We start from the raw sequence: 123861 nt of genomic DNA, 5'->3' as shown, positions 1-123861 counted from the left end.
TTCCTTTAGAGTTTATCAGTAAAACCACTTACTTTAAGTGTTTTTAATCCGTTCGGTCTAATAGTAGATTAAGCACCTATAATCCATGATGTTTTCATTTAAATTCAAATTATAACGAATTGAAAGTTTGAAGAAAATATTAATTTAGTTTGTAAATGAAATCCTTTTATAGTACTCTGAAGGGCTCTTAATACGTTTTGAACTTCCAAAATAAATTAATGTACTAAGTTACGTTTAAAAGAACCTTTTGTAACAATTCCAATATGTAAATATAGGTATAAGGATTGAAAAAATACTTAATTATCCACTCTAAAGTCCATTTTTCAGGTATTAGAAAGTATTTCATACAAACTAACTTCTAAGTTTGAAAAAAAAAATATGGATTTAGTTCGTAAATAAAATCCTTTTAAAGTACATTAAATTATGCAGAGTCCTTCAATGTATCAGGTTTTGTATTTTTGTGTTTATTGATAATATAAATACCGATAAGATTATGCATCTAAATATTACATTTATGTATTGGTGAGCTTTAAAGGCACTCGAATCTTTTTAACTAAGAACCCTATGCAAATAATGTAACCATATTAATAGTTAATTAATAAATTATAAAAATAATAACGCTTTCTATGTGTTAAGAAATATGTTTACTTTCTTCATATATTAAGCTATTTCAAATACCATAATGGGTTCAAGTACATACCATAAATATAATATAGCAATTAAAATTTTAATAACACATGATACTTTTAGTATTTTGTTTATTATTGTCCATTGCCGCCGTTAGATGTCACCAAAGCATCTATTAAAATAAATTTATCCCTTGTTAAAAAACTCTTTGTTTTATAGATTTGAGGTTTGCTTTTAAGCATCACTGTAATTAAGAAAGAAATATAAAAACATAATGCAACTATTTTTTTTTTACCCGAGTGTAATACCTTGATATAGTTTTATTTTTAAACTATTTTTTTTTATGTTATATAATTTCAAATTCAGGTATTGTTTAAAGAACAAATGCATAATTTAATGAAGCAATTAGTGTTCGGAATTGTTTATTCATTATCCACAAATTTTCCGATTTATTTAAAAAAAGTTGGTAAAAAGAATATCATTTTAACTTATTTAATTGTGTTTTTACGCAACCAAGCATTTATTTGAATAAAAGTGGTATTTATTTAAATAATTGTTTGTTTTATTTAAAAATAGGCGTATTCACTTTCGATTATTTAAACATTTAACAAATTTTTATTTAACTATTGGTTATTTAAATAAATGTTATTTAAATATAGCCGAGCTTATTTATTTCATAGATAAAAGTTAATCGACTGCCGAACACTAGAAGCAATTCTAATTTAAAAACGTATATTTAAATAAATAGGAAAAAATGAACGATTGGATCGGAGGCATATCATTAATTTAACGTATTGAACGTAGAGTAAGAGGCTTTTGTAGTAATTACTACCTATATTTGCATTTCAGAAATCTATTTTAACATATTGAGCGCCAAGAAAAGAGGCTTTTGTAGTATTTACTACCTATATTTGCATTTCAGAAATCTATTTAACATATTGAACGCCAAGAAAAGAGGTTTTTGTAGTATATTTCATCCTATATTTACATATTGTAATGTAATTTAACGCATTGAAGGTAGAGTATAGAGATTTTGTAGTATTTACTACCTACACTTGCATTTCAGAAATCTATTTTAACATATTGAACGCCAAGAAAAGAGGCTTTTGTAGTATTTTTCCTCCTATATTTACATATTGGAATGTAATTTAACGTATTGAAGGTAGAGTATAGAGATTTTGTAGTATTTTACTACCTATATTGGCATTTCGGAAATATATTTTAACGTGATGAATGTAGAGTATAGAGATTGTTGTAGTATTTTTTTATGCTCTATACGTGAAGGATGTTGTAAGCTTAAATTCATAATGGTTAATGTGTAGTATTTTTCTACCTTTTTACATTTTATAGTATTTCTTTATCTATATTTGTGTATCGGAACTGTATTTTAACGTATCGAACGTAGAGTAATTTTTTTTATATTTTCTTTATATATTTGCGTATCAGAGTTGTGTGTTGTCGTATTGAAAGAAGAAAAAGGAACTTTTCATAGTGTTATTCTACCTATTTACATATCGGAAATGTATTTATATTTTACCGTATTTAAAATATAGGTAATTGTTTTTATTGGCTTGACTTAAATAAAGCGTGAAAGTTATTAGTTTCAAAATGATATTTACAAATCTTATCCACACAAATTTAATTTAATTTTAATTTTAGTGTTTTATAGTATCTTTCTGACTATATTTGTGTATAAGAATTATATTTTACCGTATTTAAATAGTAAAAAAAGCGAATTGAAAGTTTGAAGAAAATATGAATTTAGTTCGTAAATAAAATCCTTTTATAGTACTTTGAAGGACTCATAATACGTTTTCAACTTGAATAAAATTAAAAACAATAATCTAAGATACCCTTTAAAGTTAAATTCCTTTAGAGTTTATCAGTAAAACCACTTACTTTAAGTATTTTGTCAATCCTTATACCTATATTTACATATTGGAATTGTTAAAAAAGGTTCTTTTAAACGTAACTTAGTAAAGAAAAAAACTTGCGGTCCAATTTTGGTTACATGAATTATTTCGGAGAGGGAATCCATGTTTTAAATTCAAATTAACCGCGCCCCCGGGCAATCCGCGCCTCCCAGGTAATCCGCGCGCGCGCGCGCTATCTTCCTGCCTAGGTTATCAAGTATCATACAACTTACATAATTTCAACTTATTTCGTACGATAAAACGCGATCGAGATATTCGTTTTAAGAAATACTCGTGAGATAGGTTCAAGTGCCAAGCGTACTACAATGATATTAAAATGAAGTTTAAAAATATTTCCATTCTACTTTAACAACGAATATTCCATGACGTCAAAACACTCTTAAATTCAAATTAACCGCGTCCCCCGGGTAATCCGCGCACGCGCGCCGCCTAGGTTATCAATTTTTACATCATTTCAACTTATTCCGTACGATAAAACTTGATAAGATATACGTTCAAGTGTCTTTCGAGATAAGCGTAGATAAATGAACAAGCTGGCCTAGACACAATATGTTGATAAATGAGACAACAAATCGTCGCGAGAAATACCCTAAATACATTGACTTTTCGACGATTTTACCCCCATTTCACCCCTTAAATCCCGGATCTCGATCCCGAACCTAAACCTGAACCTGGGATCGACGCCACACCCTCACTTTCCTTCTACTTAATACCTTTAGTGCTTAGTGTTTAGTGTCGTGTATAAATTGTTTTACCCTCGCTTTTTCGAGCCTGAGTCCCATTGAAAATCGTGAGCAATAACTTAATTAATTTATGGTCTAAGAGTGTTGTATTTTATATTTTATGTCCCCGCTTATAGTGTTAGTAGATATAACTATAGTCGTGTTGGCCTACCATCGCGAGAATTTATGAAATATAACTATTCCACTCGATATAATTTTTTTTAAAACTCTTCTCCCATTTTGTTTACGTTTAAGTGGTGGTATAAAGATTTTGTGATCGATTATAGACAAAGGGTTTCCATTCTTAATTCGAATATCTCCTTCCTTTTCCCTTTTCTGTAACCGCTTCTCTTCGATTTGATTCACCCCACGAAAGGCCACGACTCGCACTTGTCTCAATCTTTCAACGCCTTGGTAAATTAATAACGTTTAGCAAGGGTTAGGAATATATTCTATTCTGTATTCGTTATCCCAATTCGATACGATATAGTATAAACTCACGTACGTGTGAAACATTTGAAGTTATTTTTTAACGATGTCAAGTATTAATATTTACATACAGTTATAATAAACTTTTACTATGATTAACAACATTTTTAGCTAAACATTTTGATTGGCAAAATAGGGTACAAATGAATTTTACTGTTTATTTTGTTTTAATTGTAAAATCAATGCCACGTTATCGTAATCGTTCGTTAGGTTAAACTACATGATAAATTTTAAAAAATAAAAACTATTTTGACTCCTAAACTGAACCACCTCCTTCAAAACATGGACAAAATTCTTAAGGTCTGTAAAAATAGTAAGAAATATGAGGATTTAATTTGAGTGCGGATGATTCTTTGGTATGTATGAAAGGCAATGGTTATTTCAATGTTTCTGATGAATTTAATGTTCATTTTAGATTTTATGATTAAATATGCCACCAGGGCTCTAAATTGGCAAGATATCTTAACTGCGTAGAGTTTATCTAGCCAGTTGATGGGAATAATGTTAAGCTTTGTACGAAATACAATTAAATTTTTTATATAGTTAATGTCCATTTTAAATTTTATGATAAGATATGTGAAATTTTTTCTTGCCGAGGTTATCTAGCGAGTTGCTGGCAATATTATTAAGCTTGTACAAAAGTCAATTATTTTTAATATAGTTAGTTTTAGTTTAAGTGTTTTGATAAAATAAAATTGCGAAGATTAAATTTTGCTTTAAATTTTGTATTTAAAAAGTTGAAATGTAAACGATAAACTGCACACTGTAATATTAATGTACGTTAATTTAAGTAAAAAATATTGAAAATTTTTTACTTTTTTATATACATATGCGACCTTAGTAACACTTAACGTAAAGTTAATTTTAATTAAGCATATGTTTCTTAAGGTCATCTTGTTAATATCGTTAACCTAAAAAATGGCTTGATTCCGAAAACCCAGAGGTTAAAATGCTTTTTTTCCCAGATTATGTCTTTTCTGTCATCCCTCCCAGTTTTCATTGGGACGAAGGGAAATTGAATCGTCCCAAGATATGGAGAGTAAAATTTACCCAAACAATCTTTCAGAATCCATCTATTTTAGTACATAGTGTAAAATAAATTTATTTTTTAATAGTTATGCCATTCTAATTTTCGTTTAATTTTCTAATTGCAGTTAAAATTTGGATTGGCGGAGAAAGAGCAAAGTTGAGTCATATATTGCAGTAACGAACTAAGTAAACAATTTGCACTGAAAAACAACTTGAAGAAAAAATTAGTCGTACCCCTTGTTTTAGACATTTAAGCTTTCGACCATGAAGTGGAAAAAGTTGTAGAAAAATACCCCATCTGATGGTAAATAATACTATTCCTTTTCTCGACGTATTAATCACAAAAACTAATAATTATATCCTAACTAAGGGATATAGGAACTCTTTTTCCGTCTGCACGTGCGCTCCAATCACCCTAACAACCATCAACTACAGCATAAACGACATTAATTCTTAGGGATAGGAATATTGCAAAGTCGACATTTTAAAGGGGGATATTTACAAAAAACCTCGAATTTTGGAACATTTTGGAATGGTAATCTGAAAATTTCGGGTTTGTACCTATCATGTACTTAAAATTTACAGTATGTACAATTTAATAGAAATAGGTTGACACATGTTTACATTGGTATTCAAACATCCAATAGATTTTCAATTTGAAATTGCTCAAGTCTATATAACATAATAATAATACTTTCAATCAGAGTATCAGGCTCCATTGACCAAAGTATTTTCGAAATTACCTTCTTTCTTACGGTTTAACTTGCTAGATTTGTTATGTTAGTTGGAACCCAAATGAAACAGACATTTCCAAGAAGTTCTGTTATATAAGTTTAAAAGAAGCACGTGCATTAAATTTAAACATATGTTCAGGGTAGGGCAGTACGAATCAATACCACGCGATGTTTTCATTCCGTCAAGTAATTAAATCATTTATTGATCCGTTTGCTATTCGATTCGACGGTTCGAAAACATGATTCATTTGCTATTCGATGTCATCAAATTGCTCCGATTCACGAAGTCATAATTCACGGTTATCGCAAAATAAACAACTTAATGGGACTTTCAAGGGAGGTGTGAGGTGTCAGAAGTCGATTAAAAAAACTTCAGTGAAACGTCATCAGAGTAACTTTGTAAATGCTACGAACGGTGACCGAATGACGTATTTTAAATGGACTTCCATCCCCCTAACCCCACAGTTCTCTTGAAAGTCTTTTAAAGTAGATATCCATAACAATTTTTTGTTTGTTTACAGCTAAGACCATTTACACCTGGACTGAAATGAAGATAGGCGTAGTTGTTAGGCTAGTGTCGCTGCTACCCCAACGCCACCATCGTTATTTAGAGGCAACTATCGTCCACAAGAGAATTCGGGCTGAAAAAACGCGTTCACTTCGCGCTCCTTTCGTCCATAGCGTCGCCCTCCTCTCCCGACATTTAACTCGGTCGCCCCGCGAGCCGTGACCAATTTTCGCCCGTAATGTACGACGTCAAGGCTTAAGTGGAAACCACATGGCAAAGTTTATTGAAATTCCAACTAAAACGTTTTGAAGGTATGTTTAATTATGAATTATTAATGCGACGAACACACGTAAAATCGTTTAGGCTGGTCGCTGGTTGTTCGAATATCGACTCTCCAAATCTTTCATTGTTAGGTCTAACCATATGTAACATAATTACTCATAAGTATGCCTCTGTATAACATTTCCATTGAAAAAAATTAAATGAGACCTTGTTTCACGCGGAACATACATTAAGCGAACCCAAAAATGCAAAAATGCTTATAATCCTTGCGCTATTGAAAAGGTTACCATGGATGAAATCATGTGATCGCGAGGCACGAAATAAACTTGACATGGGAAAAGCCAGAAACGCGCGAGGAATTCTCAGTAACAGTAAAGTTGATGACGCGTATTTCGTCACGGAATTGTAAGTGACGTAATTTACGTCATATCCCGTGAACAAGGTTTCATTAACGAAAATGATTTTATGGCATACTTCTGAGTGATTATGTTACATATGGTCTAACCTATACCACAAGCCTTGACGCACTTATCACATTTGGCACGTTCCAGTTTTACACTGGGAAACATTAACTTAATATTGCCTTGAATATACCGCTTATCGTTTTTGCATGCACCATAAGAGCACCGAATAGCCGGCATTATTGTTGCCTAGGTCCCTAGGCTTTACCACTTAACGGCCGAAAAGTTGCAGACCACCGAAAATTTATTTAGACCCCCGCTAGAAATTAAGAGGAACCCCGACTCCCCGAGTCTGAGAAAAACAACGGAAGAGAGCGCGAACCGTTCGCCTCTTAAAGAAGGGGGATCAAAAAGGTGGGGTTGCTGCATGTTTGTGGATTACTTTCGCGGATTTTCGCCACTTGGTGGTGTTTTGTAGCGGACACTCTGAAATCGGAGTTATAACGTTGGCATTGTAGTCCAGGTGTAAATGGTCTTAGTTTACAGATAGGTAGTATATTTTATTTGCATCTTGATATTCCAAGAAAAGTACCATTAAAATTGAATTTGCTAAATAGACAACCAGATAGTATATATTTCTATGCAGCTAAGGTGACCAACATTTCGTGAATTGAGTATTTTCTCGAAACATAGCACCGATAAATTAGTTTCGTAATCATTTTTAATATTTGGCCAAATATTTTGCCCCTTCACACTCAAAAGGCAATATAGCCCAGCAGTAGCCTGCACGATAACTGTAGGAACATGGAGGGAATTTAACGGTATTAATGTCGTATGGGTCCACACCTATAAAAAAACAATATCACTAGTTACGAAGTCAGTAGGTAGGCCCAGTGATGATTAGTTAGGCCAACCAAGTAGTGAAATATTATAATATTCTTTTTATTTTTGTAGTTATGTCTAAAATTCCCATAGCGTTTCATATTCATACTTCGGTTTTACACAGTTTAGTTAAAAGCACGGTGGATAAAATAATTCAAATAAATTATTATATTATAAAACTTATAAAATATATTATTATAAAACTTTACCAGTTGGTGGAGCTAAGAACCGACTAATCATCACTGAGCCTTCTAGAATCGTACCTACTACAATAGTAACTAGGCCTAGTCAAATCGAATTTTTAGAGATGTGGACCCATACGACAGTAATACCGAATTTAGCACCTACAATTAAATTGTGAAATCGCGAACTATTTTATTTATTTATTCTTATACTTAAACTATATTATACTATTAAAAATTAAAAAAAAACAAAGGTTTATGATCGGTTGGCGACCATCGTTACAACGGTTTAAAATCAAGACTATTTCTGTATTTGAATAACAAAGAGAAACTTACATTTCAAAAGAGCACTAAAATTCTGCGATTGGCTAGTAACGACGTACCACGCAATGGCTTTTACATTTCTTTCAATTGTTCCACTTTCCACAACAGGCGAATCTCGTGCCTGTTTATGATTAATGTAATTCAATAAATTCAGACCTTTTTAGACAGTGTTATATACTGAAAAAATTATCGACAAAATTCAAATACCGCTATTATGTCTAGTTAACTGACCGCACATGAGCTCACATGAGCTTGCAACGCAATATTAGTTTAAATTACTTCACGACTATAAATTACTTCTTGGTAGATTGAAATTTTTCCAACCACCTTTTGCTCGGGCTTGCACTACAGATATTGAAAGCTCATATGTAATATCAAGTTCTATTTTGCGCGGTAGAAGAACAAAAACTTCCTTCCGAGGCTTAGTTAACTTTAAGTTACTCCCGTTCAAGTCTTAATATTATATTAGGCTCGTATAATTAGCGAGCAAATTTCTCGGGAAACGCGAAAGCTTTGAAACTTAGATAAAATGTTATCGTCTGCAGGAAGCTATGGTTCGAATTCCGAATAAATTTTGAGAAGTTTAAATTATTCGAATGATTTTTTGGGATAGCTAATTTTTTAATATCAATATTTATTCTTACGAATAATGACGTAATATTTTTCTGATTAAGATATTGGAATATCTTATTTTTCAAATTAAAAAATTAAAGATAGATTAGCGAACATTAAAGGCCGACTATATAGTTATTCGGTTTACTCTGTCTTTCACTGGAAGCTGGCTCGCTGCAAGACACGTATGCTATGCAATCAGCCCGACTACCAGTGAGAAACAGAGTAAACCGAATGAAAATGTAGTCGGCCTTTAAATTCACGGGATGGCTCTTGTTAGGACTGGTGACAGGGCATGGCGCTTGCGAGGGGAGTTCCCGAGGTGTTTTTTGCCGATTTGGTTCATAGTCGTGAGTAATGTAGACCTATATGAGATAAGAAATTTCCCAAAAGGAGACGTTGCACTACCCATTCAATTTTCCATGGCGTCCATTAAATGTATTTGATCAATTAAAACAAAAAATCTCTATTTAAAAAACATGGAATTTCTCGGTTTCACCTAATAAACCTTTTTAAAATAAATTTCAAATTTTAGTTATTTTTGAAAATCACAAAGTGATTAGTTTGGAGCACTTTTATGTAACTTTCATCAAGTTCGGGGAAATTGGAACATATTTGGATGAAAGTGGTAATTCTGGGAAAATTGAAATGAAATTGTATAAAGTGATAATGAAATTTGAGTAAAAGACCAAAATTGGGTAAATTTGTTAAAATTGGGTAAACGACCAAAATCGCTTACAAACAACCGAAATAGGTGAAAAAAAGGGTTAATGCGTTCCGTGTGAAACCGAAAAAATTCCATCCTTTTTTTAAATGGAGATTTTTTTAAGTGGTCAAAAACATTTTCGGTTGGGAAATTTCATATCTCATTTAAGTCTACATTACCCCCCGACTTTGCACAAAGTTGGCAATAAACAGCACGGGTACTCCCCTTGTTAGTCGAACATAACCACTTATATTTCTCATACTTGTTTTTGGGCCGTTGAATATATAATGTAGTGGATCTTTTTGTTAAGAAACTGTTAGTAAGTAGGAACATTAATAATAGATCATTGAATTAGGAATAATACTGCTAGAATTACAATTACGATTTCGGTTGCCATGGTTACGCGGGACCTGTTCTGATAAGACTGTACGAAATTCATCTTTATAATTAAGCGGTAGCGCCATCTATATTTTGTAAAGTTTTATGGCTAAAAATAAATAATTATTAGCTAACTCACCGTAACTTGAGTTAAAAAGGATCGTGTTGACAGAATAAAATTATTTTTAAACAACTTCAAAGGTTTGTTTGTTACGAGTAATCATACATTTCAATTTCGCATCAGATTCGCGAAAAAATTCAATTGCAATATAGTTGCCACCACTAGAGACAGATGCCGCCACGGTAGAACGATAAAGTTGATAAAGTCTCCTTATTGAATGAAATTGGTCCCGCGCTAGCCAGATTTAGTTGTACCTCTTTTTTTTCCCAACTCAATGTAATAGATGCTTATTCATTTCCTGTGAAAGAAAACTGATATTTGTTGATGACGAATATATTTGGAAAAAATTTGAATTTGAATTTCTACAACTTTTTTACTGTGTACCTATGTCTTTCACAAACAATTAATAGGCAAATGTCAATAAAATCTCAATCATTACAACTAATATCACAAATAAATAAATATCTATACTTATAATACTTCTCGCTACTCAACCAAGCCGAGCTGTAATCATGCATATTAGCGTCTCTAGCAACGTTGGTAATCATGGACCATGTGATATTTATGATGCATTTCTTGTAAATTATAGCAACCTTGGTAATCATGGACCCTGTGATATTTATGGTGCATTTCTTGTAAATTATAGCAACCTTGGTAATCATGGACCCTGTGATATTTATGATGCATTTCTTGTAAATTATCAACAATTGCCCTTTTTTAACGATTTCACTACCAGTTTCCAACGCGTATCTCGAATGTTTTATTCATCTTATAATTTAGAATCGTACCAGATGAGATGACGTTGGTACTCTATCTCATTTTCATTGCTTAAAACTGGTAATTAAACCAACTGAAACTTAGTTTTAAGTTATCCTATGACCGTGGCTTAAATTTAAATGACAGCGCGCTATTAGGAAGTACAAAAGAATGATTGATACTAGTTGAAACGGCAGGCCTCAGACCGGGCGTCCAGATAGTTGTTTAACACGTATATAAATATTAAGTGGAATAAGACAAATTTTGCAATCTATATGCAAACTTGTACCAGTTGCCATAATAATATACAGACCAACCGTTTTAGAAATAAAATAAATATGAACGAAAAAACACACGTCATATCAGCCAACTGTGCAGTAAGATAAATTATAAACCAAAACGTAAAATAAATAAATAAATAAATTCCATGCCTGGTGAAAACTATAACGTAACCAAGCCGTGTGGAAGACATGGCGCGTACGAAAAGAGAAAGGGGTTACCATACACTTTGAGCATGTAACCGACGTGCGAGCAAAGAAAACTTAGCTAGAACGACCTTTAGCTAGACAGATTACAGCAGTGTACAGTAAAATTAGTTTTTTTAATCAGAAAATGTTTTATTGTTAATTAGATTTCTTCCTAGTCCGAACGAACACCGAAATCCGGTAAGAACTAAGTACAAATATAAATAATATATACAATTTAAAAGCGGTACGACTAATCCTACTCGTTAAAACATAGATAAAGTAAAAGAAAGGCCACTATAGAGTAATGGCACTCCGTAGCTTTGTCCATTATCGCCATTTTGGTCGCGATTTTTTATCTATAGGAGAAAGCATGGGTGACGTGGCGTGACGTCACACTGCCATTACTCTATTGCCAAGTACTGACTTCAATATTTTATTTACAAAAAATACACGACTAGTTTCGATAACCGTTCGGTTTCATCATCAGGTGTTCTTTGGTGAGTTAATTACAAATTAAAAGACATAAAAATATAGTTTTGATAGAGATGATGGTTTCGGTAGTTCTTTAGAAGCACTTCGGAATTAAATTTGATGTAAGCCCTCTAGCGGCAAAAAATTGGTTTGCTATCTTTTAATTTGAAACTACCTCACCAAAGCACACCTGATGATGAAACCGAACGGTTATCCAAACTAGTCGTGTATTTTTTTATAAACAAAATATTTAGATATAAACCACCGGCAAAACTCCTGAAAATTTTCATTTAATTTTCATTATTTAAGTAAGAGGGCAACTTGTGTATTATTTTTCTGCAAAATAGTTTGGCGTAAATGATTATTTTTTATAATATAGTAACTTTCAGAGAGTTAAGTAGTTTTGTGGTACAGCGGGACTGATAAGTTCAATGGTGTTTTCAAACATATACAACTAAAAAATCCAAACGAGAACCGATATCGTAGGGTACGCGAAAATATAATTATTAAATAATAAATTAATTCGGGGGAGGGGTCCCACTTTCTAGCTAATCACGAAGGGAAATTGGAAAAGGCTACTTAAAGAAATATTATCTACTTGAATTTTAACTTCGGAAATCGTAATCGATCTTTGCTACTGTTTTGCCAAATATAATTTTCCTTGAAAAATTGTGTCACCTACTTCACTAACAACAGACACACATTTTCCTAACGGAAATAAATAACTGTGTAAAACCTGAGTTTTTAAGCAGTATTTTTTTTCATTTAATAAATAGCAAAAATATATTTCATCGCGCAAAATGAAAGTTCTGCATAATAGAGAGGAAGTGGCAAGGAATTGTTTGCTTCTACGGAAGTTGTACTAGACTTCACCCAAACCAAGGCCCATTTCAGAAGCCGCTTCGAATCAAACGTTAATCGTCAATTTCTTTGGCTTTGGTAGCAATACGTAGGATATAGTAAATCTGCCGTGTAGCAATTGCTTTCTCTGTTTTCCCTTTTCATTTTTTTCCTTTAAATAATGTATACAGATTTGTGAAACATTGTGAAATAATTTGTGTTTTTAAATGAGTGTTTAAAACATGTTTCAAAACCAGAAATTGAAGGAGATAAATGATTCGAATCTGTAATTGCCCGCCATTTGACGAATAAAAATAGTTTAAAATTTTTGATTCCATAGTTTTTCAATGTGACTCGTTATTATTTATCTTATATTGCAGAACACTTATTGGAAATTATTAGATTTAATTATGTTCATTGCCACTGTGGCAAAGAGACGTGATTTGCTTGAATATAATTAATAATAATATATAATTCGTAAGTTTAATACTAAACTTTAATTTAAACCGTAAGTTTAATACTTAATTAAAATTTTATTCGTATTTTTAATTTCATTCGTTATTTTAATTTCATTCGTTATTTTAATTTCAAACGTTAATTTAATTTCAAACGTTATTTTAATTTCAATCGTTATTTTAATTTCAATCGTTATTTTAATGTCAATCGTAAATTTAATTTCATTCGTTATTTTAATTTCATTCGAATTTCTAATTTCATTCGTTATTTTAATTCCAATCGTTATTTTAATTTCCTTCCTTCTGCGTTGAGTTTGCAAGTTCTCTCCCCACTGGTTTAAGGGGTTTTCCCCCGAGATCTTCGGTTTCCCCTTCCATAAAAACTTGTTGAGGTTAACGGTAATAGTTAGTGTAGGGAGCTGTTGGCTCGAACGCGTGGCATGCAGGGCTTGCCACCACCCTCCTACGCATTGTAACCCGGCCACCTGAATTAAAAGGCTTTAAAAGTCGCTCGATGACTTAGGCCTAGGGTGGTGCCAAGGGTATTAGCGTAGCTGATTTTTTTCAATCGTTATTTTAATGTCAATCGTAAATTTAATTTCATTCGTTATTTTAATTTCATTCGTTATTTTAATTTCATTCGTTATTTTAATTTCATTCGTATTTCTAATTTCATTCGTAATTTTAATTTCATTCATAATTTTAATTTCATTCGTAATTTTAATTTCATTCGTTATTTTAATTTCATTTGTAATTTTAATTTCATTTGTAATTTTAATTTCATTCGTTATTTTAATTTCATTCGCATTTTTAATTTCATTAGTAATTTTAATTTCATTAGTAATTTTAATTTCATTCGTTATTTTAATTTCATTCGCATTTTTAATTTCATTCGTAATTTTAATTTCATTCGTAATTTTAATTTCATTCGTTATTTTAATTTCATTTGTAATTTTAATTTCATTTGTAATTTTAATTTCATTTGTAATTTTAATTTCATTCGTTATTTTAATTTCATTCGCATTTTTAATTTCATTAGTAATTTTAATTTCATTAGTAATTTTAATTTCATTCGTTATTTTAATTTCATTCGCATTTTTAACTTCATTCGTAATTTTAATTTCATTCGTAATTTTAATTTCATTCGTTATTTTAATTTCATTCGTAATTTTAATTTCATTCGTAATTTTCATTTCATTCATAATTTTAATTTCATTCGTTATTTTAATTTCATTCGCATTTTTAATTTCATTAGTAATTTTAATTTCATTCGTAATTTTAATTTCATTCGTAATTTTAATTTCATTCGTTATTTTAATTTCATTCGTTATTTTAATTTCATTCGTAATTTTAATTTCATTCGTTATTTTAATTTCATTCGCATTTTTAATTTCATTAGTAATTTTAATTTCATTCGTTATTTTAATTTCATTCGCATTTTTAATTTCATTAGTAATTTTAATTTCATTCGTTATTTTAATTTCATTCGCATTTTTAATTTCATTAGTAATTTTAATTTCATTCGTTATTTTAATTTCATTCGCATTTTTAATTTCATTAGTAATTTTAATTTCATTCGTTATTTTAATTTCATTCGCATTTTTAATTTCATTAGTAATTTTAATTTCATTCGTTATTTTAATTTCATTCGCATTTTTAATTTCATTAGTAATTTTAATTTCATTCGTTATTTTAATTTCATTCGCATTTTTAATTTCATTAGTAATTTTAATTTCATTCGTTATTTTAATTTCATTCGCATTTTTAATTTCATTAGTAATTTTAATTTCATTCGTTATTTTAATTTCATTCGCATTTTTAATTTCATTAGTAATTTTAATTTCATTCGTTATTTTAATTTCATTCGCATTTTTAATTTCATTAGTAATTTTAATTTCATTCGTTATTTTAATTTCATTCGCATTTTTAATTTCATTAGTAATTTTAATTTCATTCGTAATTTTAATTTCATTCGTAATTTTAATTTCATTCGTTATTTTAATTTCATTCGTAATTTTAATTTCATTAGTAATTTTAATTTCATTCGTTATTTTAATTTCATTCGCATTTTTAATTTCATTAGTAATTTTAATTTCATTCGTTATTTTAATTTCATTCGCATTTTTAATTTCATTAGTAATTTTAATTTCATTCGTTATTTTAATTTCATTCGCATTTTTAATTTCATTAGTAATTTTAATTTCATTCGTTATTTTAATTTCATTCGCATTTTTAATTTCATTAGTAATTTTAATTTCATTCGTTATTTTAATTTCATTCGCATTTTTAATTTCATTAGTAATTTTAATTTCATTCGTTATTTTAATTTCATTCGCATTTTTAATTTCATTAGTAATTTTAATTTCATTCGTTATTTTAACTTCATTCGCATTTTTAATTTCATTAGTAATTTTAATTTCATTCGTTATTTTAATTTCATTCGCATTTTTAATTTCATTAGTAATTTTAATTTCATTCGTTATTTTAATTTCATTCGCATTTTTAATTTCATTAGTAATTTTAATTTCATTCGTTATTTTAATTTCATTCGCATTTTTAATTTCATTAGTAATTTTAATTTCATTCGTTATTTTAATTTCATTCGCATTTTTAATTTCATTAGTAATTTTAATTTCATTCGTTATTTTAATTTCATTCGCATTTTTAATTTCATTAGTAATTTTAATTTCATTCGTTATTTTAATTTCATTCGCATTTTTAATTTCATTAGTAATTTTAATTTCATTCGTTATTTTAACTTCATTCGCATTTTTAATTTCATTAGTAATTTTAATTTCATTCGTTATTTTAATTTCATTCGCATTTTTAATTTCATTAGTAATTTTAATTTCATTCGTTATTTTAATTTCATTCGCATTTTTAATTTCATTAGTAATTTTAATTTCATTCGTTATTTTAATTTCATTCGCATTTTTAATTTCATTAGTAATTTTAATTTCATTCGTTATTTTAATTTCATTCGCATTTTTAATTTCATTAGTAATTTTAATTTCATTCGTTATTTTAATTTCATTCGCATTTTTAATTTCATTAGTAATTTTAATTTCATTCGTTATTTTAATTTCATTCGCATTTTTAATTTCATTAGTAATTTTAATTTCATTCGTTATTTTAATTTCATTCGCATTTTTAATTTCATTAGTAATTTTAATTTCATTCGTTATTTTAATTTCATTCGCATTTTTAATTTCAATAGTAATTTTAATTTCATTCGTTATTTTAATTTCATTCGCATTTTTAATTTCATTAGTAATTTTAATTTCATTCGTTATTTTAATTTCATTCGCATTTTTAATTTCATTAGTAATTTTAATTTCATTCGTTATTTTAATTTCATTCGCATTTTTAATTTCATTAGTAATTTTAATTTCATTCGTTATTTTAATTTCATTCGCATTTTTAATTTCATTAGTAATTTTAATTTCATTCGTTATTTTAATTTCATTCGCATTTTTAATTTCATTAGTAATTTTAATTTCATTCGTTATTTTAATTTCATTCGCATTTTTAATTTCATTAGTAATTTTAATTTCATTCGTTATTTTAATTTCATTCGCATTTTTAATTTCATTAGTAATTTTAATTTCATTCGTTATTTTAATTTCATTCGCATTTTTAATTTCATTAGTAATTTTAATTTCATTCGTTATTTTAATTTCATTCGCATTTTTAATTTCATTAGTAATTTTAATTTCATTCGTTATTTTAATTTCATTCGCATTTTTAATTTCATTAGTAATTTTAATTTCATTCGTTATTTTAATTTCATTCGCATTTTTAATTTCATTAGTAATTTTAATTTCATTCGTTATTTTAATTTCATTCGCATTTTTAATTTCATTAGTAATTTTAATTTCATTCGTTATTTTAATTTCATTCGCATTTTTAATTTCATTAGTAATTTTAATTTCATTCGTTATTTTAATTTCATTCGCATTTTTAATTTCATTAGTAATTTTAATTTCATTCGTTATTTTAATTTCATTCGCATTTTTAATTTCATTAGTAATTTTAATTTCATTCGTTATTTTAATTTCATTCGCATTTTTAATTTCATTAGTAATTTTAATTTCATTCGTTATTTTAATTTCATTCGCATTTTTAATTTCATTAGTAATTTTAATTTCATTCGTTATTTTAATTTCATTCGCATTTTTAATTTCATTAGTAATTTTAATTTCATTCGTTATTTTAATTTCATTCGCATTTTTAATTTCATTAGTAATTTTAATTTCATTCGTTATTTTAATTTCATTCGCATTTTTAATTTCATTAGTAATTTTAATTTCATTCGTTATTTTAATTTCATTCGCATTTTTAATTTCATTAGTAATTTTAATTTCATTCGTTATTTTAATTTCATTCGCATTTTTAATTTCATTAGTAATTTTAATTTCATTCGTTATTTTAATTTCATTCGCATTTTTAATTTCATTAGTAATTTTAATTTCATTCGTTATTTTAATTTCATTCGCATTTTTAATTTCATTAGTAATTTTAATTTCATTCGTTATTTTAATTTCATTCGCATTTTTAATTTCATTAGTAATTTTAATTTCATTCGTTATTTTAATTTCATTCGGATTTTTAATTTCATTAGTAATTTTAATTTCATTCGTTATTTTAATTTCATTCGCATTTTTAATTTCATTAGTAATTTTAATTTCATTCGTTATTTTAATTTCATTCGCATTTTTAATTTCATTAGTAATTTTAATTTCATTCGTTATTTTAATTTCATTCGCATTTTTAATTTCATTAGTAATTTTAATTTCATTCGTTATTTTAATTTCATTCGCATTTTTAATTTCATTAGTAATTTTAATTTCATTCGTTATTTTAATTTCATTCGTTATTTTAATTTCATTCGCATTTTTAATTTCATTAGTAATTTTAATTTCATTCGTTATTTTAATTTCATTCGCATTTTTAATTTCATTAGTAATTTTAATTTCATTCGTTATTTTAATTTCATTCGCATTTTTAATTTCATTCGCATTTTTAATTTCATTAGTAATTTTAATTTCATTCGTTATTTTAATTTCATTCGCATTTTTAATTTCATTAGTAATTTTAATTTCATTCGTTATTTTAATTTCATTCGCATTTTTAATTTCATTAGTAATTTTAATTTCATTCGTTATTTTAATTTCATTCGCATTTTTAATTTCATTAGTAATTTTAATTTCATTCGTTATTTTAATTTCATTCGCATTTTTAATTTCATTAGTAATTTTAATTTCATTCGTTATTTTAATTTCATTCGCATTTTTAATTTCATTAGTAATTTTAATTTCATTCGTTATTTTAATTTCATTCGCATTTTTAATTTCATTAGTAATTTTAATTTCATTCGTTATTTTAATTTCATTCGCATTTTTAATTTCATTAGTAATTTTAATTTCATTCGTTATTTTAATTTCATTCGCATTTTTAATTTCATTAGTAATTTTAATTTCATTCGTTATTTTAATTTCATTCGCATTTTTAATTTCATTAGTAATTTTAATTTCATTCGTTATTTTAATTTCATTCGCATTTTTAATTTCATTAGTAATTTTAATTTCATTCGTTATTTTAATTTCATTCGCATTTTTAATTTCATTAGTAATTTTAATTTCATTCGTTATTTTAATTTCATTCGCATTTTTAATTTCATTAGTAATTTTAATTTCATTCGTTATTTTAATTTCATTCGCATTTTTAATTTCATTAGTAATTTTAATTTCATTCGTTATTTTAATTTCATTCGCATTTTTAATTTCATTAGTAATTTTAATTTCATTCGTTATTTTAATTTCATTCGCATTTTTAATTTCATTAGTAATTTTAATTTCATTCGTTATTTTAATTTCATTCGCATTTTTAATTTCATTAGTAATTTTAATTTCATTCGTTATTTTAATTTCATTCGCATTTTTAATTTCATTAGTAATTTTAATTTCATTCGTTATTTTAATTTCATTCGCATTTTTAATTTCATTAGTAATTTTAATTTCATTCGTTATTTTAATTTCATTCGCATTTTTAATTTCATTAGTAATTTTAATTTCATTCGTTATTTTAATTTCATTCGCATTTTTAATTTCATTAGTAATTTTAATTTCATTCGTTATTTTAATTTCATTCGCATTTTTAATTTCATTAGTAATTTTAATTTCATTCGTTATTTTAATTTCATTCGCATTTTTAATTTCATTAGTAATTTTAATTTCATTCGTTATTTTAATTTCATTCGCATTTTTAATTTCATTAGTAATTTTAATTTCATTCGTTATTTTAATTTCATTCGCATTTTTAATTTCATTAGTAATTTTAATTTCATTCGTTATTTTAATTTCATTCGCATTTTTAATTTCATTAGTAATTTTAATTTCATTCGTTATTTTAATTTCATTCGCATTTTTAATTTCATTAGTAATTTTGATTTCATTCGTTATTTTAATTTCATTCGCATTTTTAATTTCATTAGTAATTTTAATTTCATTCGTTATTTTAATTTCATTCGCATTTTTAATTTCATTAGTAATTTTAATTTCATTCGTTATTTTAATTTCATTCGCATTTTTAATTTCATTAGTAATTTTAATTTCATTCGTTATTTTAATTTCATTCGCATTTTTAATTTCATTAGTAATTTTAATTTCATTCGTTATTTTAATTTCATTCGCATTTTTAATTTCATTAGTAATTTTAATTTCATTCGTTATTTTAATTTCATTCGCATTTTTAATTTCATTAGTAATTTTAATTTCATTCGTTATTTTAATTTCATTCGCATTTTTAATTTCATTAGTAATTTTAATTTCATTCGTTATTTTAATTTCATTCGCATTTTTAATTTCATTAGTAATTTTAATTTCATTCGTTATTTTAATTTCATTCGCATTTTTAATTTCATTAGTAATTTTAATTTCATTCGTTATTTTAATTTCATTCGCATTTTTAATTTCATTAGTAATTTTAATTTCATTCGTTATTTTAATTTCATTCGCATTTTTAATTTCATTAGTAATTTTAATTTCATTCGTTATTTTAATTTCATTCGCATTTTTAATTTCATTAGTAATTTTAATTTCATTCGTTATTTTAATTTCATTCGCATTTTTAATTTCATTAGTAATTTTAATTTCATTCGTTATTTTAATTTCATTCGCATTTTTAATTTCATTAGTAATTTTAATTTCATTCGTTATTTTAATTTCATTCGCATTTTTAATTTCATTAGTAATTTTAATTTCATTCGTTATTTTAATTTCATTCGCATTTTTAATTTCATTAGTAATTTTAATTTCATTCGTTATTTTAATTTCATTCGCATTTTTAATTTCATTAGTAATTTTAATTTCATTCGTTATTTTAATTTCATTCGCATTTTTAATTTCATTAGTAATTTTAATTTCATTCGTTATTTTAATTTCATTCGCATTTTTAATTTCATTAGTAATTTTAATTTCATTCGTTATTTTAATTTCATTCGCATTTTTAATTTCATTAGTAATTTTAATTTCATTCGTTATTTTAATTTCATTCGCATTTTTAATTTCATTAGTAATTTTAATTTCATTCGTTATTTTAATTTCATTCGCATTTTTAATTTCATTAGTAATTTTAATTTCATTCGTTATTTTAATTTCATTCGCATTTTTAATTTCATTAGTAATTTTAATTTCATTCGTTATTTTAATTTCATTCGCATTTTTAATTTCATTAGTAATTTTAATTTCATTCGTTATTTTAATTTCATTCGCATTTTTAATTTCATTAGTAATTTTAATTTCATTCGTTATTTTAATTTCATTCGCATTTTTAATTTCATTAGTAATTTTAATTTCATTCGTTATTTTAATTTCATTCGCATTTTTAATTTCATTAGTAATTTTAATTTCATTCGTTATTTTAATTTCATTCGCATTTTTAATTTCATTCGTTATTTTAATTTCATTCGCATTTTTAATTTCATTAGTATTTTTAATTTCATTCGTTATTTTAATTTCATTCGCATTTTTAATTTCATTAGTAATTTTAATTTCATTCGTTATTTTAATTTCATTCGCATTTTTAATTTCATTAGTAATTTTAATTTCATTCGTTATTTTAATTTCATTCGCATTTTTAATTTCATTAGTAATTTTAATTTCATTCGTTATTTTAATTTCATTCGCATTTTTAATTTCATTAGTAATTTTAATTTCATTCGTTATTTTAATTTCATTCGCATTTTTAATTTCATTAGTAATTTTAATTTCATTCGTTATTTTAATTTCATTCGCATTTTTAATTTCATTAGTAATTTTAATTTCATTCGTTATTTTAATTTCATTCGCATTTTTAATTTCATTAGTAATTTTAATTTCATTCGTTATTTTAATTTCATTCGCATTTTTAATTTCATTAGTAATTTTAATTTCATTCGTTATTTTAATTTCATTCGCATTTTTAATTTCATTAGTAATTTTAATTTCATTCGTTATTTTAATTTCATTCGCATTTTTAATTTCATTAGTAATTTTAATTTCATTCGTTATTTTAATTTCATTCGCATTTTTAATTTCATTAGTAATTTTAATTTCATTCGTTATTTTAATTTCATTCGCATTTTTAATTTCATTAGTAATTTTAATTTCATTCGTTATTTTAATTTCATTCGCATTTTTAATTTCATTAGTAATTTTAATTTCATTCGTTATTTTAATTTCATTCGCATTTTTAATTTCATTAGTAATTTTAATTTCATTCGTTATTTTAATTTCATTCGCATTTTTAATTTCATTAGTAATTTTAATTTCATTCGTTATTTTAATTTCATTCGCATTTTTAATTTCATTAGTAATTTTAATTTCATTCGTTATTTTAATTTCATTCGCATTTTTAATTTTATTAGTAATTTTAATTTCATTCGTTATTTTAATTTCATTCGCATTTTTAATTTCATTAGTAATTTTAATTTCATTCGTTATTTTAATTTCATTCGCATTTTTAATTTCATTAGTAATTTTAATTTCATTCGTTATTTTAATTTCATTCGCATTTTTAATTTCATTAGTAATTTTAATTTCATTCGTTATTTTAATTTCATTCGCATTTTTAATTTCATTAGTAATTTTAATTTCATTCGTTATTTTAATTTCATTCGCATTTTTAATTTCATTAGTAATTTTAATTTCATTCGTTATTTTAATTTCATTCGCATTTTTAATTTCATTAGTAATTTTAATTTCATTCGTTATTTTAATTTCATTCGCATTTTTAATTTCATTAGTAATTTTAATTTCATTCGTTATTTTAATTTCATTCGCATTTTTAATTTCATTAGTAATTTTAATTTCATTCGTTATTTTAATTTCATTCGCATTTTTAATTTCATTAGTAATTTTAATTTCATTCGTTATTTTAATTTCATTCGCATTTTTAATTTCATTAGTAATTTTAATTTCATTCGTTATTTTAATTTCATTCGAATTTTTAATTTCATTAGTAATTTTAATTTCATTCGTTATTTTAATTTCATTCGCATTTTTAATTTCATTAGTAATTTTAATTTCATTCGTTATTTTAATTTCATTCGCATTTTTAATTTCATTAGTAATTTTAATTTCATTCGTTATTTTAATTTCATTCGCATTTTTAATTTCATTAGTAATTTTAATTTCATTCGTTATTTTAATTTCATTCGCATTTTTAATTTCATTAGTAATTTTAATTTCATTCGTTATTTTAATTTCATTCGCATTTTTAATTTCATTAGTAATTTTAATTTCATTCGTTATTTTAATTTCATTCGCATTTTTAATTTCATTAGTAATTTTAATTTCATTCGTTATTTTAATTTCATTCGCATTTTTAATTTCATTAGTAATTTTAATTTCATTCGTTATTTTAATTTCATTCGCATTTTTAATTTCATTAGTAATTTTAATTTCATTCGTTATTTTAATTTCATTCGCATTTTTAATTTCATTAGTAATTTTAATTTCATTCGTTATTTTAATTTCATTCGCATTTTTAATTTCATTAGTAATTTTAATTTCATTCGTTATTTTAATTTCATTCGCATTTTTAATTTCATTAGTAATTTTAATTTCATTCGTTATTTTAATTTCATTCGCATTTTTAATTTCATTAGTAATTTTAATTTCATTCGTTATTTTAATTTCATTCGCATTTTTAATTTCATTAGTAATTTTAATTTCATTCGTTATTTTAATTTCATTCGCATTTTTAATTTCATTAGTAATTTTAATTTCATTCGTTATTTTAATTTCATTCGCATTTTTAATTTCATTAGTAATTTTAATTTCATTCGTTATTTTAATTTCATTCGCATTTTTAATTTCATTAGTAATTTTAATTTCATTCGTTATTTTAATTTCATTCGCATTTTTAATTTCATTAGTAATTTTAATTTCATTCGTTATTTTAATTTCATTCGCATTTTTAATTTCATTAGTAATTTTAATTTCATTCGTTATTTTAATTTCATTCGCATTTTTAATTTCATTAGTAATTTTAATTTCATTCGTTATTTTAATTTCATTCGCATTTTTAATTTCATTAGTAATTTTAATTTCATTCGTTATTTTAATTTCATTCGCATTTTTAATTTCATTAGTAATTTTAATTTCATTAGTAATTTTAATTTCATTCGTTATTTTAATTTCATTCGTTATTTTAATTTCATTAGTAATTTTAATTTCATTCGTTATTTTAATTTCATTCGCATTTTTAATTTCATTAGTAATTTTAATTTCATTCGTTATTTTAATTTCATTCGCATTTTTAATTTCATTAGTAATTTTAATTTCATTCGTTATTTTAATTTCATTCGCATTTTTAATTTCATTAGTAATTTTAATTTCATTCGTTATTTTAATTTCATTCGCATTTTTAATTTCATTAGTAATTTTAATTTCATTCGTTATTTTAATTTCATTCGCATTTTTAATTTCATTAGTAATTTTAATTTCATTCGTTATTTTAATTTCATTCGCATTTTTAATTTCATTAGTAATTTTAATTTCATTCGTTATTTTAATTTCATTCGCATTTTTAATTTCATTAGTAATTTTAATTTCATTCGTTATTTTAATTTCATTCGCATTTTTAATTTCATTAGTAATTTTAATTTCATTCGTTATTTTAATTTCATTCGCATTTTTAATTTCATTAGTAATTTTAATTTCATTCGTTATTTTAATTTCATTCGCATTTTTAATTTCATTAGTAATTTTAATTTCATTCGTTATTTTAATTTCATTCGCATTTTTAATTTCATTAGTAATTTTAATTTCATTCGTTATTTTAATTTCATTCGCATTTTTAATTTCATTAGTAATTTTAATTTCATTCGTTATTTTAATTTCATTCGCATTTTTAATTTCATTAGTAATTTTAATTTCATTCGTTATTTTAATTTCATTCGCATTTTTAATTTCATTAGTAATTTTAATTTCATTCGTTATTTTAATTTCATTCGCATTTTTAATTTCATTAGTAATTTTAATTTCATTCGTTATTTTAATTAGGATTTGTTTTCATGACGGCGATTTTCGGAAGCGAGAGCGCAGAAATAATTTAGCGATATCGCGGACGATTTTTTCGTGCTTGCGAATCGCCACAAGTTAGGAAATCGCGATAGCGTTCTGTTTTCTTTATGGCGATATTTTGTTGCGAGAACATTCGAAAAGCGTTTTTTGCCTTTTTTAAAATGGCGGCCTTTAACCGGAGGAGCCGTTTGCTCAAATTGCTCTTGAAATAAAACACCTTTATTTCTTCGAATAAGTTATTATCTAACTTTTATTAAGAAAAGAAAATATACACCTAAAAGCTGGTAGAAAAATCCTATTTGGGAAGGGGATTATGAAACATTGGTAAGTTCAAAAAAGTTTAGACAAAAACAGGCATGACAATTTGCCATGTTAAAATTTCAAGTAGAACAATTAAACCATTTGTTATCAATAGGTGTTTCTATAAAATAAATCAATAAAAAAATTAAATGTATAAAATGTTTTCCTCCGCGTCACGAGCTTAAGCTTTTTAGTGTTTTATTGGCACGCGCGTTTCGCACGTCGACTTCAAATACCAAAATCTTTATCGACTCGAGCGCACACTCTCTATCTTCAATAACTATATAGCTAGTGACGTAGAAAAAACATTTACAAGTGACCTCCCGTATTTTATAGAAACACCTATTATTGGTCCAAAGATGAGCAACAACAAGTTCCAATTCTACCAGGTTTAATGTTGGCTCTGACATTAAGGTAAATATTAATCATGGAATAATAGTATGATATTAATAAAGTTCATTTAAGACGAGGAAACAGTTCGTTAAAACGCTAAAATAAATATCTTGCGACTGGGATCCGTGTGTCGACCCTAGTTCTGTAGTAAATCATCTATGCAATTATTAATTATGCTGACAATGTCATTTTGACATTTTCTTTTCTCGGCTGATGGGACATTATCCATAAGCTCAGTGACATACATTAAGAAACGTGATGTTTGTGGCTCGTTTTTACATGCATTTATTTCTCTAAAAATATAAATAAATTACTTATAATTTATATTAATTACATTGACGTATATTATTACTTGTCGAGTTTTGACATTTTAGCCAAAAAGAAATCCTGTATCTCAGCTTTGTTTTTCTTATTTTTTTGAGGGCTTTGATACAGGTTTGGTTTTTAAATTGGATCTTGGAGAACTAGTAACTTCTTTATTTTGGCTTACATCAGGCTCAATAATCATGAATTCTTGGTTACCAATAGGAATATCCTTAAAGAAATATTAATTAAAACAACCCTACAGAAAATTTTATATTTTTTAAGGTTTAAGAAAAACATCCCATATCAAAATATACAAGAAAATAACCCCTGAAGAAAAATTAAAATAGATATAATATATTAACACTAATTATTAATTTATAATTTAAATAATGTTGCTAGACTGGTAATTTGGAAATAATTAAATGATCATTTCAAAGACTATAACGGATAGGTAATAATAAGGAACGAACTCACAGCTGGATATTGGGCGGAAAATTGTAAATAATACCATCTTTGATATTACATGAATAATAAATGAACAATAGAAATCATTATTATTTATTACTTCTGGCTCCATTATTGTAGAAACTGATTCATCAATGTTTTCGTTCCCACCGCCGGTATCTTCGTGAATATAATATGAAGATGTAATACGAACATTAAAATTAAAAACTTTACGTAAAAAATTTAATACTGACTCTCGTCTTGACACTACAGCCTTTAAAAAAATAGAAGCTTTTAAAAAAAAATGCCCCTTAACTGGAGTTGAAGGTTCTTCATCAAACTCTTGTCCGCTTTTTGATATTGTGACATTTTCGAAATGGCCTCTTAAGTTCCATATTTCCTTTAATTCGTCCACTTATAATTTTCATAATTTGAATTACAACTTATTTATTACCCCCAACGACCAACATATTTTTAGGTTTATTGAATTGCCCGTTTCTTTCATTTTCGTTGATACATCATCCCATGGATGCGCATTGTTTCAAGTCTCTGTTTCAATATTTTTCCCTCTTCCCGCTTCGCAATATCGCGATCATGAAAACATCAAGAAGTTTTCTCGCGCGACCTTTAACATATCTCTCGCAAAATCGCTCTCATGAAAACGGGCCTCCTAGGACTAGCTAATTTTGGCCAGATTGGGTGATATTTAGGATTGTTGCGCGATTTTTAATTTTTTTTGGGAAATTATAGACTAATATTGGCCCTACAGTTTTACACTCTTGACATTTTTTTTAAATATAATTTGGGGTGGTTTTAGTTGTGTCAAAATATTGTCGTATTTTCAAATTTTGGCTAGTTTAATTATATTACGGTTTTGGCGTGTTTTTTCACGCAAAATAAGAAAAAATATTAAGTCTACGTGTGCAGCGCTACAACGCCAAAAGACCGAAACTAGCTTAGGCCTACTGCTTAATGCCCTTTTCGGCCGTCGTCATTCGTAATAATATTAGCATTTACGTTATGAAAACCAGGAAATCATGGTGTAAATTATATTTTAACATGGACTAACTATTAAACAGAAAACGTTAATTTTTCATTGTCCGTAAGGTCGCATCACTATGGCTTCTGTGTGGGTTATCTTTTTAACAAATAGCACTTGTAAACAACGGAAGACTACTATGATACTTATTTAACGGGTAATGGAATATTAAGTAATGAAAAACACCGGTAGTAAAGTTTACTAGACTGTTATAGAATTCAATCGATTTTCCACATGCTCGAAAGAACGTTTTGTGTTCCGGCAGGTCAAAATATATTTTGGCGTCAGATACAGATTCGGAAGCCGTTCAAACGGAGCTAGGATTGCAATATTCTAGACTTTCCGACAACGACAAGGTTCCGAAAGACGGCTGAGATTGGTGTCGGCGCTGTTATTGCGCTACATTAGCCGAGTATTAAACCTTGCATCCCATTTCGTAATCTAGTTTTTTCGTTACTTTCCTCAAAGAAAATATTAAAAAACAAGTTGTGAAAACTGAAGGAAACAACGATTCTTCTTAATTCAGAAGTTGTGGACAAATATTTAACATTCACAGGGATGGAATGTGTAGGCCTCTCTAGATAATTCTGTTTGCTTCTACCTCGAGTGGACTATTTTATGGTTGGGTAATACATATAGTATTTAAGTAAGTTTAATCTTATCAAGGACATAGCGATTTTGGTCAAAATACAGTTTAAAATAAAGATTATTTACCGTTGGAAATAAACGAAACAGGTCCTTCTCGCTTCGGCGCAGTGTCTCCAACTTCCTCGCCCCGTCAATGTCACCCGCGTGACCACTGACATAATCAAGTTGGACAGCTGAAGTAACATCGAATTGATCGAGCCCACAGTTGTGTCGAAACAACTGTAGCTCCGACTTCCGACGGATTAATGAGAAACTAGAAACGAACTCCGTGGTTCGAAAATATTAACGGGCACGCGATGATGACGCGTTTTAATGGCTCTTTCCTTTGAGTACTAACGCCAGGCCACTTTTCGCGTCGTTATGGCTTTCGACACGCACTCTCTTCCAAAACAAAGTTTAATCAATGCCATTAAAAATGTAAAATGTAGAATGCGACCTTGGAAAGGTTTCACTGAGAGAACAGCAGTTAGGCTGTTTAAGATATTATATTTATAAAATAAAAAAAGTATTTTATTTTATTTCATATTTTATTTTATTTTACATTTTTTGTTAAACGTTTTATTTAACGTTCTATTGAACTTTTTATTTTACATTTTATTTTACATTTTATTTAATTTAAGGACTTCGTTTAACGAAAATACAGTTAATTTAATAGCGTGTTTATGTTCACGCTGTATTAGGTAGCGAAGTTCCATAACTGTAGTCCAAATTACATGGTTTTCATAAGCTCGTGACAGTCTCATCACCGCGGTTTCACATTAGAGTAGAGGCCTGCTGCTTCTAAATCCGCTCCCTTGCTTTATAAAATCGATAACTACTGTTTACATTGCGCGGCTATCCGCGTAACAGAAAAGGCATGTTGCCAGTTTCGTAGGTCCGTATTCAAATAAAGAAAGGTAATAATTATTTCGAATTTATTTTTCATTTTTTTGAGTTAAGCAATTAATATTAAAGCGTTACCGACGCGATATTTCATCGGTTGAAAATTGTAAAATCATGTGACTTTTCTGGTTCCACAGATTCCAATTTTTTTTTTCTATAATTTATGACGTATACATTTTTAATTAAGCCGCCTAAAATTTCACATTTTGGGGCACTCGCCACTACTAAGCTCCTCCTACTTTTTTAAATAAACTGCTTACGTCACGTCTCCCTCGTGTCAGTCTCAAAGAGAAAACACCGGGAAGAGGAGGCCCGCCGTAACAGCGAGGCGGCGGGGCCGACGCAAAAAATCCAGACGGTGAAAGCGTAGCGTTAAGGCTAGTTCCCACTTGGCGAATTTTCGAGACGAATAAAATTTTCGCGCAATGAAAAAAGACGCGTTTTTTTGGTCGCTGGGGAAGCGGTTCTCACTTTAGGGCGAAAATTTAAAAACGCTGAAAACAACTCGTGCGGGTTTTTAGTAATGTTTTAGGCCTAACATAAAACATCAGTTCAAAATGAACTAAATGGATGTTACTGTTGATAATTTCAATAAATAAACGATTCTATTCGTGAGATAATTACCTTTACTTCAGTATCTTGGTCAAGTTGGCTGAGCCGCTTTTCTAAAGACCTAGGCTTAATAAGTGACGGACGGCAGCGGAATGGATCTAGGGAACGCGTTTTCTGATTGGCTGAAGCTTTTATCGCCAAGGTGTGGACGTCAAAAAATAGAACATTCGCTAGATACCGCGGAGACGCGACTTTAGCGGCGAATTTGAAAAAAATCGAAAATTTTATTCGCGAGCGTCAATTTTCAGCGCGAAAATTGTTTTTTTCGCTAAGTGGGAACTTGGCTTTACCCGGCTGCAAGCCGGCGCATACGAAATTACCGCTAGACATAGTAACCGGACGCGAAAATGGCGCCAAGACCCGTTCACGACGCGATAATTCGAAAACGCAAAAAAGGGAATTAATAATTTAAACGCACGAAATTAATAAAAACACCTACAGTACTTACTACTTAGTAGACGGAATGTTTAGACACAAACACAGCAATGGCAGTGCTGAAAAAACTAGAAACTCCAGTGGCGGCGCTAAGACTTTATTCAGAGTAGGCTATAGTACGTTTTGGGGCCCCCATATATTCTACACTTATCGTTATAACATTAGCAATTATTTTGATTTCGTTAGTCACGTTGAAATTTTCTTTGTAACAAATTTTTATTTATTTTAACGATAAGAGTAGAATCACACCCCAGATGAAATTAATTCATACATATATTTAAAAAAGAATTAAAAGTTATAATTAGTGTCTTTAGGACCAGAAGCTGACAATCCTTCTGAAAGACTCAAATTGTTAGTCAATCTTTTCTTCATTTCCAAAATGAATTTATCTATAACTTCGAAGTTTTCGGCTCCTAATTAATCTTTAGCAATTCTAATAGTTCAATAAAATTACCTCGGTTATTACTATTTAAATTTCTATTATGCCCTCTAATTGGCAAAATAGTGCACCTTCAGTATGATAAGCCAAAACCTTTCTGTTTCTAAGTATATAATTTTTTACCTGTCTATCTACTAAACTAATGATTTGACCTTTCAATTTTGATTGTAAATAATGCATATACTTCTCATAAGAAATATGGTAAGTTGAACCTTCCTTCTCAAAATGGTCAATTAACTTGGCGATAACATTTTTCTAACCCGAATACCCACATACAAATCAATTTTCTTTTGCCATTAAAAAATGTCTACAAGAAAAGCAATAAGCTTTATCTTTTTGAATCGAATATTCTAGCATTGGATACTTAGTCAGCCATGTGCCTTTGAAACTTCTATTTTGACCACTACGGTAGGTAGATTTGAACATAGGTGGAATCGGTAGATGAGGAAGTATAATTTGAAATCTTTCTAGTCTGAACTAGTGTTGTAAGTCGGTAAATTTTCCGCGGAAAATTTCCCGCTCGGAAAATTTTTCGGAAAATTACCGAGGCCTTTTTTCCGGAAAATTTTCCGTATTTTTCCGAAAAACATTAAAAACGTTTTCATTCCATGATTTGTCTAATATATTGTTTGCAAATTTAAATAAAGCGGCATTTTCACCTCATTTTTTCTAATCTAAAAGTAAAACAAAACCTATAGACTAGTTTAAACTGGTTGAAATGTAACACTATTAATGTTTTGTAGTATGTTTACTGATATTAGTCATTTTAAATCGATAAAAAGTTTAAAACATTAAAAACCCTTGAAAAGTAATTTATGTTTAAATTTTTTATTTTTCCGGAAAATTAACAACCCTATTCTGAACTGTCTGATCGACTTTATCGATAGAGTCAATAATTGGACAGATTTGCGAGATTTGTTTTAAGTTGTCATTTGATTAATTTTTATGGGTTTCATCAAACTCTGGTTTGAGCTACTTTTGTTAAGTTTATAACTTGGCGACCTTAGGAAATCGTTTTCGTTCATGTCGTTGTCTTCAACGTTAATAGGCTGAGCCATTTGTTGCTCCAAAAAATCATCCTCGGCAATATGATCTTCTGTCAGTTCCACTGTTAATTCGTTGGCGTTATTTTGAATATTTTCATGAGAAACAGAACTAGGAGAACCGTTCTCTTCTCCTTCGGTCTGAGCGGTCTCCAAAGAGTCCAAAGACGTAGCCGCCGTAGAGTCCTTCTTAGGTTGTTTAAAATAGCATTCAAGAAATTCTCCTAGCTTATCAATGTTTGATGGTTCAGTTCTTTTTTTTCGCTTCTGAGCACCAGATATGTTTATTAACGTTCATTCTCAATAAAGAACTTTGCCGTGTGCTTGTTTCAAAAATATTTTTACGATTATGAAATTATCCACAGACTACTGCCAAATTCCTATTTCTATAGCTATCCATTATCCAATTCCAAACGCTATATTCTTAAACAGATAAAAATAATAAATAACTTAATAATAAATAACTTAAATGCCAAAATGCAAGAGGCTGAAGATAAACGCGAGGAGGATTTACGGAAATTTAACGTATTGCTTCTGAACGTGCCAGAGGTTCCAACAACCCAGGCTGACATTACGGGACGCGAGTTGATGGCTGATTTGATCACTAAGAGTGACCTCCCCTCCTTCGTAAATTTTTTTCGGCTCCCACACGACAGACCCTCTGCTTCTGAACGCCCGCGCCCATTTAAAGTACTACTCTCAAATGGGACTCCAAAGTCGAAATTCATTCAATATATCTCCTAACGCCGTCAAGACCGCACCTTCCCACTTCAAACTCGCCCCGATCGAATGAAGCGACAGCAGACTCTTTACCAGACCGCGTTCGAAGAACTCAAATTGCGCCTGCAAAATGGAGAATCGGATCTCTGTATTCGAAACTATAAGATTGTCCAGGTCAGCATGAGGTTCCCTCCCGCCTTGCCAAATCAATCTCACTCCCCCTCCGAATACGCTTCCCACTATACTACGAACACTGAGCGACCCCAGTTTCACTCTGACTCCACAACCCCTTCGCGTGTCATGGGAAATCAGTTACACCAGTCAACCTACGCCAGTTCCCATCGTGCACCGGAAAATTCAGCGCATAATATCCCTCCGTTTCTCCATGCACCATACTTTCAAGCTCACTACAATACTGTTCTATATGGCACCCACACTCCTACACTCAGTTCCTCCGAATTCACGTATCCTACATTCCCGGCTGTATTCCCTTCGTCTACAGAGCGTTCTCATTCGTCGCATCAACCAAACAATCACTATTTCCCCCCTGGGCAAATTCCCTGCCCGCCTCAACACGCCGGCCCCCAGTACTCTTCACCAAACCAGTATATATCGCCGAACTACATACCTTTGAAGACCAATTCACGATGCTGACCGTCTCACCCCCCCGCTCCTGCTGCTACCCTACTACCAACCACATTACCTACAACCACCTCACCATAACATACCTTGTCGCCCTTCTGTCTCCTCCTCAACGCTCGTAGCCTTCGCAATCAAGAAATCCGCGATAAACTTTATTTACGGGTTTATACGGTCGACACTAAACTTATCTCAATCACCGAAACTTGGTTTAAAGATGACCTCCCTGATGCTGAACTAGCTCTTCCCTCATATGTACTATACCGCTCGGACCGTCCGACTTCCACGTCCGGGGGAGGTACCGCCATCAACGTCTCCTATGATTATCGATCGTGCCCAGTTCTTGATGTATTGTTATCGAATTCCTGCTCATCTTGCAAAATTAAACCTTATAATGGTCTTGAATACACTGCTATTGAGCTCCACACTCGGTCGGCCTCCTTTTTGGTCGTGTGCGTATCGCTCTGGCTCGTTCAATAACAAACCGGATCTTCTTCACCTTTTACAGCACGTTAACAACTATGCATCCTCAAAATGTATGCCTACTTTTAATGGGCGACTTCAACTATCCCACTATAAACGGGTCCAACCCTGAACTACCACAGACCACTGCGCAAGCAGACGACGACTTCCTCGATGTATTAACGATGCAGGGTCTTCACCAATTTGTATCCTTCGCCACTCGGTTTTCTAAACATAACGACAACACTTTGGACCTGATGCTCTCAAATGATCCGCTGCTCGTCTACGATGTGCAATGTGTCTCTCCTCTGGGCAAGAGTGACCAACAGGCGGTCTCTTTTAAGCTGCGTCTTCCACTTCCCAACCCCCAACTCCCTGTTGCGCGAGTGGATTACTTCAACTCTGACTACGGAAATCTGAATGCGCATCTCTCCGGCCTCGACTGGCCTACTGTCTTTCACTCTCGGTCTGTCTCCGAATGCTGCGATATTTTTTGCACTGAACTACTTTCTGCCGCTAGCCAACTTCTCCGCATTAAGAGGTCTGGTGTTCGAAAATTTCCGTCGAAAGAGCTCCGTCTTGCCAAAGCCGCCAAGGAAAAGACTTGGAAAACTTTAAAAAAAAACAGGAAGCTACAATCCCCCGATCTCGCCACTCTTCATGATAACTACAAAAAGGCAAGAAATCATCTTGTGCACCTGTCCCACAAAGCCAGACAAAATGTTGAATCCGTCACTGTCGACAATATGAAAACAAACCCTAAAGCATTTTTCAAGTTTATCAATTCGAAGCGCAAGTCAAAACCTGGGGTTCAATGCCTTAGACTACATGACAAACCAATCACTGCTGATAACGACATTGCGGTAGCGTTTAACGCCTACTTTGTATCTGTATTTACTCCATCAAAAGAACCAATACCATCTCCCACTGGCAAGGCTAGCGAAGAAGTCTTTTCTCCAGATGACTCTTTCCAAGTTTCCTATGTTGACGTTCTGAAAAAATTGAAAGGCCTAAATTCAGCTAAGGCACCTGGCCCTGATAACATTCACCCCAACCTTTTAAAACGTACTGCAACCAGTATTGCCGGCCCCTTGACGTACATATTCAACTTAAGTTTGAACACGGGTCTTGTTCCCGAAGACTGGCGCACGGCCTACGTCGCTCCTATCCCAAAGAAAGTAGACCCAACCAAACCAGAAAATTACCGTCAGGTGGTCAAACTCCTAGAATCACTTGTCAAAGGCTTTCTACTGCAAAAACTGATGGCTTCGTCATTCTTCACGGTCTACGTCGCTCCTATACTAAAGAAATAGGACCCAACCAAACCGCAAAATTACCGGCCTTTCAGTCTTACTAGTCAGGTGGTCAAACTCCTAGAATCACTTGTCAAAGGCTTTCTACTGCAAAAACTGATGGCTTCGTCATTCTTCACGGTCTACGTCGCTCCTATACTAAAGAAATAGGACCCAACCAAACCGCAAAATTACCGGCCTTTCAGTCTTACTAGTAAGTGGTCAAACTCCTAGAATCACTTGTCAAAGGCTTTCTACTGCAAAAACTGATGGCTTCGTCATTCTTCACGGTCTACGTCGCTCCTATACTAAAGAAATAGGACCCAACCAAACCGCAAAATTACCGGCCTTTCAGTCTTACTAGTAAGTGGTCAAACTCCTAGAATCACTTGTCAAAGGCTTTCTACTGCAAAAACTGATGGCTTCGTCATTCTTCACGGTCTACGTCGCTCCTATACTAAAGAAATAGGACCCAACCAAACCGCAAAATTACCGGCCTTTCAGTCTTACTAGTAAGTGGTCAAACTCCTAGAATCACTTGTCAAAGGCTTTCTACTGCAAAAACTGATGGCTTCGTCATTCTTCACGGTCTACGTCGCTCCTATACTAAAGAAATAGGACCCAACCAAACCGCAAAATTACCGGCCTTTCAGTCTTACTAGTCAGGTGGTCAAACTCCTAGAATCACTTGTCAAAGGCTTTCTACTGCAAAAACTGATGGCTTCGTCATTCTTCACGGTCTACGTCGCTCCTATACTAAAGAAATAGGACCCAACCAAACCGCAAAATTACCGGCCTTTCAGTCTTACTAGTCAGGTGGTCAAACTCCTAGAATCACTTGTCAAAGGCTTTCTACTGCAAAAACTGATGGCTTCGTCATTCTTCACGGTCTACGTCGCTCCTATACTAAAGAAATAGGACCCAACCAAACCGCAAAATTACCGGCCTTTCAGTCTTACTAGTAAGTGGTCAAACTCCTAGAATCACTTGTCAAAGGCTTTCTACTGCAAAAACTGATGGCTTCGTCATTCTTCACGGTCTACGTCGCTCCTATACTAAAGAAATAGGACCCAACCAAACCGCAAAATTACCGGCCTTTCAGTCTTACTAGTAAGTGGTCAAACTCCTAGAATCACTTGTCAAAGGCTTTCTACTGCAAAAACTGATGGCTTCGTCATTCTTCACGGTCTACGTCGCTCCTATACTAAAGAAATAGGACCCAACCAAACCGCAAAATTACCGGCCTTTCAGTCTTACTAGTAAGTGGTCAAACTCCTAGAATCACTTGTCAAAGGCTTTCTACTGCAAAAACTGATGGCTTCGTCATTCTTCACGGTCTACGTCGCTCCTATACTAAAGAAATAGGACCCAACCAAACCGCAAAATTACCGGCCTTTCAGTCTTACTAGTAAGTGGTCAAACTCCTAGAATCACTTGTCAAAGGCTTTCTACTGCAAAAACTGATGGCTTCGTCATTCTTCACGGTCTACGTCGCTCCTATACTAAAGAAATAGGACCCAACCAAACCGCAAAATTACCGGCCTTTCAGTCTTACTAGTAAGTGGTCAAACTCCTAGAATCACTTGTCAAAGGCTTTCTACTGCAAAAACTGATGGCTTCGTCATTCTTCACGGTCTACGTCGCTCCTATACTAAAGAAATAGGACCCAACCAAACCGCAAAATTACCGGCCTTTCAGTCTTACTAGTAAGTGGTCAAACTCCTAGAATCACTTGTCAAAGGCTTTCTACTGCAAAAACTGATGGCTTCGTCATTCTTCACGGTCTACGTCGCTCCTATACTAAAGAAATAGGACCCAACCAAACCGCAAAATTACCGGCCTTTCAGTCTTACTAGTCAGGTGGTCAAACTCCTAGAATCACTTGTCAAAGGCTTTCTACTGCAAAAACTGATGGCTTCGTCATTCTTCACGGTCTACGTCGCTCCTATACTAAAGAAATAGGACCCAACCAAACCGCAAAATTACCGGCCTTTCAGTCTTACTAGTAAGTGGTCAAACTCCTAGAATCACTTGTCAAAGGCTTTCTACTGCAAAAACTGATGGCTTCGTCATTCTTCACGGTCTACGTCGCTCCTATACTAAAGAAATAGGACCCAACCAAACCGCAAAATTACCGGCCTTTCAGTCTTACTAGTCAGGTGGTCAAACTCCTAGAATCACTTGTCAAAGGCTTTCTACTGCAAAAACTGATGGCTTCGTCATTCTTCACGGTCTACGTCGCTCCTATACTAAAGAAATAGGACCCAACCAAACCGCAAAATTACCGGCCTTTCAGTCTTACTAGTAAGTGGTCAAACTCCTAGAATCACTTGTCAAAGGCTTTCTACTGCAAAAACTGATGGCTTCGTCATTCTTCACGGTCTACGTCGCTCCTATACTAAAGAAATAGGACCCAACCAAACCGCAAAATTACCGGCCTTTCAGTCTTACTAGTCAGGTGGTCAAACTCCTAGAATCACTTGTCAAAGGCTTTCTACTGCAAAAACTGATGGCTTCGTCATTCTTCACGGTCTACGTCGCTCCTATACTAAAGAAATAGGACCCAACCAAACCGCAAAATTACCGGCCTTTCAGTCTTACTAGTCAGGTGGTCAAACTCCTAGAATCACTTGTCAAAGGCTTTCTACTGCAAAAACTGATGGCTTCGTCATTCTTCACGGTCTACGTCGCTCCTATACTAAAGAAATAGGACCCAACCAAACCGCAAAATTACCGGCCTTTCAGTCTTACTAGTAAGTGGTCAAACTCCTAGAATCACTTGTCAAAGGCTTTCTACTGCAAAAACTGATGGCTTCGTCATTCTTCACGGTCTACGTCGCTCCTATACTAAAGAAATAGGACCCAACCAAACCGCAAAATTACCGGCCTTTCAGTCTTACTAGTAAGTGGTCAAACTCCTAGAATCACTTGTCAAAGGCTTTCTACTGCAAAAACTGATGGCTTCGTCATTCTTCACGGTCTACGTCGCTCCTATACTAAAGAAATAGGACCCAACCAAACCGCAAAATTACCGGCCTTTCAGTCTTACTAGTAAGTGGTCAAACTCCTAGAATCACTTGTCAAAGGCTTTCTACTGCAAAAACTGATGGCTTCGTCATTCTTCACGGTCTACGTCGCTCCTATACTAAAGAAATAGGACCCAACCAAACCGCAAAATTACCGGCCTTTCAGTCTTACTAGTAAGTGGTCAAACTCCTAGAATCACTTGTCAAAGGCTTTCTACTGCAAAAACTGATGGCTTCGTCATTCTTCACGGTCTACGTCGCTCCTATACTAAAGAAATAGGACCCAACCAAACCGCAAAATTACCGGCCTTTCAGTCTTACTAGTAAGTGGTCAAACTCCTAGAATCACTTGTCAAAGGCTTTCTACTGCAAAAACTGATGGCTTCGTCATTCTTCACGGTCTACGTCGCTCCTATACTAAAGAAATAGGACCCAACCAAACCGCAAAATTACCGGCCTTTCAGTCTTACTAGTCAGGTGGTCAAACTCCTAGAATCACTTGTCAAAGGCTTTCTACTGCAAAAACTGATGGCTTCGTCATTCTTCACGGTCTACGTCGCTCCTATACTAAAGAAATAGGACCCAACCAAACCGCAAAATTACCGGCCTTTCAGTCTTACTAGTCAGGTGGTCAAACTCCTAGAATCACTTGTCAAAGGCTTTCTACTGCAAAAACTGATGGCTTCGTCATTCTTCACGGTCTACGTCGCTCCTATACTAAAGAAATAGGACCCAACCAAACCGCAAAATTACCGGCCTTTCAGTCTTACTAGTCAGGTGGTCAAACTCCTAGAATCACTTGTCAAAGGCTTTCTACTGCAAAAACTGATGGCTTCGTCATTCTTCACGGTCTACGTCGCTCCTATACTAAAGAAATAGGACCCAACCAAACCGCAAAATTACCGGCCTTTCAGTCTTACTAGTCAGGTGGTCAAACTCCTAGAATCACTTGTCAAAGGCTTTCTACTGCAAAAACTGATGGCTTCGTCATTCTTCACGGTCTACGTCGCTCCTATACTAAAGAAATAGGACCCAACCAAACCGCAAAATTACCGGCCTTTCAGTCTTACTAGTCAGGTGGTCAAACTCCTAGAATCACTTGTCAAAGGCTTTCTACTGCAAAAACTGATGGCTTCGTCATTCTTCACGGTCTACGTCGCTCCTATACTAAAGAAATAGGACCCAACCAAACCGCAAAATTACCGGCCTTTCAGTCTTACTAGTCAGGTGGTCAAACTCCTAGAATCACTTGTCAAAGGCTTTCTACTGCAAAAACTGATGGCTTCGTCATTCTTCACGGTCTACGTCGCTCCTATACTAAAGAAATAGGACCCAACCAAACCGCAAAATTACCGGCCTTTCAGTCTTACTAGTCAGGTGGTCAAACTCCTAGAATCACTTGTCAAAGGCTTTCTACTGCAAAAACTGATGGCTTCGTCATTCTTCACGGTCTACGTCGCTCCTATACTAAAGAAATAGGACCCAACCAAACCGCAAAATTACCGGCCTTTCAGTCTTACTAGTCAGGTGGTCAAACTCCTAGAATCACTTGTCAAAGGCTTTCTACTGCAAAAACTGATGGCTTCGTCATTCTTCACGGTCTACGTCGCTCCTATACTAAAGAAATAGGACCCAACCAAACCGCAAAATTACCGGCCTTTCAGTCTTACTAGTCAGGTGGTCAAACTCCTAGAATCACTTGTCAAAGGCTTTCTACTGCAAAAACTGATGGCTTCGTCATTCTTCACGGTCTACGTCGCTCCTATACTAAAGAAATAGGACCCAACCAAACCGCAAAATTACCGGCCTTTCAGTCTTACTAGTCAGGTGGTCAAACTCCTAGAATCACTTGTCAAAGGCTTTCTACTGCAAAAACTGATGGCTTCGTCATTCTTCACGGTCTACGTCGCTCCTATACTAAAGAAATAGGACCCAACCAAACCGCAAAATTACCGGCCCATCAGTCTTACTAGTCAGGTGGTCAAACTCCTAGAATCACTTGTCAAAGACTTTCTACTGAAAAACCTGATGGCTTCGTCAGTCTTCTCGAAAAATCAGCACGGCTTTCTACCCAAACGGTCTTGTACCACGAACCTTTTGGAAGCATCAAACTCCTGGACCTCTGCCCTGGAATCTGGGCACGCCGTTGACGTGATTTACCTCGACACACGGAAGGCCTTCGATACCGTCCCCCATCACCAACTTTTCTGGAATCTCCAGGCAGTGGATATCTCAGGCTACCCCCTTCGCTGGATACAGGCCTTCCTGATCCAACGTTCACAACGGGTTGTCATTAGAGGTGCTAAGTCCTCTTATCGTCCTGTTACCAGTGGTGTGCCGCAGGGCTCAGTATTGACCCCCCTGCTCTTCGCCATTTACGTCAATAGTCTACCAGCTTCTGTCCACCATGCCCTAGTCAGTTTATTCGCAGACGACACAAAACTCATCCACGTGCTCTCGACCAGCACATCCCACGTTGAACTCCAGTCTGACCTATCCAGGGTAGAAGCCTGGGCAGCTGAGGCTGGCCTCTCATTCAATGCAGCCAAATCAAACGTTCTCCATCTTGGCAGAAACAACTCTCGTCACACTTACTATCTGGGGGGCCAACCAACGAGCTGCATCCGAGATCTTGGGGTTCTCATTGATGAGAAGCTGTCCTTCTCCGATCACTGCCGCACTGTGGCCAAAAAGATAAACATGTTTACTGGCATGACCCGGAGTCCTTTTCACTTCAAGTCCCCGAAACTGATCAAGACTCTCTTCAAAACCTTTATCCTTTCACTACTGGACTTCGCGTCACAAATTTGGCCCCCACATTTCAAGAAGGACATTACCCTCATAAAAAAATCGTTAAATAGGCTCACTAAGCTTGTCCCTTAGCTGCGCGATGTCTCGGCTGACGATCGCCGACAGTTCCTTTCCATTCCCACGCCATAAGAAAGACATCAAGCAAATGACCTAACCGAACTATTCTCGATTGTGTCAGGCTCCAGTTTCCTTCATGAAGGATAATTTTTCGAGCACCCACATTTGACTTCCACCCGTGGACACAACAAAAAACTATTCCTACCTCGCGTTAACACTTCTTACCGACAGCGCCATTTTACACACCGCACCCTCTCCATTTCGAATTCCCTCCCTCACGACTTAGTGTCTCTACCCTCAAAACATTCCTTCGCCCGTACCCAACGATCATATCTTACCCCCTCTTGTGCTTAACGTTTTACTGTATTCATATTGTTTTTTTTTATATATATATGTATCTCAAACGTTTGTATTATCTGTACCCAAAATTTTTTGAGTGCCTATAAGCAGCCAGTGGCAGCTTTGGGGCGTAAATAAAGAAATAATAAAAAAACAATTAGTTATTGAAGATATAATATGTCAGGTTCCAAAGTTACTTACCTCATTTCAAATTATCAATATAAAAAATACATTTGTTCTTGTTCTATTCGTTACCAAAATTCCCAAAAAAAATAACTATGGGCTTTTCAATGGTCTTTGAAAATAGGCTAGCGAGAAGGTACAAATATGTAATGTACTGATAGCGCAGTTTACAGAGTGGTCTAAGCTGACCGTCGCACAGTGGGGCCAAATGTGCTTAAACCTGGCCAAATATAATATCTCAAAAAGTATTTTCTCTAGGAATTACATTTTTTTTGTGACACTTAACACGTGTTGAGGGACAATTAAAAATGTAAACATCGATGACCTTGAACCGTGTCTTCATGGTCATTGAAAAATCATCTCGAGAACCGTTAGATTTAGAAACTTCATTCCAATTAGAAAGTTGTTACTGTCTGAATAAATTTGGCCCGAATTAATTTGATCAATTAGAAGCCAAGAAATGTCACACTAAAAACAAGTGAGCAGACGATACAATTTGGGTTTTGTTTAGATTTTTACCAACTTTAAAAATATAAAGTAACAGTAATAGTACCTGAATAGATTAATCTTTGGCTAGCCGTTGTAAACTGGGAACAAAGATAATTTAAACTCGTACCCTAGTTACGAAATCACTCTCTCGCGCGTTGCTGACAGCGTTTACCCACTTCCCGCTGGAACTCAGAAAAAATTCGCTCCATGGTTTTCGCCTTACCGCAACCGATGGAGCCCGATTTTTCTGAGGTCACGTGCCGGAAAAGGGTAAACGCTTCGTAACAAAAACGTCATTGTTAAAGCTCTCAGTATTCGAATCTAGGGTACGAATTTAAATTATCTTTGCTGAGAACTACACGGAGGGAATGAAGTTAAATACGCCGCCGTAAATACTTGGGTACAACTGAATACATGACGACGAACATTAGCACTTAACCTTAATTAGTATATTCTAATCAATATTTGTACATGATTACGTTCCGTATTATTGGTTCTGCTACAGTTATAACTTTATATTTCGCGCAGGTGTAAGGGAATTAATATAGTAAAGCAAGTTAAACGAAAAGAAATAATATATTTTGTACAGTTGGACTTAACTAAATATAATATTTTAATAGGATATACTTTATTTATTTTGTTTAATTACTTTGATATTTTTTGAGGGGACACACTGATTTTTTTTAAGGGGCACAAAATAATTTTGAGGGGACCAGGTAATATTTATAATTTTGAAATATCCCGAGAATCATTTTGGGGGCCCCTATTGTAGGCTACATAGGCTACAAAAAATTGACATAGGCTATAGCCTACTTAGCCTGAGTGTAGCGCCGCCACTGAGAAACTCAGCTAAAAATAGTGGAGGAATTTACGACAAACAATAACGCGCCGTTCATTAACCGCAACGATCTCGATAGCTGTCGAATCAGAAAGGATGCCAAATTAGCGAATTAGTTGATTAGTCCTTTATAAAAAGGGATAAAAAAGCTAAACCCTAAACAAATTTGAAGAAAATTTAAAATCTTACATAGCTCGTACCGATAGGTTTTCGAGCAAACAAAAGACGCGAAACTCGGACCAATAGATCTTCGAGTGAAAAACTAAATTAAAATAAATTAATTAATTAATTTAATTAAGCTATGTAAGTTTTTAAATTTTCTTCAAATTTGTTTAGGGTTTAGCTTTTTATCCCATTTTATAATGGACTAATCTACTAAATCGCTAATTTTATCATCTTTTGCATTACAGTCCATAGGTGGTTCCTTTTAACGTTACATGTCGAATCAGAAACGCTGTCAACTCTTTACGTCACTTCAACCACGCCTACCCAGAAAATTCCAAAAGTTGCTTTTCAATCGTAATTTGTACTTTTAATTTTAATTAATTATTTAAATTTATTTTAAAGAAAATAAATTTAGGTCATAGTTTCTTAGGACCTAATACTAATTTAGAAAGTATCAGTGTGATGTTCATTAAATATTGCGTCGGTAACGCTTTAATGAATAAATTAAATTTTAGTACCAATTGCATAAATGTTAGCTTTGTTGTATTAAGTATTAAGTAGCTTTTTGGCTTTGCAGTCTATAATATTCATTATGATCCTTCAAAGCTATTCCCATGAATAATGAAGTGGATGTTGCTTAATGACTGCTGTTGTAAGAATAAAACTTAATGCAACAAACCTGGACACGGATGACGCCAAAGTAATAAGAAAGATAATTATTTGCTTTTGCATCATTCCCACCTTTTGAAATCAGTGGCGAAGCAACGGATTTTGACCTTCCCGCAAGATGTCGGAAGGGATCTTTCAAAACTTGCCTAATTGCTTCGGAAGTTCTACGAATCAATTTTTTAGACTACGGATCCTGACACTCGGTAGGGGAAGACTGAGGTTGGGGCCGCGCCAAGATCAGTGAGCGAAATCGGCTCAATGGACTTGGCAACGGGAACCTCCAGCACGATAAGCAGTGGGGCGACCCAGTACCCGAAGCATCTGCTGCTTGGTGCCCGCCAAGTATAGCCACTGAACGGAACACCCGTTGAGACGGCGTATGTCTCGCCTCATTTTGGCCTTGGCCTGACCCGCAGGCCGATGGGAACGATGCAATGCAATGGAGTGGGTGGCCTGACCCATATCTCGGTGGCTTGCTTGGCGATTAGAGCTCTGGGTCGTCTAAACGGCTCGATGAAGCCTGTCGTAGTGCAGTTTTTGCGTAAGCTTCGAATCATGTAATTTCAAGCGTGCACGATCGCGTGCATGATCAATTGCACGATGCAGCCTTATTTTCAGTTTCCTGGAATCAACTTCAAATCCTGGGGTGCCTAAGTTCGAAGACGCAGATTAATACCCTATCGCTTTGCTTTCGCCTGAACGCAAAGCAAAGCCAGATTCTGTAAAATGCCATATTTTAGTCTTAGTTAGTCCAGTGTTTATGATTTAGTGTAGAAGCGAAATCCAAATCCGCCCAGAAGTATCAAAAACAGGCAAAATCTCTCAAATTTATAACACATTGCCCAAAATTACAAACAATTGACTAAGTCGCCTACATTTAAAAAAAACGCCAAAACTCGTCCAAAATTGCAAATAATCGTCAAAATCAAAGAATCAAGTAAACCCGCTAAATAAAATCGTCAAAAGAGCACAAAATTGCGAATGAAAAGGTCAAAAACGCCTGATATACAAAAAGCTCACAGAATATTACAAAAATTCGCCAAAATAAACCTGAAAACCGCCCACTATTATAACATCTGTCCAAATTACCAAAACTGAAAATTGGAATTGAAATTTTTTAAGACCTAATACGTATGGACTTTGGTTTAAAAACAAATATCTACAAACTAAATATAATAAGCCAACTCGATTTTATCCAATGATTGTAGAGCCTGCTCGGTATTAATTAATAAGCGACAAGTGCGAACGGATTCACATTACTTAGGTGGATTTAATTTCAAATAGACGAGATTTACAAACGGAATTAATTATAACTAAAGGGACGGGCTATGCGTAGCTTCCCCTATGTTATTCGCCCAGTTCGACGTGGGGAATCACAGAAAGAGGGGGGAAATGATTTATGGTCATTTTTTCAAAATCAAATAGCAATGGCCTTGAAACCCGTAGATTTAACAGATTTCCCACTACTTTTTTCGCCACCATCTTGACCGTAAACGGACTCTCCTCGCGCTGAATTTTTAGTTGGGTAACCGTCCCCTTAGATTTAATAAAGTCCGTGGATCTGCCAAGTTAGTTGATAGTGGGCCATGAGTGGAAATCCCGATATATGACGTCACGGTGTCCCTTTATTTATGTTCGGTCAGTCGACGTCACTTCGGCCGAACTCCTTTTCAGACCAACTCTTCGGATAACCTGGCGACAAGGCACCTTGTTTGCCCTCAAGTGAACAATACGAAGATTAGATAAAACAACGCCCACCCTGACCGTATATTTTCAAACAACTTATGAAATTATTTCTGTTATCAACCACTAATGTGAGGCCGGGAGTAGTGGCTCACTCCTGTAATCCCAAGCGTCTGGGAGGCAGAGTTTGTGGAAGGCCGTGTGAGGATGACCACTAATCCCCCAACGGGTGGTCGGGGTACTTCCGCCACGGGTGTTCCCACCCCTGTCCTCACGTATTCCCCCGTTGGCGTGGCCGTTACACAAATCTCACCCTGATTAGTCAGTTCATGGGCCAAATAATGATAAATCCAGGATATGACTCTGGTACCTTCACACGTACTAAATCAGTCGTCCACCAAAAGTAACAGGCGGCCATTGTAGTACGTGGGGAAAAGGAGCAAATAAAAAAAATTGGGAGTAAAATCAAGCAGTAATTTTCGGTTTCCGGAACGCCATCTTGTGTTTACTAATCGGAATTCGGAAATAAGTGGCGGTTGTTATTCAAAAATCCGGCCATATTCGCCCCTCAGTTTTAGATTAATTTTAACTATTCGAGGAAAGTATATGTTTAATATTATAAAATGATATAAATTATACTAATTACGAACTTAGTAAGTATAAAAATAAGTACTTACATTTATAACCATACTATTTATGATAACTGTGAATAAATACTCCGGGATATTTACTACGACGACCACGTGTATTATTTTTGAAAACTGCCCCGAAAAATATGCTCCCAAAATGAAGTGGGTCCGCGATCGCTCGTTTTTCCCAATAGGGGGCAATAGTTTTCGGGTGTTAGCGCTATTGGACTGGTTTTTCGCATAGAGTCATGTCCTGGTTCAGTTATTGTGTAAGCTTGTGTCTAAGGCCTAGGGTCGACACCGTTTGTGTGTATATAAAAAAAACCACTAATATGAGCTGTGCCCATTAAAAACTCTTTACTCCGCGAAACGATATTTTCTAGCCGGGAGTAGTGGCTCACTCCTGTAATCCCAGGCGTCCGGGAGGCAGAGTTTGTGGAAGGCCGTGTGAGGACGACTACCAATCCCCCAACGGGTGGTCGGGATACTTCCGCCACGGGTGTCCCCACCCCTGTCCCCACGTATCCCCCCGTTGGCGTTCCCGTTACACATATCTCACCCTGATTAATCAGTTATTGTGTGTGTGCTGGTGTCTAAGGCCTCGGGTCGACACCGATGTTTGTGTATCTCAAAAAAAAAAAAAAGATATTTTCTACCAGAGATAACGCCAGTCATTGAGTTGGAAATATTAATCTAGAGATCCAATCAAATCTGCTCCCCGCGAAACAAGTTTTTGAAAAATACGAATGTGCCGTCTGCTCTAAAATGACGAGCAAACGTTATCATATGACCCGTGGCGCCATCCATTATTTTGAAGAAAAAAATCTTTTTGCTTGAAAACGCGTCTTATTTGAATGAATCATTGAGAGATAGACGGCGCCACGGGTAGAATGATAACGTTTTCTCGTCATTTGGGACGCCGATGGGAGCAGACGTCAGTTTTCTTATTTTTAAAAACTTGTTTCGCGAAATACTGAAATCCGACGTTGCGATTGGACCTCTAGATTAATATTCCCAACTCAATGACGCCAGTACCCCGTTTCGCCCTGAAATCGAGTCAACGAACTTCTTTCAAAGGCTGTCACTGAGTTTTCAAAAATTAAAATTTCCATCAAGTAAGTAATAAATAAATTATAAACGGTGAATTAAGTCTTTGCTAGTCTCCTATAACCTTGAATAAAAGAAGGGTCGCGCGTTTGTTTTCATTATTTCTAAACACGGACTTTACCGTTTGAAGTTACACGTGTACATCCTACCGTGTTTCGTACAAAGGCGTTATTTTTCCAGTACGTGTTTTATAAAATATTTCCTTGAATTAATCGGGGCGTATTTTCGATAACGGTTATTTTAGTTCTGACGGTAAACTGAAAACCGAATAAAAATCCGTGAGATACATGAGGTATATTATAGCGAGTCATAATGAATCATTATTGATCGCACTAAACATGTGTATTTATTTGTATTTAGGGAGAAGGACTAAGTTGAGACTATCCCCGGCCATCATGGTCGAATTGGCCTTTGGCGGAAGGGGAGGAATAACGTCACCTTCGTCCAAAGGCGTCATTGTCAGATACCGGGTCGATTCGGTTGACTTATTAGAGGCAGAGGGGAAGGCAGAGGGGGATTGATAGAAACGGGATAAATAGTCTCAGCAAAGTCCTTCTCCGATTGTTTCAATAAACGTGATCCTGATCAACTAAATCCGAGAATAATTTCTATGTAGAACTCATTGTCATGAAGAGAGGGTACCAGATTATATTATCCTTCACAGTCGCTATTTTCGGCGCCTTGTGGATATTGAGTCATCATGGATACACCTTGACCTCTACTATTTGCCCTCGAACTCTTACGTGCGCCACTTCGAAACCCAACACATCGAAATTTGAAAGGTGAGCCGACATTATCACTTGAATGGGAAAGATACGTTTGCCAGTAGCGTAGTCAGGTTTTTGGTTCAGGGGAGCAAAATAGAAAAAAGTGTTTGGTAAAGTACAAACTATTTTTCGATCTCTTCTTAATATTTTATTTGGGATAATGTCCTTAGTTGGATTTATTAACGTGATGATAAACACACTATATCAACAATATTTAGTCTTGTCTTCAAATTAATTAGTTTTAACACAGGAGGAAAAATAAACAAACGAAACGTTGCCTAATTATAGTGTTATTTAAAAGTGATAAAATACGCGAACAGGTAGAATAATTCATAATGAAATAGAACCCAAAAGCTAAACCCTAAAATTTTTTTAAGAAATTAAAAAACTTTCAATAGGTCTACGAGCAAACATAAAGACCAAATACATCTTAGAGTTATTTAGATCGGTTAAAAAAAACCAAGTTGTCTATGCAGTAGGCCTATAATAACCAAATTCAGTAAAAAGTAGATATAGCCAACATCATATAACAAACTTCAGAAATTTACTGCTCTTGCAGAATAGTTTATTAAGAATAAATAAATTAAAAACAAAATACGTTCATATACTACATATGGAAATTCCTGTGAAGTTCTATACTTCTGCCGCCGAGATAGAGCTGGACACGTGAAATCAAATTTATTTTTGGTGTGCACTAATACTAAAGAAATTTGTAATTCTAATAGATTGCATGACGTAGAAATGTGCGTGTAGACTATACTTTACTCTTATAAGTATTGTGGATCTATATTATAGCAGTATATTTTCAAACCACTATCTAACGGGACCAAGCGGGGAAAATTGGGGTTTTTGGGTGGGGATATAAATAAGTCATAAATATCTAACATATATTAATTAATGAATCAAAGTATTTGTAATTATTTATTGGTTAACACTCTGGGAAATCATTGTAAGACTATTGGAATGTAATTTACTGAAATTACGCTAAATTACGGCATTTCTATATGTTGGTGTTAAATGAATATTTAAATTATATGTACGTCAATTAATTTCGTTTTCCGCGTTTTAAGCACTTGGAGCACGTTATGCATGTTTTTTTTACCATATTCTTTATTTTAGGCCAATGTCTAAAAAATTAGCTTTTGATTATAGTACTTATCGTTCCTTGGCTTGATTTTTTATGTATATACAAAAATTTTCCACCAAGTTTTGCATCGTCCCTCGGCTGTTTGACTATAGTGTGTATTCACGAGGCGGGGCTTAGTCCCAATTTCGAATTTCCCGCGTAAAGACCAAACCGCCATCTCTGATCGGAACGGTTTTAAAAAACGTCTGGCGGCTATGTTGTCTCATTTGTCTGTGATATCTCCTAGTCGCTAATCGTGGTGCTATTAATTAACTGCCCTCGGATCAAAACGGCGAGGGCGAAACAACTGGGGTCAAAACGGCGTGGTCAAAACATCCGGGTCCGGAATTTAAATAACGAGAAGGATAAAATTTGTGCTGGATATGCCGAAGGCATTTCTGGGAGTGATAAAATTAGGTATATGCGAAAAATATTTCTATTACCACAACCTTGTATTGTACATTTAGACATTTTCACCAGGTATCTGCCAAGGCTTAGAAACACAGCTAAACTTCCAAAATTGTGTTAGACAAAATGGCAACCGGCACAACTCGCGATAAAAAAATGCGGTCGTTCATCGTCATCAAACGTCATTCGAATAAGGCGTGGCTTAGACTAATACGTCACAAGAATACACACTATAGAGCATTACCTAGCCTAACACACGTAGTATTGTACAAACTTATATTATACCTTACTTTAAATTAGCTTAACTTAACCCCAACGTAAGTTGGAATTTACCCGAAAGTAAGCTGAAACTTACCGGGAAGTATGATAAAACCTACCCGAATGTATAATGATACCTACCCGAAATTAAGCTAACCTTAACTGAAAGGAAGATAAAATAGGCTTTCTGTAGCGTATTGGGCCAGGAAGGTGTTCTGCAACGAAGCAGATAACGGCTGTGCAGCTTACAATGTTAGTGAAAAGTGATTCAGAGGTCGAGAAATGATACGATCTTTTCTCATCTCAATACAAGCTTGTTTTTGTACTATATCAGTAATATTTGAGATATGAAATAAATTCGCACCAAAATTAGCAAAAGCTTAAGTCGATTAGCTGCTAGAGACGTGTTCTATTTAAGCCCTTCACTTACAAATTTTAAGTTTCTCTTAGCTAGAAAATAAAGTGAATTTCCTTATTGCAACACTGTAAAAAATTACTGTTAAATTTACAGAAATTTACCTGGCAGAAAATTACCAGGAAAGTTCCTGTTTAATTACAGGTTTTTTCCTTGTAAACCTAGCAACTTAAAACCTGTTCTAGGCACGATAAGTATAAAGTCCAATTAACAGTATATTTTAAATTACTGTTTCAACATTAAATTTCCCGTTGTCAATACGGTAATTTTAAAATGGAATCTTTTTATCCTGTTGTTGCGACAGGAAATTTACTATTGTCATTACGTTAATTTTAAAATAGAACTTTCGCATCTTGTTGTTCTAACAGGAAATTTTCCATTACCTAAACGTTAATTTAAAAATAGATCATTCCAATCCTGTTGTCCCCGACAGTAAATTCCCCATTGCTTTTACAGTATTTTGAAAATAGGAAAGTCACATCCTGTTGTGGCCACAAGACATTTCTCATTGTTTTTACAGTAATAGACAATAAAATTCTGTTGTGGTAATATTTTTTTATTCCAAATTGCACAATTACATCTACACTTAAGATTTGTGCGCACTTTGTTAAAACGCTTTCATCATTTAAAAATAATACATGGTCCAGATACAAAAATATTGTACTTGGTTCATAAAGCTCTATTTTCTAACATTTTTTTCGTGTTTCTTTAATTTAAAGCTGACTAGAAAAAAATGCGTATTAGTCTCAAACCTTTGTGATAGTATTAATTTACTTGTTATTAATTTGTGAATATTGGTATGACAGCATTTTCATTTGGAAAACATTACGCCGCTAATGTACGTTTTTATTTAGGGATAAAGAAAAAGCCGTGTCGTTTCCTTCTAGCGGTAAGTACATAACTGTATTCACTTCATTTGGAGACTGGTAAAGTATTAAATTTATTGTGGAAATAAAAAGGAATCTTTATTTGTACTATCGACTTCAACTGTGATCGGACGATGCCTGCTAAAATTGATGATTTATCATCTTCGTTGCGACAGGATTGCATAAATTTCTACTTTTGGAAAATGATTAATGTAACACTTTCGTTTGGCGCTTGTTGTAGCCTACTTCCAATGGCTAGTAGGCCACTTTTGAAGCCCTCTGTCCCTATTTCAACTCATCGTAGGAAAATGGGAACAGGCATACTCACCCCCTACAACTCCTTAAAAATTTTGCATAACCTTATGAAACACCCACGATATAATTTCGTACCGTAAGTGCCGCGACTGAAAATATGTAATATTGTTATAGGTTCTATCCTCCCGTTGTTGGAAAAAAATCGAGCAACGCTTAGCGACCTTTCGAAGTACCTGCGAAATGAGACACGGCACCTTCGGCGGTTATCTCCAAATCGGCCCGAAACAGAAAGCGTTCTCAAAAGAATGAACAAATTTAGCGGGGAATTCATAAAGTACGTTTGTTTTGTCTCCAATTATGTTGCAATTTAAACAGTTTTCTGAAATATGCTTCAGCCTTAAGGGTTAATACGTGACCTGTTCGAATCAATTTCTTCGGAAATTTGTGGACGTGGTTTAAATTCAAACAGTACTTCAGACTAACAAATTCCTGAAATTTCAAATCGGTTTCTTGATGGAGCTCTATTAAACAAAAACGTTCTGGTTACGTTGGCTGTTGGGACCTATCCCAAAAGGGAGGAGGACGGTTTGGAACACAGACGAACCCATGGTAGCCCAGGACAGATACGGTTTGACCCGGAACATTTTCCCATAAAGATGAAAATTGGTACATAGGTAGTTTTGGACCACAAAAAAATATACTAAAAGTCCCCACCTCTAGAACGTGGGCTTCCGACGCCATCTTGGAAAATGGCCGCCAAGCACGCCTGACGTCATAAATTAAATGAAACTGTCCAAAAATGTTAAAAATTGGTACATTATACATTTAAGGGTTTCTGAATAGTATTGTAATTTTTTTTTTTGGTGTACAACCGTTATTTTGGCCGCCATCTTGGAAAATGGCCGCCAAAAAGGTTTTCCACTATATGTTTCAATATGTTTGAAAATTGGTAAATAGTGTTATTACGGCCTTTGGAACATGGTTACAAAATCTTATGTATCTGCGACTGTTATTTCGCATTCAAAATTGAATGATATAGTCCGATTGTTTTCCAATTTTATTAAATGTTTTGATTATGACGCTGAGAACACTATTACAAAATCTTAAAGGTATCTGACGGTTACTTCGTTCACCATCTTGGAAAATGGCCGTCTGGAAAATATTCACCTTGTCGATAGCATTCTTATAACTATTTCGAATCACTTTAGGGTTAGATTGTTAGCTTTTAAAATCTGGAAAATGAACATATAACACATTTATTTGTAGAAAACATTTTATTGGGAAATGCCCAAAACTGTTTAATTAACTATATAATAAGCACATGATGTTTTCTTTGGCGATGTATCGTTTTTCATCATTTATATTCGAACTGTCGATGGGCTTTCCTCTACAGGCCACGTGTTTTAATTTAATAGAGAACGGTCTATATCCCCGGGTCCTGGCAGTAAATGGCGCATGAGGTACTGATTGGGGCCCCTAGGTCAAGGAGGGGGAGAAAGTCAATAACATTTTGAAAACGTTAGTGGAGCCCGGGTCTAAAACATTTGCCCCGGGCCCAAAAAAAAAATAGCACGGCTCTGGCGGTAGTTTAAAGAGGTTCATGGGGTTCCTTATAGGAGTACACTGATATTTATAGAGGTACACGGTACACGACGTTAAAGGGGTCAGCTGGTTACTGATATGAGTACGAGTTCTAAAGCAGTCTAAAAGGTTTCTTAGAGGAGTCTATAGGAGTACTTCGAAATTTTAGAGTAAAGGCGTTATACAATCTAATAAACCGGTTCACACGGTACACGACGTTAAAGGGGTCAGCTGGTTACTGATATGAGTACGAGTTCTAAAGCAGTCTAAAAGGTTTCTTAGAGGAGTCTATAGGAGTACTTCGAAATTTTAGAGTAAAGGCGTTATACAATCTAATAAACCGGTTCACACGGTACACGACGTTAAAGGGGTCAGCTAGGTTACTGATATGAGTACGAGTTCTAAAGCAGTCTAAAAGGTTTCTTAGAGGAGTCTATAGGAGTACTTCGAAATTTTAGAGTAAAGGCGTTATACAATCTAATAAACCGGTTCTAAACGATCAAATGTGTTTCTTATAGTGGTACACGGTTATTTTTGGAGGTACAAAATCTTTAATATATCAGTGATTAAATTTACACATGAAAAAAATCATATTAATTCAATCCTGCCATTTTGATCCTTCAAATCGTTGCAGTGGCGCACGCGGTTGGGGGAAGAAGGCCCGGGCCCCCTCCAAGAACAAAAAGAAAACTCGGTTTTTTTCTAATTATTACAACTAAAGCAGTCGAAAGAGTTTTGATCTTCACGGGCCCCCTCCAGAAAACAATCCTGGGTGCGCCACTGGATCGTTGTTAGGAAACTGCGCGATATTGTGTAGCAATTTTGGTGCAATCCTTTACCTCGGTGTACGATAAGTATCGTCGTTTTATACATGAGAAAATATATGGAGATACAAAATCTTAAATATATCAGTGATTAAATTTATGGCTTTATGAATTATACGATCAATGCAACTATGTGGGACGTGGTCGAAGGTCGGGCTCCCCAGCTACTTCCTAATATTTACAAATCGCAAATTATAATCTCGTCGTCTTCTTCAATCAAATATTTCCAAGGGTTACTTCAGATCATACCACACATGGCAGAGCAAACGAGACCAGATCTTTTGCAATCGCAGTTTTTAGGGCAAGTCGTTCTACAGTTACACGAAATGAGTGTGAATATGTGTGTACGTGTTTTACAGGCAAACGCTCATTCGTAAAAGGGTAATTTAAAAGTAATTTAAGCTCACAAAAATTGATATTAATCGTTAGAGATATATTTGAAACCATATCATTTGTTTCCATTCTGTAACCTTAAAGAAGTAACTCGCAACTCTTTCCTTACTCTCTATGAACTACTGAAATCAGAAAACGGTTACTTGCTCCAGAATGGTTAGTTAGCAAAGTATTATTCATGTAACGACTAATAGATTTTAAATTTTAATATCTACATATATAAAACGGTGTGTTTTAATTTCGAAATGTCTTGCTAGAGAGATGGGCAACGACATTTATTATTATTTGGACAAAGAAAGATGGATGTTTCTTGGTACGAGCTGCAGCAACTGATAAATATTTCATTGAATATTTTAAGAATATTTAAATAGTTTTGGGCATTTCCTAATTAAATGTGTTATATTATTATTATTGAATGTGTTATATTATTTATATATACATATACACTTGTATCACCGGTTTTCATTTTCCAGATTTTAAAAGCTAACAATCTAACCCTAAAGTGATTCGAAATAGTTATAAGAATGCTATCGACAAGGTGAATATTTTCCAGACGGCCATTTTCCAAGATGGCGAACGAAGTAACCGTCAGATACCTTGAAGATTTTGCAATAGTGTTCTCAGCGTCATAATCAAAAAATTTACGAAATTTGAAAACAATCGGACTATATCATTAAATTTTGAATGCGAAATTCGGCATTGCAGTCCGCCATTTTCTAAGATGGCGGACGAAATAACAGTCGCAGATACATAAGATTTTGTAACCATGTTCCAAAGGTCGTAATAAAACTATTTACTAATTTTCAAACATATTGAAACATATAGTGGAAAGTTACGTGGAAAACCTTTTTGGCTGCCATTTTCCAAGATGGCGGCCAAAATAACGGTTGTACACCAAAAACAAAATTACAATACTATTCAGAAAGCCTTAAATGTATAATGTACCAATTTTTAACATTTTTGGACACTTTCATTTAATTTATGACGTCAGGCGTGCTTGGCGGCCATTTTCCAAGATGGCGTCGGAAGCCCACGTTCTAGAGGTGGGGACTTTTAGTATATTTTTTGGGGTCCAAAACTACCTATGTACCAATTTTCATCTTTATGGGAAAATGTTCTTGGTCAAGCCCTTTTTTAGTCTATCTGTCCTGGGCTATGGGTTGAGTTGACGAAACCGAAATTTCAACGGCCCTTTTAGTCTCGCCAACATCCGCCGACTCAAGTTTCCAAAAATTGGCCCGCCGGGTTGCTATGCCCACTTGTCGCCAGTTAGAATCTGAAAATGATCTATGCATGTCTGAGACTTATAATAAGGCCAACCGTAAAAGGAAACGAATTTAATTCTCACGGGATTAGACATATTTGAAGTATCTCTAAAATCGCGGGCTTTTGGAAAAGCGGGTTTAACATTGACTATGCCGTCGAACTTGGAATTTAACCGCATCACCAGAACAAGTTTTTCTTTACAGTTTCACCTTCATCTAGCGCTAAATATTGATGAGTTTTCGCTCATCAACCCCGCACTGTTCTCCTCATGATAGCCACCTTTGACCAAATAGTTAAATTTTAAGAAAATTGCGTGATGTTCCAATGAGCAATTTTTTCCGATAATATTAATGATGGCGCGAGGCAACATAACGGGGTGGGACGCACGTTCGGTGACGCCATAAATAACATTACACCTATAAGCCGTGCTAATGCATTGTTTCTTACTACATCCTTTCCTCACCAAAGATAAATAAGTTAACGACTAGCAACTCTATAAGCAGGACGTTTAACCCTCTTTGTGTTTGGAATTTTTCAGTTGGTCATCTAAAAGGAGTCGGAGTTCAAATTCAGCCAATAAAATAATTTTCCAAAAAAATGTCATCTGTTGCGTAACCATATCGCGGCTATATACGCATTTAGCCTAAAAATGGCGGTATTCAAAGCACGCGCCAAATTCGTGGAATATCACGTTAACGGAAGGTGGGTTAATCGAAGAAAGGATGTAGTTAAAAAAATTCCTTATGTCAAACTTAGAGGTATTATGATACTTTTGGTGGCACGTGTGAACTTGACCGTGCCACGGAATGTGCGTATTGCGAAATAAGCCCATAGTGTTGTGTAGCGCCATTTTCACCATAGTCTCATAATAAATTTTCCTTATTGCCTTCTCTTTGTACGTTTTGCGTTGAAAATGTCAGGATGGACCTTAAACCCTCGTAAACCTGACGAGAGCTTCAACTATGAAAATGTTATTTAACGTGCACCTTTCAAACGCTATTTATTGGATTTCTCGCCTGATACGCTTAATTTCCGTTCAACATTTCAGTTCCTTGCAAATCAACAATGAAATGCTTGAAGTAAAGGATGACCTACTTTCACGGAAAACAATCCAACTTAGAAGGATCACTGGTGAAATTCAAATGAAGATTACCTATTTACAGGTTACCTGCTTCACTTACCTTATTTCAATATTTTTACCAGCTGAAAGGAAATAACTTATGGGCTAAGTGTGCAATAACCGGTGGTTTTACCGGGGAGTCGGGGTCTGGCTCTTGTAACCCATAATTGTGGTGGCGCACTGGGAGATGTTAGCTCTGATCAAATGGTCCTATCTCCACCTCTGACTTTGGTCAGTTCTAGGCTGGATACTGAGCTTCGGCTCAGGCTAACGGAGAGGTTCCGTGCAAACTGGCCGCCTCGGCGGATTGGGTAGCCTGTTGTGGGGCGGCGGGCCTCCGTATGAGGGCACGGCGGTCCTGTTTCCCGGCCTTTTGGGGTCACACCGGGATCTCCGGTGCCAGCTGTGCCGGGTTACTTGGACTGCTGTGTGCTCGTCGTTCCCCTTTAGGAGCTCTTTCCAAAGGGTTTTACTCTTTACCTACGTAGGTAGGAGTTTCTACAGCATCCACTCCTAATCCCACTGCTGTGTGCGAAGTGGGGATTGGTTCACCCATTGCTGCTCCTTCTGCTGGGTTGAGTGGCTTGCGTCAAAGCTGTGACCATCAGTAGTAGGGTTCTACTACCCATGCTGGATTTGTCACCTGTCCGGGCTAGGTGAACGCTGGCGTAGGGCACTATGATGATAGGCCTCAGGTGGTATGGTCTCTGTTACTAGGTACACCGGGCTATAAATTCTGACACACTGTATTGCAAAATCAGGGGCGTAGCCAAAAATTATTAAATTAGGATCTCATTAACTCCAGGCCAATAAGCGAAGGCAGGCGCAACGTTACTGAGTAGAGAACTCAATTGCGGGGGAGTGACGGAAGCTTTCCAAAACTTAGCACTCAAAGTTGTTGAAGTTTAGATTTGGCCAGCTCTAGCAATGTTTGCCAACTATAAATAACGATGGTAATGCCAGCTTTACCCTACCTCCCATGACTTCGACCCTGTGCATATTTAGGGTTAGATAAACGATCACATTAAGTGTGTGGGTGAAACACTTGTTACCAATTACACTAAATTACGAAGTTTTTTCTCTTTAAAATATTATTTTTTAAAAATACAATCCCTGCCGGGGGTAATCATCGACCTGGTTCCACCGGTTCGGAACTCATTCGACCCCTTCGCATCATCGGTCATCAAAACTGGCTATTAGTCGCGACGTACGACGGTTTCTGCTACCACTCCAACCGTGACGTATTAGGTATAATAAAAAAGCTAACTGCTCTACGAGTCCGAGTTTAAGATACGTTGAAAGGGTCCAGCAAGGCATGAGCCGGGTACGGGGAAAGATAATCGTGCGGCGCGTCTTCACCCCTTAAAGGTCGAGGTCACGTCCGATCTCGATGATTAGTATTTACGGTTAAAACCCTCTTTTGAGGGGAAAACAATATATTTTTGAGAGCCAGAAAAGAAACCGAAACTAAAGGAAGTTAGGAATTTTCTAGATAAACTATTAACAAAGGTTTAACAGAATGGACAGTTGGTTGGGCCGGATATTAATTTTCAAATATATTTACAAGAATTACAAGTCGCGTTAAATGATAAAATTATCGTTTCAAAGTAAAGTTTTACTGTCTTTCTCCTCAATCCCTCGAGAGCCTTACCGTCACGAGTAGATTTCCTTTTTACCCATCACTTTAATTATAACACAGACAGTACAGATCAAAAATGGACGCTTAATCGAAATTAATTTTACACCCCATCTTTTGCGTTCAACTGCCAGAGCGGCTTTATCCACGTTCACGGTGTAAAATAGACGGCCATTTCTAAAAAAAAGGAAATCACGAGGTCATTCAAAGCACATGACGGTTGACGTCTATTTCCCCCTTTTCTCATTTAAATGCTTAGCAACCACGAGAGAGACAGCGAGGTGAATGCAGTGGACGTTAGGCAACTCCGAGATTTTTGTGGCTAGCGCAGCTGCTTTAGCCTTAGTTTTATGCACACTGTGAGGATTTTAAAGATAAATGCCACATCAATCAAATGGAAAGATTGACCACTGGATAACGGTGTGTTTCGTTAAGTGGTCAATTTGCCAAAAAATATTGAGTTTTTCACGATGAGGATAAATTGCGAAAAACCTCACCGACATGACCTTCATTCGCGTCGGAAGGCGTACGTTATAAGGAACGAATAATTTGAGTTAATTAGCGGAAGGAGTTTACTCTTCGTGTATAAGGGGGATTGAGATAAATTACTTCAACAGACATTTTCTCTTAAAATAAACCAGTCATTTTCTCTTCATATAAACCAGTCATTTTCTCTTCATATAAACCAGTACTTAACTAATATTAACGTATCCGTCATTGTGTGTCCTTAAATGTCTGATATATAGTCATAATTATTTTCCATTTAAGAACGATCCTTCGATGTGCCATGATCCAAATAAAATACTTCTTTGTGGATTGACGAATCTTGCTGGATTCGCTTCCGGGATTCACGACGTGCTCTCATGCTTCGTCGAAGCTTTCTACTCCGGAAAGAGAGTGGTACTTGATATTTCGAAATGGCACTATACGCGGAACAGAGATTGGAGCAGCGTTGGCTTTCGGCCATTAAGTGACACTTGCAAAGACAGGAACTGGAAGCTTTATAAAGTAGTTCGTGGACCTCCGACTAATGGTATAGTCTACATTTCCTAAATCATTACTAGCGAATGAAAGCGAAATATCAATTTCAACATTTTCTGAATGTAAATATTACTATTTAGCAGACTTCGCGAGAAACAAACTAGTGCACCTCCCTCGCGATATCAAAGATGAACTGTTGTCGCTTGGAGTAGATCCCATTCCCTGGTGGTGGGGACAGTTTGTGGGATACTTGTTCCGGCCAAATGAGCAACTTTTCAAATACATCGAAGACGTCAAAAAAAACCTCGGTTTTCCAAAACCAATTGTTGGGTAAGCTACTCAAATCATTTATTATGGTCATTTCAGGAAATATCAATGACATAACGATTTTTCTCAAATCTTTGTCCGATTTGCGTGACAGTCTTTTGTGACTCAGAGAAAAAAAATGTTGTGTTTGAGGGCACAAGACACTCGATGTTAAGTAATTGGATATCTTTGATTTAAGGTTTTTGAAATTTTCAAATATTATCGAATTTTCCAAGTTTTGTTTAGGCACTTTAAAGTAACGATTTTGAATTGGTTATTAAGCAAATTAATTTATAAATTGATTAGCATTCATATAAGACGAAGTGACAAAGTGTTAGGCGAAGCAAAGTTTCACAGCAACGACGAGTACATGCAAGAGGTAGAAACCTATTTCAACAAAATAGATGTTTCCCGTGAGCTGTCATCTGTTAAGAGTAACTCAACTTTGAAGAATATCTCTCGAACCACCAGAAACGTCTTCGTGGCCACTGATGACCCTGCTGCCACCAAAGCCCTGAAACAGAAGTACGGCCGCAACACTTTTATATAATCGGCCAAACCATAGAACTATATCCGGTGGCGTTGGTACGATCGCGTCTTTAATAAAATTTAAATATTTCACCCCTGATCAAAAGTTACGTTCATTAAAATTGTCCAGAGTAAACATAATTGTAGTAATGTACATCACCATTTAATTTTATGTGGGGCGTGCATATCGTTAGCATTAATCTAAATAAACCAAAATCGCCGGATATATTTAACTATATTTAATTTTTTTTTTAATTTGTTGAGGCTCATATATTTCAAATGTCTTGGTCTTTCATAAATTTGACACTCGCTTGCTCCTGTTTATTATCGATAACTTATCAAAGCGAGAAGCACAATAATTGTACATAAAAACTTTATATATTCGTAATTTAATTTATTTAAAAATTAAACGCCAAGATCCTCCTGGAGAAAGAGGAACAGTTCTTGGAAGAATTTGTACTTTTAAATAAATAACGTTACCACGTTAGGTTACTATTTCGTTAAGGTAACTTGTGAATTATATTGTTTTGTAGATATCCAGGGTACAACTTTGTATTCCAAGACGATAGTGTTTCCAAGTTGGCTGCAAACCAGAGAACTCGCTACAACAACGCGTCACTCTACGGTCTTCTGGTTGATCTCTTTCTTCTCGCCGACTCCGATTATTTGATCTGCACACTTTCTTCCGGTGTGAGTATATCACCAACTTAACGCTATCCTTTCACCTTGTCCTTTAAGCGCTTCTTTTTATATAGAACAAAAGCTGCGGTATCTTTAATCTACTGCTGCCAAAACACTAGTATTTCAGCTTCGTCATTTAAAAGTGTCCTTTCGTTTTCCTTTTTTAAATTTTTGTAACAATGACCTCGACGGTTTACTCAAGCTCGCCATTTGTGTTGATTTCATTACGTTTTCTGCCAAATTAGGAGTGGTTGTTGAAGTTAAGAGAATTTTGGTTGGAGATCCAATTTTTCTAAAAATTATATTGAACATCAAATAAAATAGAACCGAAATCGTATTTATACTTTCTTGTGTAAAGTAACGTGGTGGTTTTTGTGGAGTGCCAATTGATTTAAAAAGAAAACCAAAATAATAAATACTCCAAATTTTAAAGTGAAATTGGAGAATACGATTTTGATAATTGTTGATTTGTGCAGAAATTTCGCCTTACGAAAGCCATAAAAAACTCAACATTTTAGTTTTGCTATTTGGGAACTAGTGTTAACTCTATTATATTTATTATTTATTTGTTTATTTATTTATTTAAATCAAAATGGAATTCCAAATATTTTTAGCTTTGTCGTCTCGCGTTCACACTTTCAAGTTATTTGAAGGCTATTAATTCCGAAGCGGTGCCTAACGTATATTCTCTGGATGTGCCACTTCACTACACGTACATTCTGCCTCCGAAGAGAGTGGTCATTATCAGTCATCTCGTTGAAGGTTCCGAGCAAATGTCGGCCGTCGTCGGAGACATATTGGAGACATCCGATCAGTTCTACTTTGAAAACGAAGCGAGGAGGGGCAAATACGAAGATGGATTCAGCGTTTGGAGAAATGCGCGAACTGGAAAAAATGGCACCATTCCGAACTTCAAAACGAAAGAAATTTTTAAAACTGAAGGGTAACTCAAGATACGAAACGAAAGGGGCAGAGAAAACTTTTTAGTCTTAGTTTTATATTTATTTATAAATTTCTTAAAATAAACTTATTAAACGTAAAGTTAAATCAAACGGAATTTTTCCAACTTATACAAACAAACTGAAACAAAACTTTCCATCAACGCTACAATACCATGTACAACAAGATTACACAGCCACAATAGTAGCCTCTTCCTCCTAGCACTCTCGATTTTACCCCTTTGATTAAAAACCCTGGCTCAATATTGGTATAGGTAGATAGAGAGAGAAAATTCCAATCGAATGACGCCTGAATTAAATTGATATCTATCTTCACACGTAAGCGGCAGAAAAATCTTTAAAACGATTAAATCTGGTTCACACAACTCCTTCGTAACGTTTTGAATCGAATTGAATCAATTTCAGGGCAAAGAATGAACGTGGCTTTTGTTATCACTTCAACGTCGTGAGTTAGTAGTCCTTGAGCCAGGTGCCTAAATCAACCATTCGACCACCCAACTTCTGATCAAACGGAAATATAATTTTTGTATTTAGTACTCTATCAGAAATCGGGAACCGTTTGCTTGCACGCTCAAGCGCCTAGCTGTTAAGAATGCCTCCCATTTAAAGATGGCGTGGGTATCAAATCGTGAAAAAATCATATCCCGGCCGCTAATTAAAGCCAGTTTAAATTAAAAGAAACGAATTTTTACGTCCTCAGTACTTAACAGCGCCACCTAAATTTTCTCATTGATAAAGGTTCGAGTGATGATTTTAGTAAATCTCTTGTTTGTGAAATAAACATATTATAACAAGTTATAAAAGCTGACTTGAACAATGTCGAAGAGTGAGTAACAAGAAAGTGGAAAGCGTAGAAAAACCCTCGTACTTTGCTGTATAGAATAGCCATTACAGTAGGTTACCCACCCTCAAGACAAACGGTCATGGAATTCTCTTTGTTATGTGGCTAAGATTAGGAACTTTTCACCTCTTCTTCGCTTAGCTTATGACGATACAAAGCTATTTAGCGAAATCTACTACCATCGCAATTGCAGGAACAAGTTTACTTCTAAAAAGTCTTAGGCCAAAATTGAAAAGCGAAATCAAGATCCATCCTACGGCGGAAGTTGACGATCCGACACACTCTCGAGTTAATGAGAAGGTTTGCATTTTTTGCTGAAAACACTTCTTAGTATATTAAAGCGACTAACATTCGAGAACCACTAATAAAGTCTGTAGACTTAAGAGCGGACCAAACGCTCAGAAAACGGTGAGAAAGCAATGCGATGAAAAGCTTTTCACGATAACCTCACGAGACCAAGTGGTAGCACAAGCTCAATATCATAAGTCGTGTTACAATTATTATTGATGGTTGTTGCCCAAAGGTTTACGCAAAAATCTAAATCGTCAGAATGTAATATGTGTGACCAGTCCGTTTCGTTTATTGTTCTGTATAAAAGGTCATAATCGCCTTTCTTGTATTGTAACCCTTTAGATACGTCTCAAACTAGGTCACAATTGCTTTCTTTTGAGTAATTTATGGTAACAATAGGATGGTATTTGTCAAGAGGTAACAAAGAGGTGGTTTTCGAATAGTCTATCGTGCATTTTCTATAATTGACGTAGCAAACGTCGAGTATGTTACCCTTCTAAATATTTTTTGAATTTATTTACTGTACATTATTTGTATGGATAGCCTCCAGTAGAGATTCGGTTTTTTTCTTCATAAAATATCCGCAACAATCTAGACTCCAAATGTCCCAGTTTACACCTGGCAGATTAAGATCACCAAGAATAATTATATCTCCCGTAAACTTTTGCAGGCGGTTTTTTAGTACATCATTCAGCTTCTCATATGTTAAGATTGATCTATCGGGTGGAATGTAAATACATCCTTATAAAAAAATTATTTGTTATTTAGACGGACTTCAATCCAAACAGCTTCGAATTGGGATTCCAAGTCTGTACGTCGAATTACTCTGTAAATATCCTTTACTGCAATTAGGGATCCGCCAGCTCAGGTACGACTTGTGCGAGTTTTACGGTCAGTGCGATAGACGTTATAATTAGGAGAAAAGTAATCAGAGCGTATTATTAAGCCATGTCTCGGTTATACAATAAAAATCAAGGTTTGAGGTAAAATTATTTGATAAAAATACGTCCGCTTTGCTACGCAGACCCCTAGTGTTTTGATAGTACATTTTAATTTTCTTGTCCATTTTCATTTTCTATCGTTTCTCCTCCCAAATTTTCTTCCCCTACAAGTGAGCTTTATTTTTTGTAAAACTTTGATAATCGTATAACTGCCCTCTAAATGCAGTAACTATTGTATTATCAGGAAAATGGTTTGGATCGCCTAGATATTCATTTTCATAAAACGAAGAATAGTAAACTCATTTACGGATTTTTAGGCGGATACACGTGACAGTCTTAAGTTCAGAGTCCTGTTCTAGATATTCTTTGAGTGGTATTTCTGATAGATCATCTGGGAGTCTCGAACAAAAAATCGCTTTCTTACGCTGCTCATTCGGGGGTTTTACTACTGCTTTTATAATATTTGATTTTTTAGTACCGAGTTGAATAGTTGTTTTATTTCACCGACAGGGACAAAGCTCGGCTACTCTCGGTCAGCTCTGCGGACTCTTGGTGTTGGCAAAACGCCCTTCCTTCGCCGTCCTTGGGCACGCTCTTAGACGACGACTCCTTCCAGATCGCGGTCGGCCTTCGGTTGTGTGCTGAAATTTGGGTCCCGCACGTTTGCAACTGTGGTAGCCGTGTGGACGCCTTGGGCATCCACGGTTTGAGTTGCGCCGTCAATGACACATTAGTGTTTACTTTTTTGGCGTCGTAGATCAGGTCAATTTCGTCTTGGGAATCGGCACCGACACATGATGCGTGAAACGTTTTTGAGCATAGTTGACAATTTGACATGATATTTTGGCTTGACTTGAAAGAATTCCTTTTTTTCCATACCGTACATGTCTCTTGCCTCGTTCGCAAATTTTTATTACCCACCATGGTGCAAGTATCTACAACGCATTCGTTTTTTATGGTGCACTTAACTAGTGGAAAATAAAATGTTTGGTCACTGCAAAATTTCCTTGGCGTTAAAAACACGGAGCTAAAAAGTTGCGGCCGGTCGCGACGAAATCATAAATAATGTAAGAAAAAGTAGAAACGTATCATTGCATTCTACGATAAGCCTCTTCAAGCTTAGGTAGTTTCTAAAAGAAAAGACCCTCCTTCTATAGTCCTGATGGTCATTCTGAGCGCACAATAGTCGCAGCTAATCAAGCTTTCTATCGAGATTTATTTTTGGTTATCGCGAGGGACTCGAATTCGCTAGATCGAAAGCTAAGCTCTTGGACTGGATTTAATATTTAAGCTCTGATATCAATGATAGTTACGGCTGATTCAGTAGGCTATTTGCCCCCAAAAAACACTCCAGCAACAGATTTCTCGTATACGAGAAACGGTTTTGCAGTCTGTTCATGTGTTTGTAAAATATGTTAAATTACATATAATTTCATGTTTTGTTGGTATGCGTTTTATTATTTTATTAAAACAACCTGTTAATATCCACATCTATCAATTATTTTTTGTTTCAAGTGGCTAATAAAATGTTATATCTCCAGCATTTATCTAGTAAAGCAAAACCTCGTTAAATATTATTTTAAATTGTATTTTCAAATATAAAAACAGTTTAGTCTGTTCTCTTCATATTTAGGAACGACTTAAAAGGCTAGGATCTTTCCCCTAATTATAATATTACATTTTACTTTTGTAGAACATTTCACACTATCGTGATGGAATTGAAGACTTTTCTCATTAAGTTATATTACCCTCTATATTAATAACCCTTTCGGTTGGTAAGTTGTGGAATGGTGACGTGCTATGAACTCGAAAAGAGGCATTATTTGGGTTTTCAAACATATCATTGTACTTACAATACGCATTCTTTTGAACTTCCTAAAGACTAAAGGCTGTTCGTAAATAACTTAAACTTATCTTAACCTAGTAAAATCAATGTTAACATTCGGTAACTTTTTTACTTAAAAAGGAATTATTATTTTCTACAACAAATATTCCAGAGAGTGCATACAATAAATATTTGTATATATTACGTTTATTCAGAATACCTGGATTTGTCAAATATAAATATTTTTTCCATGCGACCTATAGCGGCCAGGTTAGCTTCCTATTTGAACAATTTAGACTTTTACATTGGATAGATTAAGCTATACATATAACGTAGTAATTTTTCGATGGCGATGTTTCGCATATAAATAAAGATACGAAACGAAAATCATCTCAAAATGCACAAAAAACAGCCGTCTTTGACTGGCTTTAACTCCAAACGCTGCGAGCTAATTTCGTAGATCTTTACACTATGGGTAGACAGTAAGTAATATAATGTAATTACTGTGATAAATCGTTACGGTCTCTGTAAGTTCGGAAAACATTGACTTTTATCTATGATAAAACAATTTCTTTAATATAGCCCAAATATAGCCAAGATTTGGCGGGTTTGGGCTGAAAAAAAAAATTTAAAACAAAATTCCGAAATTTAAATTTGCTCAAAAATAGTATTAGAACCCTTTTCTATCTGAACGACAATTCGCGGAATTTTAGTAGAAAATCTGCGGAGCCCTGTAAACACCTCGAGGGACCCTCGGGTTCCATTTGGCACATTTCGAGGAACCACTGTTCTAAATCACTTTTTTCCTCAGCTTTTCGAGTTACAGCTTTTAAAATTACTAGGTGACCTCCAACTATTTGTGGTAGAAATTTATTTCTCGTTTTTAAGTAAAATTTTTTACCGAATGTTAACATTGATTTTCTAGGTTAAGATTAATTTAAGTTATTTGCGAACAACCTTTAGTCTTTACGAAGCTCAATAGAATCCGTATTTTAAGGACAATGATATATTTGATAACAAAAAAAATTAACAAGTTAGAAATCTATAAGAGCACGGTCATTTTGGGTAGTTTTAATTTTAGTTTGTCCATTTAGGATTGTGCTAAACAGTATTTAATATATGTTCTGCTACAGCTGACACGTGCAGGGCTCTCTAAAATACAAAAAGTTCGTTCCCTACTCCTTAAATGCATTTTGAACAAGACTGAAAGTTTGTAAATCGAGCTTGAACAGCACTGCCACTCTAGCATTGTAACCTGGCAAACGCTGTTTGTAAAAAAAGCCTGATAAATATTTATATTTCCGGAACTAAGCCTATTTGCACTGTTAGCACACCACGTTGGGGAATTGGAGTAGGTACTTTACTATGGACTCTTCGTAGTCTGGATATTGAAAATTTAGGTAATTATTGTAATCTTTATTTTAAAATAAATTTTAACTTTGTTAAGAACTATAGCCATCCTAAATTAATGTGAACTTTTGAACCGGAGTGGAAAGAAAGTGGTGGTTAGTAATTTTAATTTAAACCTTTTATTAGAAAAACGGGTTATTCATTTTAGCGCCTAAATTAGATATTCCGTTTTGACAATTCCCGAGTGCCGTCCGAATAAACTTTGTTCTTATAATTGTCTCTTTGACATCTTTACAACGCCAGTGGCCTTTCTTTATTAACCGGGACAACGGAAAATGAAGTAACGTAGAGCTGATGTGTTTTATTTGCTAGACAGTACAACGGCTGAATATATATTTATTTTGCCAAATGCAATAAAGCTCCCTATAATATATTGGTTCAATAATATATATAAAAAATAATTGTGGTGGATAGCATGGTGGAAATGAAAAATAATATTATTGAAAATAAAATAAGTTTCAGTATTGTAAGGCTAACGGGTAGCGTTGAATATGATTGTAGACCATTGGACCGAAATCCCATTCGTCCGAATGTACCATTCAACCGAATTCCAATCGACCGAAAACCGCGTTTTGCGCGGTTTTCATTCAATATACCGTTAGTGATACATATTTATATATCGTAGGTTACGTGACGATATTCTAATTTGGACTAAACTATGTCTTAAATATTTATTATTTCGTACCGACGTGTATTTTTAGACCTTATCCCTTGAATTTTGATATTTTCCGGGTTTAGTTTTGGAAAATAACCTTGATAAGACCCGACGTGAAATAGCTGCCTACCATATCTAACCTAACCCAGCCTAACCTAACCTAACCTAACCTAACCTAACCCAACCCAACCTAACCTAACCCAACCTGAACTAACCTACCCGAAGTGAAAACGAACCAGATTTAAATTTCCCATTCAACTGAATCCCGCCATGTTGGGCTATAAACGAAAATACTTTTCGGTTCAATGGGATTCGGTCAAACGGGATTCGGTCCAATAGTATACAACCGTTGAATATCCGCTGCCGACGGAAGTATATATAAATATGTAGGCGGGGTCACGTGGTCAATGGGTACTATTTAACTAGTTACTATGTCACTAAGAACGATTTTAGATGGCCCAACGGTGTAATATAATATTGGGGCTGGGATGGCCATTTTGTAGTGCTAAGCCCTAATTAGTTTTTAATGTTTATAAATTAAATATACATTTCCGCCAAACAAAGTTGCATCACGTTCAACACTTTATTTTACATAAATTGGCGCAAATGTTAAAAACAAAACACCATGAGCAGTTACTTAATTTCACGTTGTCCCAGTTACTTAAGAATCCCCCCCCCCCCCCGGGAGGTTATATTTCTTTATATAATTTTTTTTAAGTTTCTAACTCGGCGGGAAATTTTCGGAAAAATGGCGGCAAGATTGTGGCCGCTACGCTACGTGTTGCCGCCATTTTTCCGAAATTTTCCCGCCGAGCGCGCGCTAAACTTCTTACAAGAATACTGGCGCGTTCATCCCTCCTACTTCGCCTCCCTTCCTATCCTCCTTGGTTATTGCTAGGTTATTGTAACCGACCAACTGAACCAGATGCGGCACAAATCGAATTTTTTTTGATCCAGCCGGACAAGCGACTAAAACAAAACCGCTATCTTTCCTTCTCTAATTGAACTTTTTGAGGTCCTAGGAACTAAGGTAGATATGTTTTTTTTAATAAGAAGATAATCTATTAAATGAAAGATTGGAGATTCAAAGGGAAGATTGTTAAAAGTAGAGATCCGGAAATTATTACAAGACCCACTGTGAAAAATAAAACAATTATTTTATTTTCAGACTAAACTTTTTTTGCGACTGTGGCTATTTGCTTCCGCAAACAGTCTGGGCTCCAATTTTGTATAAATGTAATATTAAGAAATTAAATACTAAGCAATTTAGGGGATAAGGTAACAGAGAAGTATTATTACAATTGATTTAATCATGTAAAACAATTGAAACTACAGTAAATCCCACGTTCTACAAAACTTTCTACTTTACCGTAAATAAGAAGCTTGGCGAGGGTCCAGATCTTGTACAGAGCTTACTGACTCGAAACGCTGACTTATCAAGGTAAGGAAAGTAATAATCCAAACCATATGGGCCAAGGTGGAAACTAATCCGCAACTGCCATTTGAGTGAAAATTGTTTCGTATAAACCAAATTCATAGTTTTTATTTAAGCGGTTTGATTTGAAATTGAATGCAGTATAAATGTGAAATTTATGGTTTGATTGGAAATTGAATGCATTATGAAAGTGAAATCTACGGCTTGATTGGAAATTGAATGCGTTTTAAATGTGAAATATACTGATTGATTGGAAATTGAAAGAATTATGAAGGCGTGATTTCAAGAACTTCGGAATGATGGGACTCTTGATTCCGATTTAAAAATAAAACATTTATTTTAACAATGAAATTAACTTGAATGATCGTTACATGGTTGACTGGTGAATGAATTAGATAGATTAACCTTATATAGTACTATTAAAAATTGAATATTTTTAGTTAACATAAAAAACGACAGTTAAAAAAATAGTTTATCTTGACTCGTTGCGCTGCGATAAGATAGCGCCTCTTTTGTAAAAAGACGATACCTCGCTGAGCTGAACATTCCGGGCACCTTGGAAAGTAGACTTTTCAATCGTCCAATGGTAAGTGGCACAACTTAACTGCAGGCCGCTTGAGCTCCTTGTCCGCTGTTTTGACGGTGGTGACTCGCACAAGGTTATCTTCTCCGATGTGAACCTTGATCTTCCATTTAGTTGGTGGCGTATTCTCGCCTTTTACCAAAACGAGGTCCCCGACCTGAAAGTTACGTCTCTGTGCAACCGATTGGGCCGTTGTTGTAGTCTGGACAGGTATTCTCCACGCCAACGTTTCCAGAAGTGTTGTAGCAGTTTTTGACTTAGCTGCCAGCGTTTCAGGCGATGCTGCGGCTTATGTGTGAAGTCCGGTTCCGGTATAGCCGTGATCGAACCTCCGATCCAGAAATGTCCTGTGGTGAGTGCCGCTAGGTCGTTGGGATCAGAGCTCATCGCTGTCAAACGGCGTGAGTTCAAGCATGCTTCCACCTGACACAGCAGCGTCTGAAACTCCTCAAAGTTGAGAGTGATGGACCCCATGACTCGCTTCAAATGGTGTTTGATATATTTGATGCCGGCTTCCCATAGCCCTCCGAATTGCGGGACTCCTGGGGGGTTAAAATGCCATTGTAACCCTTCTTCCGTGGACCATTTTGATATCGTAGCAGCTGTGGACGTCATCGCGAGGAATTTCGTGAATTACTTCAGTTCTCGGTTGGCACCGACGCAGTTTGTACCGCAATCACTATATATATTGGCACTCTTACCTCGTCGGGCCATGAATCTTTTAAGTGCTGCCAGGAACGCCTCGGTCGTCATTTCGCTTACGACTTCGAGATGGAGCGCTCTGGTGGTAAAGTTGCGAAAACAGCTACATATCCCTTGAAGGTGCGTTGACCTCGGCCTTTCAGGACTCGCATCGTAAACGGCCCGGGGTAATCGACCCCACAGTTTAGGAAGGCTCGCGCTGGTCGGACTCTCCTTTCTGGTAGGGCTCTCATCAATTGGTTTGCCATGGTAGCTTGTTGCCGAACGCATTTCACGTATCGTTTGACATGGTAGCGTATTGAATCCCACTGGCCGACCATCCAGTAACGTCTTTGGAGGACAGTCGCCAATAGTTGGGGACCTCCATGCAGATGCTTAAGGTGTTCATGTCGGATTACCAAGTCGGTTAGCTGACTTTTCCGTGGCAACAAGGCTGGATGGATTTGATCGTGAGGGAGTGTGGAATGTTGGAGGTGACCGCCCACTCTAATGATGCCTTGTTGGTCTAGGAACGGGTATTGAGACCGTAGCATGGAGTTTGCCGGCAGGGTTCTCCTCCGTCGTAATGCATCGTATTCTTGCGGAAAAGTTTGCTGCTGGACGACGTGGATCCAATGAGACATTGCCTTGGTTCGTTCTTCGACGGTGAGAGGGCCGCTGCTTCTGGTCTCCTTGCGTTCTTTAGCAATCCTTGAGTTATGAATGAAACGTTGTGCATAAGCGGTGACCTGGATCAGCATATGCAGCGTTGAGTATTTCAACATGAGCGGGTCGGTCATTTGAGCAGTCGCTGCGGTCGTGGTCGTACGTTTGTTTATCTTCTAGCCGTTTCTCTTCTATGTGATGGTTCTGGCGGTAGTACAGGACTCGCTGGTGTGTCATTGGTTTGGAGCCACTGTGGCCTTTGCCACCAAAGGCCATGGTTATGTAGTTCCTCGGCCGTTACTCCTCTGGAAGCGCAATCGGCTGGATTGATTTTTCCTGCGTCGTGATGCCAATTGGCTGATGGTAGAGTGTTTTGGACTTCAGTCACCCTGTTCGCCATGAACGTCTTCCAGCGCAAGGGTGATGACTTATTCCACGCCAGCACGATGGTAGAGTCCGACCAGCAATGGATCTCTTGATGCTTCTTCTTCAGGGACTCTTTAACGAGGTGGATAAGCCTCGCCAACAGCACGGCTCCGCAAAGCTCCAGCTTTGGTAGGGTCGTTGAACGCAATGGGGCGACTCTCGTCTTGGCCACTATCAGCTGCACGTGTACCTCTCCTGAGGAAGACCTTGTCTTCAGGTACACCGCCGCCGCAAATGCCTTCTCAGAGGCACCACAGAAGCCGTGCAAGCTGGACTCTTGTGCGGAAGCTTGTCCAGTGTGTCGAGGTAAGGAAATCTGCTTGATCTTTTGCAGGTTGCCTCGGAATGCTTGCCATCTGCTCCCGAGATGTCCTGGTCTCAGTCCATTCTGAGTTGCCAGAACTCCTGTAGAAACATTTTCGGGACGACAGTGAGCGGCGCCAGTAGGCCCAGAGGATTGAAGGTCCAAGCGGTATCCGATAGGATCGTTCGCTACGTAATACGTTCTCGGCTTGGTTGTGACGTGACGGAGAACGTGAAACTGTCTTGAGCAGGTGACCAATGCAATCCCAGGGTCTTTACTGTGTCGTCGCTGTCAAACTGTAGCTTCTTCGGAGTTTCCCGTAGCTCTGGCTCCAAAGTCTCCACTAACTCCGGCGCGTTCGAGACCCTTTTCCTCAGTTCGAACCCAGCTCCCGCAGTCACCGTCAGTAACTCTTTCTGTAACTTCAGTCACCGTCAGTAACTCTTTCTGTAACTTCAGTCATCAAGTCGTCCATGTAGAAATCCTTTGCTAACACGGTAGCTGCTAATGGCGATTTTTGTTGTTCGTCTTCTGCCAGCTGCTGTAGTACTTTGGTTGCCAAGTAAGGAGCGGCTGAAGTACCGTATGTGACTGTGAGGAGCCGGTACTCCGCTAACGGCTCCGAAGGTTCCTGTCTCCAAATTATCCTTTGCCAGTCGGCGTTTTCGGGGTGGATCTAGATCTGCCCGTACATTTTTGCGATGTCCACCGTCATCACTATTGGACATTCGTGGAATCTGATTAATAGGTTGGTAAGATCATCTTGCAACTTCGGTCCGACCATGAGCACATCATTTAGGGATACTCCAACAGACGTCTTTGCTGACGCATCAAAGACAACTCGCAGCTTAGTGGTAGAGCTGGATTCTTTTATGACGGCATGATGCGGCAGGTAGTACGACATCTTTGACTCTTGATCATGTGGAATACGCTCCATGTGCCCCAGCTCGACGTACTCGGTCATGAATGCGCAGTATTGTTGTTTAAGATCTGGATTCGACCGCATCCGTTTCTCCATGTACCGGAAACGCCTAGTTGCTGCTTTCTTGGAGTCGCCCAGTTGAACGGGATCACTCTTAAAGGGTAGCCGCACCATGAACCTTCCAGACTCTTGTCTTGCGTGCGTTTCTGCGAACACCTGCTCGCACTGATTCTCTTCTGTGGTCAGCGTTCTTCTGGTATTTAGTTCCTGCAACGCCCAAAACTTTGCTACTTGCTCGTCCAATTTACAGACGTGGGCTTGGACTGCTTCAGGTGTTGCGCCGACCCAATCTGGCACGGCGGTCCGCACTCTTGACCACGTCGAAGTAAACGTCAGCTCCCAGTAGGACATCCACTGGGCTCGATATGTGAAATGTGGGGTCGGCTAGCTGAAGCCCCTTCATATGAGGCCACGGCTTCGCTTTGAATGAGTAGTTTGGTAGGTCGCCAATGACTGCGCCGAGTATTAGAGCTTCTACAGACAAGATGGTGTCCTTACCGGTTCTGACTTCCAGCCGCACGCTGCCTCTTGTAGTTCCGATACCGGTAGCTCCGATACCGCCTATGGTGACGCTATACCGTGTACGCTTCAGCTGTAACTGACGGACGCCTCGCTCGGTAATGAAGGTGGATTGTGAGGCCGAATCCAGCAACGCCCGCAGCGGCCGAAACTGCCCTGGGGCTCGATTCTGAGGCTATCGTTACGCTAGCGACAAAAATTCTGGCGATAGCCGAAACGACAATCTGTAAGCGACAATCGGCCGTATTCTGCATGACCCCGCAAGTAAGAAGGGAAACGCCTACTTGCTTCGGCCCTACCATTCGACTAGAGGTCACTGATTTCTCTCTTCTTCCCCTCTTGCTTGGCCAATTGAAGGGCTGCAGCGACGTAACTAGTGTGACATGACTCTTGATGACCCCTGTTCCGGAATTAACGTTAAAACGCCCCCTACTCCAAAATTAAGCGTACAGTGTCATATAGTGTTATTTAGGGAAGAAAATTTGCAATGCCATCTATTTTTCATTTTTTATTCCAAACTATTGTAATGCCATCTTCTTACAAACCAAAAAGTAATAGCCCTAAAACAATGTCATCTATTTTAAATTTCATTAACTTTAGAAAAACATCTTTTAGAATAATAACAATAATTAAAAATAGCCTTTCATCAGAAATACATGCATTTCTGCTTCCATGGTAATCTTGTTTGAAATTAAAACAGAATAAAATAATTATTTTACAATATTTTTATTACATATTCAGCTTTAGTGTACAATTTATTGAATAAAATTTGTATAAAACTACAGCCAACTTTGACCACTCAGTTGCGCGGGAAAAACGGAAGAAGAGCTTCGTGAAGTTACCATCAAGTGACGAATATTCTTTAGTTCGTTTACTTTATGGAATTATATTCTAGCAAGAATAATGAACCTGTACGCCATATAAAATTATGCACCTATAAGCCATATTGAAATAGGAACCTGTAGGAGTAGCGAACTAGTGATTGTATTATCAGAAGTTACTAAGTGGCTGGAGCTCTTTTCCAACAGCCAAATGTGGTGATAATTACACTATTTATGTTGCTATAATTGGCTGTATTCAAATAGGGATGGCTCTTAAATCCACTTATGGAAATAACTGCTCACCCATTCGCCATCCCTACAGGCTTTTCTCCCAATCACAAAAATAAATAGAGATTTTTAGTATTGTTTGGAAAATGTGTAGAAATTTGTGAAATAAATATTTGACTCAGTTCGGTTTTGTGAAATATTTTCGTAAGCACTAAGCAATTGTTTAAAAATGGGTGATGAAGACCCTTCATATACTGCGGAGGAAGTGGAAGCCTCTATTCCCGATCTTAAGGAACCCAAATGTGCAGAGCTTCAGCGGCATAAAAGCAGTGCTCGATATAACTATAAGCAGAATTTCCAAAATTTCCTCATCTGATTTTACAACAGTGGAACAACCTAAAAACTGATGCAAGAAATAACAATATTGGTGGCGGATAATATCCAGACATACTTAAAAATGAACCACTTAAAAGAAAACACTTGTACATATTATTGCATAATTGTCGTACGGAGGAGTACCTGGTAGTATTTACATCTGAATAGGGGCTTTCTGTGAAAAATCTGCAATATATAAAGAGTGGTAATGATGCGAGGAGATAATTGTTAATTGTTACATTGAGCCTTTTCAATCTGACTGCATCCAGAGAGAGTGAGACATTCGGAAGATAAATGAAGCTTCTGGAGTAGGGAAATTTTTTTTAAGTAAAAGCAATTGTGATAAAATAAATATTACCTTTAAGTATAATGCTAATGAATTAACTGAGTTTAGTGCTCTTGACTGAAAAATATTCTTGCCAATTGTAACAGGACGGGGGAAATTTTTCAAAGTTCGGAAAATTATGCAAGAGACAGCAGGATAAAATTACATTCCATCGACACATCAGCCCTAACATCAACTAAAAAAACATAACAGTAAATATCATTCGTATTGACGTATATTTAAGCCCCAGCCCTTGTGGGTTAGGACACTTAGCCAACGTGCAAATATTTCACCAAAATATACATGCGAATGTGTATTATTGATGTGCGCAGAGTTCATTCGGTAGTATGCATCTGCAAATAAAAATATTTGTATTTCCAAATTAATAATGTAATCATAATTTACAAAGAGTATTGTACCATTGGCTCTTCAATTTTATAATTTTGGACCGGAAAGCCGCATGTGTTGATGAGCGTTACTGAACGTAGCCCAGTTTCGTGGTTACTAGACACAACACGTTGAAAAGAGCCTTCTCTGTAAAAATAACGCCAATTAAAACCTTTGTTATACGATTGTAACGTACATATTAAATACCTGCTTCTCCAATAATGCGCTTAGCTCAACATTCCCAATTCCATGCTACCTTCGTTATAAATTTCTACTTCTTCCGCTAAGCCTATCGCTTCAATTCCCACGACAGCAGCAATAACTCCCATTGCAGCAATTCACTTTACAAATGATATTAAAAATGTCGGAAAATTATCACCGGAAGTTGGGAATTCTAAACAAGAAATACGTCACACTAAAGCAGCCCTTCAATTGGCCAAGCAAGAGGGGAAAGAAGAGGGAAATCAGAGAGCTCTCGTCGAATGGTAGGGCCGAAGCAAGTAGGCGTTTCCCTTCTTACTTGCGGGGTCATGCAGAATGCGGCCCAATTTCTTAACGGGAATGAAATTGGTATTCTAAGACGTGTCTCGTTACGGCAGTGTTATGAGAGAGACGCTAACGACAGAAATTTTTAGTCACGTGCTTTCGCTCTAGCTAGAGCCAATAGTGACGCGTCGTTTTATCAGTTGTTTCGTTCATCTTTCATAGCAGCAGACGGTTTTAATGTTTTATTCTACAGAGGTTAGGCTTAAGCTGTAAGCCTTGGTTACCACTAGCGCGCGCGACGACGCGTTTCTCGGCTTTGACACAAACGTTATGACGTGCGCTAGTGTAAACCAAGCTTTAGACGTAGAAGAAGAAGAAAAAGTGTTAATTGTGAATAATAAAAGAATAACTTGAGTTAATCAACGCTCCTATAGTTGCGTATTTGGTAAATATTTTCATCTTACTTCACCAAAATTCATTGGAACCGATGCTTTTAAAAACATAATCAAATGGTAAAAGTAACTGTTTGTTGTTATTACACCCGAGGGAAATAATTTATTATTGTTATAATTTACTTGACTATGGTGTTTTTAGATATATTAGTCTAGTAAGTTAATAATAGTTTATAATATTCACTGGCATTGCCAGTGTATTGGTTTCTGATAAACTCTCACCAAGCACATCACAATGAGTATACGTGAGTTTTTTTACCGTAAATAAACGCTTCAATCTATACTCATCTTATTCAAATGCTTGAGCTCGGTATCGTATTACTTTTTGAAGTTATAAATCACGATTATTTTCAATTTCCAGTGCTATAACTCAAATTTCATGTCTCAAAAATATCGCCATCTTTAATAAAATTGTCGCCCGTGGCTCTAACTACAACTTTTTTTTGTCGTTAGAATTAACGACAATTTTAGGTTTCTTCTGACGACTATTTTAGGTTTCTTCTGACGACAATTTTAGGTTTCTTCTGACGACAATTTTCCTAACGAGAGCCTTAGAATTGCATTTTTTATCGCTAGCGACAATTTTCAAAGTTAACGAGGATTTTCTCCCGTTAACTTCCTTACCAATAATCTCAGAATCGAGCCCCAGAGCTTTCTTTGACTTGGATGATTGCTATTGGTAACAGTACTTGAGCAGTTTTGGTCAAGCTACGATCCTCTCGGGCTACGTCCTTCATGATATGTACCTTAACCTCGACGTCCTCCTTCGTCTGCTCTTGATTAGCTCGGTGCTTGAAATTGCAAAGCCTGCATGTACCCGACTTGCAGGCACCCGTCTGATGATGAGACCGTACAGGGGCGTAGGAACGTTCTAGAAGTTGGAGGGGGCAAAGATAAACGAAAAGGGGTCTGGAGAATGGTTTTTAATTTTTAATGGAGTGTAGCTTCTCCGAATGCATGTGTCCTTGTTACTACTATGTAAATTGGCGGGAAAAGACTGAAATTTAAACACAGTTGAGGTTCTATAAACTGTATATGCTTTTAAAATGATAATTTGAGCCTTTTGAAGATTTCAACTGACCAAAGGTTGGAGGGGGCAATAACATTAGTTGCCCCTCCCAGCAAAATTCTAGGGAGGGGCATTGCCCCCCCTGCCCCTCCCGGTTCCTACGCCCCTGAGACCGTAGACAGTTGAAGCACAGCGAGTGCCTTCTGACCATCTCCCACCTTTCGTCGATTGAAGCTTCGATCAGCGCTGGGCACTGGAAAGACACGTGCTTTTCGCCACAGAATGCGCATTTGCCATTGGTGGCTAGATGAGCTGCTGTCTTTGGCTTCCGTACATGTGAAAGAAGCAGGACTCGTCAGTTGAGGCGTAACTTCAACTGCTGCTACGATCCGTCTCGATGGACCAAAATGAGGGCGTGATTTCAAGAACTTCGGAATGACGGGACTCTTGATTAAAATTTAAAAATAAAACAATTATTTTAACAATGGAATAAACTTAAATGATCGTTACATGGTTGACTAGTGAATGAATTAGATAGCTTAACCTTATATAGTACTATTAAAAATTGAATATTTTTAGTTAACATGAAAAACGACAGTTAAAAAATATTTTATCTTGACTCTTTGCGCTGCGTAAGATAGCGCCTCTTTTTTTAAAAGACGATACCTCGTTGTGCTGAACAAATTAAAAATGTGAAATTAACGGTTTCATTGAAAATGTTGTGCTATACAAATAGGAAATTAAATGTTTCTATACTTTTAATTTTACAGTTGGATTGGAAAATGTTGGTTTCAGAAATGTACAATTTACGGTTTGACTTCATTACATTTTACCGGTGAATGTAAAATTGGGTATGCCCAAAATGTAAAATTAATCATGTCTTAACCATAATTTTTACTGCATGCAGATTCCATGTTAAAGGAACTGTCATGCCATCGTTAAATAAACTTTTAAACTACTGTTAAATTTACATTATTTACGCAGTAATATAAATCTCATTGTTACCGTATTATTTATTATAATATAGCATTGAATTTTAATGATCAATTTCACCGAGAAATTTACGGTAATTTCTTAGAGTGCATAAGGTGAATTCCAAAAAGCTTCGCTACGTCTCTTGTCCTAATTACCTCTCCGAGGGGACAAAGTCCCCTAGGAGGGGTTATACAACGACCGTGTCTGTCTGTGGGTCTGTGGGTCTGTCAGGCCTGCGAACGCGTTCGCATTTTCGGTGCAAAGTGTAATCACTGCGTACGCAGTTTCTCGAGATCTCTGCGTTCGCAGTTGCTAGTAATTAGGGAACAAAGTCGAAAAAACGTGTTTGCAAAACCACCGTGGGACGGTGAGCGTTAACGGATTAATTTGCAGTCGGGGTTGGTTTGGTGGTTTTTTTTTCGCCAACGCTCGCCGTCACGACAGGTTTAATTCAGTGGTTTGGCTATTTCGCTATTGTAATGTTTATGTGTAGGGTGGTAATGTTGTGTTATTGTTATGACGTTTGTGGTGTGTATGTACGGGTGGTAACTCTCCAACTCTTTCTTATTGACTTTTGGGACGGACCGAGTGCTGAGTGTAATGCTACCTCTCAACATCCAATGGCAGGGTTTCCACCAATTGCTCACGGTATTCGTCTTAGTATCAATTTGCGATCGCATCGGGCGGGTTTCGAACCCGAGACCGCCTGTTTGACAGGCGGACGTTCTACCACTTATTACGTTTCATTGAAAATTAGACCTTCAGCTTTATCGAAAGCGTATTTAATAGAGCATGAAATTTTGGTTTAATTGAAATAGAGCAAGATTTCGTGAAAGATTTAAATTATTGCATCGAAGAAATTCTAATTTAGCGATTTCTCATTTGATTAAAAACAAATGCGTCACCCAGGTTTCGAACCCGGGCCGTTCAGTTAGGCAGTCGAGCGCTCTACCACAGAACCAACGATAACTTCAAGCTATACTGCAAATAAGACACTCATTGTAAGCATAATAGTCTTGAATTTTTTTACGAATGAAATTGTGAAGGCCAAATGTGGTTTTTTTACGAAAAAATTATAAAGACTTAATCTTGTTTAATATAATAAGTTGCTTTATTTCAATTTGGTACTTTTGTTTAGTGTTTTTTTAATGAATGGAGTTAAAGATTTTTTTCTTCTATTATTTGACGTTTTATTTTAATTAATGGAGTTTAAGATTGTTTCTTCTATTATTTGACGTTTTATTTTTGCGGTTGTATATTTGTTTTATCTTTTATTCTTTTAAAATTATTTACTTCTTCCGCAAAATGGTTCATTTTTTGGAGGAACCTTTTTACTTATTTTTTGTGTATTAATGTTTTGAGAACCTTTACGTTTGGGAAAGGATAATTTTTGACGGAACCTTCAAAGTGTATACGTCGCATTTTCAAAAAATTTAATGGTCAAATCTTGTTTTAGCGCAGTCAGCAGATAAGATAAAGGGTAGAACCCGTTAGTTTTTTGTAATTTACTTAGTTTTTTCAGTCGTATATTCTTATCTATTAGGTTTAGCGTATTGGTTTTCAAGCTTAATAATTCATTTATTAACAACATATCGAGTTGGTCTGGTTTTCAACTCGGTCGTAATTTATTTTAAACGTTTTCTCGGCTGATTAAGATGTTTAATGCAGTTCATCAATTGGGTTCGTTTGTGTTTATTTATAAAGAACCCTAACTATTCCCTCTACGGTCATTTATTGATATACGTTTAGTCAAGTGGCTTTCTGTGCTTTGTGAATGGTAAGTTTTTCGCTTCTTGTTAATAAGTTTTTTGTTGGTGTGGATATTTGGATATCTACGATTCCTAATGCAGTCATTGATATCCTGGGTGTGCGAGTCATTATATGATATTGGAAATTGGACGGTTTTGGTCTTTTTCATGCGGTATGTGTCCCAACGTCAACAGGATGGTTCCGACAGTCTACGAGTCGTCCACTACCAGATATCTACGGGCGAACGTTGAAATAAAATGAGCGTTAACTATGCGGCAAGTATTTCGTAAGCGACAAAAATACAAATACCCTCTGTAGATATTTCTTTTATTAAAATTGGCTTCGTATTATATTTAACTGCTAAACTTGTACCGTAAATAGGGTTAAAGTCAATTGTGCATTGTTTTAGTACGTCTAACTCACTGTTGTAACTACTTAATTTATAATATTCTGAATAAATTAATCTCGGTTGTTTCGTCTCAATTATTTTAATTCAAATTAAAATTTTATACCGGGCGGGATTGAACCGGGATTACGTTATTAGTAAATAACTCTGAATTGGGGAGATATAACTTTGAGGGTCATCTCGAGAAATTAATACCGCTAGTTGTATTTTGATTGTGTTGAGCTTTTGGGCGGTATTGTTGGCTTTAATTATCATTTTTTCGTGTGAAGTGGTTTAAAGAAGGTTTTCTGTGTTGTTATTTCCTAAGCGATAAAAATACAAATACCCTCTGTAGATATTTCTTTTATTAAAGTTTGCTTCGTATTACATTTAACTGATAAAATTATTCTGTAAATAGGGTTAAATTCAATTGTGCGTTGTTCTAGTTCGTCTAACTCACTGTTGTAACTACTTAATTTATAATATTCTGAACAAATTAATCTCGGTTGTTTCGTTTCAATTATTTTAATTAAAATTAAAATTTTATACCGGGCGGGATTAAACCGGGATAACTTTATTAGTAAATAACTCTGAATTGGGGAGATATAACTTAGAGGGTCATCTCGAGAAATTAATACCACTAGGGACAATGCTTCCGAAGAGAGGCATATTTTGGCTTGCCAACTTGTTTTCTTTTTATAATTGTTCGTGTCCAGTTCAAGGGACCGGAAACTATTTCCGAGAGGGAGACTGAAGCTAAAGGTTCATCGTGTTGAATGAATACGCCAAGATTGAGTGAGCGAACTGATGAACACACCGTTATTTATTAAAATCTCGACTATATATATAGGTATTAAAAAACGAATTTGACACAGGTTTATACATTTTTAAGATAAGATTAAATTAACAAAATTAAAGATAAGATCAAAGATTAAATTACCACGCGACCCGAACAATAAAATTTATCAAACTAACTATTGAGTATGACTACGTCAAAATATATTAGGTGAAACACTGCTACAATGGCGTTTTCTGAAATTTTCTTATTTATTTGGAGCGATTAAGAAATAAAATATAATAGTTTTGTTTCTTGGATCGCAAACCACTATATGCAATCTAGGTTTAGGAGGGATCAAATATTTTATGATCTATAATATCCTTAAATCTCAAAAATGTTTTGTTTATTTCTTTAAATAGATACTCAGACCTTTTGTCGGGGCGGTTTAGGTTCAGTATTATTATTTTCAACACGAAATGTTATTGGGGCTGGCTAAGGTAGCAATCAAGCCTTGCCGATCGGATTGTTGAATTGGGTTCAGATCAAGTGAAATCGACTAATACAGTTTTGGTCAGCCTATTAAGGTGCCATGTTTTTTTAAAGTGGAAACAACAATGTCCTTCAATGATTAGTTCGGACACTGTTCACATCCACCGATAAAAAAACATTCTCTAAAATTGAAGCTCATTATCTTAAAAACACATTAAAGAACAGCGTAATATACGAAACTTACTTTACAAACTTTGGACTTAAAGAAGACACTTTTAGATAGAATGTCCATATTATTATTTAATACCGTACCGCCAAGGTAGGGCAAGTCCAAAAGGGAACCCCTGTTTTACTTTCTGAGCCCGTTTTATTTACTTAAGATAGTAAAAAATGGCGGTACCGACTCAAAATTGAAACTTGTGTTCCTTGTAATAATAATAATAATAATAATCAGCTAGGCTAAAGTCATCAAGCGACTTTTGAAGCCTTTAATTTAGGTGGCCGGGTTACAATGCGTAGGAGAGTGGTGGCAAGCCTTGCATGCCACGCGAGCCAACAGCTCCCTACACTAACTATTACCGTTAAGCTCAACAAGTTTTTATGGAAGGGGAAACCGAAGAGCTCGGGGGAAAACCCCTAAACCAGTGGGGAAAGAACTTGCAAACTCAACGCGGAAGGAGTTGTTCCGAGTTTTCACCAAGTGCCACAATCTAGGATCGAACCCGGCTCCTCTTGCTGCGAGGCGAAAGTGCTAACCACTCCGCCACCCCACTCATATTTACTAAATTAAAAAAAAAACATTTTTATTAGGCTCCATTGTTAGGATTTGTGGGGACCCTGACAATTGCAGGGTAGGTCATAGCATACCTTGCCTACACCTTAGTGCCGCCACTGACATCATGCGTCGAAACATGAAGAAATTCACTTTGCCATTTCGTGAAGATTGTTATGAGGTCCGATCTATACTTAAGCTGTACTCTGGCACCCGAATGCCTTTAATGATGACGTGTTCAACCGTGCTAGAGACGTTTCTGTCCTTCATCCACCCTTCATTTCATGAAAAATGGCAAAGCTTTTGTTTGGCACCAGACGCATCATTTAAGAGCTGTCCATAAGCCGCGGCTACTTAATCAAATAAAGGAAACTTTTATGGCATTCGTTTGTGTTAAAACAATTTACGTATTTTCATTTCAATATCTCTTTCTATTATGTTCTATTGAAATTAGGAAGCCAGTTTTACTTTGGAAATCACCAGCTATATTCTTGCTCCGACTGGCTGGCTGGAATTTTCGTTGTTCTATTTCGTATTACCTGTAACCAGCTTCCTTTTTCAATTCTTATCGGAGATTGAAACTTTCTGGGGAAAACAGCGGGTTATCCGATCCCTATGACGCGTGACCTCCCATTTCAGAGTCGAACGGCGATGGTTTTCGGCCACTGACCGCGTGAGAGCTTCTCTTCCTGAACAATGTTAGTATCACTTTCCGCTAAGATTTAAGGTAAGATCAGGTTCCCTACATTAATGACCATAGAAATGTAAGGCGTATCAGCGCGATTTTAAAAGGTCATACGTGGACGATTAGATCGCCATTATTTTAACGGAATAAAACAATATTTTACCGAGATTTAATCCTTAAATAACAATTATTTTTCTTCGCATAATCGCCCGTTTTGCTGATGATCTATATTAAGTTAAGAATATTTATTAATTTATATAATATTATAAGTTTTTAGATTATTCTATGAGAATTGGAGTTCCAATTTTATTTCAATATTAAATAAAGATAACTAATTTAAATTATATTTATAGGTGATTCTTTTGGAAATCATCAGACGTTATTTGTTGCAGATTTCAACCAAAGTTTTGTTAATGATTAATTTATCTCTAAACGTAAGCCTACAGAAGTGCAGCGGGCTCCTTCTTTTGAGCGCATATTTTAAAATCTACGGTTATTTTTTTTTTAAATTCCATTAAAATTTTCTCCAAACCTTTCTGAAATTTTGGTCAAATTTCATTGTATTAAAACAAAAAAAGGGCAAAGTTAAATGCTATACCCCCTCTATAGAAGTCCTATATCACACAAACGCCGATCAAGTGCGATAGATTTCAAATTCAGAATATTCAAAGTAATCATTTTCATCTATTAAGAAAAACTACTGATCAAGATATTAATTAACATTGAACGAAATATGCCAAAATTGGCCCTAAAACAGCCAATTGCGAAAAATTGTAAATTTTCATTTTTTAAATATACCAGCGGTAATTCGTAAGTCTTAAGTTAAGTGATAAATCAATCTACAAAACGTTTGAGCACTAAAATTCGTTAGTTTTAAGGCTGAATGCATAACTGGTTTTTGGAGTATATATCTCTGAATCAAAGCACTTTAGCAGCCATGTTCATTAGACCTTTTTTAGGCATTGTGTCCCACTGAATACGTCCCTGAATTTTTGACACACTTACATGTAACACCCTGCTTTAGATACTACTTGTAAAACCGAGAAAGATTTTGGATGGAAAAATCTAAAAGAAGGCGGCAAAAATAAATAGCTACGGACTTTATTTGGTTTTTGGTTTTAGGGATTTTTGTTTTTATACTTTTTCCGACAAAAATTAAGGCTATTATACTATTTAAAATATATTCGCCAATTTTAACCTTTTTTGAGCCGTAAAGCAACATAACATAAATGATAAATTACGGGTAAACAAGCCTGAAAGACCCAAAAAGTGTGGCGCCATAGTTAATTCTGAAATCGCACAATCGGAAATTTTCAAATACCCTATTAAACAAACGAGAATAAATCAACGCGAGGTCGTGTGACATTATAAATAGAACCAAAAAAAAATAGCGATGAAGAATTCGTTCAAATAGACAAATTGCATAAGCTAGCTCGCCATCGCCGACACCACCAAATGGACTCTGTGATTTCGCATTCTAACGTTTGTTTCATTTTGTTTATTCCCTTCAAATATTTAACGTCTTTTGGTCCCGCATTTTGCTATTAATCATAGTCGCTCGTTTTTGTTTCTTTACATTTAGCTCGTTGACGTCATTGATTTAGAAAGCGAACAAGCAAATCTCATTTCGCGAACTCACGCGGCGGCCCTGCTGAGTTTCCATCGCGACTATCGACGGCGCTACCGCCGCATTTTGGTTTTGTTCATTATTTGGGGTATTCGGTTCAGCTAGATTAAGCGTAGTAAATGTAACATATACATCAGTTTCTTTTGTTAATAGTTAAACAGGTTTCTTTTTTTATAAATTTTATTACGAATCTCCATATTTTTTGTAACAACTTCTGGGGTAAATGAAATAGTTAATTTGAGGTGATCTTTTGGTCTCGAGTCGTGCCCTACATAAATCTGAGATAACTAAACAACGTCTGTTGGAAGCACGCGTTTACGGTTTAGATATCTCTTTGAGACTTTTTCATTTTGATATGTCAAGTGGTTAATAAAGAGATTGAGTAACTACGCCAAACTTAGACGTGGAACGTTAAGATTGGGCACAATAAGTCTACGATGGTAAACGTGCTCCCATCGCGTAATTATCAACGGCTTAACCATTCTCTAATAGTTCGTTGGACATTGTTCGTAAGATAAGAAACACTTTTCTGATATCATTTTAACAGCTCTTTCGTTTAATAAAACCAATAATCTATATGCTTCTACTGTCAAGAGAATAACTCGCTTGAGACAAACCACCCGCATCATGGTCAAATTTGGACCTCAAGGTCAAACACGTAATTTTATTGCTTCCGAAGACCTACGTTTTAGGAAACCAAGGATTTTCCTAAATGATTTGTCTTTAAGAGGAAGAAATTTCTTTACTGTTTGAGCTAGAACTGGATTGGGTGCAACACTTAAATCGTTCTCTAAAATCTCTTAATTTTACCGTAAAACTACTATTTTATAAATCCCGCTATCTTGTTATGGTATAAATAGGGTTAGTGAAAAATTACAGCTGATACGTTCAAATCATCTTAACAAAGACCTTTAAACTTGACCCACTAATCAACAGGACAGAAAGGAAACAAGCTGGTCGCAGACAAAATTTTATCAGTTTACTCATGTCTGAATAATTTTAATCTTGATTGAATCATTATCATCTTGATTAAATAATTTTAATCTTGCTAAACTCATTTTAATCTTGATTTTACCATTTTAATCTTGATTTTATCATTTTAATATTGATTGAATCATGTTAGTCAAGATTAAGTCCATTTTACCATTTTAATCATGATTTAATCAGATGAAGACCTTTGAAGGTGTCCTAATAATAATGAACGGTACCTGCCCTCGCTCCTGATAATAAACAATAATAAAATTACCCTTTCCGCGTGACGTCACTAGTGAGCTAGGGCCACTCGGACGGTGTTCTCTGGAACTTATAGAGTCAATACTATAAATATGCCTTCTGAAATTTTTCCAGTTTCACCTGCAACATCGTCTGCATGCCAAAGGCTACTTCGCATATAAGCAGATTAGCGGGATTATACATCAATCTAAAGACATTTTAGAAGTAACGTTTTCCGAATTAAGTTAAAGGAACATTTTACGCCAAGTAAATGTTGTTTGTTTTCCCGATTATAATAATTTTGTGATATGATGTTTCAAAAATTGAACTAAAGTTTTCACACTGCTCATCTTCTGTTGTTCTTTTGGATTTAAATACATTCTTTCCGTTTTTTATTCTTGTATAATATTTTAATTACTAATTTGAAATCTATCTACTTGAACCAAAATTATAATTTAAAAGATAAAGACCACTATATTTAACGGTGCAAAAGATAATTTATTTTATTAATAAATAGTTTTGTGCACTTTTAATTATCTTTTTTCCTTTGAAGCTATATTTTCCTTATCGTTTTTGCCAAGATAACGATGAAAAGGCTTCGTACGTTATAAGCAAGGTGCTACCTACAAACCAGTTGTTGCTACGTCATGGAGAAAAAAGGTGTTTGATGGCTTTTTTGGCGTGATTCCATTACAATATTGTGATTTAAACTTGATCAGAGTTGTTACTAATTACAAGCAATGCTACATTTTAATTATTGAAAAAGTGAGAGCTGGAATCGCTCCTTCTTGAAGCTCAAGACGATTCACCGTCGATCACCACTTCACCGGCAAATGTCCCACCGGTCCATACGTTTCTTTTTCTAATTTGTTTCATCTCTTCTTGTTTGGGTCAGTATTCTATTTTTTATTATTTAAATACCGTGTACCTTAAAGGAAAAGCGAGCGAGGAAAAGTCTAGTTTTAAGTTATCGAAGGCTGAACACAACAAACTTGTGTTTCTGTATTCCACGATTATATAGATAAAAGGGAGCCCAGCTTTGTACGTGCACGGCCAACTTTGAATACGCGTTCACGCTCTATAGCGGATTTAAAATAATTTCAAATCCCGTTTAAATAAGCGATTATAAATACTCCCGCTTGCGGCGCAAGGTATTCTAATAAAATTACATTTTAAAACAGGGTGAAGGCGCGGAAATCGAATTCATTTCGATAAAAAAAGCTTTTTTTCGCGTGTCTTCGCCATATTTTTGTACAAATTTTTAATAGATTGAAATATGACTTATTTAGAAATATATTTAGATAAAATTAAATAAAGTTAATAAACTCATTAAAGGAGAGTGAGATAAAAGGAGACACTTTTATGATGTGAATGCGCCATATTCGAACGAATTTAGAAATGTATCTGTTAATATTCATTTAAAGATATAAATTGTAAATTATACCTTCTCTTCGTGTACCCTATTGTACTTCTTAATACTAGCAAAATTTAATATTTATCTTTCCACGAGAAAAGGGTAAATATTTTATATAAAATAAGTAAAAAAATTTAATATTTTATTTGCGTAAATTAACATACATTAATATTACAGTGTGCAGTTGATCGTTTACAAAATTTATCTCTTTATTTATCCGTTTTACAATATTTAGCAAAAAAGAAAATGACATTAAAATAGATGATCTATATAGACCGCCAACGAAGCTCCCGGAGGAAACGTGCTCAAAATGGAAGCAGCGTTACCCCGTTGCACGGCTATCGCAATACGTTGGACGAGGTATTCCACGGAGCGAGGTTCGGATGTGGCATCTTGAATTTTAAGCCCTAGGGCGTGGATGAGAGCCAAGGCGTCGCGACCGAAGGAGCCCAGCGTTTCGATAGCCACGGCCTTAAATTGGTAGCGGTGTTCGAGGCCCGAATATTTGGCCATTTCCCTCTTCTCAGCCTGGGCGGCGGCCCAGAGAGGGGCCGTAGAGGAATTGGCCAAATAAGAAGGCGCTAGCGGGTCCGTACAGGTGAAGTCCCACACCAACGATTTGCCACCCGACCATGGAACCTTAGTCATCCCGTCCGGGCGTATTAAAAGCAAAATTTAAGTTTTCCAATTTTATTGTATTATAACACTTCAAGTAAAACTAGCTACATTAAACATAATTGCCTTTTTTACAAGCTTAATATTATTGCCATCAACTGGCTAGATATACTCGACATAGTAAAGATATCTTGCCAGTTTAGAGCCGTGGTGTAATATTTAATCATAAAATTTAAAATAAACAATAAATACATCAGAAATATTGAAATAACCATTGCCTTTCATACACTAATGATAATTTGTGGTCAAGTAAAAAACAAGAATCATCCGCACTCGCAAGTTAAATCCTCCTATTTCCTACCTGTGACACGGATTTGAAGCCAACCTGCCCCTCGAAGTTTCCTTGCACTTACTTACTTACTTATATAAAAATGCCTCAATTCGACCGTGTTTAACCCTTTTAATTATAGTAAACTAGCCAAATATTTTTCTAGAACTACCCATATTTTAAATACGCCATTTGCACGAAATGAAAAAAATAAACTCCATATTTTGTTAATCGGTTAATTTGTTTAACACGATTAATCCTCCAACTAATGTAAGCCTATATAGCTATAAACATTGTATTCGCAACCGAGGGGCTGATCACTCCGCTTAATCGGTGTACAGAGCCGTACCTTTGACTGTACTAATGGGATTACGCGTAATCTTTGAAGTCCCTGCCTTTGGCAGTGCTAATCTAAGCGTAATCCGGTGTACAGACTTTCTAAGAGTGGTTAACCCCTCGTTCGCAACTACTTAACGAGCCATCTTTAAGGTTTAAATAAGTAAGAAAAAATACCAAGAAATCCTGTTTATATAAACTAATCTTTTCTTTTTGTTTTAATTGTTGCTTGTTATTTATATACTTTACCTTTTGTCTAAGCCCAAAAATATTCAGGGAATTACTACGGCCTAAAAGTCGGTTAACGACTTGGCCTTTACCAAGCCATAAGTATTTACAAATATATTGGAAGACACTCCAATTCCGCCGTAAAGTTGTCCTCCGCCGGTGCGAGTCCCCGGCTAACAAGAGCTCTAGAAACTAACACAGCACCTTAAATTTCATTCGTGATTTTAATTTCATTCGATATTTTAATTTCCTTTGTTTTACAATTTCAGTCGTTGTTTCAATTTCATTCGTTATTTTAATGTCATTCGTTATTTCAATTGGGTTGAAATTTTGACCCACTTTTAAATATAGTCGTTTAGGGAGATAGTGGTTAATTGGTGCTTTTTAGGGATACTAAATATGGCTTTTTTCTACTGGCGGTACTCTGTCGATCGGAAATTGACCTCTTAATAATAATAAATAGGGGATTATATTAGTTGTGCCTCATTTCATGTATTGTATACAGCGATCTAACTTGTACCTTATATTTATAACACGGAATATATACTTTAACAAACAATAAAACAAAAACATTCACATTTACGATTAACATGTTTTTGCCAAAATTCGTTAGCTCAACAATAGGGGATAGATTTAACAGTTATCTTTTGATTTTTCTGGGGAAGGGAAGTATCATACTGAGGGGTTACAACATGTAGCCTTGGTTGCATATGTAAAGAATTTATTTATAAATCAGGAAGATATGATTGATCAGGGAGGGAAGAACAGGGGTTTCCAAAAATTGATTAAAAACCTTTAAGGTAGAACCAATACCTAACATTAACACCTAGGTATAAGAACTCATATCGTTAAAAAATTATTTTATTGAGGCTGTGAAGTCGCAACATTCACGAAGACCTTATTTTTTTCAGACCTTGATTTTTGTGGAATGCTATTCCCAACAAGTTTGATGTAAACTTGGAGGAAGAGGAAATATGAAAATATCAAAGTTCATACACCTAATAGCCCACACGTTGGTATGCGTTATCATGTGTAATTAGTATGATATTATAGACAAAGAGCTATAAAGCTCTTAAAATTAAAGCATTTGTAATAAATAGTTTTATTATTTAATTAAAATTGGAAGGGCAAACTTAAATAAAAACCATGTTTTTATAAGACATTGTGTCTTTTTCCAGCCCTTCTTTCATCTATCTTCCCTTCTTTCAGCTTTTGTCTCTTTTTCAGCTTTGGTCTCATCTTTAGATTTTGTCACATTGGTTTAGCTTTTGTCCCTTTTTTAGCTTTTGGCCCTTTTTTAGCTTTTGCCCCTTTTTTAGCTTTTGTCCCTTTTTTAGCTTTTGTCCCTTTTTTAGCTTTTGCCCCTTTTTTAGCTTTTGTCCCTTTTATATTTTACCCTTTTTCCCAGAAGTTATTTTAGTTTTCAGTGATTTCGTTTTAGTTTGATTTTAAGATAAGTTATTATTTCATTTCGGGTTAGGTAAATGTTCATAAAGATATTTAATTTCAGGTTAGTAGAGGAATGGGTACCATGAAAAAAGGTTTTTCTAAGTATTTATTGACTGTGCTCTCTGCATCGATGGCGATTCTGCTCGTCAGTTTTTGGATTATCAGTCAATATAGATACACAGTCAATTGCCCGACTTTGATGGTCTTCAAGTAAGGAATGATACTTTTTGTATTCACTTGTAACGTTCGTTTACACTTCTAGGGTGGAATCAGAATTCCGTTTGTTTAACTCGCGACAATCTTAGCGATTTATAAGCTTATGCCAAGTTTGTAACACAAACGAGAGTTTTGGTCACTGAAAATAGTTTGTAAATGTTTGACATTTACAGTTTTAAAAACAATAGTTTCCCGTAAAGATATATCTCCGTAAAAACGAAAGTGCATAAAATTGTTTCGAATAACTATATTCAGCTAATATATATTTTTTGCATTTTAGGCAAAATGTGGAAAAATCTTTATTTAGAAAAAGTAAGTTAACCGTTTTAAATGTCTTAAATGTTATTTTAAAATTTAAAGCAACTGTCGGCTCTATCATTGCCACATACATTATGAAAATGCAACTGTTGTTAGAATTGGTCATGGGTCCATCCGATTTTCGGAAAAAAACCGGTTTTACTACATTACAATACACTACATAACAGTACATAACGGGAACGTTTTATAGTGGTTAAACAATGCCCTGAAGCCGTTCTAACAAGAACGTGCGTATGCTTTCACTTCACTACCAAGCAGGATTGTTTTAAATGAGGCTTAGTCAAAAGGAATAAAAAGAAATATTTCTCCTACAGTCCAATGGGCTGTTTAAATGTTGATTATACGTTTAAAACGTCGTCAAATTTTACCATATTATTTACAGTTAATGATATATAGGGTGTTTATACACCCATTATTGATCGCTATGAAACTATTCGAGACCAAAATGGGTCTAGATGACGCAACGGTGCCGAACCATATTAGGGGTCTAATCACGTCTGCTTAAGTTTCTAACTTGCTAGCTTCCACAGTGCATTAAATTTGACTTATGATGAGCAATTCCGCCAACCGCCGTTAGGGAGAGCAACCATAGTTTTCGGTCGCGAATTAGTATCATGCCTCTAATCTTCGAACAAGTTCAAGAATTATTTTGCGTGTGCCCAGGTGATCATTTCGTACATGTTTGGTAATTCAGTTAAATTTGTACTTTTGGCATTTGAAGACGTGATCACTATGAAACATCTTGTTATTGTTAATTGCTACACGTAGAATTTTTCTTTCAATTAATAACGAACTTTTGATACTAGTGATCGTTTTCTTTTACGGTAAAAAACCAAATGCGTAGTAAAAGGAAACAATTGGGTCCAAGGAATAATAGAAACTGCACATTTGAGCGTTTTTCGACGTTTTGGACGGCCAAATACTCGGATACGATTTAAATTAGGAAAACGTTTCTTATGACCTTTTTCACTCCTTGTTACACAAAGAACACGCCTGTTAATATTGCGAGACTTTCTGATACACCCTGTATACAATGAAACTTCAGACCGGTTATGTTAGGCTAAGCCTTTCATCATCTCCGACGTATCATTCACTTTTGAGTTCAATAAACTATAATACATAAAAAGTCAAAATTTCAGCCGGAGATTCCAACAGTAGACCGGTTTCGCCCTTTTGGGGCTCATCAGTACTGTGTAGGAACTCTGGCTTTACTCGGAGATCTGCCGATATCAGTTAAACTAATAAACATTCAATGGACTGCTCACATATAGGGCACTCTGAATGTTTATTAACTATAATACATTTCTTTATACTAATGTTCAAAAATGGTTACTCTAGCAATGTAAATTTAAAGCAAATAAATACGAATTAAATTTAATTCAAACAAATGATAAATTTTGGCTTACGTTAATTTTGAGTGTTAATTATCAATACATTTTCTAACCAAAATAAAGGAAAAAAAACTTTGAACCAATTAAAAAAGAAAAAAAAATCAGTTAAATCAATCAAGGTGGCACAACGCTTTCTGGGGTTCCCACTTTCAGTTTTTGGCTCCTATATCTTCTCTTGTTGTTTAGGGCACCACACACCGTAACCCCGCACTTGAAATCAATAAAACCTTTTCATTATATCAATTCGATTTTATTCATATCAATAAAATCAACAGCCCCACTTCCAAGCAGTATCCACTACACCTTTTCATGCATTGTGGTCACCTGAACGTTTTCTATTGTAGCGTCGGGTGCTTAACTTCTTTATTGCCTTTCCACCGCAATGTTTAATATTGCTCCATTTCAACTGATATGAAAATGAAATAATCTTAAAGGAAACTTTAAAAATTATTTTTTCAGGCATTGTTTACGAAATGGAAAATTTCGAAATGTTGGAACGCACCCGAGAAACGTTACGGGATTTCAACAAATACTTTCGAAGCGAAACCCAGAATATGAAACAGTTTTCCGATAATAAAATGCAAATTGATAGTATTCTCGAGAGATTTGATAAATTCAGCGAAGAATTCTTCAAGTAAGTATTTTTCTTAAAAGTGCGAAGATTTCTTAGCAATAAATTTAGTAAAACGAATGAACCCAGAATTTGCACTCTCTAATTGTCGTTTGTGTAAAAATAATTATTTCATTTTACCAGTTCTTTAGAAATAAACATTAATGTTATGGAAAAGAAGAACGGCATGGTTTCAAGCAAGAGATTTCTACTTCGAAATATTACCGAAAACATTCAAAAGAAGATACTGAATTTACAGGTTCAAAATATTTATCTTTAAAGAAATACGTTTCTATTTTGAATTAAAAGAGATGGGTTATAGCATCCACTTAATACTTATCAAAGGCAACGTCAAGGCGAAATTCTTTGCTTTCTTGACGTGTGAGCTTTGTATCAATCTTAGGTTTAACTGTACATTCTCATTAAACCTAACGTTAAGCTTATTACTCTAACCCTAAAGCCCCATTTTCATGCTCGCTGGTATCGGATAAAAATAGTCAAAATTCGCTTATGCCACCCGCAAGCGTGAAAATAAAGCTAAAATATCTGTTTCAAACAGATTGACGGGGAAAGTGAAAAAGTGTATAGCGGAAACGCATTTTGTCGATTTTTACCCGCTACCAGCAAGCATAAAAATGGAGCGTTAGTCTAGGTATAAGTAATGAGAGAGAGTGGTGTGCATAATCTCGTTCTTCATTCGAACGGCGTCTCCCGCCAACTGATGATAATGCGTTTTACAAAGAGCTGGAAGTTAAAGAAAACCCACTTCCTAAAAGTGGTATCGCCATTTACCTTGATGGCGATGTACTATCGTTACAAGCTTCAGAACAGTGGCGGCCTAAGGGGGGGAGGCGGTCAGCCCCGGGTACCAGGGCAGCAGGGGGTGCCATCCGAGAAGCTCTAGGGGGGGGGGTGCAAATCAGAACGATTAAACTTGAAGAAGACAGATCCGTGAAAACTTCTGAACGGTCCTGGGGGGTGTCACAAAACACTGCCGCCGCCCCGGGGACCCAGCCTTCTTAAGCCGCCACTGCTTCGGAATCTTCGTGTTGAAATTCAAGTAGCAAACCCTCATTTACAGAACGTTTGATTAATATTGAGTTCAGTGAAGAAGTACCAACTAGACGAAATCCGTGTTTAGACGATAGTTCCAAAGCTTACCTAAGGACGACACATTGCATGGCACGGTGTAGAACGATTTCCCGAAATACAGCTAAAGTACGGACAACATTTCTTTAAACTGATGTTTCCTTAATGATTTTTGAAACAAACTTTTAGAAATTTCCAGAAGTTTAATCAGACACTTAAATTTGTAAGTGTCATAGTCATTTAATAATCAATAAAGGGTATAAGTTATAACCTTAGGAATAAGCAAATAAGAGCCAAGTTGATTCTGTACTTTAATATTTAACTATCTTTTGTTTTATCTTTTCAGAACGACCCTTCGAATTGTGGCCCCAGCCAGGTTCTTCTTTGTAAATTGACGAATCCTGCTGGTTTCGCTTCCGGGATTCACGACGTCCTCTCTTGTTTCGTCGAGGCCTTCTTCGCCGGAAAACGAGTAGTACTTGAGAACTCGAAGTGGCATTATACGCCGGACAGAACCTGGACCAGCGTTGGCTTTCAACCGTTGAGTGAAACTTGCAAAGACGAAATCACCCAAAATGAATATAAAACGTTCGGACCACCTCCCAATGGTAAGCATTTGTTATACACCGACACCATGGATTTTACTAAAGGATGCACCTTAATGCGAAAGAAATGTTAGATTTCTGTTACGAACACCACCTTGCAGAATAGGTTGTTTTCTGGACCTAACAAAACCATCACCAATGATTACCACCAACATATTGCTTGAAACCCACTTCCACTCGTGGATGGAAAGATAGTTTGAGGTACATCCTTTAGTGAAGCTCCTTAATTAAATGCCTACTTTAACATATTCAGAAAATAACCTAGCGTTTGATTTATTATGAAATATATAAAATACATAATGAAGAAAAAAATTTAAGCCTAGACGAGAAAAGGCTGGCTCGATTTCCACTGAGCACTGTATTACTAATCCTACGTTATCCATTTCTGGCACTAGCAGTACAGGACGGTAAAAATGGGTGTCATGAGACTGGTTCTCCTTGCAGAACCTCGTATTTGATTTGACCATGAGACCATAGGCGTTGAGTTTCTAAAAATATTGACGGAACGCAAGCCATTAGACCTATTATTTTATACGATTTATTTAATTTATTTAAGATTTCATTGAAGAGATTATTATATTAGCGTATATAAGAAGCTAGCTACTGAAGCGAGCGAATAAAAAAAACGCCTCGTAGTCTTACACAGATGGTGGGTTGGGCTGTGCGAGTTGTGATTTTAGGCATTCGAGTCGGGTATCGAGTACCAATTTTTCGTCATTGAGTATTCGAGTCGTGTAATATTGAAGTCGAGTCGATTAATCGAGTACTTGATTAAGCGGAAACTTTCTCTTATTCAAGTAATGAACATAGAAATCGGATAGCAAACTAGAACGCTTAATCGAATGGCTGACAAGGTACCGATTAGATTCTTGGCTAAAACGACAGTAACGCCATCTGCGCTGCCTCTATAGGCGCGCTCGCGCGTAACTTGGTTAAACGTTTTCCGCCACCACATTGAAATTAATGTAAAGTTGGCGATAATTAACCGTTAATTAACCTACCAAATGATATAAGAAATATTCCACTGACAATTTTTCCCGTTTATATGAACTTAAATGTAATATAAAATCGTCTTGAAAAATCGATTATCGCTTTACAACATTCAAAAATAATATTTTTCCCGCACCATGTAGATAACCGAACATCTGCTCGTCTAGGTAAAGTTTGTGTTGTCAACACGCGTATTAGAAAGCAAAATGAGATTTTAGAAAGTAGGTTGTAATTCGGAACGATATTAATACTTTTCATGAATTTTGTTTCATAACTTTTCATCCATTGGTTCGTTCAGAATGTATCTTTAAAGTAGATGAAAATTTTAAGGCGCTGAATCTTGCCCAGTCTTAAGCCTCGGTTTAATCTACTGCGTATTTTGAAACGGAAAAACCCGATTACTATCGTTAAATCTTGGTTAAATGATGGCGAACGCTCCTTGTAATAAGAAACAAATAACGAAATACGTTCTAAGCTTATTTAACGCCAAAAATTCCACGTATTTCGTTATTTGTTTCGTTTTAAAAATATCATATTATTAATCCAAGATTTAACGATAGTAATCAGGTTTTTCCGTTTCAAAATACGCAGTAGATTAAACCGAGGCTTAAGACTGGGAAAGATTCACCGCCTTAAAATTTTCGTCTACTTTAAAGAATAATGGATGAAAAGTTATGGAACTAGCTTTTAAATAAACCTTGAAACTTATTTAAAGTTTTATTTATAATTCACTGATGACCAAATTCGCGAAAAGTATTAATATCGTTCCGAATTACAACCTACTTTCTAAAATCTCATTTTGCTTTCTAATACGCGCGTTGACAACGCAAACTTTACCTAGACGACCAGATGTTCGATTATCTACATGGCGCGTTAGAAATATTATTTTTGAATGTAATAAAGCAATAAACGATTTTTCAAGAATATTTTATATTACATTTAAGTTCATATAAACGGGAAAATTTGTATGTTGAATATTTCTTATATCATTTGGTAGGTTGATTCGCTCGCGTTCTACATGTCGAACAGTCTCATCGGTGTCGTGTTATCTTTTCAAAGCATTGATACTGGTCTTGTGGATTTAATGCTTACGGCAGTCAATATTAACTTAAATTGAAGTGACCCATTATTCCGACTTTCCTATCATTTTGTCTCACACAACCTTCACAATAGCTTCATTTCCAAGCGATTTATTGCAAAAATAACAAGAGTTAGCTGGGTGGTAAATTTTAAACGCGGTTACATGAAGAGCGGCGGATGCGTTTTAAGTCAACGAAGGCGCAAAATTGTAAGACGCGTTTCGGGTACAACTTTAAAACCGCGAATACGACACAACGATTGCTCGTATGTAAAATGTTCATAGAACATTTTTTGTGGGAAATAGCTGGGCCCTAATGTTCGTAATTGGGTTTATAGGCGTGCATACAATACTAACGTAGATATTCGCGATAAACCATTACTGTGCACCGGTTTACCCGATAACCATGGCTCGTAAAACAACTATTTCTAACAGTAACCTGTGAAAAGATATGTTTTTGTTTGAGTAATTACTCCTAAAATATTTAATTACGGAATTTTGAACCATTCTTCATTTTTTATTAAAAAAAACCAGCTTTCTATGATTTGAAAGAAACGCGTTTTCTAGTTCGTTCTTAGCGATTGGAAATTATGGTAAAAAGAAAACTATTTCTAACACTAACCTGTGAAAAGATGTGTAACGACTTAATTTAATGTCTTAACACTTTCTATTAATTTCGCCAAAACCTATATGTCAACAGATTCGGCCTTGTAATTCTTTAATTTAGGACGGTGGATATTTTCAGGCGACCCCTAGCGGCGGCGCTGGCCGTTGCGGCGAAGGGTATCCGTGGGAAGGAATTTGAAGTCTTGTCTCTTCGGGGGGGTCAAAGGTGACCTTGTGGCCACAGGTAGCCCGAGCACCCCCACGTTTTCTCTCTCTGGCTTTCTTTGGGATTAGCGAGTTTCGTTCCTTTTATGACCAACCGCCGCTGGTTTTGGGATACAGCGAGGTCCCGTCCATTTCCGTATATTCCCCCCGAGCCCATTAACCCTTTCTCTCTTTGCCCCAGCTCCAATATTTTTACTGTCCGTCCAAATTGAGGGTTGCCAATTATCAAGTTCCGAGAATTTTCCTATTGTTAAGTGTTTTCTTAAAGTGACATGTTTTTAGTGTGAATAATGTGTGATATATGACTGGCGTCTTGTTGGCGCCAGCTTTGACATAATTTGAACCAAAGATTTATTGGTCAGGTAACAACTGATCCTTTGAGGTGTCCCGCTCGTGGGAACGAGAATAAAAAGACGAAAGTGGTGACGCGCGTGTGGTGATTGGTTGCGTCCTCTCAAGACGTTTGGTCCCGAGCCCGTTGATTGGGGTGAAAGTTCGCGCCATCACGAGACACGTGACTTTGGCCAGAAACAAAACTAGGGTGTTCGCCCTTTTTGAGACAGAATCGCTCTGGATCTCAAACGTGCCGAAAACTAAAAATAACTCCCAATGTTTAAAAGGTGCGGACTTCGAAAATCGAAGCGGGAGATGGAAAGCTGCCTAAACCCGCGATAAACTCTGTCGCAACTAACGGGTAGAGTTGTCATAACCGGTAAACCGAGTGATCGGGCGATTATGGCCGGAGCCGGGTTCAACTATAGTTGATACCATATACGGTAAAGCCTGCGCGAATTGGTGCGCGTTCCGGACATCAATCCTGTGCGGTAGAGGCCACCTCGAGCATGGACCATCCACCTGGACCAACCACTTAAGTATTTAGTACTAAACGTAATTATTAACGCCGCCTAGCGTCATCCAAAAACTGTCTTTGTCTCAATTATGTACATTTAAAACTATTAACGTTCTATCATTTATTCTGTTTTTAATATGTCGTAGGATTGGTAATTTTTATTTGTAACAGTGCATTTAGTCTTGTTTTGTTTTCTGTCCCTAATTAAATGTTTACGATTATTTTGGAACTTCAATGGCAACTTTCAATTTAGCAAATAAGCAAATAATTACCCCTAGACAACCCTATTCAAACTCGCTAACCCCGAAGGTTACGCGGGAGGGAGGACCCTTTTTTTTAATTAATGTAGGAGTGGTCGCTGGGTCTCCTTTAGGCTAGGAGGGCGACGTAGGATTTTGGTAGAAAATCCCCTACAGATGTTTTATTTTGAGTATGTACTCTTACACGATTTGATTACGCAGTTTTGAGCCATTCTTCAACTTTAATAAAACATAAGTTACTTTAAAGATTTATAAAAAACCGCGTTAGCGTCGAGCTAAAGTCGGCCATTTAATCTTAGGCGAAATGGAGTGTTAGTTCACCAGTTTGGCACCGATGGCGTAACTTTCGTTGCCAGCCAAACGAAAAGCATGAACCAAAGGCAGGGTTTTTTAAAAGTTCTAATCGGAACCCAGGACAAAATTTCAAAAATCGTTCTAGTTTGTTATCCGATTTCTATGGTAATGAAGAAAAATCCTCGAGTAATATATTTTACGAGTCGGGTTATCGAGTTATTTGTTAGGAGCTAGTTTTATTCGAGTTATAAAGAAATTAAATTTAAAATGAGTATAAACTAACGTTCAATGCTGAAAAATATTCCTTTCATTTAAGTAAACTTCAGTTTCCACAACTTTAGAAACATTATAGTGACTAACGGGCTAATTATAGTAATTAATAGTTAAATAAGTATACAATATACATAAATAATTTTCAAAAATGTATATTGCTTCGGAAGTTAATATTCCTGAGTCCTAACGCCATCCGACATCTGTACTCGTGAAGAGACTTCGAAAGATGCTCCATACCAAAACCAAAACTTTGTGTAATTGTTTAACGAAAAACCGTGGCCATTTGAAGCGATTGTTATTTTCATGACTTGTACATGTAGGTACCGTCAGGAATCCATATCGCTACTTGGAATGAATATCTCCCCACATCCCCGGTGTTATTTTGTGGCGGAACATTCTGGGCGGGGCCAAAGACGCTTATACCGCCATAAATGACGTGAAAAGCCTTGCGTTTGATTGGTTATTACAAATATACAGGCATTTGTATAATTCACCCATAGTTTTTATTAATCGTCTGCTAGATTTCATCATCCAGAAATATGGCAGAAACCGTCGGATTAGTTGATTCAGATGTTTTTCCGGTATTAGGATCTATTCCATAGTGCTTGGCACAAAGTGTTTAAATCATATTAGATCTTTCCTTGCATGAACTGAAGAGTCTTTAAACCGTCAGGAATAATAAAAATGCCGTTCTCTAAAAATATGTTGAATTCCGAAACAACTTTTTCAATTAATACGGTTTTCAACCGTTTGCTAAGTTCTTTAATAACTTTTTCATATCCATATTTTGATCTATCAGTACCTTCAACTCTGCCAAATATTCCTAATATTAAATCTAACTAATATCATAAGTAACATAATACCCTTAAGTATGACACTTCCTATTGTTTCAATACTAATTTTCTAACCGAACCTATTTTTAATACCGACCCTCCCGCCCAGCTACGACTTGAACTCGCAACTAATCTGAGTAGCGTATTAACGTCCTAAGCATTATTATATTTCTATTTAGGCCATATTTTAGACACTAGGGGCTTTGTTGCGAACGAAACTTAGATTGCGCAATAACCGTGAAAATCAGTCCGATGATAATCTAGGCTATTTTTCATATATATGCTAATATTTCACCACAAATATTATACCAGGGTAATCTGCTTAAGTTTATGCCAAATTGAATGGACTGTTAATCTGATGTACTTGCCAATATTTTCAAATCATTTTAAGTTATTCTAAAATCTTACGAATATATTTTTGGTAAAAACAACAAAATGTTTTGACTCCAGTGACCAAATTAATGCCTCTAAAATCTGGTAAAGTTTAATTTTAAAAATTGGAGCCTTAGACTCGTACGGATGGCACGTAGTGCGTTAAATCGCCCCTGGTCTAAGTATATCTGACCAAATCGGATCTACATGTATAATAAAAAATAAAAAGTTTCCATTTAATGACTGGTTTGACACTTCAGGAAAAAATGACAGAGTCAATGTATACCGGCTGCCCAGGGCCGCGAAACAGGACATCTTGTCGCTCGGGGTCGATCCGTTCCCCTGGTGGTGGGGACAGTTCGTCGGCTACATCCTCAGGCCCGACGACCATTTGTTGGAATACATCCGAAACATAAAGGAACGGATAGGATTCCAGAAACCAATTGTTGGGTACGTTGGAAATATTCTGTATGCTTTACTGTCTAATTATATAATAATTACTGACTCACTTCTGTTGAATTTAATTATAAATGTATGGTATTAGTAGTGTATAGCCTCAGGTCTACGATTAGCCAACTTATTCAATCTATTTGGTTTCGAGCGTTCATGAAAATCTCTTCCTTCGTTCCAAGTCCAGCTAGTTGAGTTGAACGTAAGCTCTTTCTATAATTTAGTCAAAACATGTATAAAAATGGTATTTTTGTTGGCACGCGCAGTTCAATTCCTTAATCTAAATTGACTCCGCAATTTTCCACGTCATCTCTAAACTAAACAGATCACTCGCTTTTATCGTTAACAGAACAACAAAACTAACATAAACACGTGAACTCCCGTATTTTATATAGGAACTCCTATTCTTATATTGTAAGATACGATTCGCAACCCGGCCACCTGAATTAATGGCTTCAAAAGTCGCTTGATGACTTAGGCCTAAGGTGGTGCCTTGGGTATTAGCCTAGCTGATTATTATTATTAGTTGCAAATACAATCCGCCTGTACAATTCAAATACGGAAATGAGTGAAATTCAAGTTTCATTAAATATGACTCAACCAGCAAGTTTAAAACACTAAGTAACAAAATCTGCACTAAAAGTAACTTTTTAAGGAAATACAAGCGAAGAAAATAGTTTTATCCACGTGGTGCGATATTAAAAATTGAAGTATCTTATATTTTCGCGGGTCCTTTCAACGGTTGACAACATAGATCTATGTGTTACCAATTTATTGTGTTTGATTAATGTTTATTCAGTTATCATAAAATAAATAAAAACCTTATAGGGATTATCTTGCATTATACAATGATGACAATTGTCCAACGTGTGAGCGCTCCAAGGCAAATGGTTGAGTGCCTATAACGAGACACGGATAGATCGACACAAACTGAAGGAATTTAATATTTCAAGCCATTTGTTAAAATGGCAAATTTGAACGGATAACTGAATTAATTGACTTAATTTCCCTAATGTAGAATTCAAATAAGAAGAAGCGATAAAGTTGGAAGAGAAGCCGGCTTCCACAGCAACGAGGAGTACATGCAGTTAGTGCGACAATATTTCGACCAGCTGGACATGGCCAATGAAGGGAATAATTTGACCTTCAAAAATGGACCTCGCCCTCACAGAAATGTCTTTGTGGCGACGGATGACCCCGCCGCCTTCGAAGATTTGAAACAAAAGTAAATATATTTTGAAACATTTCATTTCATAGAGCGTTGATTTTGCTTGGTCAGATCTGAGCATTAGTTTCTAGAAATATAGAGTGGCCGAAAGTTTTCTTCAGTAAAAATAGTAGAAAATATTTAAATATTCATTAAAACCAAATTAGTTTCATTTTGAATACGCAACCAAAGGTCGCTCTACGTTTTCTTTACTCAAAGTGGATTTGAAGCTCTCTCACGAAACGTAAAATAGAAACTATTTTATAGAGAAAACCAACCCATTGTATTATAGGTCTTCAACAGTCAAATTTATATGGAAAAACAAAAGTTACAGCGCAAACCAAAACTATAAGTGAAAGCATTAATAAAAACTGCGTGGGCTCATAACGACAATCCAACGAAGCCGATAAAAATAAATGCAAATAAAAATCGTAGACATGAATTATCCCCCACATTATTGACAAACAAGAAAAATAGGCAATAGAAAAATATATTATAATAACACAATTAAGTAACAAGTTAATTAATATACTTAGGAATCCAGAAAATGTCAATCCATATACCCAAGGTAATGAAAATTTTAATAGACAAAACGAAAAACACCTTACCGTTAACAATTCCCGGCTTATAACGCACACCAAAAATCCTTAACTGAATAGTGAAGGCTAAACAACAGCGCATATCTCAAAATAAAGAAAACCAACGTAACCACAGTAATGAAAATGTATCAAACATTTAAAGCGAGATAAGAAAACACGTAAAATAAATTACGAAGTTACGAGTAAAGTAAGCAAAACGAAAAAAGCGCGTTGTATACCACTTGAAATTGTATTCATAAATGACCATTAACGGTTCAAAAGTACCGATAGACCAAAAAACTAACTAAGTGGACCACCCACAGGTTCTACCCTTTAAACCTCTTATCTCTGCTGACTGCGATAAAACAAGATTTGACCTTTTAAATTTCATACATAAAAATGTAGATTTTAAAAACTATTAAAATTCTCTTCCGCTTAAGCTGAGCTTATAATTTTCAAAGAATCGTAACATGCATCGGTGTTCATTGGTCGAACACTCGCCTGCCATGCAGGAGTGCTCAGGTTTGAAACCCGCCTGACGCGATTTTTATATGATACTATGACGTATACCGTGAATATTTGGTGGAGACCCTGACACTTTACCGTAACCCTCAGCACTCGGTTCCTCCCAAACGTCGAAGATTCTTCACGTACAATCAAAATTCGCAAAAGATAATTATACTACACCCAATGACAAAAAGAGGGCGATTTTGGAAAAACCATTTAGCTAATTCTAAGAAACTGCGTACGCAGCGATTACACTTTGCTCCGAATATGCGTTCGCAGACAGACAGACACACACCACCACACCCACACCCATACATACACCGACAGACACGGTGATTGTAATACCCCTTATAGGATAGGTAAAACTACATTATTACTATTTTTTAAAACAGTAACTTTGTACATATATCATCATTAGTATTCTAAAACTATAAAATCTATTTTAATAACACATTTCATTGTTATTAAATATTTTCTCTCATTTTAAACAGTGTTAGTAATTATTTTATAACGCCTATCAGTACAAGTTTGCGAATGTATTAAAAAATGATTTTATTCAATTTAAGTAAAGAAATTAAATAATTAGCTATTTAATATAGATAATAAGCGTTTCCGGTTAAATTGAGAGCTTCAACTTCAAAAGTTTACCAAATTCTTATACGAAGAGCTAATATTTCCTAAATCATACATAGAAAATATAATTTATTTACTAATGAAAGCTAGGCGAAAATTATGTTTTTCACTAATAAATAAGGAAGATTAAATATAAGCCGAAAAAAATTCATAACTTTTTAGGCTTACGGCTTAGAAAAGATGTAAATTTACGAACATTGATATAAACCTTTACATTGATAATAACTGTTAGATTTCCAGAATATAATTTCATTTTCCAAGAGGGTGTTTCAAAATTGGCCAAAGAGCAGAGTACTCGCTACAACAACGCGTCGCTCTACGGGGTTCTGGTGGACCTCTACCTTCTCGCCGACTCCGATTACTTGGTCTGCACACTCTCCTCAGGGGTCAGTCTCTTATGTCCTGCACTCTTGGTCTTCTTAACCCTTCTTGTGTATTTTATTCTAATCCGTGACATCTGTCATTAACTCGATAAAAGTTTGTTAGTACAAACTAACTAGGTCTTAAAACCTTCGCACTTAAAATTATATTAAAGCCCACAATTTTTAATACCAGCGGTAATAAAATCATGGTGCCGGCATTGAAACTCTCGAATATGTGTTTAGCAGCTGCGAAGGGTTTCCAATTTAACAAAGGCGTTGAGTATAGAAAATTGATTCAAAGCGCCTGAGAGTCTCCAAAGCCGTGAGCTGGCATTAATTCAATTTTTGAACCGGATTATTTATTGGAAAATTAGGGCCAAAACCCTTCAAACCCTTATGAGCGGGATGGTTCTGTTTTTTCGAAAGTCACAAACACCGAAATTGGTTAAGGTAATAATTTACTTAAAAAAATGGAAGTTACATTTATTTTCCCGAAATAGAGACGTAATTGAGGTATGATCAAATTAGTTTAAGCATTATAGTTTTCATTAATATGGGGTTATTTTTACCTCATTAAAATATATTTTGTAAAATTTAAAAAAATAAGAATTTAAAGTAGAAGGAAAGTGAGGTCGACACTCCGAACCCGGGTTCGGGTTTGGGTTCGGGATCGAAATCCGGGATTTAAGGGATGAAATGGGGGTAAAATCATCGAAAAGTCAATGTATTTAGGGTATTTCTCGCGACGATTTGTTTTCCCGTATATCAACATATTGTGTCCAGGCCAACTTGTTCATTTATCTACGCTTATCTCGAAAGATACTTGAACGTATATCTTATCATGTTTTATCGTACGGAATAAGTTGAAATGATGTAAAAATTGATAACCTAGGCGACGCGTGCGCAGATTACCCCGGGGGACGCGGTTAATTTGAATTGAAGTGTTTTGACGTCATGGAATATTCGTTGTTAAAGTAGAATGGAAATATTTTTAAACTTCATTTTAATATCATTGTAGTATGCTTGACACTTGAACCAATCTCACGAGTATTTCTTAAAACGAATATCTCGATCGCGTTTTATCGTACGAAATAAGTAGAAATTATGTAAGTTGTATGATTGATAACCTAGGCAGGAAGATAGCGCGCGCGTGCGCGGATTACCTGGGAGGCGCGGATTGCCCGGGCGCGCGGTTAATTTGAATTTAAAACATGGATTCCCTCTCCGAAATAATTCATGTACCCAAAATTGGACCGCAAGTTTTTTTTCTTTTAGGGGAATCTCTATGGGAGTTTAACATTACAATAAAGCTAATAGGTCCAGTTTGGGGTACTTTTGGTCCGAAATAGGGTACATAGGGCCGAAAATGGTGACTTTGGTCGTTTTAAGGGTACTTTTGTTCTATTTTGGTCAATTTTTGGGTACATCAGAAAAGCAGTTGGAAAAACGAAGAGCCTTATTTTTTTTTTCCCACCCATCTCCAAACTCCAAAAATGTATTGCTTTAATTTATTTATCGCTTCCCACTGGTTTAAGGGGTTTTCCCCCGAGTTCTTCGGTTTCCCCTTCCATAAAAACTTGTCTAGGTTAACGGTAATAGTTAGTGTAGGGAGCTGTTGGCTCGATCTCGTGGCATGCAGGGCTTGCCACCACCCTCCTACGCATTGTAACCCGGCCACCTGAATTAAGGGCTTCAAAAGTCGCATGATGACTTAGGCCTAAGGTGGTGCCTTGGGTATTAGCCTAGCTGATTATTATTATTATTATAGGTATAAAATAAGATAAAAACCACTTACCTATATTTTAATTACGGTAAATTAAAAATACTTAATTAGTGTACTAAGTTACGTTTAAAAGAACCTTTTGTAACAATTCCAATATGTAAATATAGGTATAAGGATTGAAAAAATACTTAAAGTGGTTTTACTGATAAACTCTAAAGGAATTTAACTTTAAAGGGTATCTTAGATTATTGTTTTTAATTTTATTCAAGTTGAAAACGTATTAAGAGTCCTTCAAAGTACTATAAAAGGATTTTATTTACGAACTTAATTCATATTTTCTTCAAACTTTCAATTCGCTTTTATTACTATTTAAATACGGTAAAATATAATTCTTATACACAAATATAGTCAGAAAGATACTATAAAACACTAAAATTAAAATTAAATTAAATTTGTGTGGATAAGATTTGTAAATATCATTTTGAAACTAATAACTTTCACGCTTTATTTAAGTCAAGCCAATAAAAACAATTACCTATATTTTAAATACGGTAAAATATAAATACATTTCCGATATGTAAATAGGTAGAATAACACTATGAAAAGTTCCTTTTTCTTCTTTTAATACGACAACACACAACTCTGATACGCAAATATATAAAGAAAATATAAAAAAAATTTACTCTACGTTCGATACGTTAAAATACATTTCCGATACACAAATATAGATAAAGAAATACTATAAAATGTAAAAAGGTAGAAAAATACTACACATTAACCATTATGAATTTAAGCTTACAACATCCTTCACGTATAGAGCATAACATATATGTTCAGAGTTAACTTGTTTCCTCGTTATCTTTATCGCATGTGTTTTAAATAGCGTATGGAATAAGTTAAGAATGTACTGAAATGGTGTATGTTTAAACCTCGTAGAATAAAGAGTAAAACATATGTTCAGAGTCGGCTTGATTACTAAAGCGAATAACACAGAGACGTTTCCGGTGTAGTCACGTAGGAAGAAAAATACTACAACACTCTCTATACTCTACATTCAACACGTTAAAATATACTTCCGAAATGCCAATATAGGTAGTAAAATACTACAAAATCTCTATACTTTACCTTCAATACGTTAAATTACATTCCAATATGTAAATATAGGAGGAAAAATACTACAAAAGCCTCTTTTCTTGGCGTTCAATATGTTAAAATAGATTTCTGAAATGCAAATGTAGGTAGTAAATACTACAAAATCTCTATACTCTACCTTCAATACGTTAAATTACATTCCAATATGTAAATATAGGTAGTAAATACTACAAAAGCCTCTTTTCTTGGCGTTCAATATGTTAAAATAGATTTCTGAAATGCAAATATAGGTAGTAAATACTACAAAAGCCTCTTTTCTTGGCGTTCAATATGTTAAAATAGATTTCTGAAATGCAAATATAGGTAGTAATTACTACAATTTAAAAAACGTTGGTAAAAAGAATATCATTTTAACTTATTTAATTGTGTTTTTTACCCAACGAAGCATTTATTTGAATAAAAGTGGTATTTATTTAAATAACCAATAGTTAAATAAAAATTGTTAAATGTTTAAATAATCGAAAGTGAACAAGCCTATTTTTTAAATAAAACAAACAGACTTTAGAGTTGATAAGATTTGTAAATATCATTTGAAACTAATAATTTTCACGCTTTATTTAAGTCAAGCAATTACATTTTTAAAAATGAAAGAAGTTAAACAATATAAAAATTTGTAAATATTGTAAATATTTTTAGGTAATAAAGAAATTAAGAAATGTTTTAATTAAAATATCTTTCATTTTCTACTACATTTTTAAAAATGAAAGAAGTTTAACAATATAATTATTCTAATATAATTTCAAAATCAGGTATTATTTAAAGTAATATATATATATATATATATATATTGGAATTGTTACAAAAGGTTCTTTTAAACGTAACTTAGTACATTAATTTATTTTGGAAGTTCAAAACGTATTAAGAGCCCTTCAGAGTACTATAAAAGGATTTCATTTACAAACTAAATTAATATTTTCTTCAAACTTTCAATTCGTTATAATTCGAATTTAAATGAAAACATCATGGATTATAGGTGCGTAATCTACTATTAGACCGAACGGATTAAAAAATACTTAAAGTAAGTGGTTTTACTGATAAACTAAAGGAATTTAACTTTAAAGGGTATCTTAGATTATTGTTTTTAATATTATTCAAATTCAAAACGTATAAAGAGTCCTTCAAAGTAATTTAAAAGAATTTTATTTACGAACTAAATCCATATTTTAGAAGTTAGTTTGTATGAAATACTTACTAATACCTGAAAAATGGACTTTAGAGGTGATAAGATTTGTAAATATCATTTGAAACTAATAATTTTCACGCTTTATTTAAGTCAAGCAATTACATTTTTAAAAATGAAAGAAGTTAAACAATATAAAAATTTGTAAATATTGTAAATATTTTTAGGTAATAAAGAAATTAAGAAATGTTTTAATTAAAATATCTTTCATTTTCTACTACATTTTTAAAAATGAAAGAAGTTTAACAATATAATTATTCTAATATAATTTCAAAATCAGGTATTATTTAAAGTACAAATGCATAATTTAGTGAAGCAATTCTTATTTAAATACTTTTATTTAATTAATTTGTGTATCTGAAATGTATTAATTGAAAAATAAGTGGGTTTTACTATTTATCACGGTTTTTTATATATATACATATATATTGGAATTGTTACAAAAGGTTCTTTTAAACGTAACTTAGTACATTAATTTATTTTGGAAGTTCAAAACGTATTAAGAGCCCGTCAGAGTACTATAAAAGGATTTCATTTACAAACTAAATTAATATTTTCTTCAAACTTTCAATTCGTTATAATTTGAATTTAAATGAAAACATCATGGATTATAGGTGCGTAATCTACTATTAGACCGAACTAATTAAAAAAAAAATACTTAAAGTAAGTGGTTTTACTGATAAACTCTAAAGGAATTTTGGAATTTTCTAGAATAGCAAAGTAAAACTAAAACGTAAACCAAGTTTAAAACGAAACTAATAACTGGGAGAAAGGTTGAAGTAAGTAATTTTTTTGATTTTTCGTTTTTTAATTTTTGAGTTCCCTATATTATTATAAACTAAATTAAATATAATTTATGAAAATTTGTGATAAAAGATCTGCTCCTTCGTGTTTTACATATATTTAAAAACTCGAGATTTTAATGAATTGTTTTCAAAGCATGAAAAATATAGCAGATCCTTTGATTTTAATTGTAGTTAGTAGTTACTTAAAAAAAAAGTCGCTAGCTGACTTGGAGCTGGTGTAGTTAAATTTTAAAAATGTGTATTTTAAATTTGTTTGTAAAAGTTTTTTTTGAAAAAGTTTAGTATTATAGTTTAAATTTATTAAATAAAATAAAATATAAATTATACATTTGGTTTAGTATTTTACTATTGCAAGTAAAATTAATAGTAATTTCAATTACTTTTTTAGTTTTTTTTTTGACAAATATGCAAACTATTTAGTTATTTTAAAAACAAATACGTCGAATTATTTGGTATTCGAAATACTATTGGTTAGTTTTTATATCTTTAATTTTATTTTTCAGAACAATTTCTCTTTGTCTAGCTTCTTCTAACTTTAATTTAGATGGCCTTAAAGCCAAGTATTTAACAAATTTTGTAACCAAGTAGATGGAGCTTTAAACAATTTTTCTGTCATGTAGTCAAGGAAATGTTCAAATATACGTGTATTTGGTCATTTTGATGGTCAAATAGCCCAGTATGGAACTGCGAGATGATAGTCAGACATTGAGACGCGGGTGGCGCCCGTGCCCCAGCGTCCGCGCCAGCCCCGTCGGTCAAAAAAAAAACTAAAAAAGTAATTGAAATTACTATTAATTTTACTTGCAATAGTAAAATACTAAACCAAATGTATAATTTATATTTTATTTTATTTAATAAATTTAAACTATAATACTAAACTTTTTCAAAAAAAACTTTTACAAACAAATTTAAAATACACATTTTTAAAATTTAACTACACCAGCTCCAAGTCAGCTAGCGACTTTTTTTTTAAGTAACTACTAACTACAATTAAAATCAAAGGATCTGCTATATTTTTCATGCTTTGAAAACAATTCATTAAAATCTCGAGTTTTTAAATATATGTAAAACACGAAGGAGCAGATCTTTTATCACAAATTTTCATAAATTATATTTAATTTAGTTTATAATAATATAGGGAACTCAAAAATTAAAAAACGAAAAATCAAAAAAATTACTTACTTCAACCTTTCTCCCAGTTATTAGTTTCGTTTTAAACTTGGTTTACGTTTTAGTTTTACTTTGCTATTCTAGAAAATTCCAAAATTCCTTTAGAGTTTATCAGTAAAACCACTTACTTTAAGTATTTTTTTTTTAATTAGTTCGGTCTAATAGTAGATTACGCACCTATAATCCATGATGTTTTCATTTAAATTCAAATTATAACGAATTGAAAGTTTGAAGAAAATATTAATTTAGTTTGTAAATGAAATCCTTTTATAGTACTCTGACGGGCTCTTAATACGTTTTGAACTTCCAAAATAAATTAATGTACTAAGTTACGTTTAAAAGAACCTTTTGTAACAATTCCAATATATATGTATATATATAAAAAACCGTGATAAATAGTAAAACCCACTTATTTTTCAATTAATACATTTCAGATACATAAATTAATTAAATAAAAGTATTTAAATAAGAATTGCTTCACTAAATTATGCATTTGTACTTTAAATAATACCTGATTTTGAAATTATATTAGAATAATTATATTGTTAAACTTCTTTCATTTTTAAAAATGTAGTAGAAAATGAAAGATATTTTAATTAAAACATTTCTTAATTTCTTTATTACCTAAAAATATTTACAATATTTACAAATTTTTATATTGTTTAACTTCTTTCATTTTTAAAAATGTAATTGCTTGACTTAAATAAAGCGTGAAAATTATTAGTTTCAAATGATATTTACAAATCTTATCACCTCTAAAGTCCATTTTTCAGGTATTAGTAAGTATTTCATACAAACTAACTTCTAAAATATGGATTTAGTTCGTAAATAAAATTCTTTTAAATTACTTTGAAGGACTCTTTATACGTTTTGAATTTGAATAATATTAAAAACAATAATCTAAGATACCCTTTAAAGTTAAATTCCTTTAGTTTATCAGTAAAACCACTTACTTTAAGTATTTTTTAATCCGTTCGGTCTAATAGTAGATTACGCACCTATAATCCATGATGTTTTCATTTAAATTCGAATTATAACGAATTGAAAGTTTGAAGAAAATATTAATTTAGTTTGTAAATGAAATCCTTTTATAGTACTCTGAAGGGCTCTTAATACGTTTTGAACTTCCAAAATAAATTAATGTACTAAGTTACGTTTAAAAGAACCTTTTGTAACAATTCCAATATATATATATATATATATATATTACTTTAAATAATACCTGATTTTGAAATTATATTAGAATAATTATATTGTTAAACTTCTTTCATTTTTAAAAATGTAGTAGAAAATGAAAGATATTTTAATTAAAACATTTCTTAATTTCTTTATTACCTAAAAATATTTACAATATTTACAAATTTTTATATTGTTTAACTTCTTTCATTTTTAAAAATGTAATTGCTTGACTTAAATAAAGCGTGAAAATTATTAGTTTCAAATGATATTTACAAATCTTATCAACTCTAAAGTCTGTTTGTTTTATTTAAAAAATAGGCTTGTTCACTTTCGATTATTTAAACATTTAACAATTTTTATTTAACTATTGGTTATTTAAATAAATACCACTTTTATTCAAATAAATGCTTCGTTGGGTAAAAAACACAATTAAATAAGTTAAAATGATATTCTTTTTACCAACGTTTTTTAAATTGTAGTAATTACTACCTATATTTGCATTTCAGAAATCTATTTTAACATATTGAACGCCAAGAAAAGAGGCTTTTGTAGTATTTACTACCTATATTTGCATTTCAGAAATCTATTTTAACATATTGAACGCCAAGAAAAGAGGCTTTTGTAGTATTTACTACCTATATTTACATATTGGAATGTAATTTAACGTATTGAAGGTAGAGTATAGAGATTTTGTAGTATTTACTACCTACATTTGCATTTCAGAAATCTATTTTAACATATTGAACGCCAAGAAAAGAGGCTTTTGTAGTATTTTTCCTCCTATATTTACATATTGGAATGTAATTTAACGTATTGAAGGTAAAGTATAGAGATTTTGTAGTATTTTACTACCTATATTGGCATTTCGGAAGTATATTTTAACGTGTTGAATGTAGAGTATAGAGAGTGTTGTAGTATTTTTCTTCCTACGTGACTACACCGGAAACGTCTCTGTGTTATTCGCTTTAGTAATCAAGCCGACTCTGAACATATGTTTTACTCTTTATTCTACGAGGTTTAAACATACACCATTTCAGTACATTCTTAACTTATTCCATACGCTATTTAAAACACATGCGATAAAGATAACGAGGAAACAAGTTAACTCTGAACATATATGTTATGCTCTATACGTGAAGGATGTTGTAAGCTTAAATTCATAATGGTTAATGTGTAGTATTTTTCTACCTTTTTACATTTTATAGTATTTCTTTATCTATATTTGTGTATCGGAAATGTATTTTAACGTATCGAACGTAGAGTAAATTTTTTTTATATTTTCTTTATATATTTGCGTATCAGAGTTGTGTGTTGTCGTATTAAAAGAAGAAAAAGGAACTTTTCATAGTGTTATTCTACCTATTTACATATCGGAAATGTATTTATATTTTACCGTATTTAAAATATAGGTAATTGTTTTTATTGGCTTGACTTAAATAAAGCGTGAAAGTTATTAGTTTCAAAATGATATTTACAAATCTTATCCACACAAATTTAATTTAATTTTAATTTTAGTGTTTTATAGTATCTTTCTGACTATATTTGTGTATAAGAATTATATTTTACCGTATTTAAATAGTAATAAAAGCGAATTGAAAGTTTGAAGAAAATATGAATTAAGTTCGTAAATAAAATCCTTTTATAGTACTTTGAAGGACTCTTAATACGTTTTCAACTTGAATAAAATTAAAAACAATAATCTAAGATACCCTTTAAAGTTAAATTCCTTTAGAGTTTATCAGTAAAACCACTTTAAGTATTTTTTCAATCCTTATACCTATATTTACATATTGGAATTGTTACAAAAGGTTCTTTTAAACGTAACTTAGTACACTAATTAAGTATTTTTAATTTACCGTAATTAAAATATAGGTAAGTGGTTTTTATCTTATTTTATACCTATAATAATAATAATAATCAGCTAGGCTAATACCCAAGGCACCACCTTAGGCCTAAGTCATCATGCGACTTTTGAAGCCCTTAATTCAGGTGGCCGGGTTACAATGCGTAGGAGGGTGGTGGCAAGCCCTGCATGCCACGAGATCGAGCCAACAACTAACTACACTAACTATTACCGTTAACCTAGACAAGTTTTTATGGAAGGGGAAACCGAAGAACTCGGGGGAAAACCCCTTAAACCAGTGGGAAGCGATAAATAAATTAAAGCAATACATTTTTGGAGTTTGGAGATGGGTGGGAAAAAAAAAATAAGGCTCTTCGTTTTTCCAACTGCTTTTCTGATGTACCCAAAAATGGACCAAAATAGAACAAAAGTACCCTTAAAACGACCAAAGTCACCATTTTCGGCCCTATGTACCCTATTTCGGACCAAAAGTACCCCAAACTGGACCTATTAGCTTTATTGTAATGTTAAACTCCCATAGAGATTCCCCTAAAAGAAAAAAAACTTGCGGTCCAATTTTGGGTACATGAATTATTTCGGAGAGGGAATCCATGTTTTAAATTCAAATTAACCGCGCGCCCGGGCAATCCGCGCCTCCCAGGTAATCCACGCCTCCCAGGTAATCCGCGCACGCGCGCGCTATCTTCCTGCCTAGGTTATCAATCATACAACTTACATAATTTCTACTTATTTCGTACGATAAAACGCGATCGAGATATTCGTTTTAAGAAATACTCGTGAGATTGGTTCAAGTGTCAAGCATACTACAATGATATTAAAATGAAGTTTAAAAATATTTCCATTCTACTTTAACAACGAATATTCCATGACGTCAAAACACTTCAATTCAAATTAACCGCGTCCCCCGGGGTAATCTGCGCACGCGTCGCCTAGGTTATCAATTTTTACATCATTTCAACTTATTCCGTACGATAAAACATGATAAGATATACGTTCAAGTATCTTTCGAGATAAGCGTAGATAAATGAACAAGTTGGCCTGGACACAATATGTTGATATACGGGAAAACAAATCGTCGCGAGAAATACCCTAAATACATTGACTTTTCGATGATTTTACCCCCATTTCATCCCTTAAATCCCGGATTTCGATCCCGAACCCAAACCCGAACCCGGGTTCGGAGTGTCGACCTCACTTTCCTTCTACTATTTAAAAATTGTGGGTCGAGCACAAATCGTAAATCACGCAATCCTAGCTGTATAACAGGGACCACTCTGTTCATTTACGAGCCCATACTACTAGCGCCAGAAATGGTTAGCGAATGGCTCGTGGAGAAGTAAGGGCTGTGTTCAGTAATTCCCGATTTAAGGGCATTAAATGTCGCTAGACGACTTTTTGAATAAACATCATTGGCATGTGGGACTTACGACAAACCACTAAGCCGTAATTATTTTTGTACTTACTTTGCATTTTTAAATGAAAAAGACTAGAACTATCAATCATTAGATTGTTTTAAACACTTAATTTAATGTTCACAACATTCGTCGTACGTGCTGACCTCACTATAACGTTGAGCAATAAAATACCTGCTCTTTGAGTCGATAACTTCGTTTAACAACTTTTACTCAGCGGTTAGTACGTGTTTGAGTACCTCCCAAGTATCGAAAGGTGGAGCGAATGAGTTACAGAGGCGGCTAAACACAAATTTCTGAAAATAATTTAAGAACTATTTCTTATCAGATAATAAGCAAAATAAGGTAAAACCACTTAATTTACGTTATAGAAAGATTTAATTAAAAAATCACAATACAAATATACATTTTAATTATGAATTTTGAATTTAAATTTATAATTACCTATATAAAATGCTTTTCACTTATTATAATTATAACTCTTGCTTATTGGAATTTTATGTAAAAAGTTTGGTTGACTGAATTAGAATTTATTTCATTATAAAGGGTTTCGGACGAATTTTGACAAAAGGTTTTTTCGCGAGGGGTCGACATTGGTACAAATCCCGTACACTCAATAAAAATATTTTAGAAATCTCCAAATCAACTGGAAAATATTGAAATCTGAGTGAAAATCAGTTACAAAATCTCGAAATCAGAATTTTAATACAGAAATCAACACAAAAATTGTTCCCTGAAATCCTTTAATAAGTTTCTGATTTCTGAAATAACTTTAGGACTCAAAATCCCATATCCAATATTTGCAAATGTCGGACCACTAGTAATTTTGAGACTGACGTTAATGTTTTTATAGTTAGGTCGTTTGGCATTTGAACTTTCAAATTACTTGAAATCTATGGCTGAAGATGATTCTCCGGAAGCGCTCATGTCCGCCAATGCCGAAGTTCTTCCGCGAGTGCATTCGTTGGACGTGCCCCACCATTACGCCTGGGCAGAGCCGCCGAGGAGAGTGGTCATCTACGACCACCTGAACGAAGGCGCCGGCCAGTTGGCAGCCGCTGTGGGCGACGTGCTGGAGCTCACTGACCCGTACGCCTTCGACAAGCACGCCATGAACGGGAAACTACAAAACGGCTTCAGTCAATGGAAAAATGTTCGCACTGCAGAAATCGGAACTATTCCCAACTTTAAAACGAAGATATTGTACGATGACTGAAATATTCATTGAAATATTGTCCTCGCTCTAGCATGGTTTATTTTACCGCGTGATGATTCAAAACCTTTTTTTTGGTGCGTGATGAAGTCATTAAAAGCGAAGAAAGATTTGGTTTCGAACTCCTATTAAAAGCGTTATTTATTAGATTTGTCCTATAAGGCTTAAAATCAAAACGCAAAAACTAATTAATTTGTTTGTCAATTAATGAATAATTATTAAAAATTCAACTTATTGTCAATTAAAAAATCTATTTTTAATATTCGGAAAATAAAACTGTTAATAAATATTAGTGGTTACTATTTAATTAATTAATATTACATGGGCGATGAATTGCGTTTTTATTTATTCAATTTTAGGCTAAATAATAGACCCGTTTCGATTTTTTTTAATTTTCTTCGAAGGTAATTTTTAAAATCATGTAACTCAACGGATAATAAACTCCTATTTTAATTCTGACGGGTAAACCAAAATGTTGGCTACCCCCTTTTTACCCCACTACTCAATGACTACTAAATTGAATTAAGAAAGGAGGCTCACTAGTAAGGCGGACTACTAAAAAAATATCCGTATGTCCAACACTGCATGCCACTTACGCGGGCAGAGTTTTCAGAAGTGTTCAACGTAATTAAAAACCATTGACAAGACGTAAACAATTAAATAAAATTCCTCTGCTAGCCATTCTGACTTTTGTCGGCGTGTTATTCTTCGGCAGCGCGTATAACTTTACCTAGGATACTAATACTTCCGTACCGAAGACACTTTTCTCCCCGGTACTCCATGTAAGGTAAAATTGGTTTGACTATCTCGATATTCAAAGATTACGACTTACGGAATCGTAATACCAAAGTACAGACCCGTCTCCTGAGCTCTTCGGTGAGATATCATCTGTTGCGACCAATTCATTGGCCGATCCCAACTGTGATCTTTAGTTCACGCACTTTCTATACTCTTTACTTATAATGCCTGAGTACAAAACATCGCTAGAAGATTTCTACTCATTTGGGTTTACACAAACCACCTCCGGTCTTCAAAATATCTAACAGAAATTGGAAAGCAGCATTTATTTTTCCAGTCTTAAAAACACAGTTGAAATAATTTAAACATGTTGTTTATAAAGCTCGCTTTCTAAAATCTAACACGTTGAAAGGATCCTTGGCTAAAATATCGTTAGTTATTAAAAACAACACATTAAGGTTTGACGCACCCTTTCTATTTTCAGGGGGCCTATTCTGTAAATATTCGAAATCAAATTTTCGATCGAAAACTAGATTTCGAACTTCGAGATCTCGGCGAATGGTATTCGGTAAAGATTTCGAATAAGCATAAATCAATGCAAATTGTCGAAGTCGATTTCGACATGGTATAGGGTATCGAAATCGAATTCCCATTCGATTTCTTACAGAATCGCCCCCCTGTTTCGAAACCGTCTCATAAAAAAATTAATGAATCTCAATGCGGACGCAGCGTTCTCGTACTGCCAAGTTTATTTTGCAATATCATTCGAAGCCTACGTCTTAAATCCTTTTTGTCTATGAAGTTGCCAATCCTGTCACTATTATTTATGTTATTCTTTCTATAAATTAAAGGAATCGTCTGCTAACGAAAAAAAGGATATTCTGACGTAGGAGCAGAAGACGTAGTAGCAGATTTATCGGAGAAAAAACGGAAATAATAAAGAAACAATACCTCCATCGCAGATTTAATCGTTGAGATCGAGCCTAGTGAAAACGTTTTTGACATGTCTCGTTCCGTTGTATTGTGATACTTTTGGCGAGCTAACGACAGAAATTTACATCAATCGCGAATGGGTAGTTTGAATTTCCACCATTGTGATTGGTCGAAAGGCGTCGTAGATTTAGTCGCGACATTTCGAGACTAGTCAAAAACGTTTTTAAGCGACACATTTGCACGAAAATGCGAACTAGTGCCGAATTCTTGACGTGACTCGTATTTTGGATGTGTATAAAAGTTTCGACTAGTCGAAAACTGTTGTATTGAGACTCTTTTGGCTAGGAATATAATAATGCGTACCTGGAACAGAAATTTGTATTCCCCCATCAGCCACTGACTCCCCGTTTTAGCTTCGGCAACGCGGGAACTATATAATTTCGGACATACGACGTTAGCGCCATCCTAAAAATAGAGGGAATATTTTGTCCCTACAAGTTTCGTCTGCTTTGCATTCAAGCTAAGTTATAACTATTTTTCTTTTTGCAACACGGATTTTCTACGAAGCTTTATTTCAGAGATAATTATTTAATTTGAAGCCAAACTAAATACATCTTTAAAGGGAATATAACCTCTCGTATTTCTGTCGCCCTCCGAGGGTTCCAATATCGTCCGCTGCCTCCCCATGGCTTTTCACACCTGCGGCGCTGATAATCGCTGATTGTGAAGGGAATACAGGAAATTGATGGGGTCTTCCATGTGCCGACTGCAAATACCGCAAAAAAATTAAAATATCTTTTCTATTATGGTATCAAGACCTTTAACAATCTACCTAACCATGTACAAAACACCGCAAATGTAAACAGTTTTAACAAGTTGGCAAGCCAAAATATACCTCTCCTCGGAAGAATGGTCCCTAGTGGTATTAATTTCTCGACACGACCCCCAAAGATTTCTCCGCAATTCAGAGTTATTTACGAAAAACGTATTCTCGGTTCAAACCCTGCCCGGTATAAAATTTTAATTTTAATTTAAATAATTGAGACGAAACAATCGAGTTTAATTTATTCAGAATATTATAAATTAAGTAGTTACAACAGCGAGTTAGACTTACTAAAACAATGCACAATTGAATTTAACCCTTTTTACAGTACATGTTTATCAGTTGAATATAATACTAAGCAAATTTTAATGAAAGAAATATCTACAGATGGTATTTGTATTTTTCTCGCTTACGAAATACTTGCCGCATCTTTAACGCTCATTTTATTTCAATGCTCGTAGACTTCCAGTTGACGTTGTGACACATACCGCATGAAAAAGACCAATGCCGTCCAATTTCCAATATCATATAATGACTCGCACACCCAGGAAATCATTGACTGCGTTAGAAATCGTAGATATCCAAATATCCACACCAAATATATTTACAAGAAGCAAAAACCTTACCATCAACAAAGCACAGAGAGCCACTTGACTAACCGCCAGCTCTTAAAGCAATAAACGTCAAATTATCGTCTATGAATTAACACAACTATATATAGGTCGTTAATAATACCCGTAAATAAATAAAAAAAAACTAACAAAGTGGACCACCCACAGGGTCTACCCTTTAACCCTCTTATCTCGGCTGACTGCGCTAAAACAAGATTTAACCTTTAAAATTTCATTCGTAAAAAAACCAGATTAGGCCTTCATAAATTCATTAATAAAAAAAGACTTTATTACCTATTATGCTTACGATGCGTGTCTTAATTTCAGTGAACCTAAGGAGCTATCGGTGGTTCTGTGGTACAGCGCTCGACTGCCAAGCCGAATGGTATGTGTTCGAAATCTGGGTGGCGCATTTGTTTTTAATCAATAGAGAAACGCTAAATTAGAATTTCTTCGATGCAATAATTTCAATTTCAATTCTATTTCAATTAAACCAAAATTTCGTACTCTATTAAATACGCTTCCGATAAAGCTGAAGGTCTAATTTTCAATAAGGCGTAACAAGTGTCGGTGGTTCTCTGGTAGAACGTCCGCCTGTCAATCAGGAGGTCTCGGGTTCAAATCCCGCCCGATGCGATCGCAAATTGATACTAAGACGAATACCGTGTACAACTGGTCGAAACCCTGCCATTGGACGTTGAGAGCTAGCATTACACTCAGCACTCGGTCCGTCCCAAAGTCATTAAGAAGAAGTTGGAGAGAAAACGCCCATATAATCACAACAGACTCAACATGCACAACCTACGCATAAATATTACAAAAACGTAATACACCAAACCGTCACGACGGTGAGCGAAAAAACACCATCCAAACCAAACCGCAAATGCATCCGTTAACGCTCACCGTCACACGGTGGTTTTGCCAACCCTTTGAGAAACTGCGTACGCAGTGATTACCCTTTGCACCGAAAATGCTATATAATGATATTGTACGGAAATCGGTTTTTGTAGTTATGGAAGTGTACATGTTTCCTTTTTTTTTTCTTTTGCTGCTGTTGTTTATTATTTTTCTTATTTATTTTAATTATTTCTTTTCTATTGGCTATTTTTTTTTGTTTTGTCTTTTCCCGATAAACCCTGCCTAAACTAGGCCTAAAAGTCTTATAAGACTTGGCCATACAAATTAACAATGTATAATAATAAGTTACATATACTAAAAAAGGATTTGATTTGATTTGATTTGAATTTTTCACTAAAATTTTAATTGGCAATAAAAATATCACAAATAAAATCACTTCTTTAGTAACAAATGTTTTGGTTTGTGCACTTTAGGAACGTTACTCTTGACTATTTTGGGTTGCTCTTTACATTTTTTTGCAAGATGACTGGCTTTTCATTTGTTTTCTTAATGCCGCGGCTTTGAGAGAAGACCTCTTGAGTTTCTGTACTTCTGATTTCAATTTGATTACAAATGCTTTGCCCATGCAGCTCATGATTACTTTTCATGTTTTTTTTCCATGTGTCTCTGGCAAGTTCGCATTGCGTTCCCTACAATGCAAACCAGGTATGCAGCAGGTTTTCATTGTTCAATATGTGCTGTACGAAGCAATCCAATCTATCCTTGTCAATAGGAGATACGCTTTCTTTCTTGAAAAATTTCGTTGCGGAGAGATGTAATTTTGATACCAATGAAAAAGCTTTAGGCTTTAAAGTTAGCAAACCTCCTTTATTCAAATCCTCCGTCCACTTTGAATAACCGTTTGCTTTTTCAGTGGCCTTTTTAATACAATGTTTGATAAACATTTTACATTTCACTCCGTAGATCAAGATCAACTGCCTCGCGATGTACCCTCCAATATGGTGTATCACCAGATGTTCTTTTTGAGAAGCCGGTTTCTCTCCTAAAAGTGGATTTTTTACGTGATTTTCTTCTGGTTTTTGTGCTGTATTGGATTCCAATTCAAATATTTTGGTTAGGGATTGGTTGAGAAATATCCTAATAAAGCATTGAGAAAACTGATATGTTTCAGAGTCTTTTACAAAAACAAATTACGGAAATTTTTTTAAAGTAAAGTCTAGATTGGGTAAAACTTGGATCTATTTGAAAGATCATGTTTAAATATACTCAAAAATATCAGTCGTAAAATTGTATCTTTCTTAATGATGATAAATTTATTTTTAAACGAGAGAAATTTACCTGCCAAGCAATCTGCCATTTTCTTTCGCGGTGACGTTTTAGGACTATAATCACGCGCTGTTCGCGCTATAACAGCCCACTGTTCTCTGCGCGCGCTTGCTCCGCGTGTGGTCTGCGGAGGGAAGGCGAAAGAAAATGGCAGCTCGCTTGGCGGGTAGATTTCAGTCGTTTAAAAATTAATTTCTCGTCATTAAAAAAAGATACAATTTTACGACTGATATTTTTGAGTATATTTAAACATTATCTTTCAAATAGACCCAAGTTTTACCGAACCTGGACTTCTCCTTTAACAAATAATCATTATGGCAACCTTTTAGTACCAGCTGCAATTTTCTTACATGTATATTGAAACACATTCCAATTGAATCGACGAAGGCTTCATTGCTCATTAGTTTATGAATGGCTATCGTGTAATCATTCCTATCTTTAATTTTAGCATCTTCAAAAATTTTAAGATACTCGTATACCTCATTAGATAAAATAATGCTTTCAGGAGGAATTTTTAATTGGTTTAAACAGACCTATATCGAAGAAATTGTTGTTAATTATTAATCCTTATTACAGCACTAAAACTTTCAAAGTTTAAAAACATTTACTTTAAATTCATGACTTAAATTCACAGCTATCACAGTTTCGAGATCTTTAGTGGCACTTTTAATTAATATTTCATTGTACTTTTGAAAAACAGAAAATTGCTTTGGCTCAGGCAAACACCCTGTAATTTTAAATTATTGCTATTGGAAACGTATTTATAATATTACATCATAAGTGGCATAATTAAATTTTAATTTTTAATAATTATTAAAATTAAAATTTACCTTTATTTTTGGAATAGTTACTGTAGTTGTGTTCTCTAAAGGCTCTAAATATATCCATTTTAACTAGATTTTAAAACCTGCACCTTGGACTTTTTAATAAATTCTTGCCTGCATGCATTCCCAACTATAAAAAAAATCTAAATTTATGTTCCTAACCAAGTCCCAAGAAACACTCCTGTTAAAGACCACCCTAGCAGACGAAATTTTGAACGCGGTATTCGCAACCTAGTGGCGATGAAGCCCAACTACGATCTCAAGGAAACAAATCCGTCATATAAGGACAGTTAAATATAAACGTGGAGTTTTCTTCATTAATATCATTGTTCAATCAATTAATGATATTAATAAATACTTTTCCAGTAAAAATCATCAGCATGGAAGAAAGTGGTGCAACTCAATACTTAAGGCTTGGATTAATAATATGTTACTGGATATAGCACTACAGCTTCCTCAAGGCATTCGCGGCCGTCTCTCAATCTTGAGAAAAAGTCGGCGGGTGCCGCGCGGCCGGGATGAATTTTAGTGTGACAAGCTCTTCGGCGCAGGCGCGAAATTTTGAAAATAACCGTTTAAAATTTCAGTCACTTACAATCTTCAACCTTGGATTAAGAATTTGGTAATGCGTTATTATTTCTTGCTTAGATGAAAGGATATTTGAATATTTTATTTATTTAAAATGGGAAGGGTTAAACACTGTGTATACCCAAAATGTAACAGTGATTCTAGATATAAACCCCATATGTTAGGAGTAACATTTGTTGCATTTCCTAAACCTAAGAGAATACATGAAATTTTTAAAAAATGGTTGAATTGGTTAAAGGAAGTAAGGTCTGACTTTAATCTGGATAATATATTAAAAAACGCGTATCTGTGTTCCAAGCATTTTGTTGGTGAAATTGGTCCATCAATTCAACATCCCGATCCTATTCACTGTGAAGTAAGTACCAAAGAAATAGTACCAATCTTTCAAACAATTGCTAATGTTGGTTATCTTGGGGTATGCTATCAATTTCCAGAACTACATCTACTGAATATGTTGAATTTCGTGAATCAGGGAAACAAATAGACATTTCATCAAAAAGACCAGGTAAGCTTCAAGAACAACATATTAATTTTGCATCTATTTCGCATGAATGTAGCGATGTAGAAATGTCTACCAATTCTTGTAGTGCCGCATCGACCAATATGGAACTTAGTCAATTTACTGATCAATCGTATACACAAGTTAGTTGGAATTTAAATATTTAAATCTATATTAGTTAAACTAATGACACGTATTCAATATAGGGTGTAAAATCAACTATGGAAAGCATCAATATAACTCAATCATTTTCTGAAAGAATGAAAGCTAGCGCATATAATGAAAATTCACCTATTACTGAAGGAAACGAAATGTATCCAACAAGTTCTGAAGAAATGGTAACAGTTTTCATTAAACCTCCTGAAGATGAAACTGAAACTCCAGTCGAAATTACCAATATCGTAATGCCTTCGTTTCGTATTGCTAACGGCTGTGAAGAGTACACAGAAAACATGAATGAAGACTATCACCACAAACTTTAGAAATGATTTTAATAGTGACAATTGGTTCAAAATACAAGATGAATCTAACTGGTTAGAATCAGGAGCCATGTATGATGCAATTTGTACCAGGCTAACAATAGAAAAAACTTGTGTATTCTGTTTGAAACTTCGAGGCTATGCTTTGAAAACTAAGTTGTTAAACGATAAAGTGAAAAATAAGAAATATAAATCTTTATCTAAAGAAGAACTTATTAAAATGATTAAAGCCTCAAAGTCAAAGGAAATGCTGACAAGAAGAAAGGTAAAACGTTTACAGAAAAAAAAATATTGACGTAGAAGGAAAACCACTTGAAGAAGGCGATAATTCCACGATTCTAGCTATTTTAGAAAAATCTCAACCCAACAAAGAAGATAATTCCTTCGCGTCACTGTTTCTCAGAACCCAATTGAAGATAATCAAGCAAACAGATAAACATGGCCGAAGATGGCACCCACTGGTTATCAAATGGTGCTTATACCAATTTCATAAATCCCCAAGCGCATACAGAAGTTTAGCTGATTCAAAAATCTTGAATCTGCCATCATATAGCCCTGTGTTCCGGCATACTTCTAAAGACAAGAAGACCTTGGGCTTTTCAGATGTTGTACTAAACCAAATGAAAGAAGATATCAAGCCAGAAACTCTGAAACCTTACCAACAATATTTTAGCATTCTCTTGGATGAAATTAAAGCCAAGGAGGAGTTAATTTAAAAAAAGACAACTGGGGATATTATAGGATATACACATCCAGGAATTCATACCTCAAACTTGGAATGGTTATCCGGCCGTATTCCCTATGGTAAGATCTTGGGGACCGTTTTCAATGACGTGTATGAAAAAAAAATCGCCCCCCTCGCACGCGTCTCCCCTCTTTAGGAGTTTTTACCCCGCGCAACCTCCCCGTTTTTACAACTAGTTTTTTGTTGTTCGACTGCCGGACATTTCGAAATTTAGGGTTTGAAACCCCACCATTGATAGCGACGGGTCAGCTCGCTCTCCCGACCTCTCCATGTGGAAGGATTAAGCCCGGCATTGTTAGCGCTGTCAAAATTGTCAGCAGTTACAATGCCCTTGAGAACCGCGAAGTCCGAATTACGAGGGGACCGTCGCTATCAATAGAGCGATAGCGAAGGGAAAACAAAAAGATGTTTGAACCCTTTTTCGACACAGGGGGATGAAATTATCTGAAACTAGGATTATAATACCATTGAAAATCGTATGAGAAAACACGTATGCTCTGACGTCAAAATGATGGAAAAAAACGGTCCCCTAGATAGAGACGGAAATCGGGCGAGATAACCATTCCAAGTTCGATGTATGAATTCCTGACACAACTTAACGACGCAAAGAATAACATCAATGGTATTGATTCAGAAAAATATTCAGAGAAAAGAGTGGCAACACATGTTTTGATGCTAATGTTAAGGGGCACTACAACCCATGTTAAATACCCATTTGCACATTTTACAACGAACAGCCTGACAGGAGATGATCTAAATTCCATAATTTGGGAAGCAGTAGAAAAGTTGGAATCTCTTGG

General features: G+C 34.5%; 5 protein-coding genes and 1 long non-coding RNA gene across 6 annotated transcripts; 4 read left to right on the top strand and 2 right to left on the bottom strand.

Annotated features, from left to right (window-relative positions):
• Nucleotides 1-32908: 32908 nt before the first annotated feature.
• Nucleotides 32909-34162, top strand: LOC149937226 (uncharacterized). Its single transcript, XM_090153760.1, has one exon. The coding sequence runs from the start codon at nt 32909-32911 to the stop codon at nt 34160-34162; it is 1254 nt and encodes a 417-aa protein (XP_090009886.1).
• An 11878-nt stretch (nt 34163-46040) lies between these two features.
• On the top strand, nt 46041-61146 carry LOC149937225 (alpha-(1,6)-fucosyltransferase-like). Its single transcript, XM_090153176.1, has 10 exons — nt 46041-46145; nt 46754-46919; nt 49966-50000; nt 50407-50566; nt 55345-55459; nt 57821-58085; nt 58174-58363; nt 58646-58864; nt 59401-59557; nt 60163-61146. The coding sequence occupies exons 2-10, from the start codon at nt 46765-46767 to the stop codon at nt 60493-60495; spliced, it is 1629 nt and encodes a 542-aa protein (XP_090009302.1). The 5' UTR covers nt 46041-46145; nt 46754-46764; the 3' UTR covers nt 60496-61146.
• A 373-nt stretch (nt 61147-61519) lies between these two features.
• LOC149937224 (uncharacterized) lies at nt 61520-63399 on the top strand. The gene is made up of 2 exons (XR_016472345.1): nt 61520-61648; nt 63091-63399. It is a non-coding gene; the product is annotated as an uncharacterized LOC149937224 (long non-coding RNA).
• Nucleotides 63400-69246: 5847 nt separating this feature from the next.
• Nucleotides 69247-69969, bottom strand: LOC149937223 (uncharacterized). Its single transcript, XM_090153759.1, has one exon. The coding sequence runs from the start codon at nt 69967-69969 to the stop codon at nt 69247-69249; it is 723 nt and encodes a 240-aa protein (XP_090009885.1).
• A 35-nt stretch (nt 69970-70004) lies between these two features.
• LOC149937222 (uncharacterized) lies at nt 70005-71898 on the bottom strand. Its single transcript, XM_090153758.1, has 4 exons — nt 71347-71898; nt 71060-71302; nt 70863-71018; nt 70005-70802 (listed from the first exon to the last, which is right to left on the bottom strand). Exons 1-4 carry the CDS (start codon nt 71896-71898, stop codon nt 70005-70007), a joined length of 1749 nt encoding a protein of 582 aa, XP_090009884.1.
• Nucleotides 71899-85479: 13581 nt separating this feature from the next.
• Nucleotides 85480-114782, top strand: LOC149937221 (alpha-(1,6)-fucosyltransferase-like). The gene is made up of 11 exons (XM_090154123.1): nt 85480-85711; nt 88654-88758; nt 89253-89401; nt 89688-89719; nt 91576-91750; nt 91871-91985; nt 93162-93423; nt 99462-99651; nt 100670-100876; nt 102809-102962; nt 114278-114782. Exons 2-11 carry the CDS (start codon nt 88717-88719, stop codon nt 114638-114640), a joined length of 1689 nt encoding a protein of 562 aa, XP_090010249.1. The 5' UTR covers nt 85480-85711; nt 88654-88716; the 3' UTR covers nt 114641-114782.
• The last annotated feature ends 9079 nt before the right edge of the window (nt 114783-123861 follow it).

Source organism: Leiobunum rupestre, chromosome 7, assembly GCF_980474605.1.
Source record: "Leiobunum rupestre chromosome 7, qqLeiRupe1.1.hap1, whole genome shotgun sequence".
NCBI lineage: Eukaryota > Metazoa > Arthropoda > Arachnida > Opiliones > Sclerosomatidae > Leiobunum > Leiobunum rupestre.
The sequence above is the reverse complement of the archived record's forward strand: the minus strand, read 5'-3'. Positions and strand labels throughout refer to the sequence as shown.

Bases quoted from the DNA above. Each gene is read 5' to 3' on its own strand.
- LOC149937226 (XM_090153760.1), top strand. From the start codon at position 32,909: ATGCATCCTCAAAATGTATGCCTACTTTTAATGGGCGACTTCAACTAT.
- LOC149937221 (XM_090154123.1), top strand. From the start codon at position 88,717: ATGAAAATATCAAAGTTCATACACCTAATAGCCCACACGTTG. The intron at 89,402-89,687 runs GTAAGGAATGAT...TTTGCATTTTAG, and splicing joins CCGACTTTGATGGTCTTCAA to GCAAAATGTGGAAAAATCTT. The intron at 100,877-102,808 runs GTAAATATATTT...AATAACTGTTAG, and splicing joins TTCGAAGATTTGAAACAAAA to ATTTCCAGAATATAATTTCA.
- LOC149937222 (XM_090153758.1), bottom strand. From the start codon at position 71,898: ATGTCCTACTGGGAGCTGACGTTTACTTCGACGTGGTCAAGAGTGCGG. The intron at 71,019-71,059 runs GTTAGCAAAGGA...TGATGACTGAAG, and splicing joins TCGCCATTAGCAGCTACCGT to TTACAGAAAGAGTTACTGAC. The intron at 70,803-70,862 runs GTTTGACAGCGA...TGCTCAAGACAG, and splicing joins GAAACTCCGAAGAAGCTACA to TTTCACGTTCTCCGTCACGT.
- LOC149937225 (XM_090153176.1), top strand. From the start codon at position 46,765: ATGAAGAGAGGGTACCAGATTATATTATCCTTCACAGTCGCTATTTTC. The intron at 50,001-50,406 runs GTAAGTACATAA...ATATTGTTATAG, and splicing joins CGTGTCGTTTCCTTCTAGCG to GTTCTATCCTCCCGTTGTTG. The intron at 58,086-58,173 runs GTATAGTCTACA...ATTACTATTTAG, and splicing joins TCGTGGACCTCCGACTAATG to CAGACTTCGCGAGAAACAAA.
- LOC149937223 (XM_090153759.1), bottom strand. From the start codon at position 69,969: ATGACCGACCCGCTCATGTTGAAATACTCAACGCTGCATATGCTGATC.